Below are 100,943 nucleotides of genomic sequence, written 5' to 3'. Positions count from 1 at the left end.
TTAAAAAATCAAACTAGTTAGTTTATGTTGAATTATCAAAGTTAAACTCGTTGTAGCCATTAAGGGTATGTTTGTTTGGCTTCACTAGCCTTCACTAGATTAGACTAGACTAAACTAAAAGTTGTTGGAATATATTAGTATTTTAGGTATTATATTGTTTGGGTTTTCTTATAAGTTTAGTTTGGACCTAGCCCTGTTAGCATTAGGATTAGAGTTAGTTTATTATAAATAGAGTGTTTTGTTATTCATTAAAAAATAAGCTAGTCACAATGTAGTCACTTAGGGTTTTATAGCCGTTCCGGCATTCTCGTTAGTTTAATAATATTCCTATTATTTTGTTAATCTCATTCATTGCGCATTCTGATATTCAACTTGGTATCTGAGCATGTTTGATCTTTTGGGATTTGTTAGTTGCTATTGATTGTTCACAAGGAAAAAAATGGTCTGTCAAAAAGCTAAAAAAAATAGCAATCAAGGAAAAAAATGGTCTGTCAAAAAGCTAAAAAAAATAAAAAAAATTGTTTCCGACTGCCTTGCTCTCTATCCTCGCATCTCTGCAACTTTTGTCGAGGCCCTTCTCGCACCAGACCCGACCCCACCACCACCATCTGCCCGCAACCGAGCCCTAAACCTTCTCCTCCTCCTCTAGATCTTCCCTCCCCGTCTGCCTGTCTTGCGCCGTCCCACCACCTGCAATCCAACACAAGCTGCATCATCTCACCGTTTCCTGCACTGCATCTGCACCCTCTGCACACCTGCACACACCCGTTCACGGTACCCGCACTGACTCCTACCAGTCGGATCTGTCACAACCCTGAAGTCCCCTTCTGTGGGTTGACTTTGCACTAGAAGTTTTTTAGTTCGCTGCAATCGATTTTGCCCAAATTGAAGAAAGGCAGAGAGAAGGAAGGAAGAAAAAAATTGAAAGAGAGAAAAAAAAAATTATTGTGTTTTAGGCCCACACGGGTAGGAGAAGAAATTGATGGTTTTTTTTTTTCTTTGGGCCCACGTTTGATATTTGGTTTGTGTTTGGGGCATGTTGTTGCTGACCGCAACAGTCCCTCGAGTGCTTGGAGTGTTGATCACTCAAGTGATAGTTGTCAGAATTTGTTGGCGTTGTTCGTTTGTTGGTATAATTGAGATATGAAAATCTCGTCTGTTTAGTGATGAGTTCTTTCCATACTCTCAACACTAGGCAGTTTAAACTAGAATCAGTTTGCCAACAAGAATCAAGAATCAAGAATCATGAACGAGTTTGCCAGTTTGCCAGTCAAGTGAAGTCAAGTCAAGAATTAAGTCAAGTTAAGTTAAGTTTGCATGTCTGACAGTCCGCCTAACAAAGCCAGTCTGCCTAACGGAGCCACTAACAAAGCCAGTCCGCATCTGCTTGTTTGCAAACTCATGTCGTATATCGCAATGAGTTTGATGGGGAATGTTGGAATATATTAGTATTTTAGGTATTATATTGTTTGAGTTTTCTTATAAGTTTAGTTTGGGCCTAGCCTGTTATCATTAGAGTTAGGTTAGTTTATTATAAATAAAGTGATTTGTTATTCATTAGAGACTAAACTAAAAGTTAGTGTAGTGTTGTGTTTGTTAATCACAAGGACTAACTTTAGTGGGACTTGTCCCGACTATCGACCTCATTAGAGGGTCTTAGATAGTCCCCCCAAAATGAAGCAGACTGCTAAGATCGCTCTTTGCTTCGTCTACTTTGTTTACTCGCATCGCGTTCTCTTCTTGTTGGACGACCTCACCGTCAAATCCTCCCACTCTCTCCCCACATGGATCTTCCCTTGCTAAATCTTTGTGCACTACCAGCTCAACCCACCACCTGAATCCCAAAATCTATTTACCACCACCGATGGGTTTGGCTCGATCCGGTGGATCAATTAGAAAAGAGAAAGTTTACTTGATATTATGATCGGCTGAGAGCTGGGGTTGACGACCGAAGGCTAGGTTTGAAAACTGAGGTTCAATGGCTGGGTTCGAAGACAGAGGTTTTAAGGCAAAAACAGATTGCAAAGATCTACTGGAGAAATTGGATCAATTTGGGGTTTTCCAAGCACTACTCTCTCTTTTGATCTTTAGGATCCAAGCAGTGAACTTGTCATCTGGGATTTTAACAATTTGTCTAGTTTAAAAGATTTGCTGGAAAATTGGATTGTTTGGGTCTATTTTTAATTGGGTTCAATTGGGTTTTCTGGATTTGAATAATTGGTGATATAGATTTTTTTTTTGTTTTGGTCATTTTTTTGTTTTACATTTTTTCTTCGAATTTATGTTGTTCTTACATGGAAGATAAATATTTGGAAATGTTGACTGTGCTGTTCTTCAATGGATATTTTACAAGCTGTTTGGTTGCCGAGAAAACTGATGAAGAATCGTAATTTTATTTGCCATAGATTGTGGGTTATGGATGCATGTTTGATTCCAACTGTGGTTGCAATGTCTGAAAATTAGTTGAGTTTCTTTCACATAGTTGAGAGCTCAAAAGCCCCAATTTCTTTCGAACATTGATAGCTATTTCATTATCATCATTTTTAGTCCAACATTGCACCAAATGCTTCACTAAACTAGTTCAGTTTAGTCTAGTCTAAGCCATTCCAGCTTAGTCCCTGCAGCTAGTCTAGTCCAAGACAGTCCGGTGCAACAAACGCACCTTAACAGTTACATCCGTTTAGCTTCATTTTGTAAGGTCAATTAATACTTAATACCCTCGTTTAGTGTTGAGTCGAAGAAAACAGGATTCATAAAAAGCCAGGCTAACCAATGGGATAAGAACAACCACTCTGCTTGATTTGGTAGACCTGTAGTAATCTCTTTATCCCCCATCAAGCGAAACTGAACAAAGTGGAGATTGAGCTTGGAAATAAGGAAGGAGAATCATTCACGAGATAGTCCTTTGGTGAAGACATTGGCAATTTGATGTTGTGAAGGAATATGCCGAGTGGTAAGGACCCTCTGAGCAAGTAACTCACAAACAAAATGGTAGTCAATTTCTATGTGCCGTGTGCGACCATGGAAGACTGGATTTGCAGCCATTTGAAGAGCGGAGACATTATCGACGTAAATGCATGGTGGAGTGTAAAGAGGAAGACCAATGTCACGGAACAAATAGCAAAACCACCGTAGTTCTGCTGCTGTGGTGGCAAGAGTGCGATATTCAGCTTCAAAGCTTGAGCGAGACACCGTGGATTGCTTTTTAGCAGTCCAAGTCAGAAGGTTCGGGCCAAGGAAAATGCACGCACCACTAGTGGATCGACGATCATCAACAAAACAAGCCTAATTAGCATCGGAAAATCCACGAAGAGAGAAGTCCGTTGAGGAACGGAAGAGGAGACCATGCGCAACGATGCCCTTGATATAGCGATAAATGCACTTGACTGCTTGAAAATGAGTGGTTTTCGGATTGTGCATGTGTTGACAAACTTGATTGATAGCATAGGTAATGTCGGGGCGTGAGAGAGTAAGATATTGGAGCCCACCAACCATACTACGATATGTCTCTGGGTTAGAAAGTGGATCACCATCATGTGCAGATAAGCGTGTGGAGGAGAGGAATGGAGTGGGACTTGGCTTGCAAAGATCCATCTTAAATTTTTTTAACAAATCAGAAGCATAACGAAATTGAGAGACAGACAAGTGGCTGCCATTGCGGATGACCTCCATGCCAAGAAAATAATTAAGATCCCCCAACTTCCGACTAGCAAAAGTGGCACATAATGTATCAATGAACTGATGAACAGCAGCAGAATTAGAACCTGCTGCCCTTAATTAAAAGTTTAAAAGTGATATTTTTCTAGTGATACTTTTCTTCGTTAATAAATGAGAGTTTTTAGATTCGATTTTTGCCAGAGATGAATTTGAATCACTAGCATATTATGAGGTGAAGCCCACCTCATCTCCCTTAATGACTATAAAACCTATGGTTTATTTGAAAAAAAAGGGATAAGAGCATGTACGCACATGTTAATAATAAAGATTACAAAAAATGGTTACGTTTGATTAATTAAAATTAGAATAATGTTAGGCAAATTAAATTTATAAATTATGTGATTTATCACCAATAAAAAATAACTACGTTAATCAATAATTAAATAACAATCAAACCGTTAACATCCATGTCATATAATTTATAAATATAATCAAAATTAGTTGATCTCTCTAGTATATATAATCTCTCAAGCATACATGATCGACGTATATAAATATTAAGGAAAACTAATGAAAATGACTTGAATACTTTGAGTTTTAACGATAAGAACAAAATAAAGGGTAAAGTGAATAATATCAAGTTTAACTTTTTAGTATAAAAAAATGATTTTTCGTTAAAATGAATAGTAGTGAATAGTAATGCAGACTTTCCGTACAAAAAGAACTTGGACAATAGTATGTGATGGCAAAAGGTCCTACAAACTATAAACTACAGAAATAAACAAATAATTAATGAACAGAAAAAGGGCCGTTGAAGAAGAAAGTGGACATGGAAAATGGGTATAAAAGAAACAATTGGGGTCATAGACTCATATTCTAGAAGAAAAGTAAAGCGGTTTTGCAAAATCAACAACGAAACCGTAGGAAATGAAAGCCGCAGGAACCAATTGTTTTATTTTGAAATTTAAAAAGAGATTAAATTAAATTAATAGTCAAGTCAATTAGCAACAGCATTCCGCAGCAGTCACCACCAAAACACCAAGGAAGGAGGCAAAAGACATGTATAAAAAGGCTGTTCTACCATCCTTCTCCTCCATCCCATTCTTATTCATCCTCTCTTCATTTCTATCATCTCTGTGTTCTGTATATTGAATCCTTCGTTCTGTATATTGAATACTTCGTTCATCACCACTTCGATTTATTCGTTGATTCGTTACTCTTTTGGTCAAGAACATTTGTTGGCAGTAATTCTTCGTCGGATTTTAAGGTAATGATAGCTAGTCTTTACCATTAGAAAAAGTTTATACATGTTGTTTGATTGATCCTATATATATCCAAGAGTTTCAAGCGCATATGAGTAAATTGCTTGTAACCACAGCGTTTGATTCCTGTGTTTCAATTGAATGTTTCCAGCTTAATTTCCATGCATTTAATGCTCTCATTTTTTTTTCTACATTTACAATGCCTACACCTGCAATAAAAATTACTACTATTTTTGTTTACTTTTGGTAAGAAATTGAGATGGACAATGGTTATGGTGGATGAGTAACCACGGTTATTTATCCATAACTGTTTATGTTCGTACCCGCATAACCGTTAATTGCATAAACGGTTATACTCATACCTATAATAATTTATAAACGGTTAACCATACTCATAACCGTGTACCGATTTAACTATAATCGTTTACCCATTTAATCATAACCGTTTATCTGTTTACTCGTTTTTGAACCCGTTTATCGTTTTTTACCCATTTATCCATTTTTTTATTCCTCTACATATTTTTTTTAACAACTTGGAAATTACAAAAAAAAAATTTGTCATAATTTTTATTTTCTAACAATTAAACACATATATTAAATTTTAATTGCAAGATGTCTTTATATTGCTTCAAATTGCCCTCTCGAATTCAATTCAAGGGCTGAACTTCTTTGCCATGGTGTGCAAGTCCAACACCTAGCAGTACGATATTTGTTTGAAATAAGCGTTTTTTATGTGTAAGTAACTTTTGCTTCCTACCGACACTTAAAAATCAACAGAAGGACAGATCTGTCAAATGAAATTTGTGGATTTTGAGTACAGCAGCAGCACAAAAGCATATCCATAAAGAATCTGCTTAATGCCAGCAGCAACTATACAAAATTCATTAAACAAGAAACTCAGTTTACATATATTAAATTAAATAGGTAAATAGATACTCGTTATAACCATAGATAATACTCATAATCGATAGATACCCATTATAACCGTGAATAATACTCATAACCGATACCCATTATAACCGCGAGTAACCATTTGTTCATCTAAACAATTACTCATAATCATAATCGTAACCTTTAAATACATTGGTAACTACGGTTATTCAAACTTACAGGTATTTTGTCCATTCCTGAGACAAAATGGTTATTAAAAGTGAAATGGAATCTTGCCCAAGTCTTTTTCTTACCATTTTATTTCGCTCTCCCACTATCTTTGTTCATCAAACCATTTCACTTCACTGTTCTCAACTCTTTTCCTTCCTCCCTAGGTCTCCTTTTCTTTTTCCCACTTTTTACTTTTTCTATTTTTCTTGTTCTTGGGATGATCTTTTTTTTTTCTTTTCCGGATTTTTATTACGCGACCATGTGATCAATAGCTTCTGCGTTTTGGGTTCATACTTTATTTGATGGGTTTTTGCTCTGTTTTTGTGTAGATGTCTGTTTTTATTTTTGTTGAATATAAAAAAACCTGTTCATCTTCACCCGTTTGATTTGTTGGTTTAGTCTTATTTAAGGTTTGAATTGTTGACTTTTTCTGCATAACTTTTTTTACTTTTCTTGCAGCTGTTAAGGGTGTCTGATTTTCCAAGCTGCTGCTGTAATGGCGGAACGTGCGCTGACCCGCGTCCAGAGCTTACGAGAGAGGCTGGACAAAACCCTCTCTACTCACCGCAATGAGATTCTGGCCCTTCTTTCAAGGTACTATGTTAATGATCACAAATGGGTTTCTGTCAAATGTTCCAAAACAGGCAAAAAGGTTGTTTTTTGGTTTGATCACTAAAAGGGTTTTTGGGGTTTTAGGATTGAGAGCAAGGGGAAAGGGTTTCTGCAACCCCATCAGCTTCATGCCGAGTTCGAAGCGATTCCTGAAAATAACAGGCAGAAGCTGTTGGACGGGGCTTTTGGTGAAGTTTTGAAGCACACCCAGGTAAACATTTTCGATCGTACTTATATTTTGTAGTCATTTGTTCACACTTGCTGCGATGGCAAGCGCCTTGGCCCATGAGCGGTAGGTCTCGGGTTCGAGACTTGGGAGCAGGCTCTCCATAAATGGGGTAAGGCTAGCCGACATTCACCTTCCCAGACCCTGCGTAATGCGGGAGCCTTGTACTGGGTACGACCTTTTTTTTTTATTTGTTTTTATGTTTTTTTCAGGAGTTTTTGAATTGTTTGTGTGGATGTTTTTGTCTAATGTAGGAGGCTGTTGTGCTGCCCCCATGGGTGGCTTTTGCTGTGCGCCCAAGGCCTGGTGTTTGGGAGTACATTCGTGTGAATGTCCATGCTCTCGTTCTCGAGGAGTTGCGTGTGGCTGAGTACTTGCAATTCAAGGAGGAACTTGTTGATGGGAGGTAGATTTTTTGTCTTTTTATAGTTTGAGTTTTAAAGTTTCGATTCGGTTCTTAATTTTTTGTTAATTTCATAGATTTTGAGTAGTTTAGAATATCGCATTTATTACTTTCTTTGCGTTGTTAATAATTTTTGCTGGTTTCAACTGCAGTTCCAATGGCAACTTCGTGCTTGAGTTGGACTTTCAGCCGTTCCATGCATCTTTCCCCCGCCCAACTCTTTCCAAGTCCATTGGAAAAGGCGTTGAGTTCCTCAATCGTCACCTTTCTGCTAAGCTCTTCCATGACAAGGAGAGCCTGCACCCTTTGCTCGAGTTTCTCCGAGTTCACTGCTATGAGGGCAGGGTATGATTTTCTTACATTTGCAACTTTACCATCTTTGTTTGAATTCAAATGAAATTAATACTCTTTTGCTGATCTCTGGATTTAATTTGATCGGCTTCTTCGTGCAGAACATGATGCTGAATAACAGAATTAAGAATGTGAATGAGCTGGAACGTGTTCTGAGGAAGGCAGAGGATTTCCTCTCTTCAATTGTCCCCGGAACTCCATACAAGGAGTTCGAGCCCAAGTTGCAAGCCATCGGTTTGGAGAGGGGTTGGGGTGACACCGCTGAGCGCGTGCTTGAGATGATCCAACTTCTGTTGGACCTTATTGAGGCACCCGATCCTTTTACTCTTGAGAAATTTCTTGGCCAGATCCCCATGGTCTTCAATGTTGTGATCCTTTCGCCCCACGGATATTTTGCCCAAGACCATGTCTTGGGGTTCCCTGACACTGGTGGCCAGGTTGTCTATATCTTGGATCAAGTTCGTGCTTTGGAGTCTGAGATGCTTAAGCGCATTAAGCAGCAAGGACTCGATATCACTCCCCGCATTATCATTGTGAGTTTTATCTGAAATTTTGTGGCTGCAGAATTTATGTTATTTGGTGATTTCATTATATTCTGATGCTTTGATTATGTTTCAAACACAGCTCACAAGGCTTCTTCCTGATGCTGTTGGAACCACATGTGGTGATCGTCTTGAGAAAGTTTATGGGTGTGAGCATTCAGATATTCTTCGTGTTCCTTTCAGAGATGAGAAGGGTACCATTGTCCGTAGATGGATTTCAAGATTCGAAGTCTGGCCCTACCTACAGACATATGCTGAGGTCAACTTCTTTGTTAATACTATCGTTTCCATATGTTCCAATTTTTGCTTGTATTTGGTTCTCAGACTTGCTGATTTTCGTGTTATTAGGATGCGATCAAGGAACTTTCCAAGGAAATGCAGGGCAAGCCTGATCTCATCATTGGAAACTACAGTGATGGCAATATTGTGGCCTCACTGATGGCACACAAATTGGGTGTTACACAGGTTTGTGATTTCCATTTAGTTATAATTAGTTATGCCCTTTCGATGCCTTTTACATCTTAGTAGCTAAGTTTATTGTTCGGTTTTCACTGTCTTTCAGTGCACCATTGCCCATGCTCTCGAGAAGTCAAAATACCCTGATTCTGACCTTTACTGGAAGAAATTGGATGAGAATTATCACTTCTCATGCCAATTTACAGCTGATCTTATCGCCATGAACCACACTGATTTCATCATCACCAGTACCTTCCAAGAGATTGCTGGAAGGTAATATATGCATTCGGCCTAGACTTTTCGTATCAACCATCTTGTCTTTTGGGATCCTAATTTTGTGTTGTATGAATGTTTGCAGCAAAGACACTGTTGGTCAGTATGAGAGCCACACTGCCTTCACCCTTCCTGGGCTCTACCGTGTCGTTCATGGTATTGATGTCTTCGATCCCAAGTTCAACATTGTTTCACCAGGAGCTGACAAGGATGTCTACTTCCCTTACTCTGAGAAAGAAAAGAGGTTGACCCACTTCCACCCTGAAATTGAAGAGCTCCTTTACGGCCAAGTCGAAAATATCGAACAATTGTAAGTTGCTTTTTTCCCATTTATGTTTTGCTCAATGCATCGTGTGATCGAATATGTGCTAACACGTGTATGTTGTTTTCCGATCAGATGTGTGTTGAAGGACAGGAACAAGCCAATCATCTTCACAATGGCAAGGCTGGACCGGGTGAAGAACATCACTGGGCTTGTCGAGTGGTATGGTAAGAATGCCAAGCTTAGAGAGTTGGTTAACCTTCTTGTGGTTGCTGGTGATCGCCGCAACGAGTCCAAGGACAATGAGGAGAAGGCTGAGTTAAAGAAGATGTACGAGCTGATTGACACCTACAAGCTGAACGGGCAGTTAAGATGGATCTCATCCCAGATGAACCGTGTGAGGAATGGTGAACTCTACCGCTACATTTGTGACACCAGGGGAGCCTTTGTGCAGCCTGCTGTGTATGAAGCTTTCGGCTTGACAGTCATTGAGGCCATGACTTGTGGGCTGCCCACATTTGCCACTTGCAAGGGTGGCCCGGCTGAGATTATTGTGAACGGAATATCGGGCTACCACATTGATCCATACCATGGCGATCAGGCTGCTGAGATCCTTGTTGATTTCTTTGAGAAGAGCAAGGCTGATCCTAGCCACTGGGACAAGATTTCTCAAGGCGGCTTGCAGCGCATTTACGAGAAGTAAGCAAGAACGAATCCATTTTTTGCAGTAAATTGTTGTGCTTGGCTTGCAAGTTATCTTACATTTCTGCTCTGTTTTCGTTTAGGTACACATGGCAAATCTACTCTGAGAGGCTTTTGACACTCACTGGAGTATATGGCTTCTGGAAAGATGTTTCGAACCTTGATCGCCTGGAGTGCCGCCGCTATCTGGAGATGTTTTACGCCCTCAAGTTCCGCAAGCTCGCGGCGTCTGTTCCTCTTGCCGTGGAGGAGTGAAGAGAAAGTTTTCCTTATGGAGTAAATAAAGGGGCGGAAGCATTGGTTGTTTACTGTGGAGTTTTTTCTTCCTCAGCATGAGGATTTTGTATATATTTTGATTTACCAAAGGAATTTTAATGTTTCTTTTCTTTTGTTATTTGTAATTTTCGATTCCCAATGGAAATGAAGTCATTTTAATGTTTTTTTTTTCTTTCCCTCCTTACCATTATTGGTTCAAGTAGAATATTTTTTAACAAGATGTTTGTTCTTTTTTAAAATATACATGTGATGAAGAGGTGTCATGGTTCGAGAAACCACATTATGCAATCTCTAATTTATTATTTGCATGATTTTCTCCTTTACATGATAAATATCATACATTTTTTTCAAAAATGATAAAACATACAAAATTACCCAAAATGTCTACTAAGTTGGACATGAAAACAAAGTTTCCAACAAAAAAAATAAGAGCACCGGCGGCGCCCTTGTTATAGGTTTTGCTAAAATAGATTTTGACTAGTTTTTATAAATTCTTTAATGGTTAAGGTTTGACTTCATATTCATCTTGACATATTGTATTTTTTTTGTTTATCAATAAATTCTCCTCAATGTCTTGTTTCATAATAATAATATTGGAATGAGATGAACTTTACGGCCAAATTTTATTAAAAAAAACAGAAAAGGAAATAGGGGATATAAAAAGAATAAGCAAACCCCTCTCACTCCATTAACATAAACTCATTCCCTTCACAACCCAATATCCTCGATCGATCGTCTCTCTCTGTGATCTACTGCTAGTTGTTCTAATTCTTCTATATCGAATGTTTTCGTTCGAACCAAAACTCGAAACTCAATGGCATTCTCTTTCACCGAGTTGGTGGAAGATGAAACCAACATGGAGTGGCTTGTAGAATCTTGGCCGCGGGTGAAAGTACTGTTATCCGACGTTGGATTTTCAAGCACACTGGACGTGGCTCGACGGTCCATCACCATGATCTAAGAGAAATAGTGACAAGGCAAAAGGTCATCAAGAAGGAGGAAGTTTTCATCAAGGGGGAGCTCCAACGTATCACAGCAAATGTGGTCAGTCCCAAAACAATAAAAGGTTTGAGGGCAAATGCTACAATTGTGGAAAGAAGGGTCACATGGTGAAGGATTGCTGGTTCAAAAGGCATGCAGAGAGTAATGTTGCGACTTCTAGCTTAGAGAAGAAAAGTGAAGATGATTGGGACGCCGTAACTTATATGGCCATATAAGAAGAATGGGATGTTGAAAATCTTCTTACAAGTGCTCAGAAAATGAGGTGTTGCCTGACTTGAGAGAGATTGAAGATACGTTGCAGGAGAAAATGGGAGAGCAAATTGCTCAAATTCCATCGAGTCCAGATGAGTCTGGGGATTTGCTTGATGGTGACGATGTCGAGCAAGAAGTGCCTCATAATCTTTGGCAAATTAGTGTGTACCAACAATCAGAAGAAGATAGACCTAGTGAAGTAGAAGTATCCACTTCACAATCACAACTAAGAAAGAAAAGAAAAACCAAGAACAGAAGCAAGAAAATAACTTAGAAGTGAGAGTGGTCTTGTGAGGAGTGTGAGTGATCTAGAGTTTTGTCTTTAGGAAGTGAGAGAATGTCATAGCTTCTAAATTGTGTCATTGAGAGTTTGTGTGTTGTAATATTTTGTAAGTTAATGCAAGTAATTTGTTTACTTGTTTTGTCTCTCCAATTACACTTGTGTTAGAGTTCTTTACTAATTTTTCTCAACAGGAGCCTGCATATGCGTGTGCCAACAAGTCACCAAAAAGAAAATTAAAACAAGAAGATGATGCAGCATTGGTTGAGAAAAGTTTGAAGAAAATTCAATCTCGTTGATCATCAACTTTATTTTGTATTGTTAATTCACTTTCGTTTTTAGTTGAAGTTTCTTTGTCCATTTTAAGATTTGATCACTTTGTATATTTTACTTTCACATTGCTGAGTTCAATCTGGTTTGTCTGTTCTTTGTTTATTTAACATTGCGTCTCTCTTCTTTGCTTGACGAGTAAGTAATTTCCCTAGTGACATCTAGAAGAAATGCATGGTTGAATATGTAGGGGTAGTAACTTTGACTTGACACGATTAGTAAACTAGTGCGTTTGAATTTAACCGTCAACTCGTTTAAAATTGCCACACCTAGTCGTAAGCACAACTCAAAACATGACTTGAAAAGAGAATTCTATAAAGGAGCCAAATTCGAAGATCGAAAGAGATAGGGGATCAATAAGTAAATTCGGAATACCAAAAGTTCATTATAAATTTAGGTGAGTCAGACTAGTTGGTCATCGTTTTTGCATTAGTACTTATTGAATCTCTCACTTCGTAAATTTGAATAGTTTAAAATAGTTTGAAAATCACCTTTCCTAGGCTACTAACGAACACAGTTTATGTCCATAGTAATCGTAAATTGTAATCATGTACAAAGAAAAACTAAGATATCATATCATCATGACACACATCTGCTCCTATTCACTTAAAATTGTTCAAACGGGATAAGTCTATTGGGTCTTGTACACATAGGCTTAGCCTTATAATAAGTTAGTAAGAATGTGCTTTAATTTTGTCTTTGTAAAAAATTGAACTTAAGACCTGTCACTCACAAGTGAAGAGAAATACCACTACACCATAGTATTAATTGACAAAAACTCATCTAGTGTTCATGAGTAAAGTAATATTACTAAATTAACCATGACACCGTGACAAGTGGTACAGTGATATTACAGTAGAATTCTAAGCCAAATATGCTTTTGGATCTTGGATGATCTTGGATTCAAGGCACGAAGTCGTACCCTTTGGGGTGGGTGTCCAATACGTCAGACTTCGGAAAAAAAATTTTTTTATTAATTTTGGTTTTTTATATTAGCATTCCACAAAATATTGAATGCATTCCATATTAAAATTTAATATTAAATAATTTATTTACCCTACTATACAATAATAATTTTGAGCTTATTAGGTTTAAAATAAATAAAAAATTCTAAATACATCCCAAATCACTTTTAACGTATTATTTATCTTCTTCAACTATCAAAATCCCGATCCTCCATGATTGAACAAAACCCTAACCAATAAAACTACAAACATGTTGATTGAGAAAAATTAATTTTGACGAATAAAACACGAAATTGATGTTTCGGAAGCTTCACATGAGATAATACTTCATATTATTTAAGGAAAACTAACGAAAAGTTCAAAAAAACTTCCCTTTTAATGAAAAGCCATTTTTAAAGGTATAGTGAATAGTGACAGGTAAATTTAAAAATGTGGTTTTTCGTTAAAAGTGAACAGTACCGGGAGTGTTTTATTAAAACTCCCTTATTTATTGTTTTGGTGATTTTAACGACATCGATAATTATTTAATCTTGCTTTTGATGCGTTATTCAAGCTTCTATGTTCGTATTCATCTTTTAGGGATCACAGGGATTACATGAAAAATTAAACATTTAAAATTACCACCAAATATTAAAAACAGACGTCAAGTGTTTTAATGGTGGAATTGAAAACAACTCACATATGCTTTGCTTTAAATCCCAGGCGACATCTTTTGTCAAAATTTCAGTCGGCATTTTTTGTCCAAATTAAAAGCTTTATAAGATTTGAGAAATGTAGGATGTATAAAAAATATGGGATACATGTAGAAAATATAAGGTGTATATTGAGAATGTGAGGTGTGAGGGTATTATGGAGAAGTAAGTGGAGCGTATTAAGATAATTTTTCATTAAAAAAGCAAATATGTCGTGTATTAAGTATGTGAAGTTTACTTAATAATTTGTAGAGTATTAATATAATAAGCCTTAATTTTTCTATTAAATGGGCCAACTACACAAATATTATCAGACAAATTGTCGTTGTTACTATTACACCGGCGCTATTAGTTACTTTGAATCTTTGATGTAGAAGTTAAACTCCACACAGAAATGAACTCCAAATCCAAAACGTATCGATCAAGAAACCGCATCAAGAAGATGAACAAGCTCATCATCTTCTTTCCCTCCTTAACCTCTCTGCTTCTAATGTCTTCCTTCTCCGCCATTCTACATCCATCTCTCTGTTCCTCCGCCCACGCTTCCGCCCCATTCCACAACCACTTCACCGCATTCCACCACTTCCTCGAGACCAACATCAACCGAACCGCAGCGTCAATTGGAACAACCCAGCAGAGCATCAGAGCCCTTTTGAGGCTCCAAGAATTGTATGTCCAAGAAAGGAATGCGCTGAGAGATTGCTTGGAGATGTTAGACCAAACTCTTTACGAACTAGGCCAGGCAATCGACGACTTGCACTGTTTGCGTGTGTCTTACGGCAACCTCAAGACCCTTCTGAGCGCTGTAATGACGAATCAGAACACTTGCATTGATGGGTTCTTTGAGTTGGAGGAGTTGGACTCCCAAAACCAAAAGGGTCTCAAAGGTCACCTGCAAGGGCTGCTGAGTCCGATTTCCGAGTCGATGAGTAATTGCTTGGCAATGATCAGAAACCAAGAACAGATTCTGAATTCGCAGAAAAGGGTTAGTAGCAGTTTTACCAAGAAATCATCGAAGAAGAGGTTTCCGAAATGGATGCTGCCGGGTGATCGAAATCTGATGCAGAGATTAGTGCCAAGAATAAGGGCTGACATTGTTGTTGCTGCCGATGGGAGTGGAGATTATGAAACCATTGGTGAAGCTCTGAAGATGGCTCCTAATTTTAGCATTGACAGATTTGTACAACAACAACAAAGCCTTTTCCCACTAAGTGGGGTCGGCTATATGAATCCTAGAACGCCATTGCGCTCGGTTTTGTGTCATGTCCTCCGTTAGATCCAAGTACTCTAAGTCTTTTCTTAGAGTCTCTTCCAAAGTTTTCCTAGGTCTTCCTCTACCCCTTCGGCCCTGAACCTCTGTCCCGTAGTCACATCTTCGAACCGGAGCGTCAGTCGGCCTTCTTTGCACATGTCCAAATCACCGGAGCCGATTTTCTCTCATCTTTCCTACAATTTCGGCTACTCCTACTTTACCTCGGATATCCTCATTCCCAATCTTATCCTTTCTCGTGTGCCCACACATCCTACGAAGCATCCTCATCTCCGCTACACCCATTTTGTGTATGTGTTGATGCTTCACCACCCAACATTCTGTGCCATACAACATCGCTGGCCTTATTGCCGTCCTATAAAATTTTCCCTTGAGCTTCAGTGGCCTACGACGGTCACACAACACGCCGGATGCACTCTTTCCATCCAGCTCGTATTCTATGGTTGAGATCTCCATGAATTCTCCGTTCTCTTGCAAGATAGATCCTAGGTAGCGAAAACGGTCGCTTTTTGTGATCTTCGCTAGATTGCTCCGGTCATTAGTGTGGATAAGTATATAAATGGATAGAGATAGGAAAGCAAACACAAGATGTACGTGGTTCACCCAGATTGGCTACGTCCACGGAATAGAAGAGTTCTCATTAATTGTGAAGGGTTTACACAAGTACATAGGTTCAAGCTCTCCTTTAGTGAGTACAAGTGAATGATTTAGTACAAATGACATTAGGAAATATTGTGGGAGAATGATCTCGTAATCAAGAAACTTCTAAGTATCGGAGTGTGGTGTCGTCTTGACTTGCCTTATCTGTCTCATAGGTAGATGTGGCATCTTAAGTACTCTTCCTCCATCCAGGGGTGGTATCTTTAACTGGTGGAGATGCACAAGGTAATGTATCAATTACACTTGAAGCTTACTTGTAGTTTCAGGCTTGGTCAAGCGTGATACAAACCATGTAGTAGGAGTCCCCCAAGTCGCCGAGCTAGGGGGTCTGCTGAAAGAGGTGACAGACAAGGTAAGCAATCAGAGCTCCGACTGATTGTTCACCTTCTCCCCATCTTGCAGCAGCATGAAGGATAAAGAGAAGAAAAATGAGAAGAGATGATATGAGATACTTTTGCTTTTGAAGAAGTAACTTTCCACAGGCTTATTCTTGAACTGAGCTGGAGGGTTTTCTGGTTTCCTCCAGAGTATAAGGCCGACTGAAGAATTTGAGGGTCAAAACAAGTCCATCAAATCTAGAGTACGTTCCACCATGCTGATATGGGATACTTTTGCTTTTGACAGAGTAATGGATGTATCGGCACGTGTGCTGTTACGCTTGTCTCCACATGTTTCCTTGTATCCTTCGCACTTACCCTATCTGTTCCTCAAGCAGATGCGGAATCTTCCCTGGAAACATCAGATGTTGAAGATGAGTACTCGAGAGCAATGCCAGGTAAGTAATCAGGTAAGGGGTTCCAGGCAGTCAGTTCCTGGCTGGAAGCTTGATTCCAAGTGCTGACTGATTGCTCTCTTTCTCCTTGTCTTGCAGGTAAAAACAAGGCCAAAAGAAAAGACAGGGAAAAAGCATGATATGGGATACTCTTGCTTTTAACCCTGATGATATGAGATATTCTTGCTCTAGTATAGCTTGTTTGCAGAGGTATTATCGGGGGGAAAGAAAGCTGAATATTTTGAAAGGCTTCGTTGGGAGTGCCCTCTCAGGTATGATGAAGGGTTGAGCATTTTTGCAGGTCTGCCTGTCCGTTGGGGATGGAGGTCGACATATATAGGAGTCTCCCTAACAACAAGTAGTAATGCTATTCCTTTACCCTGCTTGGTCATAGCACGGTAGTGGGAGCTGCCAGTTTCACATGTTTTAACTCTGTCAGAGCACTTTGAAAAAGTGGTCTGTGGTATCTGGCTCTCGAGGTTCGGAGAACGATGCCTCTTCGATTTTTTAGAAAGCAATCATGCTGGGGGTCTGACTCTCGAGATTCGGAGAGTAGTGTCTCTTCGATTTTTGAGGAAGTAATCATGTTGGGAGTCTGGCTCTCGAGATTCGGAGGGCGGTGCCTCTTCGATTTTGGAGCAAGCAATCTTGTTGGGAGTGTTGTCTCGAATGTGAGTAAAGGTTGGGCATGTTTGCTAGTCTACCTTGCCACGAAGCACAAAGGTTGACACACAGGGACTTTCCAATTATCCAGCAATGGTACTGTTCCTTTACCCTCTCTTCGATTTTGAGAAAGTAGTCATGTTGGGAGTCTGGCTCTCGAGATTCGGAGGACGGTGCCTCTTCGATTTTGGAGCAAGCAATCTTGTTGGGAGTGTTTTCTCGAATGTGAGTAAAGGTTGGGCATGTTTGCTAGTCTACCTTGCCACGAAGCACAGAGGTTGACACACAGGGACTTTCCAATTATCCAGCAGTGGTACTGTTCCTTTACCCTTGTGGGTAATAATATGGTAGCTAGACCTTCAAAATTTATGTGTCTAAACTTTTGTTAGTGCTGTTTCTTTGCTATTCTTTTACCTTTCTTGGTCAGAGCGATGTAGTGGGAGCTGCAAGCTTCACGTGCTCAACTTTGGCAGAGAACTTTGGCAAAGTTATTTATGGTACCCATGAGCTATTGTTGCATGTGGGAAGTGGGTGATTGAACAATAAGATTCATGTGCTTTCTACTTCACCAGAAGTCTTCGACAGAATGCCCATAATTTCTGCAAAGCTGAGTGTGCGTGTGACAGGTGCTGACAAGGCTAGAAAAGTAGGTGCCTCTTCGATTTCTGAGATCGGCCCTCGTGGTCTCTGAGCAGCCCAGCTTTTGAGAAAGCGAGCGCCTCTTCGATTGATTCGGAGAACGATGCCTCATCGATTTTTGAGAAAGCAATCATGCTGGGGGTCTGGCTCTCGAGATTCGGGGAGCAGTGTCTCTTCGATTTTTGAGAAAGTAGTCATGTTGGGAGTCTGGCTCTCGAGATTCGGAGGACGGTGCCTCTTCGATTTTGGAGCAAGCAATCTTGTTGGGAGTGTTTTCTCGAATGTGAGTAAAGGTTTGGCATGTTTGCTAGTCTACCTTGCCACGAAGCACAGAGGTTGACACACAGGGACTTTCCAATTATCCAGCAGTGGTACTGTTCCTTTACCCTTGTGGGTAATAATATGGTAGCTAGACCTTCAAAATTTATGTGTCTAAACTTTTGTTAGTGCTGTTTCTTTGCTATTCTTTTACCTTTCTTGGTCAGAGCGATGTAGTGGGAGCTGCAAGCTTCACGTGCTCAACTTTGGCAGAGAACTTTGGCAAAGTTATCTGTGGTACCCATGAGCTATTGTTGCGTGTGGGAAGTGGGTGATTGAACAGTAAGATTCATGTGTTTTCTACTTCCCCAGAAGTCTTTGACAGAATGCCCATAATTTCCGCAAAGCTGAGTGTGCGTGTGACAGGTGCTGACAAGGTTGGAAAAGGCTGGAAAAGTAGGTGCCTCTTCGATTTCTGAGATCGGCCCTCGTGGTCTCTGAGGAGCCCAGCTTTTGAGAAAGCGAGCGCCTCTTCGATTTCTGAGATCGGCATTCGTGGTCTTTGAGCAGCCCAACTTTTGAGAAAGCAAACGCCTCTTCGATTTCTGAGATCAACCCTCGTGATCTCTAAGCAGCCCAGCTTTTGAGAAAGCAAACGCCTCTTCGATTTCTGAGCAGGCGCCTCTTCGATTTCTGAAGCTCCGTCGAGTGCAGATTTTTATAGGGGCTGGCATTAAGTTCCAAAGCACACTTGAATCTCCACCAGTAGAAGCTTCATTCTTGCACTTCTAAGATCTTGATTTGTCCGACCTCTTCTCTCTTCAACACCTTTGAAAATGTCTGGCCCCTCCGACCGTCGTTTTGACTTGAACCTTGTTGAAGAGGCAGCCCCGCCTTCTCCAGACAACATATGGCGCCCATCCTTCGTCTCCCCTACTGGTCCTCTTACCGTTGGGGATTCCGTGATGAAGAATGATATGACCGCTGCGGTGGTGGCCAGGAACCTTCTCACTCCCAAAGATAACAGACTACTTTCCAAACGGTCTGATGAGTTAGCTGTTAAGGATTCGCTGGCTCTCAGTGTTCAGTGTGCAGGTTCTGTGTCTAATATGGCCCAACGCCTATTTGCTCGAACCCGCCAAGTTGAATCATTGGCGGCTGAAGTGATGAGTCTCAAACAGGAGATTAGAGGGCTCAAGCATGAGAATAAACAGTTGCACCGGCTCGCACATGACTATGCTACAAACATGAAGAGGAAGCTTGACCAGATGAAGGAAACTGATGGTCAGGTTTTACTTGATCATCAGAGATTTGTGGGTTTGTTCCAAAGGCATTTATTGCCTTCGTCTTCTGGGGCTGTACCGCGTAATGAAGCTCCAAATGATCAACCTCTGATGCCTCCTCCTTCTAGGGTTCTGTCCAGTACTGAGGCTCCAAATGATCCCCCTCCGGTGCCTTCTCTTTCTGGGGCTCTACCGACTGCTGAGACTTCTCCTAAGCAACCTTTGTGAAGGCTCCCTCTTGTGTGTTTATTTTGACTCATGTATATGTACATATTTGTAGTTTACAATGAGACTGTAGAGATCGCCAGAGAAAAGTCTAATATCATGCTTGTTGGAGAGGGGATGAAATCAACCATAATCATAGGGTCTAAGAGCTTTGCAGATGGATTTTCCACCTTTGCTACAGCCACTTTAAGTATGTCACATTTTTTCGGTTCCGAAAATTATTAGTTGGTTTTGATTCAAGAGTGTTCTTGGCATTTTTTTTATTTGTATGTGGAATTTGATGAGAAAGTTAAGGCCTTTTTGTGTTTTTGGATATCTGCAGCTGTAATTGAGGACAAGTTCTTAGCTAGGGTTTAAGAATGCCACATTTTTTCAGTTCCGAAAATTAGTAATTAATTTAGTCTTGACGTGTTCTTGGCAATTTTTTGAGATGTGTCTGAAATTTGATGGAAGAAAGCTAAACCCTTTTCGTGTTTTCAATGTTTGCAGCTGTCATTAGGGACAAGTTCGTAGCTAGGGTTTAAGTATGTCATATTTTCGTGGCTCCGAAAATCATTTGAACTGTTGTGTTCTTGGCATTTTTGAGATGTGTATCTGAGATTTGATGAAGGAAAGTTAAACCCTTTTCGTGTTTTCGGTCTTTGCAGCTGTAATCGGGGACAAGTTCCTAGCTAGGGACCTGACGATAACCAACACAGCAGGCTCAGAAAAGTTCCAGGCAGTTGCTGCAAGAGTGACCTCAAACTCTGCGTTCTACCGCTGCAACTTCAGTTCATACCAAGACACCCTCTACGTCCACTCACTCCGCCAATTCTACCGCAACTGCATCATCGAAGGCACGATTGATTTCATTTTCGGTAATGCAGCTGCAGTCTTCCAACGCTGCAGGGTGATTGTCCGAAAACCAATCCCCCGACAGACCGTTATGATCACTGCACAAGGCAGAACAGACCCGAATCAGAACACCGGCATTTCACTGCAGAAATGCACCATTGTGGCTGCGCCGGAATTCAACAAGACCGAGAGGCAAACTTTCAGAGCATTTTTGGGAAGGCCATGGAGGAACTACTCAAGGACAGTTGTGATGAGGAGCTACTTGGGGGACTTCATACACCCAGAGGGGTGGTCAAAGTGGGATGAATTTACCACAGTGGACACGGTGGAGTACATTGAGTACTTCAACTTTGGACCTGGATCGGACACCAAGCAGAGGGTAAATTGGGGAGGGTATAAAAGGAATTGCAGTGAGGAGATTGTGAGGCAGTTTACGGTTGGCTTGTTTTTGCATGGTGAAAGTGATTGGATTCAGACCACTGGGATTCCACTCTCCTATGGTTCATAACAATTTGAATCAATTTCATTTGTGGTATGTAACTGGTTCGGAAAATTAACGGTTAGATCTTACGTATAAGGATCGAATGGAGCTTTACAAAAAAATGGCAGGTTGTCGTTTTTATTTCTTGTTTACGTACATAGAGTCGGAATAAGAATGAATATACATACTCGGAATTCCAAATGTAACGTACGGTAAAAGCCTAGTTACAAAATTTGCCTGCGTATGAGGTCGTAAATATATACACCATGTCCATCGCCTTGGCGAGTTGTAGCATTGGCGACGAAAAGGTCACATGAAGCACTTTGAACTTTTGAGCAACATTTCCATTCTGTATCTTCCATACTTGATTCCGGTGACCTGCAGCTGTTTCTGCTACAAGGCAGAAGTATCCGGGCAAACACTACCGGTAAGCAACAAGAAGACCGCGACAAGACCGCCACACTATTCACCACCGTGCTGTTTTTTAAATTCTTCAATTGTCCTTTCCACGTTCTCTTTACGAAGAGGCTGCGTAGGGTACAGAACTAGTGCTAAAACTAAGGTGAATGCAAAACCAATTAGCCCACTAAACGGTTGGAAAGGCTGTGTCCCCATAATCCAAGGAAGAAAGTTAGCCCGGTAGGTTAGGAAGCCACCTCTCTGTATGATGAAACTTGAAGCGATAATTCCTGCACGTAACCCGATTGGAATCGCAAGGCTGCCTTCGCTTCTTTGCCGAGCACCTGCTAAACTCAAAGATAGAAGCCATAGTCCTGGTACTGATAGCGGAGACCTGAAATTCCATTGAAATATAAAGAACTGTTAGATTTGTCTTGCACGTCGTCAGCAGAAAGCATTATATAGAAGATTCTGGTATTGCATTGCACGTATCTTGTGCATGGCACAACAATAGCAGAAACTGAGGCCACCTAAAAAGCTAAAAGGTATAGCAAATATCGATTCCAGTAACAGTACAGAAGACAAAAAGAAAGCACTGGTTCTAGGTGGCGATGAGTAAAATAAAATGAATAGAAAGCAACCTCTGGGATAAAGCGAACACAAGTCCTGATATAATTATTCCTCGATGATATCCAAGATCTGCAGCAATTTCTTGGGGCAGCCATGCCCTGAAAAGCAATTCTTCCACAAGAGCAATACCAGTAGCTACTACAACTCCTTGACCAACCGTCATAAGCCCTTGTGTATACACTTTGAGCCGTGCCACAGCATCCAAAGAAGACGGAGTAGAAGGCCAGGCAAGATTCACACAGCCAAGTAGTGCGCTTACAGAGTGTATTGACAAAACAAGGACAACTCCACCAATCAAGCCCTTCAAAAAATCACCTAACTGCAAGCAAGGAGATGAAAAATCTTACAACTGCAAGTAAATAACACTATCTTATTTTGCATGATCTTAGAGTACACGTCCACAATTTCAGCTAACACATACCTTTGCAAATGACGTTAAATCTAGCCCATATCTGTGAAGAGGATTTTCATATCCACGTATTCTTTTACCCCATATCACAACAAGTATCATAAAAGCGGTGTAGAGGCCAACAATGCAAGCAAGTTCAGCAAATCTAGAGGATGTATTGGTTGCCCAGCTTTGTAAAAATGATGGAAGTAGTGGAACGATGATTGGCGACCACAAAACAAGAACCATACCAACAAACCCAAAAATTCTACAGAAGCAAATCAGGATGAAAGAACATATCAGGAACTAAAATAATCAAGAACAAATTTGGGAAGTGTTATTGGCACTTCAAAAATCTCATTCTACACTCCTCACAAGTGTATTTTTCTTTCCAAATATAGAAAGTTCGGAGTGTAGAATGAGATTTTTGAAGTGCTAATAACAATTCCCACAAATTTTTGTAAATAAATAAAAAAGATCACCATGCAAACCAAAGGAACCTAACAAACTAAGGGAAATCAGATCACTGATTTCACGAATGCATGATGGAACATACATATAAAAGTTCGTTCCACTTTGAAACTCTCTTAATAGTCGTAAAACTATATGGATTGGCATGCAAGATTAACATCTTGAACATAGAAATTTGTACTCTGAATAATTTTGAGATAAAGATTCTCTTTCTTTTCTGAAGCAGTAATTAGACTTAACCTACACAATACCTCTGGATTAAGGGACGCTCAGCTATATGAAGAAACTGGATAAGCTTATCAGTCAAACTCATCGCACCACGTAGACCACCCCAAAGCAAAGCAGCTTTTCCAACTAACCTCAACATGCCACCCCTTTGTCCCAAATCTGCCAACATTGCGACCAATCTATTCGCAAAGGGGTTACAAAATTAGTAAAAGAAAGAAGTGGTACATCTCTATATATTGGAAAGACATATGTTTTGTGCTAATACCTTTCTTGATCCACTTCACCACCTTCCTTGGTGGGTACCACGGGAGCAGCAACTGACATGGCTTTCTCAGCGAGACTTGTAACAATGTTACTTTGGTTTTTCTCAGCCTCTTCAAATTTGTCAGGCTCCTTCTGACCTTTACCTTTCACCAACGACTTGGACAAACTCTCACCAGAAGTTTCATCACCTTTGTACGAATCCTGTGTGTGTTTGTATATAAGCATAATAAGTAGCAATATAAAAAAAATAAAAAGATAAAGTCAGCTGATTTTTGTCATCACAAAGAACAAAATCAAATAAACACAAAAATAGAGGATAAGGCAATGGGATCTGACATAATAGTGACATGGACATCATCTTAGGCAGCTCTTGTATTGAGAAGAATAACAAAACACCAAAAAGAAGGTAGATACAAAGTAACTGATTTTGAACCAGATCATGTTAAACAGTGGAAATAATGATAATACAGCTGCCTCAATAGAAACAGGAAGTTTTCTATAAGTTAATCTCAAGGAAGACACTATGCTGTCTGGTAACTACCAAGTTGGCCAGTAGTTCAAGAAATACAAATCCCTAAATACAATTTTGCATGGGCATCTACTTGTATAGCTACCATTTTAAGAAAACTAAAAATGTCTGAATAAATGAACTTATTACCTGGTGCCCCACGAATAACGCAGATGCCCCTAGGGCAGCTGTAACAGCACCAACCATAACACTGTTGTTGATATTCTTCAACCCGGTCTTTTCCTCTTCCCTGTTAACTGAACTGTTCAAGCTAGCATTTTGATCAGATTTATCAACAGGCATGTGGTGAATCTCTGTGCCACTAGCCTTGCCCAGATCTTTTTTTCCAGATACTTTTGCTCGACCAAGCGTCAGGGCTTCTATTTGACCATAATTATGGATCGTAACCACATCAAAATATTTTCTCAGTGCCGCTAGGCTTGAGCCTACTATAACACCAACTGGCAGCACTCTTCTCAAGTGACTAGTGCCCTGAACAGCAGATGATATGGCTCTTATTATATGCTCACCATGGAGAGTACCAACTTTTTCCGAAGTGCAGTCAATAATACTATGGTATTCAACTTCCAAACATGGAGCATACTTGTCATGTCCAACATCAAATGAAACTGCATTAGCCACTTTTTCCATATCTTTGTAAAGATAGGGTTCCATCCTTTTCATGTCATCCGCACTTATTCTGCGACCCACTTCAATCTTCAAAGTATGCAATACAATATTTTTCACAAATTGCATAAACTCCTCTATTTTCTCTTTACCAATTTCAACTCTCCCCTCAATATTTTCCACTGTTTCATATTCTTTCACTGGTTCCTGATATCCTTTAACTGGTTCCTGATGCTTTTCTGTATCTAATATTACATATGATGTTTCGATAACTTTACCATTTACCTTTGCAGGTGAATGGGTGTGAATCTTTCTTTCAACACCCCTATGAGTTGCAGCGTTACCAACAGAACTTTCAACTTGTCCCGGTTGTTCTAAGAGCTTCCACTGACCTTCTTCTGGAAAATAGTCCAACAACAGAGCAGCGGTTGAATCTAAATCAAGTGATTCGTCAGGTACATTTGAAACGAGAGTATTTACCCCATATGGAATTGAAGTTACGGAAAGCGGCGGCTTCTTTACATGATTAAGAAGATTTGTACCAACTAGTTGATCCTTCTTTTCATTTTTATCATCACCTACACTGTTAACTGCATCACTTCCCTGAGAACTGTTCAAACCAATCCCATAAGCTGATGAGGGGCTTTGATTAGACTTCTCTACCCATCCATTTGGTGCATCAGGTTGCAAATCCGCACCATTCTCAGGGTGATCAGATACACGGACATTGCTTAACATATCCATCTGTACATTTTTGTCAGTCTTACTTGCTTCTGAATCTTCTTGACTATTGACATCACAGACATGGTCCTTTGCAGATTCAGACTCTGATACAGAATCAACTTCTTTTACTACACTTTCATGTGAACTCTCCTCCATTTGAGTTATTATATTTTCTATAACACCAAAAACATTGTTGACTGCCATTTGGGTGTTATCATCCATCCCTGTCAATGCATTGAATGCCTCAGAAACGCTGAAGTTCTTACTTTGGTCCACCATGGGCTGCACATTCTTATTATCCCTCTTTTGATTATCATCGTCTTCCTCTTTCTTTGTGTCTAACGGAGTGATTCTACCATCTTGGTCTTTCTGCTCCTCAACAATTGCTTCCTCAGTACCACCAACGATTTCAGCCTGGCTGGAATTGTTAGGGGTCGTTTCTAGTTCTGAACCCTTTTCACTATTGGAAAGATCTTCAGGAGCCTTTTCCTTGGAAGACTTATCATTTCCTGATTGGCTAGTGTCCTTTCCGACAGAATCAGAAATATCACTTTCCTGACTGCTCAACGATTGAGACTGGTCTAGATTTACAAACTTTTCACTATTGGAAAGATCTTCAGGAGCCTTTTCTTTGGAAGAATCATTTCCTGATTCGCTGGTGTCCTTTCCAACAGAACCAGAAATATCACTTTCCTGACTGCTTAACGATTGAGACTGGTCCAGATTTGAAATCGTTTCTGATCCCTCTGAGGGAGGATCCTCTGATTCTAAACCCCCTGGACGCTTGTTTGCATCAGGTAGTTTGTTAGTTGACCTGTCCACCAGATCATCCTTTTTCAACAGATCCGATGAACGATTGTCTTTCTGTACCCCTTCTGAACTTGATGTTCCCATGACCTTGTCCTTGATCTTTGACTTTAGACCTGAAGACATGTCAGGAATCCGAGCAATACCCAAAAGTTGATCAAACTTTAGGTTTGTGCCTTGAGTATGCAGAGCTCCAGAAACAGCAGATGCTAGCTTTCCACGAAGATCTTCCGGCACTGCATCTTGCAAAGCTTTCATCAGCGTGTCTCCTTGATCAACTGCTGCTAAGACCTGGGCCCATATACCACATAAATGTGAGATAAATACATACTGGGTACACAATTTGATTCTGATAGACCAGAACCATACATAGACAAGACCAGAGACCCAAATTAACATCAACACAACCACAAAAGTAAACAGTAGCATAAAACTGCAATTTCGAGCACCACCTTCTTCTTCTTTTCTTCTGTAAGAGTATCAGGCATGGTTACATCTAGCATTTTCATCACAACTTCTGCTGTCTGTAACACTTGACCTTTTTCGCCTACAGGACTGACTTCCTCCTCATTGACCAATTCTTGATCATCAGATTTAGTCTGATCCGGGGAACCATTTTCCACAAGCTGCAACCCTGTGTTTTGGACCTCTGACTTTCTCAAAGAGTCCTTTCTGGATCTTATCCAAAAGCTAGCAGCATTATCATTTTCTTCAGGCATACTGTTTGCTGGACCTGCGGTATATCCATTTAAGGAATCTGACTGGGCAAGATCCAACAGCTTGGCACCACTATTGTTGGACAGTCTACCTTCCACAAGAGATAATCCTTCTGAAGGGTCTATGGGTAGGTCTACATCAAGAGGGTGACGGCCCTTCAATAGTCCAAGCTCTACTGCTGTGAGCCACTGCACATACCACATGCATTCTTATCAGAATATCAGAATGCAAACTTAGATCCCATCAAAATCTTCAACATGAGGTGGTTTAATGATACACAAAAATTATTCAAGCTCAAAGAGAAATAAACTCATTAATTACCTCAATTGTTATGTACTGGCACCAAGACACAGCAGATCTACCACCATCCATAACACTAGAAGGCAAGTAAGAACACAAAAGTAGGCTTGTGAATGGATTTTCTGCTATCAAACTGCGTGGAACTGACAAGAGTGGTGCTGAACCATCGTTTTTCTGATAAATTAACATAATATGAACATAAAATGAACAAGCTTGTCAATAATGAAGAAGATTGCATTGAGTTGACAACTATGTAGGTACCTGTATAAATAGGACGGGGATCTTTACATTCCCAATCACACCTCGTGTACTTGATTTGGAATAAAAATCCTCAATGGCCTCATAACCATAAGATACAATGGAGATTGCTTTGTCGAAATCACGAACAGATTTTGCTGAAAGAGCTTGTTCCACATCAAACCCTTTTGATTTTCCTTGAAACAGTTCCTACAAAACCAGGCATGCATATAGCATAATTTCTAGCAGTAAGGGGTAGGTTACATTAACTAAATGGTTGAACATAATTGGAAACCACATTAAGAATTTTAAGTAACAAGTTGTTTCGTAATAGATGGAATGCACTTGCACTATACTAGAAGTTTCAAGTCGGTCGTCCACCTTGTTAGATCTCAAAATATCTATGAGACCATCGGTGAGACTCTGGTCGATAGCCATCTGATGAGGAGAGGACCTAGTGGCCTCCTCTAAGTCAAAAGGATTGTCAATGCAGGTGGCAGCTGTAAGTGGTGTGCTCTCCCCAGCTTCTGCCAGGTACTTCGTCAACATGTTAGCACCATAACCCCAGCCAACACCCATCAACGTGGTCCACGGCCTAGCCTTAGTAATGAACTGTATAGCAGTGGAGATATCATCGCTGTCAGCAGCTGAAAATAACCTACATAACATGAAGTAACTTAAGTAGCCCTACAAGGGATGGAGCTAGAAATTTCTTCTAATGGGGGAAACCCAAAAAATAACTAACAAAACCTTATTATGGTATTGCTTATACCTAATATGATGATAGGGATGATTTCAAACGCTGATATATCACAATTTCAATGTTACGAAAAATTCAGTCTAGTAATGAAAAGTAGCAAAGTGAAGAGAAAGGGGTTTTACTGTTTAAATGATGGAACTTTTGCTCATATAATATTTGATATTGGGGATATGCTTGATATTAGATACATATACTTTCTTCAAATGTAACAAGTGTAATATATAACTGCAGTCTACAGTTTAATGATGAATTGCTTGAGTGGGGGCATCTACCCCCAATGGGTCTTCATTGGCTCCATCCATGAGCCCTACGATCACCACTTTGTGATTCTCCCAAAAACCACAAACAGGAAAGAAAAAAAAATCCACAACAAAACAAGAGCATTTTGTTAACTGTATATAACAAAGGCAATACTAAATCCAAGAAACCGAATTTCCAACCATAACCCGTTGTTCAAGTTTTGAACTTTTTGATACAAGTGATATTCTACTTTGAACTAAGCTAAATTATGAGGAGGATTGAACTTGGGTGCATATGGGCAGTACACCCGTTATCTCCAATGTGGCTCCGCCCACGACTGCTCCAAGTCTTTAACTTCAATTCACAAACACATGATCCTAGCCTTCCAAAAAAACAAAACCCAAAACAAATGCAGACCCATTTCTTAGCTATATATAACTAAGGCAATACTCAATCGAAGATATCAAATTTCCAAAAATAACCCAATATTCCCAAGTTTTGAACTTCAATCTGAATTGATTGAGAAAGTTAACATACCGCGGCGTGGTGAGCGGCGAACCGGCGCAGCCCCGCGGGTTCATAACAATCGGAAAGCAGCCTCGCCTGAGAGCTTCACACACGAACGACCTGACACTCCAATCCAAGCTTCCCATTGCCGAGCCCGGCACGAGAACCAAGGTGGTGTCCAAGCCATGCTCTTTTCTCAAATCCAAATTCGCCGGCCAATCCAAAGATATCACTCCTCCGTCTTCCGTACTTATACAGAGTCTCTGATACTCCAATTTCTCCTCCAAAAAACTCCCCGCTTCGCTACCCGAATCAAAACGAATTCTGCCGCTGCTCAACCGCACGAAGTGCCTGTCCTCCTTCACCAGCCGCTCGTTCACGTCTTCTAGCAATTCGCTGCCTTGAAACGACACCGACGGACACCGTAGCAGCACGAACCGGTTAAACAGCGTCGGACTGGTGAACAGCACCCACTCCCCGATATCCGAGTCGAATTTCCACTCGACGGGTTTCGAACCCGGACTGGAATTCGAATTGTTGGCGAGGAAGAGGGCGGCGCCGGAGACGATCCCGAGAACCGGAGCGATGAATTCCAGAGAACTGGGGGACGGGAATTGGGAAATGAATTCGTGGAATGGGATTCCGCCTCCGAGTTGGCTTCGCGGGGCGAGTTTGAGTCTGCGGCGGCGGAAGACGCGGAACTCGCGGATCTGGAAAGCGTGCCTGGGCGAGAAACGGGGAGTGAAGCCGGAATAGTGGGGGAGATTCAAGCTCAGATTGCTCATCGTTTTTGGGTCTTCGAAAAAACAAGAACCGGAAATCGGGTTTTTGAAAACCCTGAGTTGGGTTTTTTATTTTTCTGGTGGGGAAGAAGAAGTGATAGAGAATCAGAGATGAGAGAGAGAGAAAGATGTGGAAAGCTGTGATGGAGAGTGACGTGGGCGGTGGAGAAGAAGACGCTGGATGGAAACGGAAAGTAAGTTGGAGGGATCCGAGCCTGACCGGTCAGAAGAAGAGGCGGGAGCGTTTTTTACCCGCGAATGGATCCCAAGAAAGGAGCTTCAACGGTCCGTATTTCTGATTAATTTTTTAAGCGGAAATCACATTCACTAAAAGGCACACAGTTACGAGAGCAACCAGCATAGAAAGTTCCACGGTCCATATATTATTGTCCATACATTTATGATTTTAGCGGCGGGAAGGCCGTGCCATGTGGCTCAAGTGTCCCTTCCCAAGAAAAGTGAGCCATGGGGGCTCCACGTGAAGAAAATTTTAATTGTAACGGTAACACAAGTAATATACCACATGTTTTAATAGAAATTGTGAGAAATTTTATTTTATAAGTTTTAACTTTTTAGGACATATATCCCACCATTCGTATAATGACATATGGTGTACCACCTCGTATATCGGTCACACTAAAAAATCTCAAGAGTTAAAGGGCTGGTGCACAATTAAAGCGACGTTTTAATTTTATAATATAACGCTACGTGAAATGAAATAAAATTTAATATGTAATAGGAAATTGTTATTTGTATTTTAAAATTTTCATTTAGTACTCTAAATTTTTTATAATTAATAAAAAAATTACATTTATGAAGAGTGTAGAATAAGATTTTTAAAATACATGAGTATACTGTTAGAAAGTTGTATGTGACCTGTGTGTCATGGACTTTTAGATCTAGCATGCGTGCAGAAATATAACTGTGTGATCATTGTACATGTAAAGTCCTTATTCCCAACATGTTAAAGGTTGTTATATATGCAAATCAAAATAAGAATAAAAAATAATTGTTATTAACATTTCAAAACAGTCTTTTATATTTCCCTTTTATCTATTTGTTCTTTTTTTTCTTCTAATGTATCTACAATAAGGGGAGGGAGGTCGGCTTAGCCTCATCATGTACTAGCAATAATGTGGTTCAAATTCGCTTTTGGCGATAATCGAACCTAAGACCTCTTACTAACAAATGAAGAGGAATATCGTAGTACTAAGTGGATATATTTGTTCTTTAATTATTAGTTAACGCACAATTTTATTTTTGGAGTGTCAATAACAACTCTTAGAAAATAATTATACACATATGTCTAATCATGATATGCTCACAAAGACAAATCACTCTTTTCTTTTTAGGAAAACTAATGAAAATGGCTTGAAAACTTTGAGTTTTAACTATAAGGACAAAATAAAGGGTAAAGTGAATAGTACCAGATTTGACTTTTTAGTGTAAAAATGTGGTTTTTCGTTAAAGTAAACAGTACCACGGACTTTTCGTTAAAACTCCTTTTCTTTTTCTGGCTAGTTATGTAATTTTACTTCAATATTTCGTAAGTATTGAGCGATACGGATTTTTTTTTCTCAAGTGGCCCAAGTACACTCTCCGATTTGAACGGGCCTTAATGTATCCAGCCGGCATTTTAGTCTCAAACGGACCTACCAAGAATCCAAGCCTCTTGTTAGTCTTGGAATAGTCCACTTTCTTCAATGGATACTTCTTCACGATGAAACCCATTAGGCAGGCCCACCCTCATTCTCTTGTAAAAACATCATGAACTTCAAATTCCAACAGCAGTGGGGAGGTTTAGGTTTGTTTACTTTTATTTGCTCGTTACATGTAAGAAGTTATTCATTTAATTGTAAGTAACAATCTAAAATACTTACAAAAACACCATATTAAAACTGTAAAACAAAAAATGTTTTTCTTTACATATGGCAAAGTCTAATTTGTCCGCAAGAAGCCAATTATTCTACTATTCTTTACCTTCAATAGAACCTTACCTCGAGAAATTTGAGTGGGATAAAGCCCAAGTTGGAGAAAAATAGTGTCGCAATTCAATTAACTAACATCTATGACATCATCTACAAAGCAGTGTTCTCTCTTCTTGAGTTCGAATCCTTTTTGTTATAGTTTAGATGAATTTGTTGTCGAATATTGCGTGTATATTGAAAAATAACATCTATTACATCATGTTATAGTGTTTTCCATTTTCTTTCAATTTTTTTGCACAACATATTAGAGTATTTAACTTGGTGCATGATCAAACACAATGTCAGTAAATTTACCTAGTAAGTTTATTATCTTTTTCTCTGATTCTTAACGTCTATGATAACAGATAAATGTGAGCCTCATAAATTAGCAAGACAAAACTAACATAACCATGGTTGGGAACGAATTTCAGGCTCGTCTTTCACATGGCACGTCTTGGGTTCGATTCCTTGCACTTGTGAATCATACAACGGTGACCAGGAAAGGCTGAAATGCCTATGTGAGTCTTTCTAGCTCCTGGAAAGGTGGATTGTCGTGGTGAAGCTACCCACTAATCTCATTTGAAAAAAAAAAAGGAAAATTAATGAAAAGGCCTTGAAAACTTTAAGTTTTAACGATAAGGACAAAATAAAGGGTAAAGTGAATAGTATCAGTATTGATTTTTCGTTAAAGTGAATAGTACTTGAAGCTTTACGTTAAGGTTCCCAAAAAAATAAAAAAGATAATTGCATTAATGTATAAATGAGGTCGACCAGATTTTCTTAAGCACATGATTTGGAACCTATATTATTTACCCATTGCTACAGAAATAGAGAGACATCATACTGTGGTCTTGTACTTATTTATCTTAAAACCAATCAAGATCTTTTAATATTTTGTTCCAATTTATTTTATCCAATCAGTAGGAATCAATTCGAAAAGTTTCTTGTCCATACTAATTTTTTTAATTTTTCTTAATAAAAAGAGCAAATAATTATATGGTTCACAAAATGTGATTAAAGATTTTGTTCATCACATGCTCTTTGTCACATACCCGCCTGCAAAATATGAGATTGTGTCTCTAACAGAGAATCAGATTGCATATCTCTATTATTTACACCATTTTCTGCTCTTTGATTTTTGACCAAACTTATTTAACATTACAGTTTAGTTGTATTTTTTTATTTGTAAGTAAGAAATTTTAATTTGTCTTCCTTTTAATCATACAAATTTAATATTATATTTGTTCTGAATAACTCATTGTGTGAGTTAGCGGGCCTCACTTCACCTGCCTAGTATAAATATAATGTTGTATAGAAACAACTGACTATAAACTGATGTATGAATATGTAGGAGGACATGAAGAATCTTAAACATCTTTTCTCCCGATGGCTCTCAACCACGTATCACGTTTTTGTTTTATTTAATCCATTGATCTTTTGATCCCTTATAGAGAGGGTCGTCTTATTAGTGCTTAAGTAGACGTGTTGTTTTATCGGCACAGCTAATGAATGAACAAGAAATTGAACTAACAAGTCAGATAATATATACTACGCATCAGTCACAATTAGTTGATGTTATCAACAGTTACTTACTAACTAAATCATTGGATATAACATGACAAGATTATGTAAAGTAAATAAGATACTTGAAATAAAAAAAAGAAAGTGTTGACAATAAAAATGCAAAGCCTACGTTGCGTGCAAGTCGAGCAACTATTGAGCTAACTACGTCGTTTTTGTAAATTTGGGCATGCCAACTTGCGAACGAGCTTGGTTGGCCGAGTAAAATAGACGAAGTAGTGGTAGGGATGGGCACTTGAAACCAAAAACTGAAATCGAAACACAAACCAAATCAGACCACACCGAACGGTTCGGTTTTGCGGTTTTGAAACCGAACCGCATTGTAGGAAACGGTTTGGTTTTTGTTTTGGCTTTTGAAAACCGCACAGAAACTGAAACCGCACCTCAAATTAGATGTCATGTTTTAATTAGTTGTTTGTTATAGTCCATACATTTAGTATGTACATGTCATAATAATGATTCTTTTTTCCAATTTATATCCCTTATCAAGCTTGACATCTCAATGTTTCTTTACAGAAAAGATGACAATTTTATTACCAGTAAAAGCACCTCATAACCCTAATTTTCAAGTTCAGAATGACAACCTATATAATAGACTAATGAGAAATGCAAATGAAAACTCAAAAAGAAACAATGAGCATCAAATAAGAGTAGTCACATAAGGAGAGATACAAAGACCGAATCTCTAATCAAGTAATAAGCCGGAGCACTCCATTTGGGTACTTTCCTGCTCACAAAGTCTATCATCTGTGTAATTAGCTAGCTAGAGTAAAGAAAAGAATTCTCATGTGGGTTGGTTAATTAATGTATTGTGTGGAAAATGAGATCGTGTTATGTGCAGATAAGTATAAATTTTAAATTGTATATTTTTTCTCAAAAACCAAACCAAAACAATTTGGTTTTATTTCGATTTTGGCTTCAAAACCACACCGAACTGCAGGGCAAAAAGTTACGGTTTTGATTGCGGTTTCATTTAAAACCGCACTGAATCAAATCGTGCCACCCTTAAGTAGTGGTGGTATTGAATGCATTGCTAATAGCTTCTGCACCTGAGCAACTACGGTTGAAAAAGGAACACCTCTCAGCCTAGGGTTCTAGAACTTGAAGACAATCTTGCTTAATCCACTGCGAAGTTCAAAATCTTCTGTACTGGGTTCGGCAACTTCAACTATATTCGTGAGAATATAAGTGCCGAATCTCTGTCAAGATATACGGGCAAAGGTACTCAAAGTAGATGTTTGTCTTTATGATGAACGTGGCTCAGTCGTCTGAATGCTGAACTGTGAAGTACAAATCAGAGTAACCGATCATAAAACACCTCACTTCTCGGGGCTAATGAAGTGACTTCTTTAGGAGAAAGAATTAAGAATTCTTGGTCGGCCGAGATTTGGATTGATAACCAACCAACCAGAAGCAGTGGTGTTTACTTGTCCAAACTAAAGATGCTTCTAAATCGCCTGGGTCTATGGTTCCAGTGTTGTTTATTTATTCAAACTGAAGATGTCGCAAATTGTCAACATAGTGTATGTATAGACGAGAGGGTTAGGATCCTTCGTATTTTTTTTCTTCAGGGTTGTGAGAAGGGTTTTCGCGTAGAGTGAAAGTTTTCTACATTGCAAAACCTCTTGTATGTATACAATAATTCTGTAATGGCCAAGTATACCAAATAGTATAATTCTAATAATATTTCAATTCTATGGCATAATATACTGGACTTATTCTCAGCCGAAACTCTATCGCAACCAAATCTCGCTGTCTTATTTTGCTGGACTTATTCTCAGCCGAAACTCTATCGCAACCAAATCTCGCTGTCTTTAATTAGGACTCTGAACATAAATTGATTCAACCTTTATCCAAAAAACAATCATAATCCTTAATATATGGGTCGAGTAGGTGCTAAATTGGGACGAAACAGAAAGTAAATAATTAAGATACTAACACAACTAATTTTTTTAAACTAGTTATTAGTGTAATGCATGGTCCTTCTTTTCTTAGACTTCTAAATTCAATTTTCTCGCATGAAAATGACATCACACAACAAAATTTGTTTAAACTGATTTGTGGAGAACATGACAATTGACATGATAAAAACATTTTGAATTATCTAGTATTAAACAATCAAAATGCAATTAGTTAAATATCAGCTGGTTAGGATCAACCATTATTTTACACACAATATTCGAAATAATTTGACAAGAAAATGAGTCCATTACCACTCTAGTTATACAACTTATACATAGTTGCACAAATCCACGTGGGGGAGGTATGGGTGTGACAAATGTTAATAGTATGTAGACATGGCTCAAATATTCTAGGACATGCTTAGTCCATGTGTTGTTCACATGTTTTTGCTCACCAGCGGCCGTCATGTATCTTTATCAAGATTTGTCATAAAATGCCAAACTAACCACCAATTATGATGTTAATAGTGCCCAATTATTTCTAAGTAGTTACAATATTTTCATCTGTTTCATTTAGACACTTAATACTTAGACTCATTTTTTTAGAGGATATGAATATAACTTGCTACGTACCATTGGACTAGTAATAGTTGTCTTTATTTAGCCAGAGAAGCTCTCAAATCCGATTCATTAATCTGATTAAATTATTTTTTTTGTGATTTTTTGATATCTAATTGTAACTAGCTTAGTTTTCGCCATACAACTTAATTTGTTGTGATTGCATATAGTCATATAGTCATTGTATATCTAGGTCTAAAACAGAGGCTATGAAAATTGGTAATATGTTTTGCAGTTTTACACTTACGCCATACCACAAACAAAATGCTCTTAAACCACAATATTAATAGAGTTTTAAGTTCGAATCTCACTCCTTCAACAATTAGGGAAAAAAAAATGTATCATATTTTACCTACATTTACGGTGATTTATTCTAGAATCCATCTAAGGACATTGCTAAAGCACATTCCATCGTTGAAACACACCAATTGCCTTAGCAATTGAAGTTATAATATTCTGGAAGATGGAGGCAACGATAATCTTCTTAATTCTCAATTATTTTTAAATTTAATTCACCTTCTCAAATCGTTTACCAAAAAAAAAAAAAAAACAATGAACAAGTTCAGACAAGCTAATGAATTATGCATGATCGATTTGACGACGACGTTCTTGAAAACACCATTTGCACATGTCTGTCTCTTTCAGTGACAATACTTTTGTAATTTGAAATTGAAATGAAAAATATTAGAATGAAATCAGTTTTGTTTTTTTTTTTAAAGGAGTGAATATATTTCATTCTCATCGTGGAGACCAATAACTTTCTAGTAAGCATCAGACAGCAACCAAACTTTGAAGGAATAATGTGCGGAAATCCGCATGCTGATTTCCTCTTACTCAACAATTTTATATGTTTATATAGTAAGACTATAAATTTAATTGGTCATATATGTATAAGAGCCAGGATTCTCTAGTGTGTATGGTTAACGTCACATTTTAAAGGGTTTTTTTTTTTTTTTTAAATTTTTTTAATGGTCTTTGAAATTCAAATAACTCTTCACTTTCGCCTTTGAAATTTAGAATCGATACAAGTGGTCTCTGAGATTGTTCATCATCAATCATTTTAGTCATTCCGTGAGAAATCTCCGTTAAATAGAGAGTATTTTTGTCAAATCAATATTTCTCCTTGAATTGGTGGTTTCTTTAATTTAACAAAGATTTTTCATATAATGCACCCTATCACTTCTATCAATTTTAAAGTAAATATGCATAATTGAGAAAAATGAAGCACCCTATCACATCTATGATATCAAATTTTGAATCAATTCAATCTAAATACGTAAGAGTAAATACTCTTAATCACTTAAACTATACAACCGACTACATATACATATACCAAACTGATTATTTGCGCCGCAAAGTACATCTTTTTTTTTTTAATTCCTAGGTAGAAAATATTCACAGCACACATAATAATCCCTGTAAATTTCCTCATGCAATTAGCCCCATTAATCTATGATATTACAATTACACCCCTTTCCCTTACCTAAGTTCCGTTTAAATATGAACCTTCCTTCCCCTTTCCAAATCCCCCAAAAGCAACACAACGCTCCTCAACTCTCAAACAAATCTCTCTCTCTCTCTCTCTCTCTCTCTCTCTCTGAAAACCATTCATATCAATGGCCAAAGGTGGGAAGCTAACAAAGCTCAAGTCAGTGCTGAAGAAGTGGAACTCCTTCAGCAAGCAGAACAGCCGCCGCAGCCTCAACTCCGTGGTCTCCGCCGCGGATGAAGATTACTCCACCGACGTAATAATTTCAGGAGACCTCCGCCCCGTCTATGTGGGCAAGTCCAGAAGACGTTACCTTGTGGCCTCCGACGTCGTAGACCACCCGCTTTTCAAGGAGCTGGCCGACAGGTCAGACGACGACACGATCAACGTCGCATGCGAGGTGGTGCTGTTCGAGCACTTGTTGTGGATGATCGAGAATGCCGATCCACAGCCCGAGTCAATGGACGAGTTAGTCGAGTTCTATGCCTGCTGAGGGAAAGATTTAGAAGTTATGCCATGTATGTATGTGCATGGTGTGACTACCTTACTGAGGAAAATAATGAGAGAGTGGTGGGGGTGATTATCTGTGGTCATCCGCACTGGGTAGAGAAAGTTGTACATTGTTAATAGATCATCGGCGTCTGAGGGGAAAAAGATTTGATTGTGTGATTTGATTGCACGGTTGAGGATAATTAACCCAATATTTCACATCCGGGCTGGTGGGAAATTTCGTCAGTTCTGTAATTCTTCTTTGTTCATTCTAAATATAATAAATATAACTTTTATGTTTATTTCTCATGGATTATCTTTTCATAAGTACATTTTTATTCAATTCTTAAATGGTATATTATCTTGATCGATATGGTCTATTTTTCAACTCCCTGCGTCCCGGATTCTAACCTTCACATTTTTCATAGTGTGAATTAGAGTAGCTGTTAATTACCCATTTTAAAGGACTATGATCTAGTTAGGTAACTAATTTAACTTGTGACATTTGGGAATATAATGCATGTTAATAAACCATGGAGTATTTTTTTTACTGACAAAGGTGTGTGCGATCTTTGTATTTTTATGTCACAAAATTGATGACCTATCAATTCTAATGCTGATGGGTCCTTCAAAGGAGTACTTTTGAAGACCATAAAAATGTGAGATTGACAATTGGTGAGGAACAGAAAAATATAATGGCTGCCATCATGTGTGTACTAATTAAAATGTATTTATTTATTTATTATTCTTCTTTGTTACCTTTTTTTTTTAAATTTTAACTTTTTGTGTTAACTAGTGATACATGGGAAAATGCATGAAAAAGAGTGGATCAAGGATGATGAAGGGAGAAATGTACAAGAAAAAAATCATATGAAATAAAACCAACAAATGAGAAATGTTAAAGAGTCTCTTTCAAAAGTGCAATTATATATGGACTCTCTATCATCTCATGTTTTTTGCATAATGTTTTATAATGTTAGCATGTCAATTGACATTAAAGTGTGAGGTGACAAATATTCTATAAAAAGTCTCAATTTAAGAGTCTCGTTAGTACTTCTCAACAATTCTCCTCAATTCCATCATCCTTCTTCATTTCTCATTTCCTGGATATCTATGCTTTCCTCATATATACGTTCAAACTAAAAAAATTACGAAATAATTATCAGCCGTCCTTAAATGTTGATTTGTTTTAGAAAGCCATATTAATTACTTGATGAGATAATTAAGTTCCCGCTGATATATAACCTAGACAACAAATCCTTGAATAAGACAACAAAACCTTGTAACCTTTATTAATTAATTTAGTGGCATCATATATTATAATATGTCATTATTATGTTATTACCAGAATAAAAAAGTTTATTAAAAGCTAGCTTGGAGGCCTAGCTAGTTATGTCCTTTTCTCTCCAACCATACTAACCTTACACTAATCTTTCTGTATTAAGACAAATGATATTACAATTTTGTGTATACAGCCGGCACCGTACTCTTTCAAAAAAGGGTGTAAAACTTTTTCAATTTTTTTTTCTTTAATACAGGTTGGAGATTTATAACCTATTGTTTCTGATGGTATTTTACTTCAGTAGTTTATGTGGAATTTTAACTTTTTACATAGTATCAGAATAGGTTGTCGCGCGTGTGAAACTCAACGGCCATGTCACCCAGTTTGTGTTGTTCAAGTGTTCGGCATGAAAATTTGTCACATATGAGGGGACGTGTTGAGAATGAATCACACATCAATCAGAGGAAAGATCTTGCATGACCTTACAAGTAAATTTGATTACTTCTCATATCGATAATTGGTTTTATTGTAGAACCTTAACTTTCTTCGAGAATAACATTGAAATAGCCAGAAGAAAAAAGAAAAAAAGAGAACTTAAATAATAGGCATGTAAAATTAAGTTGGTAGCTGCAAAGAAAATGTTATGTTATGAGACAACTGGGGAATTAGTCAACAACTTTACAGGTGGTACCTTTCGGCAAAAATTAATTAGTTAATTGATTGAATTAAGCTAAACTTTGTTATGATTATTAAATTTGATTCAAAATATTCTCACACACATAAAGTCAGAAATGCTTTTTTTATACATATAGTTTATTAATTCAGAAGCTAATGATTAGGTAGTTCGAGATGCCTTTGCGATCGATATAGATATAGAAATATGATAAATCTAACCACACGCTTAAATTTTTTGTTTGATTTGTAGGGTTTTAATTGGAGAGAAAAAATAATTAAATAAAATATATGCAAAGTGGAAGACACAAAACTTTGTCGGAATGCATGCATTAGTACCAGTAACGCGTCTTAGACTCTTAGCCAAGCTGTGATTGCCATTGCCAACCCGCAAAGCTCTTAAGTCTAAGCTTTGCAGCAGCTTCCACACTTTTCTGTCCAGAAGTTAACGCATGCATATATAAATGAAATATTAATCGTACGTACGTGGCGCCATTGAATAAGTTGGAAACAATGAGCAGAGTTTCCAAAACCTATATATATAGTACTTCTCTTGGTGAACGATGTTGCACTTTTCAATTGAATATAAAATAAAAATAAAAAACCTTGATAGTGGTGTAATCTTTAAAGTCTCGAAAATATTGACAAAGTTTTAAAGACTAGCTAGCTAGCATAATAAGATAAAACATAAAGTTAAACATATAAATAAGATAACACATAATTTAAAAAGGAAACCATTATTGGATTTCCAAATACTTATGTAGAGCTCATAAAAAAAAAGAGAAATTAGGTTCTCATTTTTTTTTTGCTACTTCATTGATTAAAATCTTATTCCTTTTCAATTTTTGATCAAAGTCCTTGGGTAATGGGTATTAATAACATCATTAATTATTTTAATAATAAATATTTTTTTATTTCTAAATATAATTTTTTAATGTTAAAATTGTGACAATTAGTATATTTATATTTATGACTAAAATTTTTATCATATATTTTTAGTTTTAGTTTGTACCCATTTTTAATTTTTAATTTGTATTTTTTTTTTTAATTTGTACCAATTTTCTTTTCAATTTTAATTTGTACCCATATATTAATTTCTTTTTGTGCCCATATTTTTTAAAGTTTATTTGTATTTGTACCCATATATTTTTTTTATTTGTACTTTTTATTTTGCTAAATGTACCCATGCTAATTATATGCACCCATTCATGTAAAACTTTTTAATCTTAAAATGTACTCATTTTTAAATATACCAATTTGTTATATGTTAAATGTACCATTTTTTATTATATAAAATCTATTCAATTTTTTTCTAATCCATTTTTAAACTTATATGGGTACATTCTTTTTTCTTTGATTTTAAAATGTATCCATGTCAAGTTTAATCGAAGAAATTTACTAATGTTATTAAGCCTAATATCTTCTTCTTTTTTTTGTGATTTTGAAGATTGTACTCATGTTTTGATACAATAATTTTTTTGGTTAATTTTGATGAATGTACCCATGTTTATATATATACACACACACAATAGTATATTTATATTTTAATATTTTTAATCCCACAAATTATGGTTTTTTATTTAAAATCTCATTTATATAAAAAACTAAAAACTAAAATTTCTAATTTTTTATTTAAAAAATATAGTAACGTACATAGAAATAAATTATCACCTTAATTTCATGGACCTCGATCAAAAATTAAAAATCAACAAGGTTTTAATCAAAGAATATTTATAGCTAAGGATTGCATCCAAAGTCTCCCTAAAAAAAAATTCTGAATATAGAAAATTTGGAGTGTGAGTAGCAATTTCTTTTCTAAATGATTGAATTAATGAGTTGCAATTTGAAGAGTAATGTCCCACCTTACCAAAAGAAAAAAGTTGGGGCATGAGTTGAGACTGATTCAAAGAGAAACTAAGAACAAAATTGGTAAAACGGAAACATCAAATCAAAACTCGTTAGCAACGAGTGGAGATAAGTTAGGTTAATTATAATATACGTTGTCAATCCAAAACTAACTAAAAATTGTAAATAGTGGATTCCAAAGTTGAAATCCACCCCCATTTCGAATTCAAAATCTATTGAAAGCTACATGCATTCAAACTTTTTCTAATTATACACATTTGAAAGTTGTCATCAAATATCAGATAATGAATAATTTAACATAAATGTTCTAGCAAAACATATGGAGAGGCCGAAAGACAGATATACCCCTGAAGGATGGAATTAGCCTAAACTGTCAGGATCGAAGAGAACAAAAACAGAGTCAGAAAAAGACGGCATTTTACGCGGCTGTTGATGAGACAGAGAAAGGGTGCCCCCCGGATGCCATTCATCCTTGCATCGATTTTGGTATCATTTGGTGAATGGACAGACATGCATCTGTATGAGGGTATTTATGTCTTTCTGTCAGAAATCAACAAAGTTAGGCGCCAAAAACCAGCCCACGTGGGAGTACCGAGTATGTCGTCAAATCGGATTTGGCCTTTTTGAACGGACCCCCGTCACCACTCCATGTGATGCAAGGAATTTTTGTCTCTTGAAATCCTATGAAAATATTCATGCATGCATGCATGAGTGAAGAGAATGAATTCTTTAGGCAAAATCTACTTCAATAATAATGTACTAATTATTAGTAAATTATTACAAATCCACCACGACTAAAAACCATGTGGAGATGAAGATGTTCTATAACATTATCTTGTTCTACGATGGAGATATGTATGCATATTTAGTAGACCATAGTAGTGGAGATGAATGTTGTTCTTGCCCCACAGCCTTGGTTCAAAACTTGTTGACTTTTTAATTTAACATTTAATCTAATAAATTTATCGTTTAACCAAAAAAAGAAAAAGAAAAGTAGAGAGTGGGGGTGGGGGGGGGGGGGTGTGGGGTGTGTGTGAGTAGGATTCGTCGTATAAAGCGGCCATTAGACCAACTTCAATGGTGGGTTAAAAGCCAAATTACCCCCCAAAATTTCCCCCCAAACTCAATCCAACTCAAGGGAAAATTTGGACTAAATGCTAAATGCTAAACCAATGCTAGATTCCTCCCAAAATTTAGCCTAGAAATCGGATTGGGCTCCATCGAACCGAGTGAAAAGGGGCGTTTGTGCCCCAAACGCAACCCACCCACTCGCCCAACTCGCGCAACACGCGACGCCTTAGACAGCGAGGGCCCCGCCCACGTTCCGCAACACCTCCAACGGCTACTTCCATCCAACAGTCACGATCTATAGGTCGTTGGGTAATCCAATGGCCTAGATTCATTTTTTTTATATATATTATTGAATCCAACGACTGAGATCGAATATAAACAAATCTAACGGTAAAAAAAAGATCTAACGGCCCAAATTTAAATCCAACGGCAAAAATAATTAAATAAAATTATTTAACTCAAAATTCACCCAAGGTTGAAAGATTGGTGAAAGTTGAACGCTTGCTTTGTGGAAAATTTAGTGATTTTTCAATATTTATCGGAATTTAAATTTTTTTTACATTAAAATGTTCATAAAATTAATTTACGATAGTCTACATATTTATTTTAAAAAAGAATAATAATTTAACAAAAAAAATATCCTAAGTTCATTCTTTAATAATCCCAGGCTAAAATTTTAGGTCAGAACGATTGGAGCAGAAAAACTATTTCTGAACTAAAAGCTAAATTTTCCGGGCTAAAATATTTTGTTTTTAGCCAAATCATTGGAGATGGTCTTACCAAGAGGGCAAAGAGGACATGAGGAAGCGTCAAATTGTAGAGTACAGTAACCTCAGTGGTGCGCGCCATGGCAACATGCAGTCTGTCAGAATAATGAAAACTAAAGAGCCAGCCATATATTGATCTACTGTGGCGACAAGAGGAGTGCTTTTGGCAGCAAAGATCTAAAGTTCAATGGCTTAAGGAAGGGGATGCTAATACCAAATTCTTTCATCAATCCACTCTGCATAGAAGAAGAAGAAACAAGGTGGTCTCTTTAAAAAACAGTCAAGGGAATTGGATTGAGAACCCTTTTCAGGTTAGGCGGTTGTTTGATGAGTACTTCATGGAACTCTTCACGTCATCTGGACAGCGGGAGTGGGGTAGTTTACTAGACTGTGTTTCCCTTAAAATTTCAGATGAAATGAATGAGTCTCTCTTGGCAGTGGTCTCGAGCGATGAGGTCAGAGCTGCTGCCATGCAGATGGGCAGTTTAAAAGCTCCGGGCCCAGACGGCTTTCCGGGAATCTTTTACCAAAATAATTGGGACACCGTTGCTACGGAGGTGAATGAGTTAATTTGGGATTTGATGAATGGAACGGACATCCCATGGGGAATCAACGCTACACACTTGGTGCTGATTCCGAAGGTTCATAAACCGGAATCTGTGGAACAATTTTGTCCCATTAGCATCTGCAACTTCTCTTACAAGGTGCTTTCCAAGGTTTTGGCAAATCGTCTCAAAGTGGTTCTCCCGGATTTGATTTCTCCTTCCCAAAATGCTTTTGTGGCGGAGAGGCAAATTCAAGACAATATTGGAATTGCTCATGAGCTTTTTCATTTCCTAAAAACTAGAAAAGCTAGGAGCCAATTTGAATTGGGAATAAAGTTGGATATGCAAAAGGCCTATGATAGGGTAGAGTGGGATTTTTTAATGGCAGTAATGGAGAAGATGGGGTTCGAAGAAAGTTGGAGAAAGTTGATTTTGGGTTGTATATCGTCGGTGAATTTCGCCATCTTGCTTAATGGTCAACTGGGATCAAAGTTTGCTCATTTTCGTGGTCTTCGGCAAGGCGATCCTCTATCCCCTTACCTGTTCCTTCTGGTTAGTGAAGTTCTTTCTCTTCTTATCCAACAAGCTTGTGATAGTAAGTGGATAAAGGGGGTGCAGATGAACCCATCGGGTCCGAGTATTTCTCACATTCTATTTGCTGACGATACTCTTATCTTTCTTAAGGCAGAGGAAGTACACTGTAGGAATCTTATTCGGCTGATTGATAATTTTTGCGAGGCTTCTGGCCAGCATGTGAACAAGTCTAAATCTAGTGTGTGTGTTTTGGTTCCAATGTACCTGAGGAGGTATCTCGTCATCTATCTAATATTCTCGGATTTGAGAGGGTGGGTGATCTGGGGATGTATCTCGGGGTTTCTGCTATATGGGGAAGATAAAAAAAAGCCAGTTTGGCCTATGTTAAAGGTAGGCTTTTGGATAAGCTGCAAGGTTGGAAAAAATCCACTCTCTCACAAGCCGGCCAGGAGATCCTGATTAAGGCAGTGGCTCAAGCCATTCCGGCTTATCCTATGAATTTGTTCAAATTCCCAATATCTTTTTGTAATGAATTGGATGCCTTGATAACTAAATTCTGGTGGGGTCAAAAACTTGGTGAAAACCGGATCCATTGGGTTTCCAGGGAAAGTTTGGGTCGGCCTAAGAAGGAAGGGGGTCTCGGCCTAAGGAGCTTTTCGAGGTTCAATGATGCTCTGTTGGCCAAACAATGTTGGAGATTGATTTCGGAACCTAACACCTTATGGGCTCTTGTTCTAAAGGCCTGTTATTTTCCTAATTGCTCTTTCCTTGATGCTAAGAAGGGTGGGAGAGCTTCTTGGATTTGGTCTAGCCTCTTAGCTGGAAGAGAAATTCTGAGGGAAGGTGCTCATTGGCAGATCATGGACGGGAATGACACGAGGGTTTAGGTGGACAGATGGCTCCCCCCCCCCATTCCTTTAGGGAGACCGTCCCCGTTGGGGTCGGTTCAAGTCTCCAAAAATCTAAAGGTGAAGTCTCTAATTTGTCCTGTGAGTGGGGATTGGGACTTGGATTTTTTAAAACCTTTCTTGGCGGAATCTGAGGTTGAGGCAATATTGGATTTGCATACTGGTGATCCGACGCTTAAGGACAGATTGGTTTGGCCTTATGATAAGAAGGGGTCTTATTCTGTCAAATCAGGTTATTATTGGAGTCTCAATCGAAATATTGATCACAGCCAACAATCTATCAGGTTGGTCTCCATTCCTTCTACCTTATGGAAGACTGTCTGGAAGTTGAAGGTTCCTCAAAAAATTTGAACTTTCATGTGGAAGACCTTGCATGCAGCGTTAGCTACTATGAAGAATTTATATATTCGTAGATCTTCCCCTTTTCCTATCTGCCCTCTGTTTAACTCCCATGATGAGTCCATTGAACATTTCTTTCTTTTTTGTCCTTGGGTGGAGGTGATTTGGTTTGGAGGAATGCTGAACATGAGACCTCTTCGGCAGCATGTTTCGAGCTGGGCTAATTGGCTTGTGCAAATGGGTGAGGCAGAGAATGAGTCAGCGGAGGGGAGGATTAATCGGATATCTTATATTACTTTTACATGCTGGCATATTTGGAAATCTAGATGTGAATTTCAGTTCAACAATCAGGTTGTCTACCCCAGCAGGATGGTTGCTGCTGTCTCCAGATCGGTCTCGGATTATCAGGAAACATTATATAGGCCGAGCTCCCCCTCTTTGCTCAACCACTCGAGTTTGGGGGATGGAGTACAGTGGTCTCCTCCGACTCAAGGTGTAATCAAAATAAATGTGGATGCCAGCTAGGAGGCAAGGTTGGGTGTGGGTTTCACGGAGGTAGTGGCGAAAGATGAGCATGGTCGATTTTTGGCTGCTTTTAGGCACAAGATTAAGGCTACTGGTGCTACTATGGCGGAAGCTTTGGCCATTATTCATGGGTGTAATCTGGGGGTAAGCAACAGATGAAATTCGATATGTGTTGAATCGGACTCTTTAGATGCAATCTCTTGTCTGAGGGATCCGGCAAAAAAGGGCAATTGGGATGCTTTTCCAATTCTCAGGAAGTGCTTAAGATTGGGAGGGGCTTTTCAAGATTGTCATTGGTCTTGGGTTCCTAGACTGGCCAACTTGGTCGCGGACTGTTTGGCGTCGCGCAATTGTAAGGAAGTATGTGATCAAATTTGGGTCAATAGACCCCCATCTTCCTTGGTCCATGTATTATGCAATGATGGTCTTCCTTGCCCTCCGTAATTGTTTTTTGTTAGTATGAGAAGGGATGCTTTAGCATTAGGTGCGGCGTCACGGTTCCCTTGTACCTTCTTGTTCTTTTTTCTGCTGTTGTGTTGTTTGTTTGTTAGCCACTTTGGTTGGCTTTCTTGTTCCTTTTTGGCATCTTTGCCCGGATATGATTATTCTGATTTCCAAAAAAAAAAAAAAAAAGAGCTAGCCATGACTTAGAGTGAATGATTATCTACCATTTTATAAACTTGATGTTGAAAGGTCACTCCACAAATACGGCTCATTATAAGTTCGTTGTAGCTATATATATACACTAGAAGAAAAAGCTCATCAACCTCGGTCAATGCCCGCGGTAGATTGCTGAATTTTGATTCATAATTCAATTTGACATATAAATTGGAATCTCATTTTGAAACTTATCTTTACAGAATATTGAGAGTAGTATGCAAAATGGTACTATATTATCTCTTAATTTATACATCTTTGTAAAACGGACAAGGATTGTTTGCCCTTCATTTTTCCATGCCCTTCCATGCCCTCCTATTTTGACGTGGCTTAACCGTGACCACACAAACAGGAAGGAATAAAAGGGCATGGAAAAATGGAGGGCAGACAATTCTTGTCCTTGTAAAACTTCTTAAATTTCGATATGAAATATTTTATACATCTGAGACTGCCAAATAATATATAGGATAAGTTCTACATCATGCATGCATGTGAAATCCAAAACGTAACTAAGAAATATAAAAAGGAAGCTAGATCCCCTAAAAATTTAAAGCAGTTTTCCTTGTACATGAATATCATATTTTGCAGTCCTAGTCCTCTACCTGATGACTTGATCTATGTGAGAATTAGCAATTAAAAAAAAAAAAAAAAAAAACAAGAGCAAATGCGACGTACCTGCAGAAACTTTCTATCAACTTAACGATGCGATGCGACGTTTTGTTACACAACAAAAAACTTTTGTAGGCACACCCTAAACCCAAATTAAAGACACGACATGTGATGCCTGAAAGCTGAAATTCAATCTCCCACGTTACCAAACAAACCACTATCCAAAATCTGTGGGTTCCATTCATTCTATTCCTCCAAACTGAGAGCCCTAGGAAGGCTCTGGAGAGGAAGTTTTTTTTTTTATCAGATCAAGAAAGTGAAGTCAAAGAAAGAAAAAGATGTCGCATGCATTCGGTGATTGGAACACTGTCATGTGGTGTTATTTTCAAATTACAAGTTTATGTTTTGTTTTTGTTAATATATTGTCTAGAACATCAATATGAGGAAGAGGTGTTGACTATATAATAACATGTAAACGTTTCTGAAAACCTTCATGCATATGAAATTACCAATTAGAGAAGGGGACCATTAAAGTTTTTGAGATGGAATGGATTGGATTTCGATGACGCCAAAATTATTACATGTGGTGATGTTACCTTATGGTCAGGATTTATCAGATTTGCAGATAAACTACACCATGCATGTCAGGTTTTGCACATGTTATTAATATTTGGTGGTAATATTTCGATTTAAATCGGGTCCCCTCCTATCATGCTACGATATCAGCACACGATTTAGCTTGTTCACTACTGCGGCCCATAACCCGGTAGAACTACTGAACTAGGGTTTCATATGCATGCATGCTTTGATCAATCTGTAACTGTTGTCATCTGAAAGGGAAAGAGGTGTGTTGGGTATTAATGGGTAAGTGCAGCTTTTTCCAGTCACCCTAGATGAGAGATTTTTCAGTGTGACAGTCACACAAGGTGGTACACCATGTGTTCCTATATAAATGATGGATTATATGTGTTAAAAAATTAATAACTTAAAAATTAAAATTTTCCACCACTTCCATAAAAACACGTATCATTCGTGTTCCCGTCACAACTAAAAATTTCTCCCCTAGAGACTAGAGCGGGATCGTATCTCTTACACCACGATCCGAGTTTGATTGAGCACGTGGCTTTTCAGACTCCTACGTGACTTGATGATGATATAGTGCATTAAGTCAGGAATATGTGTGGAAGATATGGTGAAATGTGTAAGAAAATCAACGGGGAGTGATGAAATATGGATCACAAGTTATGTTGTGGACATAGGGTACAAGTCATGACCTAATTTAATCCAAAGCAGGATCCATGAATTAAACCCTAGCATGCCCTCAAGTTTACTGGATAAGATATCGAATGCGGTGCCAGACATGTCACACAACTTGGAAAATTAGAGAAATATTGGTGGTGGTCGTGGAATGCATGTATGGCTCATCGTCATATAATGGGTTGGTCGGCCAAGTTGAGGAATTAGAGAATGTTCCCCCTGGTAACTAGTTGTTGGGATATCCATATATATAATTAATTCTGAAAGTATTCCCTAACAGTCACAAAGAGCGGGGCGCCTCTTCGGATCGCCCCATTCTCCTTGTGTGTGTCTATATATATTATTTTTGTTTGGTTAAGATTTTGTCTTCACTGTTGTGTATTCGAACAATTGAGGTTGAAAGTTGAGGGGCATGCATTAGCTAGTTTTCCAATTTTCGTACGCATTGTGGCTGTGCTTCACTAATTAAAATCAACGTGTTATAATTTGGGTAGACTGTTAAGGCATGTGGTAGTGTAATGTTACATTGAAAAATTACTTCGTGCACAATATTTTTCCCAATAGTAATTCAGGATCATAACTCAAGCACTGGATAAGGTACGGAGCGAAAGTGTTTATTTTCCGGCTATACCAAATATTGAACAAGTCCGTCCATAAAACCAGAGACTGCGGACATGGTTTGCCAAATAGTTCGAACGAATTGTGTTCATTAACAATTTAGTTACTGGATTCAAGACAAAAAGGAAACAAGAATCATTGGATTATTGGATTATTATCTTGTAGTGAGCAGGGTGTGGAATAAAAGGTAAATCTCTTCTTATTCTCAGTTGATAGTAGCTTCTTCTAAAAGTCAGTGTCTAGGTAGCTAGAATAATTGACCCTAAAAAAAAAGAAGCTAATTACTCGATTGTAAACGCATGATTAGACATGAATCAGAATGATACATTGATCTTGCATCAACAATATATCCATTAAGGCCCTATAGGGTCATGGGACTATTTGAAAGCTGAAAAAAAAAATGGTTCGGAAGGTCCTATGGGGAATTTTACGTAGGTTTGTATAGGTGATAAATTGTTGTATTTTTTAAAAGGGTAAATATCAGTTTACTACCCTCATGTTTCATGGTTTTTAACATTTAGTACATCAAGTTTTTTTCAATCCAGAGTCATACCTAAAGTGTTAATTTTGGGACAGTCTCATACATCTGTTAGTCAAACTGTTAAATATGCCGTTAACTGATGACGTGACGCCTATGTGGATAATGACTGGGCACCACATGTCATTAAGGGGTCCACGTGGATTTTTTTTTTGAGAAGGGGTTCAAAAAGAAAAGAAAAGAAGGGAAACCCGTCTTCTACCCCCGCACACTCTCTCCCTCCATTCTCCCTCCCCCTCTCGCTTTCTACCTCACTCTCCTCTCTCATCTCTCTCTCTCTCTCTCTCTCTCTCTCTCTCTCTCTCTCTCTCTCTCTCTACCTTTCTCTCCTCTCTCTACCTCTCTCCTCTCTCTCTCTCTACCTCTCTCTCTCTCTCTCTCTCTCTCTCTCTCTCTCTCTTTGTACCTCACTCCATTTTCCAATCCAGCAAAGATTCAATCTTTTCCCAATTTCAAATACGGATGAGAGAAATCATCTTTCCCTTTTTCTCTGCAATTTCTAGGGTTTCCGGTACCAACCCCGACCCTGACCCAATCTTCTCTACAATTTCTAGGGTTTATTGAAGAGATCCCGACCCCGACCTGATCTTCTCCGCTACACCACCCATTTACCACCGCCGTGATGTTCCTCGACAGGGCCCCGGTTTCTCAGAGCCTGAGCCCGCCTACTTTGCAGGAATCAAAGCCCGAGCCCGCCTTGGACAAACCCTGCAAGAAGATTTTTCTACCACTGATGTCTTCATCTAAGCCAGAGCAAAATCTTGGGTTTTCTCCATTTTTGGTTTCTGCGTCTGGGAGTTGCTTTGTTTTTGGGATTTTACAAGGAAGAAGAAGTGAGAAGGGAGGAGGGAAGGAGGAGAGAATAGAGGTTGCTTTGTTTCGGTTTTTTGTTTTTTTGAACCCCTTCTCAAAAAAAATTCCACGTGGCGCCCAGTCATTGTCCACATAAGCGCCATGTCATCAGTTAACAGCAAATTTAACAGTTTGACTAACGGATGTATGAGACTGTCCCAAGATTAACACTTTAGGTATGACTCTGGGATGAAAAAAACTTGATGTACTAAATGTTGAAAACCACGAAACATGAAGGTAGTAAACTGATATTTACCCTTTTTAAAATGACTGGGACAGATTTCAACGAGCCTCGACGACTGGGACAGATTTCAACGTGCCTCAACATCATAGCTTGGAAGATGTACATGTCTCAACATCATGACTCATTAGATGTGGATAGATCCACCAAGTGTTTGAATTATAAAAATGTGAAGGTAAAAGAGTCTTACATCAATGAAACGAGAAATAGAAAACTTTATTTTAGTCCTTAAAAAAGATGAGTTTTAGACTATAATCTTGTGTAAGATTGAAATCCAATTTTAGTCCCTAGTACATTTAATCATCTCATTTATTAGTTATATTTTGATGTTTTATTTATCTTTTTATTTTTTATTTTAATGTATTAATTACATTTAAATTTAATTTTTATTTTATTTATCATAATATATTTTAATGTCTACATTTAGGCAACTAATTTTTTATTTTTTTATAATATATATTCCAATAACAATTTTGTATGTTCTTCATTTAGGTACATTACTACATTTGAATATTTCGTTATATCCCATCGATACAAACATATAGTTACATTAATTCAATATAATGCATTTGGGTACGTACATTTTTGACACACCCCGTCCCGAAGGAGGGCATGCTGGCCGTCACATGAGAGTGACGTAACCATTTACACAGTTCGGAAGCTTTTAAAATACAATTATTAAAATGGATACCCTCGAGGGTGAGTCCTACTTTTGTGAATTCTGTCAGAATACCGTTGGATTCCTCGTGGCCACCAAAACTCTGCTATCTTTTTTTTTTTTTTTTTTTGAAAAGAAACGAAACCAAAACTCTGCTATCAAGAACCTGGAGGGGCGAAAAACAAAATTGAGTGGGTCAGTAAAACCAAGCTTTTCAAAAACATTTCGCCAAAAATAATTCTAACCCCTCACTGTAAAACCTGTATACTTTTCCCAGAAAATAGTATAATAACATAATACTTTTCATAAATCTCGAATCATCAATTTTTCTTTAAAACCCGAAAGTATGCCATGTTTTAATTTCGAAAACAAAATAAATGATGCATCAATGTAACAGGTGAAAAGTTGAATTAACCGGAGACCCTGCAGTTGGTCCTGTACGGTTAATTCCATAGCTCAACATCCAATCCAACCGGAGTCACCTCGATGACCTGTACGGCACTACACTGCAGATAAGTCGGAACTACCTGAAGTAGTCTGTACGACATGGATGGTGTAATAATACGCTCTAGTGCTTCTCTCATCAATCATCTGTGCACATAATCTAAGGTCACCCACTAGTCGGAATCACATCTAGTAATCTATACGACTAGCATGTCGGAACCCTCACTTGGTCTGTACGACATCCACCTACTTGGATCCAAGACGAGCGTGCGATGTGGTGAATAATATAAGCACTAACACCATGATTGCAGGTTATGAGCTATCAACAATATACACATCAACAATGCACATGAATAACATAAAACTCACCTGATACTTACCTGTGCGTCCACAGCACCAATTCACATATATATATGCATCAATATCAATTCATGCTTTTCATATACTTCTATGCATGGCATTTCAAATCATACTTTTCATATAAATCTATCCATGACATTTTAAAGCATACTTTCATTTAAATTCAATTTCTGGGAAAACTCAATAGTATATAGGTAAATACAGAAAATATTGCCCACTCACCTGGAGGTCGCCCTACAACTCCCTAGCACAACACATCAAGGCGTCATGACGATCGCCGCCTAGAACAATAATCAAATCCAACCTCAGAAATCATATCGATAGAATATAACTTATATAAAACACATCACTACGCCGTTCGATCCGAAAGATCTGCAACTCAGATTTTAAATCCATAACTTCCAGAGGTCCAAAATATATCTCTAGAACAACATCCTGAAATTTCATTACCATCCAACGGTCGGATCTCCGTCAATTTCCAAAACTAAGTGACGGTTAACATTTTATTTTATGAACTTACAACTCCAATTCCGGAAGATCCGTAACTCGGATTCCCAATCCGTAAGTTCCAATAATCCTCAAATATTACGTATTACAACGCATCAAAGTTTGGTGGCGATCCAACGGTCGGATCGTAAATTCACATTTTCACCTAAATGCGAAAACTATAAAACGTTATTTAAAGCACCTAACCAATAATCGTAATAACTTTCTCATACGGTGCTCAATTTGGGTATATGAATATACCACAGTGATCTACTCGACGTCAAGAACGTCGACATATTTTTAGATTATTTTTTTGATGTTCCACGCGCCCCCACGCGCCAGGACAAGCACGGGGACACGCGCCCCCACGCGCATCATCCCCAACCTTGGTTCGCCGGACTGGTTTTTCTGGCGGCCGGTTTCCGGCCAAACTTCAAACGCCTTGTTCTCCTTCGTTTCTCAACCATTTTCTTTGTATAATATATCAAAATGAAGCCCCAAACATGTAGAATCACAATACACTACTTTAAAGCTCTAAAAACAACTAAATCTCACCGGAAAAATCCAAGCAAAACCGGCCAAAGTCGAACTTGACGATCCCGACGTCCAAACCTTCCAAACGAACGTCCCCGAGCTTCCTTAGTACCTCACTAAGCTCACTATAAGCTTAGAATTCCCTGATACACAACATTTCACGTGTGCATGAACAGTGACCAAAAATGGGGAGTTCGGGTTTCAGGGGTTTTCGAAGGTTCTACGTCCTAAAACTACCATCAAACAACTCAGAGCATCACAGGGATGAAGAATCTTACCTTGGTTGCTTCGATCCACTGAGTTTTGGAGGGTTTTGGTTGCCGTCCGTACGAGGTGGGTGAGAGAGAGGAAGAATCGTGAGGGAGGAGAGAGAGAGAGATACGGGGAGAGGGAGAGAGAGAACAGGGAGTTTTTGGTGGTCCACTCAAATCCCCACCATCCAATTTGATCCTAATTCCCTAACCACACAAACCTTCCAACATTTTTAATCTCATTTAAATTATTTTCCAAAACTTAGGAATTAAAACAAAATCAAAACATGTCACCACACTTACCTTAGTAACGCTAAGGGTAATCCTGTCATTTCACGTCCTCGATAAGAAAATCTCGGGACAGGCTGTGACAATTTTGGTACACACATTTGAGTATTGACTTTTAGGTACATTAATTCAATATAATATATTTCGGTACATACATTTCGGTACGTACATTTTGGTACATACATTTCGGTATTGACATTTAGGTACATTAATTCAATATAATACATTTCGGTACATACATTTAGGTTCATTATAATATATTTTGGTACAATCATGTAGGTACAAATATTTCAGTACAAAAAAGTCAATTTTATATATTTCGGCATAGTCATTTTTGTACACTTATGTATTTATATATTTTTGTATCACAAATTTCTTTTGATATTTTCTCATTTACGTTCATTTATAATTAAAAAAACTAAATATGTGCATATTAATAAAATTAAAATTTAATGTGGAGAGATTAAATAAAAATACACATTAAATAATAAAAATTGGTAAAAGTACACTTCAAGGGATTAAATTGAATATGTAATCTAGCACCAGATTTTTTTCTTTTTCAAGGACTAATGTTCAAAAACCCCAAGGAGAAACCTTACAAGGGTTATAAGAGGTTGGGCTACTCCCCATATTACCAATTAGTTTTATGGTGGAATTCCAACTTTCTTCATGGTATCAGTGCAAGTTGGCCCACATGTGAAGCCAACGGCCACATGTGCTCCATATCACCCAATTTGTATTATCCACGTGTTTGGCTTGAAAATTCATCACACGTGAAGGAGCGTGTAATGATGCTTCACGTGTGATGATGTGAAGGTAAAAGAGTCATACATCGGTGAAATGAGAAACTTTTATAAGAGGTTGAGCTACTTCCATGATGGAACCCCAAATTTTTTTATAAGCAAAATGCCTCACTGACAAAACTCAGCAAAAATTGACTAATTATACGATTCATGAATCTACCACTGCCTTGCATACACGCCACTCCTAATAAGTAAACATGCCCTTTCAGCATGTCCTCGTTACAATGCTAGAGAATGCATGTTTGCTGTAGCATTGTAGTGATTGAAATCATGATATTGAAAGGTATAACAATGCTTAAACATTAGGCCCGCAGCACTAATTTGCTTCTTAGCCCAACCTAAAACACCTTCACTCTCTTTTCAGTGAGAAGCCCTCGTGTTAAGTTTATGAATCCCTTAAGAAAGGGCTAGAGTTCCTACTCTCAGCCCAAACTGTATCCAAGTCCATATAGCTTAAAATTGCAAACGCTGTTTCCCAAGAAGCAGTTGACATTCTGCTATTTTGGGCGTGGCAAAAAAAACTGCTACTCTGCTGCCAACCTCCCCTTTTCCTACTGAAATCAACTTCATCTGTTACTTCTCTCATATTGTCATTCACCAACTTCTCCTCTTTGTCCACCCAAACCCTCCTTTTACCCAGATTCCTCCAACCTCTTCACCTCCTAATTCGCAACTCATAAACCAGTAGCCACCTTAAATATTTACCTTCCCCAAAATTCTTGCATACGTACAACTGTTGTACACAATTTCCCAATCACATAACTTGTTACATAACTCTACCACGTGACAAGTTTTTTTTACATAGAATACAAATTCTCTTCTTCCTTGTACCTTCAAGAAAACTCTGATCACACGAACCATCCCCATAACTCGTACACGAGTTAAATCAAGAATCATGACGAGTGTAACATATACAAGAGAGATGAAAGAACTTTTTTCTTTTTCTTGCATCCTCACCAACACCAAGTTTATATAAGCATATACAACAATCCAAAAAATCATTTAAAACCAAAGCATGAAATTCAGGAACAAGCTGCACGTATAGCATTGTGTCCGTACGTCTTTTATTTTTGTTCTTCCACTTTCTAAATTCCTTCCCTCTCTAAACATTCCCACACCACCAACTCCTCACCCATCAAATCAATCAAACCCTAAACATTTTCAAGATCCAAGAATTCACTAATGGCACCACTATTAGCATTTCTTCTGGTTCTCAACATCTTCATAAATTCACCTCAACTCGGGCTGAGTCGCCCCAACCTCATCCCACCTAACTTCTCCCAACTCGACTCGTGGATCGCCCACAACATGAGGGACTACGCCAACCGCAAGGCCACCCAAGCCACTCTCCGCTTCGACGCCCAACTTCTCTCTGCCGAGGAAATTGTCAGAATCATAACCGTCAGGAAAGACGGAACCGGCCAATTCAGAACCGTCACAGACGCCGTCAACAGCATTCCTTCTGGGAACACAAGGCGCGTCGTGGTTTTCATCGGCGGGGGCGTGTATACGGAGAAGGTTCTTGTTGACGCGTCAAAGCCGTTCGTGACGTTTTACGGGGACCAGAACGACGTGCCGTCAATCACGTTCGATGGCACGGCGTTGAAGTACGGGACGTGGAATAGTTCCACGGTGGCGGTGGAGTCCGACTACTTCGTGGCCGTCAATATTGCGTTCGTGGTGAGTTATAATATCATGTCATGATGGTTTTTGCCGTTTTGTTCATAATTCTTTTAATTCTGATGTCGTTTCTTAACATGATTTTATTTTTTTTGGTCGTTGGAATTTCTTAACATGATATTTGATCTGCATGTGCGTTATTATTTGGCGATGCTATTTTGACAAATAAAATTGACATATTTGTTTGTTGACATACTCTTTAATATAAGATGATGTTATCCACACATCTATTTTTATTTCTCACATACTTCTCTCAATTCTTCGGTTGTCGGATTACATGAATTGAAGAAGATCAATAGAGAAAAATTAACAAGAGTGTGTAGGAGGTAAAAAGGAGTATGTGAATATCATTACCCTTAATAGATAGGAGGAACTCATATATAATGATCCGCTCTGTATTAGAGAGTATTAACAAATATGTTAATTTTGTATGTTCAAATACTTTTATTATTTTCCATAAAGAAAAAATTGTTCTTTTGTTTTATTTTTCACATTTTGTGTTGTTATATCTATTGCTAGCTGTCTTGAAGAAAAAGAAAGAACACAAAACGGAATGCATATATGGCATTGTTTGTGGTTATTTTCAGTGATGAGGTCATGAGGGAATGGAGAGATAGACCTAGGAAAAGTATGACGAATGGATCTGGCTATTAAGATTTATTACCTTTCCCTGAAATAGGTTTGGAGTCTTGGACATGTTTTGGTTGTTGCTTCCCTTTAAAAACACTAGCAATGCAATATTTTCTTTAACAAATTAGTTGCCCTAATTAAAATCTTACAATCTTACTTCATCATCATATGGTACATTTTTGAAACGCTAGTCATTACGTCATCAAGGCACTATTTTATTTGTAAACGATATTTTGATTATCTAATCTAAGCTACGAAAAGGTGAATCTGAACTTGAGTTAGGTGTAGATCTGCATATCATCAAGCCACTGTGATTGAAGCTGTGTGAATGAAAATATTAATGATACGCGTTATACATATGAGATACGATGATATTAATTGATGGATATCGTTTGATGGTTTGTGGATGAAACTTAATCATGACCTAGTCACAAAAATGGCCAGAAGTGTAAACTGCAGCATGGAAAATGCTAATCTGCAAAACCAAAATATCTATAGACACGGCAGCTTTCCTGGTGACAGAGAAAAGAAAAAGAAAAAAAAAAAAAACCCCACGATTTTAATAGGGACTAGGAGGGGCAAAAACATGTGAAGATGAATAAATCAGCTTTAACTACCAGTTTATTTAATTATATTTTTCTTTTAAGTTTGTAAAATAAAGAGTTCTATAATTCGACTAATGATGATCATGCATGCATGGTGTGTTTGTTTTTTTTATAGAATTCAGCTCCGATGCCGGACGGAATAAGGCCGGGGGCACAGGCGGTGGCGATGAGGATATCAGGAGACAAGGCAGCGTTCCACAACTGCAGGTTCATAGGATTTCAGGACACGTTATTGGATGATAGGGGGAGACATTTCTTCAAGGATTGCCACGTCCAAGGCACGGTCGATTTCATCTTTGGCAATGGCAAATCCCTCTACTTGGTAATTCATTGAATAATTAAAATTAACCCAATTAATTAGCCAAATTAGAATACAATTTTATAACTGTACGTAAATATTGTTATTATTTTAGATTCAGAATTAATGAATATTTTGTATTGCAGAATAATACGATACATTCAGTTGCAAATGGTATGGGGGTGATAACGGCACATGCTAGGGAAAATGTGGAAGACGATAGTGGTTTTGCGTTTGTGCATTGCAACATAACGGGGACAGGTGACACATTTCTTGGGCGAGCTTGGAGGGAGAGACCTAGGGTTGTGTTTGCTTACGCATACATGGGCTCTCTCATCAATAAACAAGGATGGTCTGACTACATGCATACCGAGCGCGATAAGTAAGCACCCTCTTAATAATGTTATCTTGCTAGATTTATAATGTCACACTAAAAATTTATGTTCAAGCAAAAATTAACATGATTGTTCAATAATTTAAATATATATGTGCATCATAAGACAGTCTAATAAGAATAGATAACATGTATATTAACTTTATTAAAAATACAAATGATAAGTTTAAGCGACGATGATGGTGATTTTGTTGTAGGACTGTGTATTATGGAGAGTACAAGTGTATGGGACCGGGTTCGAGCTCATCGGGTCGGGTCAAGTATGCAAGAATGTTATCTGATGAAGAAGCAAAGCCCTTTCTCAGCCTGACTTTCATCAAAGGAACAAAGTGGGTTCTCCCACCTCCCAAGCTCTGAATTATATATATGTATACTGCTCATATCATCAGTATATATATGTGTGTTCAATGTAGTAAATAAAATGAGGAATACTAGGTTGAAGGCCAAAGGAAACTAGCCAGGCCAGCATTAATGTGCTCTCCTGTAAGTGTCTTACCATTTGTATGTAGTTTACCCCATGTTGTAAGCTTGTAACTTTGCAAGAAAAGCAGATTATTTAGTGAAAATTGGGGTTTCTATACACCACATAGTATTTGATTTTTTTCTTGAATAGAGGAGATAACTCATCACACATTGGTAACAAACTAATCCACATCCTCATGGAGCTTTAATAGTGTATGAGGCGGTCATATTTTTGTCTCCCGGTCAAACCTTACACCAAAACAAACCTGATGACCCCAAAATGCATGCATCCATGGGAGCTCGAACTCGAATTGGAGGCTTCAACTCCTTGCTCGTTTCCACTAGACCAATCCCTTGGGGTTAGCTAGGAGTTATACCACATCATATAATTATCATTGTAACTAAACAACTATTTACTACGAATTTTCTCTCTTCCACAAGGACCACAACTAATTTTTTTTTTCTTCCACCTCCTCTATTCTAAATTATCGCATTAAGTTCCAACCGTGCCAGTAATTCTAGTGTGGTTTAAGCATATATGTCAATGGCAGAGAAATTTGCATGCCACAAAGACGCAAAAGTGACATTATCTCAATCATATCATGCATATTTCTATTGGCTGTAGAGTGATGAAATTTTTTGGTACCTTTAGAAGCTTATGTGTACATATTTCCTCGAAACGATTAACCCGGTAGTAATATCAATGAGGCATTGCGGAGTGTTGGGTAAAATGGGCTTCCAAAATAAGTTCCAACTTGGCTATAATTTTCCTCTTCGTAATCTTTGATATGTGATCCAAGTTGGCCGACATGTACAACCCGGAATGCAAAATTAAAGACTATAATTCCCTGGAAGAAGCCTAGCCTTTTAATTTGAAAACTTGGCTTTGTATGATTTATGATTATTCCTGCTACGGCAGTGCGGCGGAAAAGCTTCTCTCCCCCAACCCAGACAGACAACACCCCCACCCCTCAAATCGACCCTTTGCTTGCACAGTTCTCTTGTAAGAGAATGATTTATGAACTCCTATTTTCACTTCTTACAATTTTTTAAACTATTGAATTGAATAAATAAAAGAATAATTGTAATGCATAGATTAAGAAGACGAGTGCATAAAGATAAAAGAGAGTACGAATGTCACTCCTCATAATGTATTGGTGCAGTGTTGCAGACAATTTAATTCATGTATTGGTTATTGCAAATTAATTCATGTATACTAAAGTAAAAACATGATTACAAATGATCTTGTTAATTGGAGTTGTAATATAAATCTCGGGTACCAATGTTTTGAGAATCAACCTAAATATAGATTGTTTATGTGATGATATGATGGAATTTTTAGGATTCACCTTAATTGTAACAACTCTTTGAGCTAGTTTATGATGATTCACCCTTTTATGTAACCCAAAAACAAAAAAAGTACACGATTCCAAGGCTCAAGCAGTTTAACCTTTTGTAGGTCCTATACAATGCGGTCTTTGTACTAATAGACGATGAGAGATTTTTAGCTATTATCGATTATGAAGTTGTATATCTCATTAAAATAAAGTCTGCAGTTTGATTTGGTCCTTCACATGATAACTGCCATAAGGTTGTATATAATATTAACTATGACCTTAATTAGCAACGGCCACTGGAAAAATAATTATGTAGATTAAGGATTGTGATCCTGGAAACCATGTGAAGAGAGAAGGTGAGAGATTGTACATGGATATTGTCCTTAAGCACGTGACATCAAATTATCACCCGAAACGATGTTTCTTATTATGCACATTCATGTTTATTTTTGACATTTGAATCGAATAAACAAAAGAAAATAAAGAGACATAAGTAAACAAAGATGGTGGGGGCGAAAAAAGGCGTGTAAAATCATTTCTTAAGCTGGCTAGAACTTGTTAGCTATAACCATATATTTATTAGGAAATTAATTAATATTTGGCATATATTGTGACAAATGTGTTTCATACTTTGAGGATCAAACATCAGATGTAGGTAACATTCAATCAGAGAAAATAGAGAGGTTAACAATACCACCACTCTAAGCACCAAATTGTAGGCACCACACCTTTAAAAATATCTAACTAAAGTTTCTCTAGTTAATTGTTCTTTAATTAAAAATTAAAAATAAAAAGAGAAAAATAAAAAGATGTCTGAATACAAGGAGAGACCCTGCTTTTACACCAGAAAACCACACCCCTAAAAACCTGGACCACTAATAAAAAGCTTCATCACGATCACTTACTCTTCATTGAATGAGTTTCCAGTCTCCAGCTGCAAAACCACCAACAATACCAAATTAACATCAATAAAACTAGCAACCTATTTCGTGAAGAAAACAAAAATATTATTTATGCAATGTGGATCCATGACCCATCAAATTGAAAATGAATCAAGAACCTATTTCCGGAGTACTTTTACGCACATGTGATGTCACTGTGTCGTTATTTTATCTTAATTACACACATCCATATGAGAAATTAGGTTGAAACATGTGAGAGTGTGTGATTGACTTGAGATATACTGGCGGTTAGAGAGTTTTAGAATTCATTATGGGTATCAAAGAGGATGATGACTTGATCTATAAGGCACTAAAACGTAAAGGTAACTGGTAAAGTATGTGGTTTTTTTACCTGGGATGTCATCAGGGTGAGCTTTCTGATGGTTCTCCATGCACTTCAAGAGGTACTTGAAGGTCTCAGTCTCACATGGGATTGTGAGCCCGCCACCATGATCAAACCCATATTCCTCCTCAGCCTTCTCCAGCAATACTTTAAAAAGGGAGTGACTGAGGTAGCTAGTGGGAATGATGAACCTCCGAAGCTCCGGTCCAACATACACCGCCAAATACCCTTGGGGGACATCAGGTGGCGGTTCGGGACTGTGGCATATATCCTCGTCGGAATCACAAATAACATTTGTTAGCCTCTTGCTAATTGCCGGTGAAATGCCCCCATGGCCTCGTTCAGAACGGGGAGTGGTGCTCTCCCCTTCTCTTTTTTCAGAATGGGGACTACTTTTGGCTCGGGGGCTGTTTGCCCTCGAGCCAAGCGTGACAGCTTGCCACTTCTGCAGAATTTCTTTGAACTTGACAATCTGCCTGATTCCGGTCAACTTGGTGCCACCATTTTCATTCATTGCTACTGGTTTTACCACAATTGTTGAAAGAATCCCAACAAAGAAATCAGATTGTACGATTCCACACGACAAGGTCTCATCAGATATTCTTCCACTATGAAAGGATTAAATTCAATTCACCATCATCATTATAATTCAAATCATCAACATCATTATTATCTACCATACCAAAAGTATACAACCAAGTTCCAAACTTTTTGTTTTCTTGACACAATGTTATAAACGATATTCTACTTTAAGCTAATCCAATCTCCAGGGAAGGAGATTAGAACTTGGGTGCATAAGAGAGAAGCACATCCGCTCCTGCCAACGTGCTAAAGCCCACGTCTGCTACCAAGTTCCAAACTTTAACCATGCCTACATCGATTTCTGAGATTTTACATTCATATAAGATGAAATAGCAAAATGGTAATATTTTCTGTATTTTGAAAAGTGAATCCTTTTATCTTTCCTTATGAAATTTCAATAAAATATATAATTTCATCCCTCTAGGAATGTAATTTCAGTTCAATGTCAGATGTGATAATTTGACTTCACAAATCAAGATCTACAAATTGAAAAACCCAAAAGAAAATATAAAAGAATCCAAATGACCAAAAACAACCACTATCAAAATGCTACACAGAAAAAAGAAGCCAATAAATCTGATAATTACAATTTCAACCCATGAATCCAAACAAGAATATCAAATAAAAATGTAATTACCTGAGGAGGGGGAGGACATCAACTGCAAACCCGATGAAGAAACGCCATGGGAGCTTCGGAAGGAAATAACACAGCGAGCTCTAGCTCTCCAAAGAGAGATTCTTTTCAAAAAAAAAAATCTAAATTTCTCTAATAATAATTGAAAATAAATCCCAGAGAGAAAAGGGAGATTAATGTTTTGGGAGTTTTACAGTTTACTACTTTTGTGATCCCATCAATTTTCGGAGCCAAATTTTCCTTCTCACTCGCTCTGCCTACGCTTTCGGAGGACTGTTTTTTCTGTTCTCCTAGGAACCAAACAAACCTAACGGCTTCTCTTCGTTTATATCCAAATAAATAAATTATATATTTTTGTTTTCTCGTGAGACCGAAAAAAAAAGGAAAAAACAGAAAAGTGTGTTTATATTTGATGAAGTGGAAAATTATGAGGACTTGGCAGAGAAGAGATGTTATGAAAAACAGAGGAGCATATTTATAGCTGATGATCTCTCAACTTTGAACGACCTTTCGTGTGTACAAGGGCAATGGCTTTTGCTTTTCGTTTTTGAGTTCTGGCTTTTCCACGTGCTTTGAGTCCAATCCCATGCCAAGTCTTTGTTTATGAGATGCCAAGTCATTAGTTTTTATTGGGTTTTTTCTTTTTGGAGGAAAACGCTAGTATACGATATCATTAAATCATACCAAGATACGAATGCGAACTCATAGCATCACCTTTTTTTTAATTATTTTTCCTTTCTCACTCCTCAATTGTTATTTTGCATTCATTGATTCCTTTCTCACTCCGTATTAACTACACACATAAAAGCGAATGTAAAAGTTGAATTAAGAACAATAAATAAACAATAAGGCGTGTACGTTAATGTTAGTGTTAAAACAAACGTTTAACCTTCCCTGTGAGATGTGACTCACAGGTAATATGAATTCAAAACTGTTTACACCAATAAAGAAGATGATGTAGTGAGAGAGATGAATAATGCAGAGAATATGACTCTGCAAAACGATTTCACTGTTTCATTCCACCGAGAGTGAGTGAGTAAAAGTCTCACTCCTCTTAATTGCTATTACAATTTAAACTTGGCAGTATTCAAATTATATCCATCCAATCCTAGCCATCAATCTTACATCCTATGAGATGAAGACACATATACACTCACTTGTTTAAGACCTATGAGACTTAATAAGAAAGCATACACACAATCCTAGCCATATGAGCTAGAAACCAACTGCCACATCAGACCACAATTTACACACTAACAGCCCCCTTTAAATTGTGAACTGATTTCACTCCAAGAAGTTCCCTCAAATAACTGAATTGTTCCCTTGCCAATGCCTTTGTAAAAATATCAGCAATTTGCTCTTTCGTAGGACAGTGCAACAGCTCAATTACTCCTCGCTGCAGTGCTTCCTTTATGAAATGGTATCTCCTGTTGATATGCTTGGTCTTCTGATGAAAGATGGGATTTTTAGTGATAGCTATGGCTGAAGTATTGTCACAATTCATTGGTGTTGCAACTGTTTGCATTTCACCAAAGTCCTCCAACACAAATCTCAACCAAGTAGCCTGTGCAGTTGCTTCAGATGCACTAATGTACTTTGCTTCAGCTGTGGATAATGCAACACATTGTTGCTTGACTGAAGACCAAGAGAAAATTCCACTGCCAAATGTAAAGGCATACCCGGATGTATTTTTCATATCATCTTCAGAACCGCTCCAGTCACTGTCATAAAATCCCACTAAGATTGCCCCTTCACCTTTCTTGTATTCCAATCCAAAATTAAGAGTTCCTCGAACATATCTTAGTACTCTCTTTGCTGTCCCAAAGTGCTTGTTGGTTGGACAATGCATAAATCGTGATAGCAGACATGCAACATACATTATATCAGGTCTAGTTGCTGTGAGATACAGCAAACTGCCTATAATTTGTCTATATTGAGCTTCATCTGCAGTCCCACTTCCATCTTCTTTTCTCAATTTATCACCTGAAACCAATGGAGTACTCACTGACTTACAATCTTGAAGTCCAAATTTCTTCAGTAGAGAGGAAGCATACTTTCTCTGATGAATGAAAATATACTCCTCAGTTTGCATTACTCCCATACCAAGAAAATGATGTAAGAGTCCAAGATCAGTCATCTCATATTTGAGCATCATATCAGATTTAAAAACATCCATCAATTCCTGGCAACTTCCAGTGTATATTATATCATCAACATAAATGGATACTATAATCATTTCTGAATCTTTCCTCCACTTGGTATACAAAGTTGCTTCACTGGTGCTTTTCTTAAACCCACAGAGTGTAAGATATGAGTCTATTTCACCATACCAGGCTCTTGGTGCCTGTTTCAGACCATACAATGCTTTATGTAACCTGTAGACCTTATCTTCCTCTCCCTGTACAATGAACCCATCTGGCTGATCGACATACACTTCCTCTTCTAACACACCATTTAAGAATGCCGATTTTACATCCAATTCCATTTGTTCTTTGCTGCCAGTGCAATTAATGTTTTGATTGTATCCAACCTTGCAACAGGTGCAAAGGTTTCATTATAATCAATTCCGGGCTTTTGTGCATAGCCTTTTGCAACAAGCCTAGCCTTGTTCTTTTGAACTGATCCATCCAGATTCAACTTAGTTTTGTACACCTATTTCACACCAATCACAGGTTTATCAGATGGTCTTTTCACTAATTCCCAAGTCTTATTTTTTTCAATCATGCTCATTTCATCTTCCATGGCTTTCTTCCATGCTTCATCATGTGCAGCTTCATAATAGGATTCTGGTTCAACAATACACACATGACATATTTCATAGATTTCACTCAAATTTCTATATCTCAGAGGAGCATGATCAACCTAAGGTGTAGGAATTGAGTCATTAGCACTTCTAGACTCAATGAATGAAGAATCTGTAATTTGAGTCTGAGAACCTTCAGTAACAACTTGTTCCATGAAATCAAATTCCTCATCAGTTTCTTTCATCTCTGAAGATTCACTTGCAGTAAATGGAATGTACACGTCTTTGATCTTCTGTTTATCCCAATCTCATTTACCATTCTCATAAAAAATAACATCTCTTGAGAGAATTACTTTCTGAGTTTCAGGATTGAGTAACCTGTACCCCTTTTCACAAGTGCCATATCCAATAAAAATACCAATGACACTTGTTTCATCTAACTTATGTCTCAGATTTCCTGGAATAAGGGAATAACCTAATGAGCCAAACACTCTCAAGTGTTTAATTCCAGGTTTTCTTCCACTGAATTTCTCAAAAGGTGTCACATTTTCCAATGCTTTTGTAGGACATCTGTTGAGCAAATAGACAGATGTAACCACAGCTTCACCCCAAAGACTATAAGGAAGACCTTTCTCATGAAGCATACACTTTGTCATCTCCACTATAGTTCTGTTTTTCCTCTCTGCAACTCCATTCTGTTATGGAGAGTATGCAACAGTAAGCTGCCTCTCCAAACCCAAAGCTTCACAAAACTGATCAAACTCATTTGAGGTGAATTCTCATCTTCTATCTGTTCTCAAATTCTTTACAGAAAAGCCACTTTGAAGTTCCACCATAGCTTTGAATTTCTTGAATACATGAAAAACATCTGACTTGTGTCTCAAGAGATATATCCAGCACATCCGCGAATGATCATCAATGAATGTAACAAAGTATCTGTTTCCACTCATGGTGGTGTTTGCATAGGGCCACACACATCTGAGTGTATGAGTTCCAATGGCATTCTTGCTCTCCAAACTAACTCCTTTGGAAAAGACACTCTATGATTCTTACCAAATGCACATCCCTGACATACACCTTCACTGTCATGCATTTCAGGTAACCCAAGAACCATATCATGTTTCTGCAATTGTTGCAGACTCTTATAATTTAGGTGACCAAACCGTTTATGCCAAATTGTACTACTCTGATGCACATTGGTTTTCAGTACCAAGTGATCGTTTGATTTGAACACAAGTGGAAAGCATCTGTTCCCCTTTTGCTTCACACTAACCACCAAATTTGTCAGAGTTCTATCATAAAAAATATCCACCTTATAATCACCAAATACCAAAAAGTACCCATGTTCAGTCATCTGTCCAACACTAAGTAGATTCTCTGCAATTCCAGGTACCAACATAACTTCTCTTATGTACCTTTTCCCTTTATCAGTGTCAATGACTAAGGTTCCTTTGCCTTTCACATCAACAAGGACCCATGTGCCAACTTGCACTTTTGCCTTAATACTTCTATCAATTTCCACAAGTAACTCCTATCTGGAAGTCATATGGTTACTGCACGCACTGTCTATATACCAGACATCACTCACAACTTCTCCCATCTTATTTTCAAAATTCTTTTGTTCTACCACTTTGTTTGCAAAGTTTCCTTGCTGGACATTCTTGTTGAGATTACAAACTCTGGCAATATGACCAAGTTTCCCACACTTGTGACAATTAATCTTCCCTTTTAACCAACATTCTCCATAGTGAAGTTTATCACAATATTTACAAGCACCTCCAAAGTTATTTACTTCATTCCTGACACCTAGGGTGAACTTGTTAGTCCACTGCTTCCCTTTGAACTTGAAATTCTTCAGAGATTTCGATCCACCAGTATTGGTAAACTGATTACCAACTTTACTGTTCTTAGATGGAATATCTAAGCTAGAAAATGCACGTTCAGTGCTATTCTCTTCATGCCTAGTTAATCTCAGTTCATACCCTTTCAGGATAGCAACCACATCTTGTGCATCAATTACATCAATATCTCTAGTATTTTCAATAACATAAGCAATACTATCATATGGTTTAGGTAAACTGATCAACAACTTTTACACAATTCTTTGATTACTAAGATCTTCACCATAACTTTTCATCTGATTTATCAAATCAAACAACCTAGCTAGATATGCAATTAGATATTCACTTTCACCCATACGAGTATATTCAAAATCACGACGAAGACCTTGTAATTTCACAGATCATACCTGTTTATCTCCTACGAACTCTTGCTTCAGAATATCCCAAGCTGCCTTCGCAGTTTCTAGAGTTGCAATCCGTGGAAAAATTTGATCTGACACTGCTCCTTGAATGATTCCAAGAGCCCTCGCATCCTTGACCAAATTTTCACGATGCAATTTCATCTCCGCCTCTACCGCCTTCGCTGGAGGTAGAAAACCCATCTCAACAATGTTCCACAGCTCGTGAGATCGGAAAATTGTTTTCATTCGAATTTGCCAGAAATCGAAATTCTCTCCGTTGAATATCGGAGCGCGAAGCTCTCCTCCACCAGAGCCAGCCATGTTAGACTAAGATCTCACTTCTCACTCTCACTGACTTTCTCTGCAACGAAATGTTGCTAGAGCAAACCCTCACAAGATCTACGCCCAGAAAATCAGACCCAACAAGGCTCTGAGGCCATGTTAGTGTTAAAACAAATGTTTAACCTTCCCTGTGAGCTGTGACTCACAGGTAATATGAATTCAAAACTGTTTACACCAATAAAGAAGATGATGCAGTGAGAGATGAAGAATGCAGAGAATATGACTCTGCAAAACGATTTCACTGTTTCATTCCACCGAGAGTGTGAGTAAAAGTCTCACTCCTCTTAATTGCTATTACAATTTAAACTTGGCAGTATTCAAATTACATCCATCCAATCCTAGCCATCCATCTTACATCCTATGAGATGAAGACACATATACACTCACTTGTAAAAATTGAATTAAGAAGAATAAATAAATAATAAGGCGTGTACGTTAACACATTACGAGAGCGCTAATATCACATCTTTATGACAATTCGAGTAAATAACAATAAATAATAAAAAATATGAGTAATTAGGTTTTCATCCTTATTTTTACTACTCTATTGATTAAAACCTTATTACTTTTCAATTTTTGATCAAGGTCCTTTGTATTAATAATATCATTAATTATTTCAATAATAAAATATTTTTTATTTCTAAATATATTCATTTAATATTAAAAATATTACAATTAGTATATTTATATTTATGGCTAAATTTTTTATCATATATTTTTATTTTTAGTTTGTACCCATTTTTAATTTGCAACCCTTTTTTAATTTGTACCAATTTTCCTTTCAGTTTTAATTTGTACCCATATATTAATTTCTTTTTGTGCCCATATTTTTTAAAGTTTTATTTGTATTGTACCCATATTTTTTTATTTATTTGTACCCATTTTTATTTTTGCTAAATGTACCCATTTTGAAGAATGTATCCATGTTTTGATACAATAATTTTTTGGTTATTTTTTATGAATGTACCCATGTTTACACACACACACACACAATAGTATATTTATATTTTAATATTTTTAATCCCACAAATTATGGTTTTTTATTTAAAATCTTATTACTATAAACAACTATAAATTTTAATTTTTAATTTAAAAAATATAGTAACGTACATAAAAATAAATTATCAATTAATTTCAGGGACTTGGATCAAAAATTGAAAACCAACAAGGTTTCAGTCAAAAACTATTCATAACTAGGGACCGCATCCAAAGTCTCCCTAAAAAATATTTGATGTCAATATTATATCCACGCCTATATGGAATGATTGCAACACTACTACGAGGCCTTTTCGTGTTACTTGCAAAGCGGGGTGATGAGAGTGTATACATTATAAGCTCTACCTTAAGTTTGTAGGTTGAAATATAATAGAAACCGTCCATTAGCTTTGGACGACTTTAAGCAACTTTGAACCCACGCATTACATTACATGTTACGTTAGATGATGACTTGACCAAAGTCTAATAGATTATCTTTGAAACAAAATGTAGGTCTTAATCATTGCATAATGCAACTCCGCATGTTTAAGTTTATCTTATGTTGCGGGTTTCAAGCTTGAATAAAGGAGGAGGAGGTGGACGTCAAGTAGTCGACAGCCGACACTCCATTTTCATGTCGAATTCCTATGATAATGAATCCTAAACCTTGGAGCTAATAAAAGACTTGCGCAAAACTGAGTGCAATTGCATTTTAGAATTCATACAACCGACTTCACTTAATAGAATAAGGTTTTTTTTATTGTTGTTAACTTCTTGTAATCTTTATTTCATGCACTCATTAACATTGTTGTGTTCTTTCATCTCACAAATGCTGAGGAATCGTCTTTGAGCTGACCAAAAAGATGAATTAACTTTTAAGGATACATTACCAGCCACATTTGTTGATAAGGATGGAGAGGGAAGACATTAATATTAAAGCTTCCAAATTAGAGTATGTTACTATGTATGCTAGAAGCTACTTTATGAAACTTGAAGGCATGGATTCTAACTTCGAAGCATCATTTTTTACCATACAACAATATATAACATACTTTACTAAATTCGCAGTAACTACCATTCTATATCATGCCGGGGTAAAAGATAAATCTGTCATATTCAATGGTTAAAAAATGTAATGTATGCAATGCATTATTGTTTATACAGTAAAATTTTCTTGAATCGCAAGATAGATAAATGAATTACCGCTGTGTTAATATATAGTTGTTTAAGGATAGCGATTTGAAACTCGTCTTTTATCTGTCTACTCTATAAGCTGAATAGATTACAATTTTCTTTTGCTCTCATTGGAGGAGTATAGAAACCAAACCAGTCAGAAAAATCACAGAATCTGATGAGGAGCTCAGCAGTCTCAGCCAATAGTGTATGATAAGTATGATCTTTGGACTCGGGCCACTAATTTGCCTGCGGGATTACAATGACTTACTTATCTTATGGGCCACATAATTGAGATCAACATGGAGCTGAATATTTTTTGGGTCAATTATATAGAATTGAGCCCTAAATCTCTAGAAGATCATTTACCTAATTAAGTTCCTTTTAATTTAGTTATCTTGGAACACAATCAATATTCTGTTGAGAAACTATTGGTTTATCTTTTGGTCGATAGAGAAACTGTTGGTTTTCATTGGGAATTTGTGGTGGTTATTGATGAGTCTTCGTTCACTCATAATCTTGGTGTAACCTTACCCCCCTTCAAAACAATTCTAACAAGAAAAAACCATGTATAATTCAAAGAATGCATTGAGAAAAAATATTATTCAAAGAATGCATGCGCTTTAGACACATGACACGATTCTGAATGGAGGTAGGTTGGATCAGGGTTTATGGGTAAGCAAAAATGGACTGTTGACTTATCTTTTAAGCTTCTTAATAAGAGCGAAAATTTATCTTTGTTGGTTCGTGTTAGTGCACAAGTCGACCCCCGAAAAAAAAAATTCTGAATCCGCCATTATTCTTGCTGATTATTTATTATTTTTAATACAATTTTGTTTGTTTAGCTTTCTGGCAATTTAAAATTTTTGAGATTGAAACATGCAAATAAAATGAATGGAATGAGAAAGGACACGAAATGCATTGGTAGCTATGAAATTAATTGCTTCATTTTGAAGGATTAAATTACTTGGAATCTTAGATTTTGCCACACCCAGCATGTATCACCATCAAAAACTTGCTTGAAGGACTAATTTTATTTTGTGTCATGTCATTCCAAAGACTTGCTTGGAATCTTAGATGTTTACCTAATCCAGCGTGTATCACCATCACAAAATGTCCACATTAAACCATGCATTTTGTTTCTAGTTGATTAGTAGGTTCCACCTAATTGACCAAATTGCTGCTTAAGAAATCTTAATTTCTTTAATTTATTTAATGTTGTTGTTGCCTGGTACAATATTTTCAGTACGAAGGAAGAGGAGTACAAGATCGATCAAGCTAGGCCATATGGAAAGGTTTCTTTGTTTGCTATAGGATTTCAAGTATGTACATCCTCAAATGTGCTTTCTAACCAAGAAAAATTAAACATTAATGGAAGAATTTAATTAAGATCAAATGGGTTTGGAAGTACAAATCCTTCCCATTTTACAATGTTCTCGTTCTAACAAGAGCTTTTTGCTATTCGAATATTGTCACGTGGTGTTACCAGTTTACTCATAATGTAATAAGAGTATTTATTTGTTAATAGTACATAAAATATCCACAATACGTCAGTACATATTATACATGTTCATTAGTAATTAACATCAAACATAGATAGCAGTGTGACCGTCAAGCTCAAAATTTTTCCAGAACAGTTTTAAGTATTAAGTTTACCTAAAGTTAGATCTTTAATCAAACTTGTTAAAGTCAATGGATTGGTTGAGTTACTTCCCTCAAATGTCTCTGGTGCTTGATAGACATTCTTTCCATAAACGACGACAAGAGGATGTAAGCTATAGCTTTCAGATGAGATAGCATGCAGAACTTTTTTAAAGTAATTTGTAAATCAATTATAACAAATCATGAGCCGCAGATTCAAAGAGTGACACGTATAAATTAAGTTCGACCTAAGCAATAATTTGTCATCATCCGTATCTAACTTGAACGAAAAGCATATCGAAATGACATGATTAACTTCATCTCGTTTTTCTTATATTGTGTACAGTGTGTGTGTTTATAAAAAAAAACATTATTATTAAGAGGAAGGGAGGCTTCAAAACTATTACAAAACCTACAGTTGTCAAATAAACGTTGAAGCTACTACCCTGATTATCTACTTATCGAGTTATATATGAACTCTTGGTTACTAGCTTGTTATTAGAAATATATGGTTACACACTATTAAATTTGATATTAATTCGCTTCATTCGCCTGACTATCATATCAGCTCAGCTTAGTCCAAGAAGCTATTGCTTCCCAATTGGGAGTCAGAAGATCCATAGTACCTGCAGCCCCAAGGGTTGAGATTTTATCTTAAGAGTACATTAATGTATTTAAATGATGTTAAAAAAAAAAAACAGTTTTTGTTATGAGATTTGTACAGTTAAAATACATTAAAGGTAAGAAATGGATAAAATGATACTTGCCATAAAATGGATCAAAGTATTTGTCCATAATAATACCTTTACAATATAATACTTAAGCATATATAGTATTAACAAGTGGAACAATAGTATATAGTATTAACAAATAGAACAATGTTTGGCTATAAACAAAACTTGATTCTCTATCAAATGAAAAAACTAGCATACATACGAATAAATGGAAGGGTCATATGCGTGTGACGTTAGGGCACCACCAAATCTCCAATCTCTATCTTTGACGTGAAGTGTATTACGAGCTGCCTTCATGGGCGGCAGGAGTGGAAGACACGAACCTTCTAATAATAAGAAGAATATAAGCTAGACGTATCATATTATAGAAAATAAAAATTCCAGACGTTAACTGAACATTATTCTATTTATGCCCTCTAATTCATACACAATCAACTACTAAACTGAAATCATAAATTTGGAGCACCAGCATCTTTTGTGTTGTGTGCATAATAGATGTTGGGGAGAAGGACTTTAACGCGAGAGAGCAGAGAATATGATCTTATAACCAACTAAACTAAAAGCTTCTTGCTACCATATATAATTTCTTAATTCCCACATATTTTAAAATTCAAAGCGTCATCTTTATGTATCCTCTCATATATATATATATATATATATATGCCATAACATGTATGAGAAAAGAATAATTAATAATTTTAAGTTGAAATATTGTTTTGATATAAGCAATTTCCTAAACTGCTCTGATACAAAAGGAGGGAGATTCGAACTCATGTACAAGGCGAATCACATTAACTTGACTAACTGATCTAATTCACATCTACAATTTTGAATATCATTTCAACGGAGGTAATATTATCATTCAATTTAATGGGGTTAAACTGATTTTTTTCGAATTGAGGTCTCTGAATTGTATTTGAAGTAATTATAAAATCATGTCCAAAATCTAAGAGGGAACATGTGTCAACTTGAAGCCATGCTCTAATTAGCTATGTCAAACAGCCCCAAAATTTAACTTCATTGTAGAATTTTTTGAGTTCGGACAATAAAAGAATATTGTTAAAGCATCTTCTAAATGGGAAATCAAATAAGCCAAGCAACAAATTCAATGAGAGTACGTACACATACATTTTTAAGTTGTAGTAAGGTATGACAACTTCATAACAACAAAGACCAACTTTTGTATATATGTATATTTTTATAATAAATTGTCTAAAAGAATTAAACGAGATTAGCTCATATATATCTATATATATATAAATTGAGAGATTAAGTCTTCTGAAAAAAGGAATGAAAAAATGAGACTTAATCATCTACTCATTAGTCAAGGGATCCTATTAATTCAATTTGAATAGTTTAATTAAATAGCTAATGCACTTGTCAATGAAACCTGTTTAGAATCTTAAACAGTCAAAGACAATGATAACTTTATAAATAAAAAAAGAGGTATGCATGTTTGGTTCCAGCTGGTAATTAAGCTATGCTGGGTATATCTCTATAGTTATGTTTCTATCAAAAATCGAGTCTGAGACTGACTGCTCAACAACAGTGATCACCACTACGAATATGTCCACGTACGTATAATTAAAACTAGAGAAGCCACCGATGGCCAATTGTTAGGCATAAAAATAGTGAAGGAACCACCGGCCGGATAAACAAGAGTAAAGCTGTCTGAAAAATAAACCCTACTCACACACATATAGTATTTCTCATATTTTATTTTATAGTCAATTATTAAGATAATAAGCATTTTAACCATTTATGTATACATGTTCATACCACGAGCATTGCTCGGAGGAACACATTTTTGTATAAAGTGATGTTGCAAAATGATGCATACAATCAGTACACATCACTCTAGCTACTTACGTCATCGTCTAGTATTGCAATGGAGTAAAATAAAATAAAATACAAGTCTAAATTTACGACAACACCACCCCCTTATATAGAGTTAAAACGTGAGATTCAAGAGTGTAGTTGGTGGAAAAAGATAAATTCTAGGGTTTTTGTCTTGTAGAAATACATCATATAAATAAATATTTATCTGTACAACATGTGCGTATGTACAATAATCATTGACAATTAACCTAAACATTGCAATTAACGTAAACTTTGTTTCTTCTTAAATTTTAGATGGTAAGCTCCTCCTATAAAATCATTACAAAATCATAAAATCCGAATAACACACTTTATCTATACGCAAAAAAAATTGGCGGGGAAAATATAGTACGTGGAGGTATATATAGTATGTACTTTCTCCTTTGCTTTCAAAGATCATCAAATTTTAATTAGTTTATATATATATAGATAATTGTTGTAAGTAAGTGGAAAAGTATTGTTGTCGTGGAGACAAATTTAGGTTCTTGAGCAAAAACTCAACTACTCTCTAGAGAGAGAAAGAGAGTTGGAGAGAGAGAGGTGGCAGTAGCACGACTTGTGTAGAAATTGTGAGGGACGAATCGGTTAAGAAGTGCATGTCTTGTATCTCTCTCTAGAGCTAGAAAAATCCTAAGTATTTCATTTTTTTCAAACAAACACAGAAAACCTCAAGAATTATAATAATTAAACAATGGCGTCGACGGCGTCGTCTAGCGCGAAGCGGTCGAGTTACACCCCTGGGTTTGAGTTACCCTCCTCGCCGTCGCCGGTCGGCGGCGCAATGCTGCCGAAGTTTCTCAGAGACCTCAGCCAAGACTTGGTCGAAGTCACATTGGAGCTCGACGACGACGACGACGACGGCTCAATTGTCGTGTGCAGCGTCGCTCCCGCAAACGACGACTTGACGGCGGCGGCGGAGAACGGGATTTTACGGAGGAGTCTTTCCGCGACGTCGAGGAGTGTACGGCGGACGTTCGGGTGGCTGAAATCGGCGTCTTCGAGGACGACGGCGTCAAATTCGGAATCGGTGGTGGAGTTCACTCTGTCGGCTCGCGAGGGGAGGAGGATGAAGGCCAAGCTTCAACGGACCAGATCGAGCGCGCAAAGAGCTCTCAACGGTCTTAGATTCATCAGCAAGACGACTGCCGGAGGAACTGACTCGGCGGAGCAATGGCAGCAAGTGGAGGCGAGGTTCGAGTCGCTCGCTAAGGACGGCTTGCTCGCCAGAGCAGACTTCGGCGAATGTATAGGTAAATAGTGTAAAAACAAAATATTAAGTGCTCGTAGAAGTTTATTTAATTGATCTTAATTAAGTTTAATAGTTGAGATTAGGTAAATTTGTCTGTTTGGTTCCCCGGAAAATTGCGAGGGAAAAATATTGATGATATTTTGTATAAATGAAGGGATGGGGGACTCGGAGGAGTTTGCGGTGGGGATATTTGATGCATTGGCGAGGCGGCGGCGGCAGAAGATAACCAAAATTACGATAGAGGAGCTTCGTGACTTTTGGTTGCAAATTTCCGACAGCAGCTTCGACGCGCGCCTTCAAATCTTCTTTGACATGTGGGTCTCTCTCACTCTCATTTCTCTCTATTCTCAGCCGTTGATTAGGTTTGTATGATTTTGTTTCTAACAAATCGACGGTCCAGACAGACAGAGCTCTAATTCTAAACTAATCTAGTATATACTAAGGGGATAAGGATTGTCTGCCTCTCACTTCCGGTGCCCTCCTGTTTGTGTGGTCACAGTTAAGTCACGTCAATATTTTATATTACTATTCATTTTTGTCTTATTATCTCTATAAAATAATAATATAAAATGTTGACGTGGCTTAATCATGACCATACAAAATAGAAAAGCACGGGAGGGCACCGGAAATAGGAGGGCAGACAATCCTTGTCCATACTAAGGTGACTGAAACTTGAGGGAAAGGAGGATTGACCTAACTTATACCTATGTTTTTTCTTTTGATATTTTTAATTTTTATATTATTGTCTTAGTGAGAGCCTGAGAGGTGCTAAAATCAGTGATGTGTGGGAGCTTAAGACGTTCTGTGTGTACATGAGTTTTACATAATTTTATGACAAAAAATTATTACAAACCCTACATATGACTGATCGTAGCATATTTATTATAGTTGTATCACTCAAAATTAATGCACTCAACACATCAAGTGATTGGTACTCATAAGTCACACCCTTTTGGAGAGTTATTAATCTTGTGTTCTTGGAGTGTTTGATTGTGTTTTGGCATTTTGCCTTTTGCAGTTGTGCATTGTGTTTGTGTGAGATTTTTGTTTAGTTGACCAAAAAGAGAGAATCTTACCCACATAGGGTTAACTATGCTGTGTCTTTGTGTGTTCTATCTACTTCAACCTTTCCCATCTCAACAAGAGATTTTTTAATATGCGCAAAATACATGACGAAATATTATATACATTATACAATTAGAGAACATTTGAAAAATAATTTCTTCTAATTACATAATAACATATGATGTTCCGTCCTATATTCCAGACACGCTAACAAAATTTCTCCATCTCAACAGCTCTAAAACAAAAGTTAAGTAATTAAATGCTTTTGAACTGCGTGTATCTTTTGCCTTTTGTTATTTGTGGTGTGTATTCCTCTGGTTAGAAAAAAAAAATTGCTCATGGTTTTTGTTGGATCGAAAAACTAGAAATTTAGAGAGAAAATCACTTTCCTTGGGTTTTTAGTTGGTCAAAAGATGTTTTCTAATTTATTTATTATTTAATTTTCAGGGCGGATAGCAATGACGATGGAAGAATCACGAGTGAAGGAGTTCAAGAGGTAAAAACTGTTTACTGCAGCATAACTACAAAAAAAAAAAAAAAACATAAGTTAAACTACTTCATGCATTAGTTAAATCTAATTAGCACAATCTAATGAAGTTTCGTTTTGTCCTTTTTTTGCTAATTATTTCAATTACAGCTTATAACGCTCAGTGCTTCTGCAAACAAGCTATCGAAGCTCAAAGAACAAGCTGAAGAGTATGCTTCATTGATAATGGAAGAACTCGATCCTGAAAATTTCGGTTACATCGAGGTAAAATTAAAACAACCTTCGAATAAAAGTTTGTCATCGGACTTTGTAACAGCGACCGTCACACTGTCATGGCACGTTATCAATTCACTAACATAACGCGTGTATTCATTTACTAGTGGCAATGTGATCATCACATTCAAAGATTTATCGTCTTTCTAGGGTCTTGAATCAGGAAAGTGATGATGTTTTACCAATACCCTTTTATCAGTTATGGCAATTGGAAGCACTGCTTCTACAAAGAGACGTGTACATAAACTACAGCAGACCATTGAGCACAGCAAGTGTACCTTGGAGTCAGAACACCAGTTCCTTGAAGCCCAAGAATCTGGTCCGGAGACTGAGCCGTTCACTTCAGTGTCTCGCACTCGAGAATTGGCGGCGTGGTTGGATTTTACTGTTGTGGGTCGTTGCAATGGCTTCCCTTTTTGTATGGAAATTCTACCGGTACAGAAAAAATAGGGCTACATTTCAGGTCATGCATTATTGCTTGCCAGTGGCCAAAGGGGCTGCAGAGACTCTCAAGCTTAACATGGCTCTCGTCCTCCTACCAGTCTGTCGAAACACGCTGACATGGCTTCGGTCCACAAGAGCCAGGTCCTTCATCCCATTTGATGACAACATTAATTTCCACAAGGTGTAAGCACTAATCTTCACTAACTAGGAATACTAAACAGACAATAAGTTGTATATAAACCGGTGCAATTTGTGGTCCATATGTAGCTGGTTTTGTCTTCTTTTTTTTCTTAATTTTCTTTGACACAACAATGTGACATTCTGTTTGTACTGATCTTATTTTACCACAGATTATTGCATTTGCTATAGCAATTGGAATAACCATTCACGCCGGGAACCATTTGGCGTGCGACTTTCCTCGCCTGGTAAACTCTTCGCCGGAAAAATTTGCACCACTATCCTCGGATTTCCATGACAAAAAGCCCACCTATGAATTCCTACTCACCGGAACTGAAGGCGCGACTGGAATTTTGATGGTGATTTTAATAGCTATCTCCTTCACACTAGCAGCTCATAGATTTCGGAGGAACATGGTGAGACTTCCTGCGCCCTTCAACAAGTTGACTGGGTTTAATGCATTCTGGTATTCTCACCATCTGCTAGGTCTTGTATACATTTTGCTAATCATCCATGGAAGCTGCTTGTATTTAGCCCACAACTGGTACGAGAAAACGGTACGAAATGTGAACAATAACACAGTAGAATCACAGAAGAAATTTCATTTACTTATTAACTGATTGCATCGAGTAATTAATGTTTTACTACTTAGCAGACATGGATGTACATCTGTGTTCCGTTGTTGCTCTATGTAGCGGAGCGCAGTCTGAGAACATGTAGATCGAAGCATTATTCAGTTAAGATGTTAAAGGTAAGAAAATATAACTCGAATCTGTTCATATAGTTTAGAGATTGTTGGTTTCTGACTCTGTTTACAGGTTTCGGTCCTCCCCGGAAATGTGATTAGCTTAATCATGTCCAAACCACCTGGATTTAAGTACAAAAGTGGGCAGTACATATTTCTTCAATGCCCTACAATCTCCCCATTTGAATGGTGAGTCTTATCCAGATTAAACTTCGTCTTTCAGGAAATGTAAATTAGAAAAAGAACCCGGACAACGATAAGTACTGAGCCATTCCCTTATTATTTACAGGCATCCATTTTCCATTACCTCCGCACCAGGAGACGAGTACCTCAGCGTTCACATCCGAACAGTAGGAGACTGGACTCGAGAATTGAAGCGAGTCATTGCGGAGGAAGATGATTCATCTGTAGTTCATCCAGCAAGATTTGCTCAGATGCGAAATCTCGATCAGAGAGGGTATGAACCAATATTTTGCCTTCCGAGATTTACAGGCAGTATATGTATGGGATTATTAATGTTACATGCAACATCAATGCAGCCAACCCAGATTGTTTGTTGACGGTCCATATGGGGCGCCAGCGCAGGACTACCAGAACTACGATGTCTTGCTCCTCGTGGGGCTTGGGATTGGAGCTACCCCTTTTATAAGCATTCTTCGAGATCTTCTTGACAGAGCAAGAACAGCAGAAGAACAAATGGTAAAATTCATAATATCCGACTCTTCGAGTACAATGTTTCAGTGTTTCGATACATTTCTCTGTTTCTGATAACTAAGTAACAGTGCATTGATCATGAACTAGGATTCAAATACAGAAACTAGTAGATCAGACGACAGCCTGAGTAGTTTTATGTCTTCAAGTTTGACGCCCGGTGACAAGAAGAAATCTCAGAAGACTACAAATGCTCACTTCTACTGGGTTACCAGAGAGCCTGGATCTTTTGAGTGGTTTAAAGGAGTCATGGACGAGGTTGCAGAAATGGATCACAGAGTAATGAATGAATTTCTTTACCATTTTACATCATAATTATCTTCAACTTTGATGATGTGCTACTGCTAAGTTACTAGTCTTTTAACCTTCTCTCTTATTACAGGGTCAGATTGAGCTACACAACTATCTTACAAGTGTCTACGAAGAGGGTGATGCTAGGTCGACTCTAATCACCATGGTCCAAGCTCTCAACCACGCCAAACATGGTGTAGACATCCTATCTGGCACCCGAGTATGATCCTTCATCGCTATTTCAGTTGGAGAGGTAAATTGGGTTCTTAAGCAGTTAATGACCCTTCAAACATTGAATCATGCATTGCAGGTAAGAACTCACTTTGCAAGACCAGACTGGAAACAAGTGTTTACCAAGATAGCTTCCAAGCATCCGTATTCAACAGTCGGTAAATATATTCTACCACAACCTAAATGTTTAAAACAGAACGAGATGAAAGTCTTACAAACTTCTAACCCAGTTTCCTATACCCTAAGCGTACATCTGTTCGAGCAACGAAACAAAAAACTGAGAGATTTAACGAATCAGTTAATTTGCAGGGGTATTCTACTGTGGGATGCCAATGTTGGCAAAGGAGCTGAAGGTGCTATCACATGAACTCAGCCAGAAGACAACGACACGGTTTGAATTCCACAAGGAGTATTTCTAAAACTAGAAGACCACCATCATCAAAATACCAAGCAGCAATTCATTTGTAATCATTTGGAGTATCCATAGAGAAAGATAATCATAAATGTACAAGGATAGTAGCATAGAAAGATGTAGACGTAATTGTTTATCATATATAATGCCCAGCTAGTTTACAACAATACGAAACAAAATTCTAGCAAATATGTACCCGATGTATTGCAATTTGATGAAAAAACAAGAAGAAAGGGATAAGCAAAAGGGATACCTTTCTGACTTGATGTATTCAGAATTCATCCGATTTAAATCTCATAGATCATGCAAGTATGCGAGCGAAGCTAAATCGGCAAATGCAACAATTCAAAACTACAGGAACAGAGTCATGCTCATAGTTAACTCGTAAAATTTATGATTAACATAATAGAAAGCCGAAGGCTAACAATATCTGTTAATCAGGTCAGATGCAGGGTTAGTATAACCTCGGGAAGCAAATCAAAATTGCACCCTCTAGAGCAAACAACTATTGGTGGAGAATCATTCTTCTATGGAGAACAACACATTAGATGGATTCATATAAAGAGATCCAGTTGCAATCAATCATCTCTGATCTTCTTGAGAAGTTTGGAAGTCCAACTTCGGACGCGTCGCTTCAGCTTATAACCAACAACAATTCCAGCAACAAAGCAAATTGTACAAAGCTTCGAGCACGTCCACAGTGACACCAATTGCCTGCAAGTAAACATTGAAAAAATTGCCGTAAAAAGAAGAAGACAACGGCAGCAATATCCAGTGTTTACACTCAGAGTGCTGACATTCAACAAGCATACATAGAAATAAATTCATGGCTGATTAATGCATCAACCTCAACTCTTTTAAAAGTGAAACCCGCTTTCGGGAAATCATTGAAAGCAAAACCCCACAAATCCAAGCCTTCAGAACCCTAAACCATGATTGGGGAAATCACTGAACAAAAAATCCAACAATTTGGTATTTCAAAGACAACTCGCAAATCCAAGCCTCCCATTACAAACCAAACGCAACCCAATTCAAAGAATCCATAAAATTTTCTGAAACTTCAAAGAACTGAACAAATAAAGTAAAAAACAAGGAGAGAAAGAGAGAGACAGGTACCTGGCGGGTCTGTTGAGCAAAATACGAGACTGATCGGAGGAAGACAGAGCGGCGGCGAGACCTTCAGTCCCACGGTTAGGGTCGAAGGAAGCCGAAGCGGAGCCCAATTTTGGGGGGTCTTTCGGGATTTTCCCAATCAACTTCTGCAAACCCTCCATAATTCTAATGCTTCGAGAGAAAACGCAAAGAACCCAGCCCAGAACGCCTTATCCTGTTCACAATTCAGAAACCCAATTAGGGATTCCACACGTAAGGGGATTAGTACTGAGAATTTAGGGGTTTAGGGTTTATTACTGTGGAGTATTCTTCTCCCTCCAAATTTTCGCAGAATATTTGTGTTTGATTTGCTTTCCTCTGTATTGGTATAACCGGGGCTCAAGGCCCAAAATAAAACTAAACTCAAAACTAGTTCGGGCCAGAAACTTGGGCTTGGGTGAACAAAAATCACTTGGGGTAAAGCCCTTTACAAATGTATGTATACCATTCTATTTTGGCTTATTTTTAATTACGCCATTTGAAACTCGGTTATAATTGTTGTGGTCTATTTTATCTGACAGAGGGACTAGGGCCGGCGGCAGAGAGAGAGAGGAGAGAGATGTGTGTTTGTAGAATTGTAGGGGAATGTGTGTGTTATTATCCCTCCTACATTGTGCCTTTATTTATAGTAGAAAAGGGGGAGAAGATATTCCTTCTCCTCCAAGTAATACAAGTTGTAATAGGAAATGATAACTAGAATCAAATCTTATCTAGGATTTACACAATCATACTTAAACTAGGAATGTTTACAACACTCCCCCTTGAGTGTGTAAATACTCAAGGTAGATTCAGCATCATGCAGAAGTTGAGGAAGTCGACTCGTTGACACTGATTCCAAGGAACAACGCTTATTCTCAAGAAGGTAGGAACTTGCATAAGTAGTAAGTCTCACTAAAAACCCTAAGGCTATGGCAAAAACCCAAGTAGGGACAAAATCCATAGTCTAAGGAAAAATGCGTGAGAAATGCAAAGTCAAAAGAAACGTCTACAGGACGTCATCAAGGATATGACCAGCCCAAGGTGGGTGCCTCGTTAAAACCTAGTTAGGTAGCAAAAACCCAGTGGGAAAAATGCTCCTAATCGTAGGGAAAAAGAGTACATTAAGATCAAACAAGTATCCAGAAGATACTCCCCCTGAGTTTGACATAATTCCAAAGAGAAATAGCAAAGTTACAACTCAGAAAGTTTACGCATACCAATTCCATGAACAAGCTTCTGAAACGTCGCCTTCGGTAGTGATTTGGTGAAGAGGTCGGCCAGATTGTCTTGTGATCGGATTTGCGTGACTTCAATCTTCTGATGCTCTTGTTGTTGATGTGTAAAGAAGAACTTCGGCGCAATATGCTTGGTGTTGTCTCCTTTGATGTAACCCTTCTTGAGCTGTTCGATGCAAGCTGCGTTGTCTTCAAAAATCGTCGTCGGGGCATTAACGGCGGGATGAAGATCACAGGAGCTTCGAATATGGCCCACTACTGCTCTCAACCAAAAGCATTCCCAAGTTGCTTCATGTAAGGCGAGAATTTCAGCATGGTTAGACGAAGTGGCAACTAAGGTCTGTTTAGTTGACCTCCAAGATATTGCGATGCCTCAAACGATAAAGACATAACCCGTTTGAGAACGCGCCTTGTTCGGATCAGATAAGTATCCAGCGTCGGCATAACCAACAAGGCGAGAATCAACCCGATGAGCATAGGGTGCGGCATCATTCGAGGATTCGTAGGGATAAAATAAGCCCAAATCCGTAGTACCCTTAAGGTAACGGAAGATGTCTTTCACGCCAGTCCAATGTCTGCGTGTTGGTGCATTGCTGTATCTTGCCAAAAGATTAACAGCGAAGGAGATGTCGGGTCTAGTGCATTGAGCTAAGTACAATAAAGCGCCTATCGCACTTAGATAAGGAACTTCAGGCTCCAAAATCTCTTCATCATCCTCCTTCGGACGGAAGGGATCTCGCTTTGCATCTAGCGTACGAACGACCATAGGAGTACTCGAAGATTTCGCTTTATCCTCATTAAAACGGCGCAACACCTTCTGGGTGTAGTTCGATTGATGTACTAAGATTCCATCCGAACAATGCTCTATCTCGAGACCGAGACAGTATCGAGTCTTACCTAGATCCTTCATCTCAAATTCCGACTTCAGGTGCGAAGCAGTTCTCGCGAGCTCTTCAGGAGTTCCGATGAGATTCATGTCATCGACATATACTGCAACAATCGCAAATCCGGAATGTGACTTCTTAATGAACACACAAGGGCAGAGTTTGTTATTCACATATCCCTGACTAGTCAAATACTCACTTAAACGGTTATACCATATTCTTCCGGATTGTTTCAAACCGTATAGTGAACGCCTCAGCCGAATTGAGAGCGTGTTCCGGGGTTTGGAAATATTTGAACCAGTCAATGTAAGTCCTTCGGGAACTTTCATATAAATTTCCGTATCAAGATCCCCATAGAGATACGCGGTTACTACGTCCATCAGCTGCATATCCAGTTTTTCAGAAACTACTAAACTGATAAGGTATCGAAAAGTAATCACATCCATAACGGGTGAGTAAGTTTCGTCATAGTCAATCCCGAGGCGTTGTGAGAAACCTTGTGCTACAAGACGAGCTTTGTAACGCACAATTTCGTTCTTCTCATTACGCTTCCGAACGAAAACCCACTTGTAGCCAACGGGCTTCACATGTGGAGGAGTAGGAACTACAGGTCCAAACACCTTACGTTTCGCAAGTGAATCAAGTTCGACTTGGATTGCTTGTTTCCAGTTTGACTAATCAGCTCTACGTCGACATTCATCAACGGAACGCGGTTCAATGTCATCGCTCAACATGATCTCAGTAGCTACTGCAAATGCTAATGCATTGTCGACAATCATCTCATTTCTACGCCACACATCATCTAAGCTAGCATAATAGACCGAAATCTCACGATTCTCGGGAGGAGGATTCGTCTCTTCAAGGACGCTTCCATAATCTAGAATTTCCTCATGAGTTGGGTAAAATGAGTAAGCGATAGTCGGATTCACGGTAGGCTCTTCAGGACCTTGTGCCGTGGTTTTCCTCTTCCGGGGGTGTGAATCCTTTGAACCAAGGGGTCTGCCACGCTTTTATGTAGGGGCAGATGATTGGCTAGCCGCTAATGTACGTGGATCACCAGAATTGGCGTCCCGGGCTTCCAGGAGGGTAGTCCGTCGTACATTTGGTACATCCATCTTTGCAGGCGTATTCGCAACTGGAATATGTGATCTTGTCACGCGCGCTAGATCGGTGAAAGCATCTGGCATGCTCTGAGCTATGCTCTGGAGATCTAATATGCGCTGCACTTCAGCTTCAGACTGAGCGGTGCGGGGATCTAAATGAGACAAAGTGGGAGTCGTCCACGATAATTCACGTCGTTCATTAGGAACGTTGACGTTCTTATCTCCCCCTAACGACGGGAAGACTGTCTCATAGAAGTGACAATCCGCGAAACGAGCGGTAAACAGATCGCCTGTCAAAGGTTCTAAGTAACGAATAATCGAAGGAGAATCATATCCGACATAGATTCCCATCCTTCGATGAGGCCCCATTTTTGTACGTAAGGGCGGCGAGATCGGCACATAGACCGCACAACCAAAAACGCGCAGATGCGATATGTCGGGTTCGCATCCGGTGACCAACTGAAGGGCACTAAATGGTTGTGTCGCAACAGGCCTCAGGCGGACCAACTTTGCTGCGTGCAATATTGCATGGCCCCAAGCAGCGATCGGGAGCTTGGTACGTATGACCAACGATCGAGCAATCATTTGTAAACGCTTAATGAAAGCCTCTGCCAGGCCGTTCTGGGTGTGAACATGGGGTACAGGATGTTCAACTTCAACCCCAACCGACATGCAATAGTCATCAAAAGTTTTAGATGTGAATTCTCCAGCATTATCCAATCGAATAGATTTGATCGGATAATCAGGGTGGTGAGCCCTGAGCTTGATAACCTGAGCCAACAGTTTGGAGAATGCAGCGTTCCTTGTGGACAACAAGCACACGTGTGACCAACGTGTAGAAGCGTCAACCAAAACCATAAAATATCTAAATGGTCCGCAGGGAGGTTGAATCGGTCCACAAATGTCCCCCTGAATCCGTTGTAGAAAAATGGGAGGATTCGAACGAATCTTGTCATAAGAAGGCTTAGTAATAAGCTTTCCCATATAACATGTTTGACATGCAATTTCATGGATCGAACCTAAGCTTCGGGTTAGTGGATGCCCGTGTGAAGTTTTGAGGATACGGCGCATCGCTATTCGTCCAGGATGTCCCAAACGATCATGCCAAAGTGTAATTTCGTGCGCGGTCCCTGTGGTAGGGCCGGCCACATAGTGGCATTCTATGGGGCGTATGGTCGTAGTATACAGACCACTCGGGTTACGCTTCATCTTCTCTAGAATACGCTTCTGGCCATATTCGTAGGAAGTTACGCACAGAAATTCAACTCCGTTTTCTACGTGGGTTTCAGCGTGGTAATTGTTATCTCTAATGTCCTTGAAACTTAGTAACGTTCTTCCGGAACGAGGAGAATAGAGTGCCTCAACAATGGTCAAGATTGTACCATTGGACAACATTATACGTGCCGTACCGTATCCTTCGATCAGGTTAGATGAGCCTGAGAGGGTTGTCAGAGGTGCATTCTTAGGTACGAAGTTAGTGAAATAGATGCGTTCACGCAAAACAGTATGCGTGGTTGCACTATCTGCCAGACAACTAACTTTCCCACTAGTCATACCTAGAATGAAAAATTAATTTGAATCGGTCACATGCATAAAAGTTTATAAAAACAAGTATCAATTCAAAATAATTTCATTTATTCAAGGATTAAAAACTTAATATCCAAAATAAATCGCCAACTAATAATCCAAAACATAAAGGAAAATTGTTCAAAATCAACCAAAAACAAGGTGGGGTTCGGCCACTAGGTGGAATTCTGCCCCAATTGTCTTATTTTAACTGAAAAATAAGTCTATGTCTAAGATTCTAATCTTCCATAGGAGTGGTATCCTCTTGAAAGTCAGAAACCTCCATCTTTGTAGTCTCCGGTTCGTACACTTGCAGGAAGTTTGATTCAAACTTCGTACGACGAGAATGATATGCATCCACAACCTTCTTGGGAGCACGGCAAATACGGGACCAATGGTCATTGGAACCACAACGATAGCACATATCGTCATTCATTGTGGCAGGTGCTTTGCCCTTATTCTTGAAGTTCAGGGCCTTGGGAGCGAGGTTTGGGCGCTTCTGGGCTTTGTTTCCTCCCTTGGATGGGCCTTGGCTCTGTTGACCTTGGTGGGATGGCTTCTGGCCGCCCTTACCACGCCTCTTTTGGCGTTTTGGGTGCTGATTAGTGCTATAATGTGCTTCAGGCACAACAGTAGCCCCAGTAGGTCGAGCTTGATGATTCTTCATCAACAGCTGGTTCTGCTTTTCAGTAAGAAGTAAAACAGAGATCAAATCCGAGAACTTAGGGAACTTCTGAGCTCTATATTGTTGCTGTAGGACAATATTAGAAGCAGAGAAGGTCGAGTAGGTCTTCTCCAGGAGATCCTCTTCAGTCAAAGTTTCATTGCAAAACTTGAGAAGTGATCGGATTCGACAAACTTCAGAATTATATTCATTCACATACTTAAAGTCTTGGAAGCGCAAGTGCTGCCAGTCGTGTCTTGCTTCAGGCAAGAATATGTCCTTTTGGTGATCGAAACGATCAGCCAAAGCGACCCATAATGCACGTGGATCCTCCTCAGCAAGGTACTCAGTTTGTAGAGCGTCATGGATATGTCTTCGGATGAAGATCATAGCAGTGGCTTTTTCAGCTTCGCCAACAGGTTTATCTGTTGCTTCTTCAATAGCAGGACGCAAGTTCTTTGCAGTGAGGTGGAGCTTCACATCTTGAACCCACTTGAGGTAGTTCCTTCCAGAAACCTCCAAAGCGGTGAAGTCGAGTTTGTTCAAATTCGACATGGTCCTATCAAAATAGATGGACAAGATGTGGTTAGTGTAATGGAGAAAAATCAATCCATTCACATAGGAGTAGAGCATACAGGTTCTAATAGACATGTATTGGTTTAATTTTGCATGAAAAACTTCGGGTTTTCATGGGTGATATATTTAAGTGAAAACTTCGGGTTTTCAAACAAGGCATGTTTATAAGAAACTTCGGGTTTCAAAGTAATTATGAACTTCAGGTTCATATATTCCTGCAGGCAAACACAAATATATATGCAAACAAATATGCAAAGAATATATGCAGCAATATTGTATAGTGATAAGTGAATTAATTTATTTTTGGTCTTCGGGGCCAAATTAAAGTGTGGGTGAAAATATAAAAACCCATATTATTTTAAAAAAATTAAATAATAAAATCTCGGGGCCTAAAAATATAGGCCAAGAACCCTCGGGTGGGATTACAGGCCCACGGGGTGAGAAGAGGGGAATGGGCTGCTGTGTGCAGCCCTAAAATTATTATTATTATTTTTTTTCTCGGGCCGTTCCAGGCGAGCCCAGAAACATTTTTTTTTTTAATTCAATTATATTATATGCATGTATAATTTTAATGAATCACATATTTACGTTGATGCATATGCAAATAATAGTTTCAATGCATGTACATATGTAAGATTCAATTCATGACAAATATCAAATTCACATAATTGTAGCAATTTTGATTATGAAGCATACACAATTTATGTAGAATCTAAAATACGTTAAACGTAAAGTTGGGTCATGCATCATGGTGAATGTTCATGCTATCAGGGCTTGCAAAATATCGAGTTAAAAACCGTTGTTTGGAAAGAACCTGATTGCGTGATGATATGGATGAACTGGTTTGATGCAGAAAAAATCTCCAACGTCAGATTCCTAAGCGTAGCGGTAGGAGCTTGCTGATAACGTGTTGTGGTCTATTTTATCTGACAGAGGGACTAGGGCCGGCGGCAGAGAGAGAGATGAGAGAGATGTGTGTTTGTAGAATTGTAGGGGAATGTGTGTGTTATTATCCCTCCTACATTGTGCCTTTATTTATAGTAGAAAAGGGGGAGAAGATATTCCTTCTCCTCCAAGTAATACAAGTTGTAATAGGAAATGATAACTAGAATCAAATCTTATCTAGGATTTACACAATCATACTTAAACTAGGAATGTTTACAACAATAATCTCATTTTACTCCGTGTAACTTAAAAATCATTATTTTACTCCTTGAAACTCATAATTCGCTCCGTTTTTCCCCTAGAACTCGATTTTGATCTTATTTTGCTCCCTGAAACTTGAAAGTCGTTTCTATAAAACTCAGAATTCATTCCATGTTGTCTTAGATGTGTTAATTTTGTATGTGGGTTTGTTTTGGGAGCAACACTCTAATCAATTTCTTTTTTATTTTTGTCATCTCTTCAATTTCTTTTAAACTTAATATTCTCTGGTTGCAGTCTTATTGGGTGTTGGGTCCCACATATGTTTCAGAAGACAACCTATAAGTTTAAGAGAGAAGTGAGAGTTCACAAGTCAAAATGGAAAGAATTTGAGTTTCAGAGAGTAAAATAATGATTTTTGAGTTACAGGGCAAAGTAAGATCAAAATAAAATTTCATGAAGTGTTGCTAAAACTAAGCCTCTATTTTTCACAGTGACCAAAATTTCTTGAAAAAAAAATTTAAGCAAACTAATACTAAATTATGCATCAACTCAACAACTAAATACATATAATGACAAGTTGATGCGTGCTAGATACTTGCATTAACTTGATGAAATTAAGTAAATACATATATTGTAATCAACTTGAAATTTAAATCACAAACTTTGTCGGTTGAACTCGACAAATTTGACGTGTTCAAAGGTTGGGGTCAGCAATCGTCCACGAAAGCCAATATATCCCCATCTTCTCCCCAAAACCCAACACTCTCCCTCCCTTATCTTCCTACACCAATTGTGATAAAACCCAACAAAAAACAGAGAAACCTAGGAGACAACTTTATATTTCTCTCTGATTAATTTTGTCCAGTCCAGTCTAATCCAATCCAATGGCATCTCTCTCTGTTCCCAAGCAGCCAGCCTTCCCCTCTCTACTCCCCACCCAAACTCCCAAACACTACCCATCTTCCCAAACCCTCCCAATTGCCTCCGGCTCTTCACATTCTAAATTCTATGGCCTCAAGTTCTCCACTTCTTCCGCTCTGCCAAGCCCTTCATCTTCCTCTGGCAAGATGTTCATTTCTGCTAAGGTTCATTTTGCTTATATATGTTGTGTTTCTTATTATCGAATACAGGATAAATGCTCTTAATCACTTGAGCTATAAGTCCTTTACAGCGGCTAATTTGTTTTATTGATTAGTCATGGTTGGTCTGTTTGTGGACAGGTGGACAAGGGTACGGTTCCACCAGCCTTCACGTTGAAAGATCAGGATGGAAAAACTGTGAGCTTCTCCAAATTTAAGGGAAAGCCTGTGGTTCTCTATTTCTACCCTGCTGATGAGAGCCCTAGCTGCACCAAACAGGTTTAAAACTAATCACATTGTTTTGCATGTTCTAAATCCAATTAATTTGAAGTTTTTTATGCTTGATATGCTTATCCTGGATTAGTTTTGTCCAATAATTTTCTCTTCTGCTATGTATCGGTATATTTTCGGTTAATGATATGGAATTTGCATAGCGGATAAACATTGTGCCTTTAGTTAGTACAGACACTGACAAATTGATACTTCCTTAGGCTTGTGCTTTCAGAGATTCTTACGAGCAGTTTAAGAAGGCCGGCGCCGACGTTGTAGGGATTAGCGGTGATGACCCATCATCACACAAGGTACTGTGAAAGCTTTGTGTGTTTAGATCATGTAGTGTCATCACAGTGAGGCTTAGTTTGGTAATTATGCACAAGGCCAAAGCTCATTGATTCTTCAACAGATGTAAGGATAAATTTGTTGGTTTTTCAATGTAATCAAAAACTTAAGCTGCTAATACGTGAGCTAAGAATTATAAATCGCGAATGTTCGTTCTCTCTAGTAGTTTATTCAACACTTGTTTTGTATGCTTTGTATGCATAACCACTACAAATCAATGCTCAAAGTTGATTACGATTGCAAATGTTTGTAGGAGTTTGCAAAGAAGAACAGACTTCCGTTCACATTACTCAGCGATGAGGGTAACAAGGTGAGGAAAGAATGGGGAGTGCCGTCGGATCTGTTTGGGGCGTTGCCAGGGAGACAGACATATGTTCTGGACAAGAATGGGGTGGTTCAACTCATCTACAACAACCAGTTCCAGCCCGAGAAGCATATCGACGAAACTCTCAAACTACTTCAAAGCCTCTAAAGCTCTCTCCTTTTTAGCTGCCTGTTTTTTCATTCCTATGTTCATGTCCGTTATATCTCCACAAAACAGGGTTAGCAAGTAGTAGTTTTTGTATGATCAAAGCTGGTTCTAAATAATGTTTGTAACTTTCCCAGTAAAAGGGCAATTATGCCCTGCTAAGCAAACTACTGTGATATTTGGTAGCAATGAAAATCAAGTGAGATGCTATTTGTATGTCACTGTGGGAATTTCAATTGATATTTGTATTAACGAACGAGATTACAAAAATGAAGAACACAGATGCCAATAAACTTAATATTGTTAGAAATTAAAGCCCGATCACCGGAGCTTCTTGAACACACAAAACTCCTACATGGATACACCTCAGAGCTTTGTGAGGCCGGCATGCTTTGCTTACCGATCCATCGACCACCTTGTCTACCCTCTTTCCATAACTCATGCCTATGATTCAAACACAATAAACCCTTCAATAGCTTGAGAATGTTTTATGGTAATCTTGCACTAGGCTTTGAATGCATACCACTACAAACCATGCTAGAAGTTGATTACGATTTTAAATGTTTGTACACGACGAGGGTAATCGGATGTGTCGGGAACATTGCCTGGGAGACAAAATTATGTTCTGGACAAGTATGGGGTGGTTCACCTCATCTAAAACAACGAGTTCCCACTGGAGAAGCATATCGACGAATCTCTCAAACTGGGGTTGCAACCAATAGTACCACTACAAGAAAACAGGGCTTAGGTGACGGAATTCTTTGTGACGCAAAGAAATTCATCACATTTTGTTAAAATAAGTGACAAATTTTAAGAAAGCGACACATAAAGTTTTGGTGGGAATACAAATTTTTTTCCTAATTCTGTTCGTCACATAAACTTTTTAATTCCTCACAAACTATTGTGTGGAAAAACTTACCACCCAATAAATTTCAATTAAGTGACGAAAATATAGTATTCGTCGCATAATATAAGCTAAGGCCACGTACATACAAGTGACGGCAGGAAATGCCTCACCTATTCTACAAGGGCAGGAAAGAAAATAAAATGTATTTATCAGAAACCCCCAAATTGTAAAAGTCATTTGCTCTGCTCTCACCCCATCTCGTCGCTCCCAGCCCACATCCCGTTCAGCTCTCCCACGATTTTGACGACCGGCTCTTGGTGGTTGCCAGCGACGGCAACGACCAACTCTCCTTCGTCTCCCTATGTCGCCCATTCTCACACCCTCGGCCGCTCGCTCATTCTCTCATCTCTGACCTAATACGATGCAGATTGGGGAAAATAGTTCTTCGGTTGTTCTCGCACGGTAGGTATTTATTTGTTTCCCTCTTTTATTCTTTTAATTTATTATTAGGATCTTCTTCTTGAAGCAGTTCAATAAGTAGATTCATGGCTTGTGATTTAATTTCTTTATCGTGAATTGAATTTCTGGGTGCAAAGGAAATTAATGGCATATATCACTAAATTAGGGTTTATAAGGTGTGAGTAATTAGGATGATGGAGAACAATTCAGTGTATGGAAGTGACGAAGAGGCTGATGAAAAGGCTGAAGTCGGCAGTGATGAAGAACTAAGTGATGATGGCGACAAACTGTTGTATGAAGAGGTATGAGTTGGTTTTGTTAGAAATTTTTCTTAGCTTAGATTTGAACCCTAAGAGGTCTGAACAATAATTTTGTGATTTGCAGTTTATTTTAGGAATTGATTGATGAGTTTGGTTTGCATGCATAGACTGAAGTTACTGTTTTTGTTTATGCCGATGAGGGAAATCGACCGAAGTTCAAATTGTAACAATGTGATTATTTTGGTTGTGGTGAGAAATCAGAACCTTTTTTTAATCTTTCCCTTTTTGAAATTAAGAAATTGGGTTGCTTTTCTATACCCATTTTGTGATGATTCACTGAAAATTTGTTAATCATTTTAATGCATATGAGATCAGGTTTCTGATTTAGGATCCATTTCTGATCTTTAGAGATTGCTTGATTTGGTATTGTCAAATGGTATATGGATTTCCATGTTCACTGTGTCCTGGGTGCATGGCTTGGCCCTTTTTGTACTAAAGGGTTTCTACGATCATATTAGATTAGGAATTATGCACAACTCACCTCCCCCATTTTGGCCTGTCGTCTGTAGAAAATTCAAAGTAAAAAATAAATATTTAATTATACCTATGATCATGTTAGTACAAAATTAAAGCTGTATAACTTGCAACTACATCTTCATATATGCAATATTATATGTTTTTACATGCTTTTGTAATTTGGAGGAATGAAGTGGCATGCGAACGGGTTAGATTTCATGGTAAGGAACTAGCTAGGGGCCGTGCAGATTTGTGCAGTTTCCTTTGGCTTTTGATGGAAACTCCAAGTTTAACTGTCTTTATTTTTTTGTTGCTCTTCCTTTGTCTTGGATGAATATCCATCTTGGTTTTTCCTACTGCATAATAAAAACATAGCCATAAGGACAAAAGTGGAAGGTCCATATCTTTTCCTTAATATAATCACCATTCGAAGTCGAGTGTTTACATACATGTTCATGTGCTGGGTCTTGTTTTCTGTGGAGGATTTTAACTAGATTACTGATGGATAGACGCTCACCCTTTGTTAAATTCTTAATCTTGATTGGTCGATTGCTAGTTTGCATGATTAATTGCAAATTAATTATACGTGCTTGCTTCCTCTGTGTCTTTGTTTTCAGCTTGAATGTGCCGTTTCATGTATTTTGTTCAATGTAATCAAGTTTTTTTCTTTTCATTTGACAGAAAATGAATCAGCTTTCAATCTTATCTATTGCATGACATTAAAACTAATGGACCATCAATGGCTTTCTATGCGTGCATCCTATATGGATTTTAATGTACATATTTTTCAAGAAGCCATCCCTTTATCTACATTTGTGGCTAATCTTTGGATATATATTATAACCTTCTAGTCAACTTCAGCTTCCCAAATGCTGTGAAAATAGTGATATTAACGTGTGGGTAACGAAAAACCTCACCAGTCATCTTGTGTCCTGAGTATGGGGCTGAATTTTATATAGTGGTGTTTAGGTTACAGATTGCATCTTGTAGAAGTTAGTTTCACACTTGTAAGTCGAGGTTTGGGTCGGGGAAGTCTATTATGCTTCACACGTTTGGGGTTTGATAGTTTTTGTACTAACATTTTGTCCTTGTGTTCTTAACAGACAGTGATGAAGTCCATACTCCGGCAGTCTATGTAATGGTCTGTCACAACTAGTTACATGATCATCAATAACACTGTTATTTCTAACTAGATGGTGTTTGTGCTCGTGAAATTTTCTTGCAACAAGTCAGCATATTATCAATGATTCTTAGAAAGGGTTTTGGTTTTTTTAGTTTGTCGAGTTAATAGGCTGGAGCATGTGTGATGGTCATTGAGGTTTGAAATACAGAATACAGATTTGGGGCAAGAGTGGAGCATCCTTGTCAGTTGTCCCACGGTCGAAGGGATGTTGAAGAATACATCGATAGAGAGGTATGTTTGGTACCGCATCTGGGAATGTGGAATGGGATTTTTCTGGTTTGATTTCAACTTTTGAGTGGCTTTCTTTCTGCAATATTGTTATTGTTTGATAACTGATAAACAATCATCAGCGGTGGGTGGAGCACTTGAAAGCCCCCCACCCCGCCCTCCCCACACAGAGGCTGGAAAAAGAAAGGGCTCTCAACACAACCTTCTCTCTCTCTTTCTCGTATGGCCAAGCTGCGCTCCCCGATCGTTACTGCAGCTATATGAAAAGGTATAACTTTATCTACTGAAACCTGAACCTACCTGTTAAGTCCTATCTCTGTCATCTAGTACACGTGGTCTCTTTCTTTCTCATTTATCTTTGTAATTGACTTTTCTTGCATTGCTAGTTGAATAACATTGACAAAGTGTCTAGTATGTTTATAAGAGCTCAATAAAAGAAGAACAAAGAGCTGAGAGAACAATGGATTTGCAAAGGGAGAATGAAGATGTTATCGCACAATTGAAGGTCTTTTGGCTGCAAGTCAGGGGTAGACGAATAGCTCAGGGTAGACTTTTTTTGTTAGCACCTCAATGTCTAGAGGTGTTGAATTGTTATTAAGTTGAAATGAGAGACCATGAGTGTATCCTACTGAAACTTTTTAGTTTTGTGGATGTTCATGTTAGATTATTTGAGACGTCACATGGTGTATGTTTTCGACTTATGTGATTAAATTCTTGATTAATTAAAATGTGATTTACTGAAGTATTATCTTACATTTGTTATGAATTCTAATTTCAAATTATGAAACAAGGAATATGTGGTAATTAGTTCATCACATAATGATATTGGAAACAAATGGGTATCTGACTTTGACATATGCAACGCACCATGCCTCACGTATCAAATAAATAGGTGACAATTTTAGCCTCACTTACACATATGATATGTGACGGATTTATACGTCACCCAATTATGTTTTTTGTGACGCTTACGTATCTCCGGAATTTGGTATTCAAATCAATTAATAGGTGGCGAAAACAATGTCACATATACATAAAATATGTGATGAGTGTGACATTCGTCACGTATACTTTCGGTGACGCCTCATCGGTGATGCTGAAAATGGGTCACATATTATTAAATGTGACAAATTTTCTCCTTTTGTGACGAAAATATGTATTCATATAAGCCATGTTTTCTTGTAGTGAGTTATTTTTTTGTGTAATGTGAAAGATATATATAATCACTGATGTGCTGTCGTGATAAATAGTAGGTCATGAACAAAGTCTAAAATATCGATATTTTCGCCGATAATATCGTTTTTGTGAGAAGGCGATATTTTCACACTTATCCACTTAATTATCGTTAAAATATCGCGATATTATCGATATTATCCATAATATCGATAATATCGCTTCACTTTCCTAACAGGCCGAAGGCCCGAGGGTTATGGGAAATAGCCTGAAAGGCCTGCGCTCGTCGGGAACAACATGGAAGAACAGAGAAGAACTTCGAAGCTTCTACAGCTCCGGCCGACTGCAAACTACCACCCTAAACCCCGATCTAGGTACCAAACGAAAACACAAGGCGAGAGGAGTGCGTTTATACCTTCTGTTTGCCGTGAAATGACCTGTGGTGGTCGGAAAACCTCTCGACACCCACGGCCTCGCCAGAGATAGGTGTGCCTATTCCTGAGCCGATTTCGTCCCAAAAACCTAACCTGAGAAATTCAAGAAACTCGCCAGAGGGTTTCTGCGTTCGCCGAGTTGCAGAGATGAGAATGAGAGGGAGAAAGACGAGGTTGTTGATAACGATGGGTGTCTTCCTCGAGCAGGTGCGATTGTGTATGTGGGTCTCGGTGCAGAGAGAAAGAAGAGAGACGAGAGTTTCAAGAGAGAGAGAGAGAGATAGAGAATGCAGAAAAGAAAGAAGAATAAAGAAGGGGTTACGGAGTAGGGGACAAAAAGAGAAGAATAAGGATTGTTGGGGTGCTGCCACGTGGCAGTTTGAGAGAGAAGAGAATCTTAAGAGTAGATCCGGATTGGGTAAAGGAAATTAGGACTAAATTGATAGATTCCATAAATATTTGGGGAAATACGAAATTAAACATTATATTTGGGGGTTGGGGTGTTACATTCATTGTCTCTCACTCACTCTCTCTCCTTTATCTCTTTCTCTCTCCTCTCTCTCCCTCTCTCCTCGTCCTGCTCAACTGCGGTGGTGCCTCTCTGGGTAAGCAAATCCAAATTGGCGTCCACCCAAAGCTCGACGCCGACGTCGATCTGTGCGTTTGCGCTCGACCACACCATCTGCAACTCCAATGTCTGCTTCGATCGGTAAATCTTTTATCTAGTTGGGGTTCATCGACTTGTACCCAATTCCTGAATTTGAAAAGGAAAGGAAAAAGAAAAAGAAAATGAATGAGTAGAAACGAACGGAGAAGCTTTGACCAAAAAAAAGAAAGGAACAAGAAGCATCTGGAAAGGATAAGAAAGAGGGGGAGAGAAAAGGAAAAAGAAAAGGAATGAGTAGAAAGGAACTTGACAAAAAAAAAAAGGAACAAGAAGCATCTAGAAAGGATAAGAAAGAGGGGGAGAGAAATAAAGAAATGACAAAAAAATATTTAGATCCCAAAAATAATTTAGTGTATGATTTAGTCAGACAATGTACCAAACGTTCAATTATTCTTATACTAGTTAGTCTAGGTCAAGCCAATCCAATTTAGTTCCTGAACTTAATCTAGTCCGAGATAGTCCGGTGAAACAAATGCACCCTAAGTTTAACCCCTAAACTATTGCTGATAACTAATTCATTATATATAAATGATTATGGTGTGTTTAAACTTCTTTCATTAATTACTACATATAATCTACACTCATAATGTTTGCCATATTACTATATAATCAACTTAAATAAGTTAAATCCATCATGCAATGCATTTTCTTTCAATTTTTTGTGATAAACTAATAGATAATTGACTAAATAAACATCCTACAAAGTTTCAATAAAAATTTCCAAGTTTTTCTTACAATTTCCTTAGTTTTTATTTAATTTTTATCGATATCGATAATATCCCGAAATTTCCATCGAAATTTCCGTGTTTTTGGACTACCGATATTTTAAACCTTGGTCATGAAGATGTTTTGCTTATTCTGATTAATTGGCAACTTTGCAAGCAGCTCATAATTTTGTGATTTTTAACAAGTAAACAATGGAGAAATACTTTATTGAGATAATTAAATAGATTATGAATTGCTTATACATGGCACAATATATAATTCGTTACTGTTTCAGTAAGCACCTAGGTTTTCTTTATTCTTAGTATACTTATGTAAGTAACTGTCAATTATAAATTTAATAGGTTATTGCAAACCCTAGGTTCAATGTTTGTTCAGATAGTCTTGACTTCCATAGGGGCTAAATGCTTCTGCCAACCAAGTATTCTTCCTCCAAGATGTCCATCCCATCTCCTCGCATATTTCGTCGCTGTGGTTGATGCTAAATGTAGAAATGCAATGCCTCCTGTAGAACCTGGTTGTTTTCTTTGAGATTTCCACTTCTTTACTTGTTTGCTCAAGCATTTTCTGCACACTTGGAAGCTTAAATTTATCATCCAGCAGCCTGGCCAGCCATATGCTACGCAATTCTGAAGAGTGAAGATTTGAAACACTCTCGAGATAACCCACGAAAGCCATGTTTGGGATCAAAGGATGAATTGTTCCCCTGCAGGAGAAACATGCATTCAAAAAATTTACTCTCCAATTTTAACATTTCTAACACGTGTAAAATTTTGAAATCTCAAACCGAAAACTAGGTTTACCTGTATAAGGGTATGATACCAGATGGACATTCCAACAAGCTGCGAAAAGGCTCTGGTAAGATGGATTTGAGTTTTTTCTTGCCATCATAACCAGTTGCAAGGACCACAACATCAGCTTTTATCTTAGTGTTGTCATCAAATTCAATTCCATCAGCAGAGAACCACCATTTTGATGTTGATCTTTTGAACACAATTTTTCCCTTATCCGCCTCAGAGAAGAAATTTTCCGGCATGATAGCCATCTGGCAGGATGCATAGTCTTCCTCAAATGGATGATCCGGTTTTAGTCCGTACTTCTCCAAAGGCATCTTCCACAGCAAATATGATTCAATAAATTTTGAAACTGCATGCCTCTGTAAATAACAACCAAAACTTTTAGCATTGATCTCGTATATGTTAAGGAACTGATTTCCGCATTTGTTTTTTTTTTTCTTCTGTACACCCTGTTGAGTCTTATCACATGATTCTTTTTGGATTTACTCAATCCAAAAGCCAGAAGTAAACAAGATGTGGCAAGAGACAAAAAAAGTGTGCATAAATCACTTCTTATATATTAGTTTAATATTTTCTTTTCTTGCTAACTGATTTTTAATTTACCATTGGAGACATAATTAGAGAGCAAAGGAGGTTTCTCAGGAAACTTTGGTTTGGTCTTTGATGGATAAACTGTGAAGACCTTGTTGAGTAGAACAAGAAAAACGGCAAGCCCCAAATCCAGTAATGGGGAACAATCCAATGTAAAGTCCTCACCACCATGGTGCATGGTTTGCCTTCTGGTCCTGCAATACATCCATAAAAAGAATAACAAAATTAGTTCGGGTCAATATAATCAAGACTCCTAAAAGGTAAGAAATCGACGTTTTAATCCCACAAACAATTGGTAAAAAATAGTATTTTTAAGTTTTTGCAAGTTTTTTTTTTATTTTTTTTTTATTATTATTTTTTTTTATGTATGAAACTATTTCATATATTCACACGCCCCTTTATGTATTGCAAAATTTCAAATCTTTTACACACAGATAATTGAATGAGCGACATAGAGAATGCATAATTAGCAAATAATTAATTAGTAATTAACATTGATGAAGTCAAATCTAATGATGTATACGTAATTCAATCCATCTGATCATTTGGAATCATATCGTTGAAAAACATGTGCAGTCAAAGAAGTCCAAACCATCATAATATTCGTCGGTTTTTTTGACAGCCTGACCACGCAATTCGTATTTTCCATTGAATTCTTTCTTTGCTTGTTGTGTGTAACCATGCAAATTACAACCCCGTAACGTGAAAACGTAGACCTATTTTTCTATCATTTTTTAACCTAAGATTTCATCATATATAGGAATTTTTAGGACCAAATTTTTACCTTGGTTTGCTTCAGCACACTCGACAGCTAAATCAATAGCTGATTTTTTGTAGCCAACCACAACGACCTCCTTATCCTTTAGCAATTCAGAAGCAGCGTCCTTGTCCAGTTTGCAGTAATCAAGAGTATGAAGAGCCTGACCTTGAAATACTTCAGGCCCTTTGTTGAGTGGAAACTCTGGAATTTGGGGTGTATCTCCATATTTTCCGATGCAAACCACAATGAACTCGAAGGCATACCACTGAATTAATTCGAACAAACAAAAAAAAATCAGAACATAATTTTATCATTTCCAAGATAATAACTAGTAGGATTGACATTTAAGCTATGGAAAATGTATCATCTCAATTGTTGACACATTCTCTAATACAGTTTGATTTACATAAAATTGTAAGATCCACTTCTATTAGAAAGTGTTTGTAGGTGTGTTAATTTTGTGTGTTCAAATAGTTTTATTTATTACCAATAATTCGGTTACGTATAGAAGTACTTTTTGCAACATATTTGCATCTCTATATATTTCTTACTAAGACTCTAGTAATTAATCCGAGTTCCATTTCCACAAAGATACTGTATCAAGTAGCGATCTGCAAACCCTAGGCATGCATGAAACTGTCCGAAAATACCATTTGGATATGAAGTAAATAATTAAACCTGAATGGTCTCTGAATCATTGGTCTGGACGGCAACTTCCCAAACAGGCTGACCGCCAGCCGGCGAGAGACTCTGATACTCCACAGGTTTGACATCAAAATCAGTAGTTTCCCGGTCACCAACGAACCGGACTTCGACCACCTTGGAATTGAACCTGACAAACTTAAGCACATCAAAGTGCTCAGCATAAGATTTCAAGTAGTCCAATATCTCAAGGTAAGAAGGATAATCAGTGTTGTCCCTGTCAGGCCAAGGGAAGTCAGAGAACTCATAGTCACATCGATGGGACTGAAGTTTTGTGGAATTGTAAGAACAATGCCTCCAAACCCCTCCAATGGAGTCAGAGGCCTCGAGAATAATGGGGTTGTAATGGGCTAGTTGTTTGGCTGCTGCTATGCCACTTACACCGGCACCAATGATGCCAAGTTTTGAGACTATTGGAGCCATAATTTTTTTGTTAACGATAAAGAGCAATGAAGGATTTGGCGAGCCGATTGGAAATTGAGATGGTTTTGGAAATGAGGGTGGTATATATTTGTAGACTGTCGATTTGCTTGGTTGCTAAAACAATGTGAGAGCAGGGGTATTTATAGTGGAGGTCCGGGCCGGGGCTTCGTGAGAGGGTCGCCATATATGATGGAATCACGTGAAATTGAATTTCAAGTCTAAAGGGCTTGCTAGGGTTGAATTTCGATCGTGGTTTACGACCATTTCTTTAGCTAGTTATGCGAAATTGGTTCGTCAAGGAGGGGGAACCTTCCTCCACTTCATGTTTTATTTACATTTGTTGATCAAATTATATAGTTATGTTGAATACCTTTGAGCATTCAAATATTTATAATATCCTAATTATTTCGTGCAAATTGAAATTATAAAAATGAAGAAGAAAATAGTGAGTGTATGACACGGTGCGAGAGATTTTTTGGTGTAGCTGTAGCTGGAATATCGTCACATGAGATTATAGTTACAC

At 38.0% G+C, this 100,943-nt stretch overlaps 10 protein-coding genes and 2 long non-coding RNA genes across 20 annotated transcripts; 7 read left to right on the top strand and 5 right to left on the bottom strand.

Moving 5' to 3' along the window:
• The first annotated feature begins 4,747 nt into the window (after positions 1-4,747).
• On the top strand, positions 4,748-10,286 carry LOC126608024 (sucrose synthase-like). Of its 3 annotated transcripts, none has more exons than XM_050275773.1 (12): positions 4,748-4,924; positions 6,480-6,614; positions 6,717-6,843; positions 7,113-7,264; positions 7,414-7,606; positions 7,714-8,145; positions 8,237-8,413; positions 8,503-8,619; positions 8,717-8,883; positions 8,969-9,193; positions 9,281-9,844; positions 9,931-10,286. In XM_050275773.1, exons 2-12 carry the CDS (start codon positions 6,517-6,519, stop codon positions 10,100-10,102), a joined length of 2,424 nt encoding a protein of 807 aa, XP_050131730.1. In that variant the 5' UTR covers positions 4,748-4,924; positions 6,480-6,516; the 3' UTR covers positions 10,103-10,286. The 3 variants fall into 3 exon arrangements, with proteins under 3 accessions (XP_050131730.1, XP_050131739.1, XP_050131748.1); XM_050275782.1 differs by lacking the exon at positions 4,748-4,924 and adding an exon at positions 6,041-6,184; XM_050275791.1 differs by lacking the exon at positions 4,748-4,924 and having other exon boundaries at positions 6,240-6,614.
• Positions 10,287-14,042: 3,756 nt separating this feature from the next.
• On the top strand, positions 14,043-20,767 carry LOC126608050 (pectinesterase-like). Its single transcript, XM_050275813.1, has 3 exons — positions 14,043-14,855; positions 19,470-19,604; positions 20,062-20,767. The coding sequence occupies exons 1-3, from the start codon at positions 14,087-14,089 to the stop codon at positions 20,754-20,756; spliced, it is 1,599 nt and encodes a 532-aa protein (XP_050131770.1). The 5' UTR covers positions 14,043-14,086; the 3' UTR covers positions 20,757-20,767.
• Positions 20,768-20,839: 72 nt separating this feature from the next.
• LOC126607941 (uncharacterized) lies at positions 20,840-29,621 on the bottom strand. Of its 2 annotated transcripts, none has more exons than XM_050275660.1 (11): positions 28,566-29,621; positions 27,410-27,686; positions 27,053-27,238; positions 26,813-26,965; positions 26,227-26,679; positions 23,768-26,065; positions 23,111-23,310; positions 22,869-23,024; positions 22,180-22,414; positions 21,770-22,077; positions 20,840-21,522 (listed from the first exon to the last, which is right to left on the bottom strand). In XM_050275660.1, exons 1-11 carry the CDS (start codon positions 29,318-29,320, stop codon positions 21,192-21,194), a joined length of 5,352 nt encoding a protein of 1,783 aa, XP_050131617.1. In that variant the 5' UTR covers positions 29,321-29,621; the 3' UTR covers positions 20,840-21,191. The 2 variants fall into 2 exon arrangements, with proteins under 2 accessions (XP_050131617.1, XP_050131625.1); XM_050275668.1 differs by having other exon boundaries at positions 27,410-27,640; positions 28,566-28,714.
• A 7,273-nt stretch (positions 29,622-36,894) lies between these two features.
• LOC126607933 (auxin-responsive protein SAUR76-like) lies at positions 36,895-37,664 on the top strand. The gene has a single exon (XM_050275649.1). The coding sequence runs from the start codon at positions 37,001-37,003 to the stop codon at positions 37,364-37,366; it is 366 nt and encodes a 121-aa protein (XP_050131606.1). The 5' UTR covers positions 36,895-37,000; the 3' UTR covers positions 37,367-37,664.
• A 13,792-nt stretch (positions 37,665-51,456) lies between these two features.
• LOC126607925 (uncharacterized) lies at positions 51,457-53,537 on the bottom strand. The gene is made up of 4 exons (XR_007617731.1): positions 53,404-53,537; positions 53,147-53,268; positions 52,328-52,386; positions 51,457-51,467 (listed from the first exon to the last, which is right to left on the bottom strand). It is a non-coding gene; the product is annotated as an uncharacterized LOC126607925 (long non-coding RNA).
• A 1,540-nt stretch (positions 53,538-55,077) lies between these two features.
• Positions 55,078-58,654, top strand: LOC126607916 (putative pectinesterase 63). The gene is made up of 4 exons (XM_050275633.1): positions 55,078-56,147; positions 57,498-57,704; positions 57,827-58,062; positions 58,272-58,654. Exons 1-4 carry the CDS (start codon positions 55,650-55,652, stop codon positions 58,429-58,431), a joined length of 1,101 nt encoding a protein of 366 aa, XP_050131590.1. The 5' UTR covers positions 55,078-55,649; the 3' UTR covers positions 58,432-58,654.
• A 1,849-nt stretch (positions 58,655-60,503) lies between these two features.
• LOC126607898 (uncharacterized) lies at positions 60,504-62,860 on the bottom strand. 3 transcript variants are annotated; one of them, XM_050275612.1, is made up of 3 exons: positions 62,377-62,860; positions 61,167-61,673; positions 60,504-60,807 (listed from the first exon to the last, which is right to left on the bottom strand). In XM_050275612.1, the coding sequence occupies exons 1-3, from the start codon at positions 62,393-62,395 to the stop codon at positions 60,782-60,784; spliced, it is 552 nt and encodes a 183-aa protein (XP_050131569.1). In that variant the 5' UTR covers positions 62,396-62,860; the 3' UTR covers positions 60,504-60,781. The 3 variants fall into 3 exon arrangements, with proteins under 3 accessions (XP_050131569.1, XP_050131578.1, XP_050131561.1); XM_050275621.1 differs by having other exon boundaries at positions 61,167-61,765; positions 62,377-62,851; XM_050275604.1 differs by having other exon boundaries at positions 61,167-61,676; positions 62,377-62,851.
• An 11,597-nt stretch (positions 62,861-74,457) lies between these two features.
• LOC126607880 (respiratory burst oxidase homolog protein E-like) lies at positions 74,458-80,456 on the top strand. 2 transcript variants are annotated; one of them, XM_050275585.1, is made up of 14 exons: positions 74,460-75,351; positions 75,505-75,664; positions 76,863-76,911; positions 77,053-77,166; positions 77,375-77,800; positions 77,970-78,353; positions 78,452-78,547; positions 78,615-78,730; positions 78,831-78,998; positions 79,081-79,240; positions 79,343-79,531; positions 79,635-79,763; positions 79,854-79,932; positions 80,084-80,456. In XM_050275585.1, the coding sequence occupies exons 1-14, from the start codon at positions 74,793-74,795 to the stop codon at positions 80,191-80,193; spliced, it is 2,739 nt and encodes a 912-aa protein (XP_050131542.1). In that variant the 5' UTR covers positions 74,460-74,792; the 3' UTR covers positions 80,194-80,456. The 2 variants fall into 2 exon arrangements, with proteins under 2 accessions (XP_050131539.1, XP_050131542.1); XM_050275582.1 differs by having other exon boundaries at positions 74,458-75,351; positions 79,854-80,456.
• On the bottom strand, positions 80,307-81,653 carry LOC126607887 (uncharacterized). 2 transcript variants are annotated; one of them, XR_007617726.1, is made up of 4 exons: positions 81,597-81,653; positions 81,303-81,513; positions 80,651-80,900; positions 80,307-80,537 (listed from the first exon to the last, which is right to left on the bottom strand). XR_007617726.1 is itself a non-coding variant. In XM_050275596.1 (2 exons), the coding sequence occupies exons 1-2, from the start codon at positions 81,458-81,460 to the stop codon at positions 80,765-80,767; spliced, it is 294 nt and encodes a 97-aa protein (XP_050131553.1). In that variant the 5' UTR covers positions 81,461-81,590; the 3' UTR covers positions 80,539-80,764. The 2 variants fall into 2 exon arrangements, 1 of the variants encoding a protein (XP_050131553.1); XM_050275596.1 differs by lacking the exons at positions 80,307-80,537; positions 81,597-81,653 and having other exon boundaries at positions 80,539-80,900; positions 81,303-81,590.
• A 7,607-nt stretch (positions 81,654-89,260) lies between these two features.
• Positions 89,261-90,878, top strand: LOC126607860 (peroxiredoxin Q, chloroplastic-like). Its single transcript, XM_050275568.1, has 4 exons — positions 89,261-89,576; positions 89,712-89,849; positions 90,062-90,151; positions 90,442-90,878. Exons 1-4 carry the CDS (start codon positions 89,376-89,378, stop codon positions 90,658-90,660), a joined length of 648 nt encoding a protein of 215 aa, XP_050131525.1. The 5' UTR covers positions 89,261-89,375; the 3' UTR covers positions 90,661-90,878.
• Positions 90,879-91,978: 1,100 nt separating this feature from the next.
• Positions 91,979-94,892, top strand: LOC126607871 (uncharacterized). Of its 2 annotated transcripts, none has more exons than XR_007617719.1 (2): positions 91,979-92,265; positions 93,843-94,892. It is a non-coding gene; the product is annotated as an uncharacterized LOC126607871 (long non-coding RNA). The 2 variants fall into 2 exon arrangements; XR_007617720.1 differs by having other exon boundaries at positions 91,979-92,472.
• A 2,474-nt stretch (positions 94,893-97,366) lies between these two features.
• Positions 97,367-100,514, bottom strand: LOC126607850 (probable flavin-containing monooxygenase 1). The gene is made up of 5 exons (XM_050275559.1): positions 99,974-100,514; positions 99,320-99,560; positions 98,548-98,729; positions 97,951-98,303; positions 97,367-97,853 (listed from the first exon to the last, which is right to left on the bottom strand). The coding sequence occupies exons 1-5, from the start codon at positions 100,418-100,420 to the stop codon at positions 97,511-97,513; spliced, it is 1,566 nt and encodes a 521-aa protein (XP_050131516.1). The 5' UTR covers positions 100,421-100,514; the 3' UTR covers positions 97,367-97,510.
• Between the last annotated feature and the right edge of the window lie 429 nt (positions 100,515-100,943).

The sequence above is a fragment of the Malus sylvestris genome, chromosome 2 (genome assembly GCF_916048215.2).
Source record: "Malus sylvestris chromosome 2, drMalSylv7.2, whole genome shotgun sequence".
NCBI classification, from domain to species: Eukaryota; Viridiplantae; Streptophyta; class Magnoliopsida; order Rosales; family Rosaceae; genus Malus; species Malus sylvestris.
Note: the sequence above shows the minus strand (reverse complement) of the source record. Positions and strands in the feature narration are given on the sequence as shown.

Coding starts and splice junctions, on each gene's coding strand:
- LOC126608024 (XM_050275773.1), top strand. CDS start 6,517: ATGGCGGAACGTGCGCTGACCCGCGTCCAGAGCTTACGAGAGAGGCTG. Junction 7,607..7,713: donor TTCACTGCTATGAGGGCAGG/GTATGATTTTCT, acceptor TTCTTCGTGCAG/AACATGATGCTGAATAACAG. Junction 8,884..8,968: donor TTCCAAGAGATTGCTGGAAG/GTAATATATGCA, acceptor GAATGTTTGCAG/CAAAGACACTGTTGGTCAGT.
- LOC126607850 (XM_050275559.1), bottom strand. CDS start 100,420: ATGGCTCCAATAGTCTCAAAACTTGGCATCATTGGTGCCGGTGTAAGT. Junction 99,561..99,973: donor ATGATTCAGAGACCATTCAG/GTTTAATTATTT, acceptor GAATTAATTCAG/TGGTATGCCTTCGAGTTCAT. Junction 97,854..97,950: donor GGTATCATACCCTTATACAG/GTAAACCTAGTT, acceptor TTTCTCCTGCAG/GGGAACAATTCATCCTTTGA.
- LOC126607916 (XM_050275633.1), top strand. CDS start 55,650: ATGGCACCACTATTAGCATTTCTTCTGGTTCTCAACATCTTCATAAAT. Junction 57,705..57,826: donor ATGGCAAATCCCTCTACTTG/GTAATTCATTGA, acceptor TTTGTATTGCAG/AATAATACGATACATTCAGT. Junction 58,063..58,271: donor ATGCATACCGAGCGCGATAA/GTAAGCACCCTC, acceptor ATTTTGTTGTAG/GACTGTGTATTATGGAGAGT.
- LOC126607898 (XM_050275604.1), bottom strand. Junction 60,808..61,166: donor TCACCCTGATGACATCCCAG/GTAAAAAAACCA, acceptor GTGGTTTTGCAG/CTGGAGACTGGAAACTCATT.
- LOC126607933 (XM_050275649.1), top strand. CDS start 37,001: ATGGCCAAAGGTGGGAAGCTAACAAAGCTCAAGTCAGTGCTGAAGAAG.
- LOC126607880 (XM_050275582.1), top strand. CDS start 74,793: ATGGCGTCGACGGCGTCGTCTAGCGCGAAGCGGTCGAGTTACACCCCT. Junction 77,167..77,374: donor AAAATTTCGGTTACATCGAG/GTAAAATTAAAA, acceptor CCCTTTTATCAG/TTATGGCAATTGGAAGCACT. Junction 78,548..78,614: donor ATTCAGTTAAGATGTTAAAG/GTAAGAAAATAT, acceptor CTCTGTTTACAG/GTTTCGGTCCTCCCCGGAAA.
- LOC126607941 (XM_050275660.1), bottom strand. CDS start 29,320: ATGAGCAATCTGAGCTTGAATCTCCCCCACTATTCCGGCTTCACTCCC. Junction 26,966..27,052: donor TCCCCGTCCTATTTATACAG/GTACCTACATAG, acceptor TTAATTTATCAG/AAAAACGATGGTTCAGCACC. Junction 21,523..21,769: donor GTGTTCGCTTTATCCCAGAG/GTTGCTTTCTAT, acceptor ATGGAATTTCAG/GTCTCCGCTATCAGTACCAG.
- LOC126608050 (XM_050275813.1), top strand. CDS start 14,087: ATGAACAAGCTCATCATCTTCTTTCCCTCCTTAACCTCTCTGCTTCTA. Junction 14,856..19,469: donor ACAAAGCCTTTTCCCACTAA/GTGGGGTCGGCT, acceptor ACATATTTGTAG/TTTACAATGAGACTGTAGAG. Junction 19,605..20,061: donor CTTTGCTACAGCCACTTTAA/GTATGTCACATT, acceptor CGGTCTTTGCAG/CTGTAATCGGGGACAAGTTC.
- LOC126607860 (XM_050275568.1), top strand. CDS start 89,376: ATGGCATCTCTCTCTGTTCCCAAGCAGCCAGCCTTCCCCTCTCTACTC. Junction 89,577..89,711: donor AGATGTTCATTTCTGCTAAG/GTTCATTTTGCT, acceptor GTTTGTGGACAG/GTGGACAAGGGTACGGTTCC. Junction 90,152..90,441: donor ATGACCCATCATCACACAAG/GTACTGTGAAAG, acceptor AAATGTTTGTAG/GAGTTTGCAAAGAAGAACAG.
- LOC126607887 (XM_050275596.1), bottom strand. CDS start 81,460: ATGGAGGGTTTGCAGAAGTTGATTGGGAAAATCCCGAAAGACCCCCCA. Junction 80,901..81,302: donor TTGCTCAACAGACCCGCCAG/GTACCTGTCTCT, acceptor GTTTACTTGCAG/GCAATTGGTGTCACTGTGGA.